Source organism: Battus philenor, unplaced genomic scaffold (assembly GCF_028537555.1).
Source record: "Battus philenor isolate CCGP_79_NKW_IND1 unplaced genomic scaffold, ilBatPhil1.0.hap1 SCAF_30, whole genome shotgun sequence".
Taxonomy (NCBI): Eukaryota; Metazoa; Arthropoda; class Insecta; order Lepidoptera; family Papilionidae; genus Battus; species Battus philenor.
Genome location: NW_027181694.1, coordinates 2,541,398 through 2,658,444, shown reverse-complemented (window position 1 = coordinate 2,658,444; position 117,047 = coordinate 2,541,398). Strand labels below are relative to the sequence as shown.

Here is a 117,047-nt window from a genome sequence, read left to right as displayed (position 1 = left end):
AGGGTTAACATTTCTTCGTTTATTCGCCTCATGTTTTTTCATATTTCTATCTTTCATGCATTTCAATTTTTCACTCTTTTATTTTGATTTGTTTATTACATTTCTTATAAATAGTTACATTTGTCTTACTGTCTAATAATATATCTATGCTTATATCATAAAAGTTATTTTTATTTATATAAAGCTAAGTATGCTATTTTATATGTTTGTGCTTAATCTATGCCTATATAGTATTAGTTATTTCTATTTATATAACGCTAGTTCCTTTTTATACTCTTGCTATTTTACACAATACAATAATTTTATAACTGTCTTTCTTAATTTTCACTAGATCTATTTTACAATAACTTACTACTTTATTCTATATTTGACCATTTTTATTACTATTTATCGCAATTATTACTTTGGTTGCGAATTCTAAAACGTGACGGCTCTGGGCATCGTCTAGGATAGAAGAGATGGTATTCCTCTGTATGTCGACGCCCATTTCCATTTCGCGATCATACCTTAACCTTGGGCAGCAGGTAATCAGATGTAACACACTGGCCCACCGCGGGATCACAAAAGTATGAAGGACTCTCCTAGAATTTAAACCTGTGCAGTTACTCCGAGAATCCCCCGTGTCCTGTGAACATCTGGAGCGTACCGCAGGTTGGCTACCCCTGGTCTATAGCCCGGTTGTAATTGGAAGAGTAGAAGGGAGAAAGATGAGGAAGAGGACCACCAACACCATAGGCAAACTGTGTGAGTAGTGACTGGCCTCACAAGGACAGAAAAGCAGGTCATAGAGACCTGCGGAGGCAATTCGACGAATCCTCCAAGGCTTTCAAGGAAGAAAAACGACCAACAGTAAAAAGATTTTATTAACATTTAGATGTAAGAGCTTATATAATACACTTGCAATAGTCAAAATTATTTAATTTTTTTACGACCATATAAAACTAATGTAATGTTGTATTTGGTGTTAGTACCTATTTATGTAATAAATAAATATATAAAATGGCCATTATAAACTTTTTTTAAAATTAGTATTTTAAGGGGGCTTTACTTATGAGCTAGTTTCTTGTTTTAGTAATTAGTCTGAATCATCATTATAGTTTGATGCTAGTTCTTCCTCACATGTTTGGTGTTCATTAAAGTTGTCTATTTTATTTGATTTCAGCATGTTGAATACATTAAAGAATTTAGAAGTTGGTGATATTACACCTTGTATTGCCCATGCTTTCAATGTCTTCGCAACATCTTCACTGTGAAGTTTCATTTCCAACTTCATAGATTTATTCAAAATAGTTTGATCGAAGAACCTCATGGAGGTGTTCACCCTGAGTTCAGTCAGCACAGGTGGGTTTGGACCGAGCACTGTGTTTACATAGTTCTCAATATATGCTCGGTTTGTGTAGTCAATACCAGACTTAGTTATAACTGGTACGGGACAATATTCTGGTAGTTGAGGCATGTAGTCCACATTCTCCTTAGAGCCTCCGTGAATTCGCAGCAATGAAGGTATGTCGTAGCCATGGAGTTTGGCGTCCTCGAATGATGCATATCCGAGACCTAGTGAATTCCAAAAAGAAATAGTCAAATGAATGTGCATTTTTTTGAACTAGAACTTCATTGCAGCCAAACTAGCATTTGTAAATTCCGTGGGTTCGAAGGTCGAGTCCCATAGGAACCTCAACTTAGGCTGCTACATACAAAAATTTCAACAGGTATGGAGGCCACCATCAACCATACTCCATGAAGTGACTAGGCATAAGGGCTCCCAGTAGGAGATCCTGACTTGGCCTGTCTCCTCGACAAAATCATGGGAAAAGCTTTTATCTTACCTGCATGCAGGACTTAGCATCAATGTATCTATAATAGTGGAACACCCACAATCAATGTATTACAAAAACATCTAAATTGGATGTTGAGTTTGCTGATTCCAGTTGGAACATTTATGTTCTCCACTAACTCCACACATAATAACATAATGGTTAAAATTGGGATTACTATTTATAAATTATAGTACCTGGCGATAAATATTACATATCGACTTTTGGAAAAAGACAATCGGCTAATTTCGGCTTCGTAGAGCATTAGCCACAATTTGAGTAGAGGTTTTTATCTAGAAGCTACTTAGCAAAATGGACTTCCAATTATAATCTCACCTCTTACGCAGGCTTTCATCAGTTTCCCAGAACGAACTGAGCTGGTCAATGCCACTGGCATACCAGGCGGCGTGGCTAAGTACAGCGCAGCACTTGACCTGGAGTCAGAAGTGACCTGAGCACTGATAAACACCAATTCACCGTGTTGTAATGAATGCACCTAGAATAGAAAGTTTTTATCATTCTTTAGTGGTCTATTGATGAATAATGTTGTTCTGTAAGTGGACAGATGGAATGGAATGCTAGATGCAGTTAGACCGGAGTTCCCCAAACTTTTTTGTGTTGTAGACCCCTTGCCATGTTTTTCCGTGTCGGGTAGACCCCCTACTTACCTGATATTGATTTCTTGTAAATTTCTAACTGTAGTGAAGTTTAGTGTTAAAAACTTAAAGTAAAAACACATGTTAATTTATACATTTATTAATTGAATTTAAATTAAAACTATTTTAATAAAAATTTGTATCTGTTATGTAAAATATATGTAACATAAAATAAACTATAAATAAAATAACATAAGCAATAAGTCAACATTTTAGTGAGAAGGATGAACCTGATGCTTTAATAATATATTATCAACATTTGGCATCAATTTTGTAAAGGGTTAATCTTAAATCTCATAGGTACTTTTATAAATAATGTAAATGTTTTGATATTATAAGATATTATGATGTAAGTAAATAGGTACTATCAGTGTATGTGTTGAGATCCACTATCGTGGACCCCATTTTCATTTCATGGATCCGGAAATTTTTTTTCACTGACGTTGACCCTTTGAAAATTGTCATAGACCCCTAGGAGTCGATATAGACCACTTTCGGAATCACTGAGCTAGACTAACACTGCTCTACTATGAATATATATATTTCCCTAAGACATGCTTGTCTATGTATATATCTTACCTCTGCACTAATGTTTCTACCATTCCGAACCTGTTCCAATGCTTGGAGCACACTATCCTGTAATTCAGCTGGATCAACAGGCCCATCGCTCAGCGGTTCTTTTAGTGTAATGACATGCCAAACTCTTTTTTGTACAGCCACCACTGAAATTGTTTATGTTATGATTTTACTTGCAATATTAAAATTTGGGTATTGAATTTAAATGTTAATAATTAAATAAGACAACACATCCCAGTAATTCTTTTAGATGCTGGTTAGTTAATACTGATTCAGTTAAGTATTTTGTTCTGAATTCAAAGCCTTAAATAACCTTTCAAGGAACTAAGATACTCTCTAACAGGGGTGGTCAAACTGCAGCTCTATGAACCATTATTTTTGGCTCCAATTGATTGTCGAATTACTTCAATATTTACATTTATATTGCATGTCAGCTCCCAGAAAAACAATGCAAATTACTGGTGTGAATAATTATTATTATTATACCATAAAATTAGTGAAACCCAAACACCGATCATAATTAACTAACTGGTATCTTAAGTATTATAAGGAGTGCTGTCATATACGTGTGCCGTTATATATAACTTCCATACACATGTTTTGTACTTTTGTCATAAAACTTCAATAAATATAATTTTTGTGAAAAAAAAATTCATTTGGTTTTAAATGTGCATTAAATGACAGTCAATGACTCGAACCATCAAGGAGCTTGGCCATCCCTGCTCTATAAGTACAATAAGCAATTCTTAACCATTTAGCAATTGTCAATAATCTAAATAAGAAATTAAACACCTGTATGCAAGCATGCTCTTGCTCAAAACAAGTGATGCTACATGCAAATAATACACAAGGTTGGGAAACCACCTCCCATCTTTCACCTCGCATTCCAATAGAAAAAAAAATGTAACATATTTAGGTGTAATCACTTTATACAGTGATGAGAAATAGATGTAAAAGCTTTATAGGTATTATTGTGGACAAACACAGCATTCAATATCTTTTATTTGTTAAAATATAGTGAAATAAATATTATCTCTGGCTATGGAACCCTTGGAGGTTAGTTACTTAGTTATTAAAATGTTTAAAATAATTTATTTAAATAATTATTAGAGGTCATAATGAGGCCAATAAGTCATTACTGTCAACATATTTTACAGAAAAAGCTTTTGATTTATACCGCTCCAGTGTTGAAAATTTATATACTAGATGGCAAAAGGTTGTTAATAACAACAGTGAACATATTGTTGATTATAAACAAAAACTTGTTAAGAATGTAGTCATGAGAATTTAACTTCAGAAAGCGACATTACTTTCCGGTCCCCCTAATACTTACATTTAAGATGAAGTCTGCCCAAAATGTAATCAAATTCCTCTTCTGGTAGGTTTTTAGCAACACACTTGCATATAACTCTAGCGATGCTGGCTGTTGTCATTGGCATCCTAGCATTACGGATCCCACGAGAAACATCTTGCCAGCGCACCCTGAACTCTGTGGTCACGCTCCTGCGACAGATATCCAGTGGCAGCCTGCTCATAATCATCTCCATTTTTTGTATTTCTGAAATAAGAAAAATAAATTGAGCATTAATTGAACTTGTGTTATAAAGGCTTCATGAAGATGGTTATGCTTGAAGGTTTCTCTACATGACCAAATCTTAGATAAGATTGTCAAAAAAAAAAACAAAAAGCAAAGACCTTGTTAATGTTATGGGAAAATGCTAGATGCTGGGTGCTTAAAGCTGCTCTAGTTGACTATCTATATGGGAGACCTATTTCAGGGCTATATAGTAGACCTCTTACTGCTGTAAAATGATGGTTATGTTAAATATTTCAGTTCCAGAGACCTCCAAGCTGTTACATTTCTTAAGCAGACAATCCGTGAAGTTAAGTGACATAAGCATTTTGAGAAGTATCCTTGTCCTAGGTTAATTTTATTTATTCAAATTTGCCAATACAATTAACAATATTAGATACAAACACAAGGCAATTAAATCTTATAAATACAGGCCTAATTGCAATTGTAATTAAAGTAAAAAAAAATCACAACAAGCATTAATAATAAAGAGGATTTTCGAAAATTATAATCACAATCAACAATATATCTATTTACCTATATACCTTAATCTAATTTAAAAATGAATAATGTAATGATTATTTTTAATTATTTATTTATAATTGTAAGAACGTTTTGCATCATCAATATGTATTAAAACATCTTGTTTGAATGAAAAATGAACTTTCATTATTCACATTTACTATTCGAATTCCAGGCTGCCCAAGATCGTCGAATTTCGACTTAATCAATCTCTTTCTCTTTATTATCATGATGATAGATATGTGTTCGCGGCTTAATTCCAGTATGTATATAAATAATAATTAACATTGTTAGTTTTTTGGCTTGAAGGGTTAATAATTAAATCACAATCCAGCTAAGCGGATAGTTGCAATTTGATGTATATTTTTAATTTGATGGACAATTTGTCCAGTTAAATTATACGTGCGTGGAATATTAGACAAATAAAATACAATTTTGTTAAAAAATTTATCAATAAGTAATTCTACTCACTTGTTTTACGAATGTGTTCCATTTTATCGTATTATTTTTGTTTTGATACTAAGTTGTTTGTACATGAATCTCATTCAAAGGCCGTTATTATTTAACTTTTAAAATTGACATATGGTATGAAGTATGTCACGAAATCGATTTAGGTATCGATTTTCATAATTCGCATAAAAATATTTTTTGGGCTAAGAAATTACTTTAGGGGGCTAAAAGAATTACAAATACATAAATTAACAAATGTAACTATAGTCATTCTCTATCTGCGCTAAAATAAGTGTAGTTATTTGATCGGTGCAAAAATGTTTTCAATAATATTCCAACATTTAAATGACAAAACACACTAACCTACTGATTAATATCGTAGAAATCTTTTTTATTTAAAATTCAGCTTCACATTTATTATTTCAGAATTATATTGTTGAAATAATTTTTAGTTAAAAAATTTCTTGTCAACTTTATTATATTTCAGCCTAACGGCGATATACCAGCGATATTATAGAAACTTGGATAAAAATCCTGAACTATCTTGTATATTACTTGGGTATTAGATTCTTAAAGACGTCGGTTCACAAAATGCACAGACGACTTTGTTAAGATAGATGTAAGTCGCTGGATGCAAGCTGCTTCCAGCTGGTCCTATCGGAAATCTATGAAGGTAACTTTAGTCCTGTAGCGGACGTCTTACGACTGAAATGATGATGATAATTTTTAAAATATTTGTTTCGTCTTACTTCTCAGTCAGTGCGAGTCAACGACGCTTCGAATAGCCTCTTTCTTACATTGGTCTACAGCTTTGTGTTTGGGACAATTAGACATAATAAAGCTGAAACTGTTAAATTATTTATTTACCTAAATAGTAGGGACCAGCGGAAAGTAAGCAGACTATAAATTTGAGACAGGCGCCATTTTGTTAATTTATAAATACGGGTATCTACTTTCAGCAGAGGAGCCCTAAGTCCAAATATGCAGTAAAACCCAGAAAGCATAACTGCGCCCAGCACAATAGCCTAGCTGTGTAACATCCTATGGTTGAAATGGTAATGATAAATGGGTACAAAACAGAATCCGATGATTCATCTGCACTAAATACAATGTTTAATAATAGATATAAAGGCCCACTTACTATTGTATTGACGGCACATAACTGTTTTCATTTAGGCACTGGAAACTTGTTTGGTATTTTGTCATAAAGATTTTGTATTTTTTTCTTGTAATATTGTTTATTTCATTCACTATGTTTAAAATTCTTAAAAAAACAATTGACTTGTCAGTAAGCATTATTTTTTTTAAAGAAAGTTTTTTATATAATTGTATTATATTTTATATAATTGTATTATATTTTTTATATTATTGCCTGTAGTGTTTGGGGAGTGTCGTAGACTTCAGTTGCGGCTCCCCTAATTAAACTATTCTCTATTATGTGCAGTGGTCTTGTAATAAAAAAAAACCAGTAAGTTACTGCAATTGCCAAGTGTTGAATGGTGAGCTTATCAGTCATTGTTTGTATTGTTGGCAATAAAATTATACCAAATACTCGAGTTTAACTTTACCAGTATTTAGAACCATCGATATTTTATTTAGGAACTTTATCATCATCATTTCAGCATATAAAACGTCCACGGATGATGTAGACCTGCCTCAGAAAAATGCAAATGCACCGATTGCAAGCGACCTGCTAACTTTACGTCGACCTTAACAAGTAGTCTATGCACTTTGAAGGCGTGGATTCTTTAACAAACTAATATATACCAAAAAACGACATTTGGATTATTATCCGAGTTTACGACATTTCCTATAACAAACTATCACACCTTAACAGATAAATAATATTCAAGTTTCTTGTAACCATGGCAATAAAAGAAGCCTAGCAAACCCTTGTCTGTTGCTAGTTGTATTGTTAAAATATAAGTATTTTTATAATAGTTGCGGAATACATGTGTTATATGGAGTTCTTAATATTTTTAAGCCAAGGCTGTAAACTTTACAAGGACTAGGATCACACAAAACAATTTACACATACATTATAAAACACATTTATTACAATACTATGATACAAAATTATTTCATAATTTATTATTACAATACTAATTACCAAGAACAGTCGTGATTTATTTTAACAAATCATTAAAATCGCTTCCACACACCAATAAATTAAAAAAAAAATTTATACGCTTGTATTTTTTTTGACAGATGCTTTCTCACCAAACGTTTTTTTTTTTCTCAAATGCTCTTAATAAATCGTCAAAACTTTTTTGAGGTCTGTAATCCTGCAGTATTATTTATAAAGACACTTTCCATCCTTTCTTTAGATTCTAAATGTAACAAATCCGGAACATTTTTCAATTGTAATTATTATTATTAAACATTTATCAATATTGACCAAAGTTGTGTTAGTTATACCATATGCAAGTCTAGCTGGAACCAATTTAAAAATGATTCAATTACATCAGCCATATTGCACAGAGCTCGGATAATTTGAAGAAGGTAATAATTGTCGGCAATGTAGACTGGACATAAGAAGTTTCAAAACCATCCCTTTTAAAACTGTCGGTAGCGGAGTTTGACATATTTGGCCGCCTCTGTCATAAGAAAGTGACTGAAAAGGAATAGGACAAATATTAAGATATGATGTTCATAAATTAAAAAAATAAATCATCAGTCTGACTGTCCATGTATGTGTAAATATATACATACATATGTATTATTAGTTACAGCATTTATAACTCTGGAACATCTGGACCAATTTTTTGGATGTTATAGGATTTGTCTTCAGGATAAGATAAGTATTAAAACATAAATATTCATCAATTATAAAAAATCATTAAAAAAACATCGGTCAGGCTGTTAAAACTCAATAATTTTGAATAAATTTGAAAAATAAATCATCTCAATCATTTACTGTAAGGCATAATGAAGTTCGCCAAGTCAGATAGTTACATAGTGCATTTGCCTACAACATTTTAAATATCTCTGATGCATACAGCAAATTTCTTTAAATACCCACACTTCAACATGGTCAGTTTTACAGAATACAGATATAATAGACCAGGGGTGACCAAACTACAACTCTGAACGATTATTTATGCTCCGATTGATTGTCGAATTATTTCAATATTTAAAATTATATAACCAATGTCAGCTCCTAGAAAATCGAAACAAATTACTGGTGTGAATAATTATTATTATTCCGCCATAAAATTAGCGAAATCCAAAATTAATTATTCGGCATCTTAAGTATAAAAGTGCTGTCATATACTTGTGCCATTATATCTAACTTCAATACACATATTTTGTACTTTTGTTTAAATAATTGCAATAAATATGATTTTAAAATAAAACATTATTTTGCGTTTTTGAAATGCGTATTCAATAGCGACTCGCAAAAAATTTCAATTTTCGAAAAATGGTTTGCACTATCAAAGAGCTAGGCCACCCCTGGTATAGAATATAATAGAATTTAATGTTCTGAATTGCCCAAGAAAAGTGGTGACAACATTTTCCAAATTTTGATCACCATTTTATTGGATGAACAGTCATCACAGGACCGCAGCCGGTGCGCTTGTCCATACCACGCTTGATTAGTATCAAGTACTATACTGTGTTCAGTAGCCGAAGCAATATTTAACTAATACTGCTTTAAACCAGAACAGATGGCGTAACATACGATGCAAGGAGAATGTCCTGATTCCATATTTAAATTATTTTTTACTTCAGGACTTTGATATTTTAGAATACATTATTATATTAAAAAAAAATCTTCATAATCATGACGAAAATGTCAAAATCTCCAAAATCATATTTAACATTGGTTAAACAGTGACGAAAAAAGATTTCAATCAATAATAATGGAATGCTTATCACCGGAGTATGAATACTGTTTTAAAGCATTTTGTTTTCATTGTAATGGATTACCTTGGAACTAATACAAAATAAATAATTTAATTAACAATGTAATTTTATTGTGATAAATTCGTAGCGATAATATTCGTCGTATAAAAATAATATTATGCAATTTGTAACAATTACAGAGGTACTAACTATGTAACTGAAATACATATACGAAGTAAATTTTAACCTGGAATTCCGGTGGCTTTTACTCTAGGGTAAGTCTAGACTTGTTCCATAATGAAGCCTGAGAAATTCTTAAACTTTGTTCCTTCCGTCTCAATTTTTAATAGATGCAATACATGATTTTTCAAATCAAAATTAATATATTTTAACATCCTTTGGACAGTTATCCAATATACAAATGACCGAAAGATAAAACCTATGTAATATTGTGTTGCAACTTGTGATATACAGATTATTTGTAATAACAACAAAACCTAACCCGACCCTTTCTGGGTTAGGTTAGGTTTGTTACTAAGGTAAAATTGTGAAGAGAGTGCAAGTCACCTGCACTCAAATTCCTTCTGAGCTCAGACCTCGGGTTGCCCTCCAACCACCGGCTGAGTAAGAGGTGCGGCCCAACGCCAGGTAAAGGCAGGAGTAAAAAGTCATTAGATGTGTGCGCTGGCAGGGGGAGTCGGTCGTGACTTAACATGGGCGACTCCTGCTGCAATGCGTATGCTATCGGCCTGGCGGGTCGCAGAAGAGGTGGTCACTCTTTCTGACTATCGCCACATCGTCTTTCATGTTGCGATCCGCAGGCCCGACGCTGACTCCGGCGGCTGTGACGGTAGCACTACGCGACGCTGGTGTCTGAAGCAGCTGGAGGCCGCCGCCTGCGTCGCCAATTGGCCGAACGCCGAAGAGGTTCTGTCCGAAACGGAGAGCAAATTTGCGACGTGTCGATGCCCCGGGCCGGTCGTCCCAAGCGCGGGGCGGTGCACTGGTGGTTGGCGAAAATTGCGGAACTACAGAAGGTCTGCTTGCAGAGCCGCCGCCGCCAGTACACCCGAGCCCGAAGGAGCTCCAGAGGAGGAGATGTCCAGACTGTACAGGGAGTACCGGTCGGCTACAAAGGCGCTGCAGAAGGCGATAGCGAGCGCCAAGGCTGGGAAAACTCCGGCCCTGGATGCCCCCGACGACGGGGACCTTAGAACCGGTCTTTCTGAAGAGAGTAGTAGATACTCTCTTTCCAGAAGATCGGTCAAGTCCCTCCGCACGCCCCCCGGCATAGCCGTGGGAGTGGACGGATGAGACGGAGTTGACGGCGCAGGAGCTGGATCGAGCCGTGAGCCGCCTCAGAGCGCGAAACACCGCGCCTGGGCCCGAAGGAATACCGGGTCGAGTCTGGGTACACTACCTACGTGACAAAGGTCGATGTGCAATATTTATCGCCGGGTACTGTACCAGTTTTAAGTTTTTACATCTATAATAAATCACCCTGTAAACGATATAAGCAGATAATACTTTAAGGAAGGTAATTCAATACTATTCGTCTTCATAAAGCATATATAGGTTTGGTATATGAGTGTTCTCACTAAAGGACATTTCCTCCACAGATTTTTAATAAGGCAGATTGAAATGGTCTGCATCCAGCATATACCATTGTTCATCTACTGAAATGGTGATGATGTAAAAGGGAAAATTGCCTGACAGGAAGTCATACAAACAGAATCCTGAACCATCCTGTAACTAACGCACATTAAAAAGTGTCCGCCTTAAGGATTGTCCTTAAGACAGACACTGACGGCAACACAATATTAATCAAGATAATGCATAAATGTAGAAAAATAAGTGAATTTATATATGAAAATCCAATTTCTGGATATAATACACCAAAACCTCGCTTTGCATCGTTTCGTTTTGCGTTTTTTTTTAAGTTGCGTTGCTGCTTAATTTGTACTAATTTTCACTGTGCATCATGTTTTTTTGGAACGTAACCACGACGCAAAGTGAGGTATTGGTGTATATGGTTCCACATTATTTCACTGTACTCACAGCACCAAGTCCAGGTATTTAAATGGATCATTGAAATATTTTTAATTGATGTGTTTCAAATAAAATGATAAATAATTACTTGGTAATTTATCCAAAAACAGTCTTTACGATGTGAACACAACAGTACCACTTTCAGATTTTTAATATTAATATATTACAATCATTTTCTCTTTCCTTTACTTCGTATTTATAATCCACGGGCAGAGAACTTAACCCAGTTTCTGATTTGATTTGATTTATATGTTTAGATGTATGTTTTGTTGTATCTTTGGTATGGCTTTGTGATTTTGGACTTGGTGATTTGTTAACCTGATTTCTATTACCGGATATGCTTTTGCTTTTGTTCTTAAGTTTTGATGGGTTTTGATCAAGTTTAAAATTTCTAACAACAAATTTCTTGTAAGGGTCTGAAGAATCAAATAGTGAAGGTGACTCAATTTCATTATTTACTTCATTCTCTAATTCTATTTTGATTTCATCACTTAAATTGAACTTTTTACTTGCTCTTTCTACTAGTTCATCTTCTTTTTTTGATTCTTCATTTTCATCACTGTCCATCTCATTAACTGCTTTACTGATATCTTGTTCAGCTAATGAGAAAGAATTAATTATTTTTATAGATGTATCTTGTAACAAAGGCACAGACAGTGATTTTTGTGATTGAATAGGTATATCATTGTTGGGATTGAGTTGATTGATTCTAGTTTTAAATCTTTTTGTGATAGGTTCACTTTTGGGATTATCCTCAGTCACTTCTGTTTTCTTCTTCTTGTTTAGGCTATTCCCTAATTCTCCTAGCACTCCTTTTATATTATTATCAATAGAAGACTTTGTTGATACCGTATCTGGATTCAGATCCACTCCATAACTATTCACAACTGATGTCATTTCTAATGCTTTGCCAATTAAAACTTTTAACGTGTCTATATTTGTCTTTGCAGCATCATGTACTATACATTCCATGAGTTGTTTGAATTGTATATAAAGATCGCTCTCCTCAACTTTGAAATCTTCAATTTCCGTGTTTTCTTTGGCTTTATTTAAGAGTGTCGTCAAAGAATATTTCTTATTATCATCAGAGGAAACATAATCACCACAATCATGACCAAAATGATTTTTATAAAAATGGACTTGTATGCCTTTTGAGAACTCCTGGACTACTATTGCGGAGGGACAGAGGAAAGATGTGCTGTCATCGTGAGAATTGTTTTCTTCAGGCAGATGTGTGCAACGGAACATTTTCTTATGATTATATTTTCCGAGTATGGAATATTTGACTTTGGTTTGTTCTTCCATATCGTTTTTCCATGCCTGGAATACTGTAACCACGGAAATGACATAATTAGTACCATTAGTAATAAAAGACTTAATTAATATGTAGTGAGGTAAACTAACTAAAACAATATTTATTACATAAAACGCTATGTGAAAAATCAAGTATTTAGATTAATAGATAATCATCTTCCATCACCTAATTATGATAGAACTGATCCGCAGAAGTTAAGGGCCAGTATCTGTTAGAATTCTTCTTAGTTTTTGGGTGATAGACTCGGGGGAGTCTATTTCTAATGTTACATGGAGATTACTTGGAAAGGGGGTTATTTTTTAATATTATTGCTTTTATTGCGCTTTATTTTTGTTTGCTTTGTTGTCAATGCGATTTTGTTTATCTGTACTGTTAGGAGGGAAAAAGCATCTCCGACAATCTTAACACAGCATCAATGCACAACAGAAACAATTAAAGAATCTAATAATGAAATGCATAGCATTCACCAAATACAGTTCTTCATGTCTTGGAGATGTCATTCTACAGTAGCATGAGTGTGTAGTAGTGTGAGTAGCATGAAGTAAATGAATTCAATGTATGTCGAGTGGTGAACAGATAAAACATAACTTACCATCGCTGTTCGGAAAGAACATGCTCTCCACACCATCACAATGTAACCCAGATACATGGAGATCAAACACTCGAAGGTTGAGGAACTGTTGTTTGCACCCGGTACATACATAATATATTGACAGTCCCAAATCCTCATGTTCGAAAGTCTCAATGACATCACATAAGTGCCTCTCTAAGGGATCCAAGCGTTTATTGCATTTGACACATCCACTTCTCACAATTGGTTTAATTAGATTCGGAGAATTCGGTGACCTGAAATAATCATACAAATATTTATATATATTGCTACGTATTAACCTCTTTCCACTTATGTACTCTCATCGAAATATATCTGGAATTATAACATTTATTATGAAAAAAAAACTTGTATAAAATAAAAAGGTTTTCCAACTGTATATATGGCAATATCTCTAGAATTATAAAACTTGAAATTTTCTGTGAATGTTCCTTTCAATTTTCCAAGTAGAAATGGATGGATACTTTCAAGGTTTAGCTGTTACAGTTATAAAATAAGATCAGAATATTTGTTGGGTTGTTAATAAGGAGGAGAATGGACTTAAAGAAATAACACCCACCAAATAGCTTCACCAGGAAGGGATAGCTATTTATATATGGAATAAACCAAAAACCACACATTAAGGTCCGCTCACGAGTTGTTGTATAATAATTGTTTTAGAACATCTTTTCTAATAATACTTGAAGTAAAAGTTTTGTACAAATTAATTTTTTAAGTAAAAAAGTAATTACAAATATTAAAAAATTTTACAAATAAAAAGAAAAACAAAATAAATTGTTATTTATTTTGTTATTGATGATTTTAGTACATACAAGTATGCTAATAATATAAAATATGCTGTCTCAGGCTAATGTCCTATAGATTTCTTTGCAGTCTTTAATGTGTTAAAAAGCAAAACTTTAGGGAGGCTGGTATAAAAACTCCCTTGAGTATATAGGATAATATGATAATAGGTCTAATATTGCATTCCTCGGTAAATTGTTTAAGCAAAAGCATCTTTTACATATGTAAAAAACGACTACTATATAACTACTTCCGCTATGTAGCAGTAGTTGTGTAATAAAGTGCACGACCTGCCAGCCCGCTGATAAATGAATCAAACACCAAGTAAACCTCCTAATTGGCCTCCTTGGCACTAATCGGTGTAACATTTCTTGTGAGAATGCCCCATAAAACACGTTTTGAATGATTTTATGGTGGTAGTTGTGTAAGTTGCATTGTTTGCAGCATGCAAATTTATCAGAGGGCTGGCAGGCGGTGCACCTTTTTTCATGACTACTGCTACATAGCGGAAGTAGCTATATAGTAGTCCTTTTCTTACTTAGGATGGACTTCCGCAAAGTAACACCTGAATCCATTAGATCTTTTACTTATATTATTGTTCTCTAATGTTTTCATAACTTTTCTGCAAATAAAATACACAAATTCATATGGTAAGCAAGATTTTAAAATAAATTTAAGCTTTCTCTCAAGCCACATAGCTAAAATGATTACTACATCTTCATTATATCAGCCGTTAGATGGCCACTGCAAGGTATAGACTTCTCTCAAAGATCACCAGAATGACTGGTCTTGTACTACCGGTTTCCAGCGACTTCCCACAACCTCGACTGATGCTGGTCTACCTAGTGGGGTGCCTATTCACAGCACATGACAGATACACAAGTGATGTACCCTGCTAACTGCACATTAAGACAAACAATATTTCAATTACCAACTTTAAAATTTTTACTCCTTTCCCCCAATATCAAATTGCCATTGATTTATAGGACATTCTGTCCTCAGTCCTCTCCGTCAATATTGATAACATCAAACTTAAAAATTAAAGTTTTAGAAATTTTTAACATGAGCATTGTAGCAGTTACAGACGAAACTCAGGTATAAATACAACATCAAACATTAACTTGCAGTATATGTCTCAAAATATCTCCTTGTTAAAGACTAATAGGTTATTTTACACAAATATTACAATTAAATGTTATTACTTTTACTAAAAATAACTAAAATGAGTGTCATAAACAAGACATATTGATTAATATTAAAAAAATATATGAAAGTTACTCTACCAATATCACCAGAATTTTCTTCTACACATCATAACATTAACTTCAAAAGCGTTGAATTTACTGGACTTATGTAACCGAAACAAAAAAAAACGAAATTTCTTACACTTTTTCACCGGAACTGTTAACACAATGACTCTTCTGTATGTGTCTGTGAGCAGAGAAGTATATGCGAAATGTCTTCTGGCATTTCGGACATTCGTATATACATTTCTCGGAGTCACTAGGCGGCTTTTCGGGCAATTTTGGAGGATTTTTAACGGTTGTTTTGTCTGCTTTACTCGACACATTCACTTTCTTTTGTAGCGGGATCTTTGATTTCACTATAATTTTCTCAAGCCTTTCATTCTTCACCTTCTGCAGTTGGCTTTTCGCTTTAACCACAGCTTGTTTATTGGGTAAAGTTTTCGTTTTCACCTTGAGGTTGTGAATGCAGATCTGATGAGTTTTCAAAGCCTCTGCGCTCATTAATCTTCGGCAACACAAGTCACATTTGTACGGAGCGTTACGTAGTTTTATCTTTGCGGATGATCTAGTGCCCATTTTATGTGGCGCATTTGAGACTTGTGAAACTTTGAAAATTCGTATAACTATTTTGTTATGACGACCACTGGCGTTTGTACGGTACTTGAATAAATAACTAACACTGGATGCCGCCTTAGCTATTTTTGCGTGTCCATTTTATGTTGGTGTGCAGTTTTAAGACTGCATTAGTGTGCGTGATTAGGGAAGTGCTTAGCTTTTCGATTATAATCGATTAAGGTAATATATAGTTGTAACCAAACTAGTTGGTTACCTGTTCAGAATATGATTGCTATTTATTGTGAAATAAAACAAGTTTGTAATATAACAGCTTCTATTTATTATTAATATTATTATTATTAATGTTTATTGCGTATCCTTGACAATAAAACTAAAGACTCAGTTTCATAATTTTTTTGCCTTTTAGTTCATTTATAACATTTGTCAATGTTAATTTCTTCGTCACAAGCCTACATTTAGTTTCTCTTTTTAACTTAACGATTTTAATGCCCGGAGGCGTCTTGCTGCCACCAACTGATTTTTTGCTCGAGATCCTGAAATTTTCACCACTCACCTGGGTGTTGAGGGCATAACTTTTGCTTCAATACCACAGTCTTCCAGCCCTCTCTGTTTCCTATGAGAGATAAATTCGGTTTCCTTACGATCTGCAGGCGCTTTTCTTTTGCTCACAACCTAAAACATACCATGATGTGTTAGATGCAAAGCATAATATGGAATATCTAGTAAGAAGTTAGAAACAAAAATACTTACCGTTTGGTAGGATTTTGTATATCCTTCAAATATGGTAGGAACTGCATCAGTTTTCAGTTGTTTTCTTGACAATCCCTCAATAAAGCAAGTTTTCTCAAAGTGTTTTGAGCAAAACCTGGAATTTTTAGTAGGTTCCCAATTTCCTCGTCTAACAGCTTTTATCCACTGTTCTCTTATTTGTGGGCATTTAGGAAACCTAAGAAAGTAATAAAAAATAGAAAATTCGCATTTGCATGGCTAGTAAATGTGACTGATATTAACCGATACATTAATTCGTTAGTGTGTACATCACTACGTAAGTAATCCCTACGAAACTTACAAAACAGTTGAATATTTAATGATTAATTTCTATGTTTTCTTAGTATCGCACACTAGTGCAAACTAGAATATGCAACTGTACTGATGAAATTTTATCTGAAACGCGTTAACTGAATAAAACGCTTTAATGTAGCACGAAAATGAGAGTAGCAGATTTACCTATGAAATGATAATTCCGGGTTTTTAATTCCTCCTATCGTTGTTCTTGATGGACATGATAAGGCAGCACACGACATATTCGACGGTTTTTTTTTTAAAAAATTATATCAGTAACACCCGTCTTTGCTTAGATTTCAATAAATATTTTCCAACAAACTCAATGTTATGGCCTCATTTGTAGTCACTTTTTTGGCGACGTTGCCAAACTTCATCATAATCTCTTTCACTCTTAGGTATAGTTCGTGATAAGAACAGAGACGAACGATAATCGTTTACACACAGACGCAAGAGCGGCAACGTGTTTTGGCGCAGCCAGTATATTCCTTCCTTTATGGTAAGGTAGGTTAAACAAGACCAAGGATGGCGCTTGTCGATGTCTGTAAAATATCGGTTTTTCGAATCGATTACATGCATCAATTAATGTAATGAAAGATACGAAAACGGACTGAATCTTAAGCTCAATAACATCTTTCCATTAGCTTTATTACAAAAAAAAGAAGATCAGATCACTCGAGGATGCCATATTTATAATAATGCGCGAACTAGTATTTTGAAATTATAAAACAATTCCAAGATGAGGCTTAATTAAACAATCTTTCTATGAACTATATTAAACTAATTACAACTATTTACTCTTCAAATACAAATTTTAAGTGTAAATAGTTTGGTCTGTTGAGATAGTCACGATGACTTTTATTTAAATTCTCTTTGCAATAATTTTCTGCAAAGATTTTTAGGAATGCCTACACATGCGTTGTTCCCAGTAGAGACTTGAGCGAGTTTTATCGCCTTGATCATAAAGTCACATAAACACATGCATTCTTTATGTCAAGGCAAAGTTGCCATTCTACTGGCCCTCTTATATTTCGTAACCTCTGAATTACAGCTATGACAGGCATAAATTGCTTACTTGATACAGCCACCTCAGTTTAACCATGTATATTAATTTTTCATCATTGATACAGAAGCTTAAATGTAGTTAACAAAGATTATAGAAAAAAACTTCGGAAAGTTGCAATAATTGGTCTTTCAAGTAAATATATCTGTGAAAAAGCTTTTCTTTTTATAAATTAGTCACGAGTAATTGTTGCGCTTGCGTAAAAATAGAATTAATTAAAAAAGATTAATTAAATAAAGATATTTATTTATTTATTTATACATCCTCTTGGATATTATATAGCGACCGCCGCTGCGACGTACAGAGCATAGTGAAAAAAAAATAATAGATGAGCTTTGGTATTAAAAATTAAATATATTTTTTAATTATCGTTAACTTGACTACAAGGATGCAAATATTAGCCCAGCCAAAAACCAAAAAATCTTAACATATTAGTTAACGACTATATTTGTCAAAGGCGTAATCAATGAATGCAAATAAAATAATTTTACGTCGTTTATGTTTCATACACACATTTAAATTAGACGTTTACCTCGTGTTTACATCGATTCAAAATCGATTTTATTGGCGTCTTAAACGCCACATCACAAATAAGTAATCTACTGCGCAAAAAGTTCGCGTTGTGAAAGTATGGATACAACAAATAGATTAATCGTCTTTACTGGTTTTTACCTTCATTATTCAAATTTTCAATTCACAATTCGCCTATTAGAGCGTAAAAATAATAAATATCAACAAAAAAAAATAATTAATTTATTGAACAAAATTGCAATTAAACTAAACCAATTAGAATTATTCTGATTATTATTTATTTTAATAGCAATATTCATTTGAAAACCAGAGAGATTTAGAAAATCTGTATTGCATTTTTCTCCCCATATAACCTGAATATGCCCATAAAAATTGCATATATTATCTACCACGTGGTTTTGGAAAATTTTATTCATAAACTAATATCCCATATTTTAATGATAAATGAAATATAATTTAAAGGAGTAATGCGTAAGTAGGATTCAGTGTAGATATCTCAATGTTTTAATTTAACTTTCAATATATTTATGGTAAAATGTCAATAACAAATTTTACTTCTGAAATTAAGTAGTCTCTGCGCTCTATCTCCTCCTATCCATTTGAATTTCCAGCCAATAAAGTAAAAAAATGTATTTGGTCTATTTTTGGCGCCTGTAACATTTAATAAATTTTAATGCCATTAATTATATATTTTTCTAATAAAGTGTTAATAATACTAAAATAACTTTAGGCAAAAGAAATTAATGCTATTGCTTTAGATGAAAAAAATTTAACCAAGAAGCCGCATAACTAAATGACAACAGCCATAACAATATGTTTTTTTTTTAAATGCATAAACTTTAAAACATTGAATTGAAGTTTATTATGTGAGGACATAATAAAAACAAATCGTTATATTTTAAATCAAATAATGAATAAGGTAAACTTGTATTAGAAATTTGTTCTCGATAATATTATGTATAAGTACTGCTACCGTAGATGTAGCTACAGAAATAATGTTTTCAAATTAAGCAAAGTTCTATTTAGTTATTGTATTGACATGTGACAATCAATTTGACTGTGGCAGAAAAGTTTATAGCTGTTGCCTTTAATTTGTAAGATTTGATACTTTGGCGTTGGCAGCTGTTTTGGGTCACAAATTTATTATTGCGTGTTTAAAGAAAGACGTTTTGATTGAGAGTTATAGTATTTTTTTATGTATTTGAAGTTATGCTGCTAGCTGATCTAGGCTTTGTACAGCTTCATCGAAATTGAGCCCGTGGAAACAGAGGTCCACAGACTAAAAAAATTTTACGCTGGCGATCGTACCTCAGATACAACGAAAACATACACACGCGGAGTACTATACCCGTGTAGGCGTATAGTGTAGCGAGTGAGGTGTAGTGTAAGGAAGAACGAAGTGAGGATTACTCGGCGTTCGCGAGAGATACGGGTCTCTCTGGACCGCCCTCGCTTGAACGCGGGTTAGACGAACACAGCCGCCGTGTCATGTGTAAGTGAGTGGTGCAAGCCATGTGCATCGAGGCCGCCGGGTCTCGGTGTAAAGCGTATATCCTCACGTTGTGACAGGGAGCGGGTATTATTTAAAATACGCTTTAAGGGCGGCGAGGTCGCTCAGGCGCTGGTCCTCGAAGGGGAGGGGTTTTCGCTTTTCGTAGCTAGCTCAGAAAGCGAGAGGGATGGTCCTTGGCATCTGTCTTGAACTTCACCGGGTACTTCTGGGCCATCTTATGGCCGAAAGTGATGACAGGATCCTCACCGATGGGAGGACCCGTGTAATGACGTCAGGATTGCGCCATTGTTGAGTGAAGTGCCGAGGGTGTGGTCGATCTACTCAGCACCTCCCTGCTGAACGGGGGGGGGGGGAGACACTGCGAGCACTCAAGGATGGAGAGCGCGGGTTCGCGGGAGTCTAAATGATGACTAATGTGGTCATTCTGGGCACCCCTATGCAGGACAGCGGTGTCCGGCGGGAGGTAAACCCGCGTTACTGAGCGTCACAACGCGTCAGCAAATTCATCTGGAGTCACCTGGCGTCCGTTAAACACCGTACACACCGTCATAGCTGGTACTCCCCCCCCCCCGGTGGGCGGAGAGTACCAGCAACGACGTGCGACTTGTGTCGGTACGGCAAATACGCGGAAAGCGAACAGGCTGACGAATGTTGACCGAGCACGTAGCTCGGGTGCGGCTTGCTTGCTTGACTTGGCACGACAAAGCGCCAGGTGCAGCGTTGTCTGCGACCGTTCACAAACTAAACGTGCGTTTACTGCTGGTTTTCAGGGACGACTTTAGACGTTCTCTAACAGTTAGAAACAGTAGGCTGCGCTACTACGGGAGGCGGGGAAGTCCGAAGACACTCCGACACTCCAACAGCTGAACGTAGCGAATCCGTGCGCAAAGGTACAGGATTTAATTTCTTGCACGCAAGGCAGCGAGTCTAATTGCAAGTCAGCGATACGGGAGGCAGGAAATCGGGAGACACGTCCGAACGCTTCAAGCGCTGAGCACGCAATGCGATTTTATTTCGAAAAATAACTTATATTTATATGTGCGAATGAGGTCGCTCCATTTGGCGTCCCTCTCGTAAGTCCCGCTCGCACACTTTAAGAGGGAGTGTCTCATAAAACGCGCATTCGTGGGAAGCCGGTCCTCACCTTTCTCGAAAACCGACTAGGTAACAATTAGCTAATACAATACGTCAGGTGAAGCTCTGATGTAGAGTTTCTTTTAGGTTTATTAGCTCGCGGATTTCGAATCCGCGAGCCCTGAGTCCGATGAAGCTGTAAAAGCCAAAACAGCTAACAGTGCGCATCAAAATTCGAATATAGCCAGCCGGTCCTCATTAGCTGCCGAACGGCAAATGTGCGCGGAGCTGCCACAATACAATTGATAACAAATTCGTAACCATTATATTTATGAATAGTTAATATAATAAATAAAAACGTTGTATGAAATTAAAAAAGTATGACAAACCTTTCACAGTTTAAAACAATTATGACATACAAGATGATTGATTATAGTTATAAAAGCTTTAAAGTGGTTAATGCGTAGCCCACTTGTCATCAAAAACTCTTAAAGTTTTTACATTTATTTCCAATATATCTGTATAAAGTGACCGCTGTGATGTATGTTACATTAATTTTTTTTTCTATTGAAATGCGACAGGCTAATTACTTCCGACAATACTTTTGTCGGAAAAAATCCGCAGGGATCCCCCTCATAGCTAGCCCCTATCGCTACCCCCCCCCCCCCTTCACCACAGTAAAAACCAAGAGACGTCCTAAAGACGTACTCCTCACGCCCTTCGAAGGGATCCCACGGAACACTCGCCACATCACACCCACTGCAGACATTCACAACACTGCAAGCGCAAACCTCACAGCACCATCAACAAGCACTGCACCTGCAACACTTCACACAGGTCATCGGGTTTTACATAATACAACCAAACGCTACCCACCACGCCACAACACTCGTTTTTAGAGAGCGGCCGGCCGCTTCCTAATCGCGAACAGCGTGGGCGGACCGTGATAGGATCCGATATCCCTCCTCGGCTCGCCTGTGGTTCACCCTGCCTTTCCAATGCCCAAGCACACATCAACCACACACCCCGTTAAAACTCTACTCCCAAAGAGCCTCTGCAACGTGCGAACGTCACCGTGTAACTGGTAAACGCCCTACCAGCTTCAGTTTTTTAGTTTATAAGTTTTAATTTCACGGACCCTTCCGCTACGTGAACTCAGCTCAGATGAAGCTGTAAAAGCCTTAGAGCTAGCAGCATCAACATCAGAGAAGAAGCAATAAACACATTCGCGGACCCTTCCGCCCCGTGAACTCGGTTCCGATGGAGCTGTAAAAGCGCCCGGGTTAACAGCATCAACTTCAACCAAAACCAAGCCAACTTCTACTTTGCTCTTCCTGTTGTCATGACTTACCAGCCCTAGCAATACCTATTGTCATTACTTCTAAGACTTATCAGCTCTAGGAATGATTCCAGTGGACTTTAACTCATGTGCCGTGCGATTTTCGGAAACCTTCGATGATGTTATTGGTGCGGGTTTTTTTAAGAACTATGTAGCTTTAACATTTTAAAGCTACATAGTTTCATTAAGCATTCCATTTGAAACAACCATTCGTTTCACCCAGCAAAACAGTATTTAATTTATAGTACAGAACCTTTCGGAATTTCGCTGCGAGATCAAATCAGAAATTAAGATATTAGCAAAAGAACAAAGTTCACTGACGTAGCTTGCTCGTAATTGCTCATCTATCGTGGCAGAGAGCGGGGTAAACCGCTCATGGTCATTGAGGCTGAAAGGTTCTTGAGGACCAAAAGCCAGTAGACGCGGCGTTGGTAAGCCCCCACTAGGTAGATTGACGACATAATGAAGGTCGCAAGAAGTTACTGGAAACGGGCAGTGCAAGATTAGTAATAGCAACCTTTGGAGAAAGCCTGTACCTAGCACTGGGCATCTGTCAACTGAAAAGGATAAGAAGAAGCACCTCCCTTTACTCCTAAAAAAATCCACTCCTTAACTTCTCTAGTCTGGCGCGATGGTGGACACGCTCGTGGCTGCCAGCGGTTACAATATCGAGAAGATCGCTCGGTTAGGATGGATTATCAAAATACGCGAATTGAGGCTAAAAAACTAGGGTTATGATATCACGAATTACTTTGAACGAAGGAAGAATTCGACTCGCTCGAACGATTTAGTGGGCACAATGCCATAGTGGGGCGATACATGAAGTACCCTGGTCTCACTTTGGGTTTTTGAAGAGTACTTTAATAGCCTCGATTCCGGAATTGAGAGAATAGCATGTGTCATGCACAGATTAGTGTTTGAACTCGGGGGTCCCAAGGAGGAGGTATGTCTTCTCTACGCGGGAGCAGCAGGGTCTGTACTAAAGACTACATTAATATTTTTCGTGTATGGCCAAATCTTCTACCACACACACCATTCAATTGTGGAAAACTTTACTGCTAAATATGAGAGCTGATAAGTCACTACCAGTTTAAGAAAATGATTAAAAATATTTACCAGATCATTGATTATTTATTCTTTAAATATTATAATTTCTTTCAATGTTTATTCTTTCTGAAGCAAGCGCTATACAAGTTTGACATTTTATTTATTATTGTATTTATAATTATGTATTATACTCTTTTTATTTTGAGTATATATGAAAAAATGTATGTTATATACATATGTATGTATATGTATGTTTTGTATATATGTACACATAAAACTCCTGTTATTTATTCATCTACTTTGTTACATGTGATAAGACTGCCCATTGGAATTTTGTCTTAATAAAGAGCATTAAATAAAAATAAATAAATTAATACACAAACCTTAATACAGTAATAGTTGAACCTCTAAATAATAATTTCAAAACTTAATGTAATATAATTTGATATTGTCACACCTTTTTAAAAGATGTGTTGTTGTGGACTCTCTTTTTACTTATCCACAACTATAACACCTTGCAAAACATTCAAAATAAGGTAGATTTAAATAAAAAGAGTTTACATGCAATAAGAATCCTGTCAAAGCTATCAATCTTGAATAAATCAATTTTATCTTTAAATATATATTCTAACTTGTACCCAGAAATACCTAAACCTACTAAAATAATACTTGAATCCAAACACAGTAATTCTCGAAACTGAAAATAGAATCTACTATTCAACATAGGTTTCGTATGCTTTATGGATGTATGACTTAATTTCAACTGTAATTTTAAAATATATAATTTAAATAATACACATGTAATTGCTAATGCTTGTTTTCTTTGTTAAAATTAAACAAGAATTTCTAGTATATATAATACAAAAGCATTATTAAATCTATATTAATGTTCTTACATATTCTATTTTTAAATGGAATGTAACTTTTTTTCTGCTTAATAAAATGAAATTTGACTTTTAATAATAGACTGTATTTAAAGTTTTTTTTAATTAATAAAAAGTCAAAGGTAAGGCAATAGATTTATTCCTCCAAAGGTTTACTACCCCAAAGTTTAACTTCATCCTCACATGCACTGATCAAATAGTTCTCCGTTGGATGATGACTGAGCGAGACTACTGGTTTATTACTACTATGTTTCAGTTTTAAAACACAATTACTGCTAATTAAATCATAATAAAGTATATCTCCGCTAGCAGATCCAGTTATAATATGACTATCTTTCTCATTAATAGCATTTTCAAGGAGATAATCCTTGCTTTCATGTCCAGAGAATGTATTTAGCAATTCACCACTGTCTTTATCAAATAATTTTATAGTGCTGTCTGCACAACTTAAAACATAGCACTGTCCATCATGGGTTATGCTTCCAAAAGTTAGTATCTGTCCTATATAATCTGATATCATTTTACCAACACGTATATCATACCAACGGACATGACAATCGACAGAACACGTCATTATTCCATTGTTAGTAACTTGTATTGCTGTTATAGTGTCTTTAGCATCTTTTAGAACTTGTACGGGTTCCTGTCGCCTACTTGCGACGTCCCAATAGGCAACAGTGTTATCAACAGAGCCAGTAATAGCCATGCTTGATTCCTCATTAAATTTCACGCATGTGACGGAGCTGGCATGTCCACGGTACCTTCTTAATGGCTGACCTGTTGTCACATCCCATAGTATTACAGATTTGTCAGAGCTACATGAGATTATGTGGCTACTGTCGCAGGATCCAGCTGCGTCTAACACTTCATTTGCATGTCCACCATAAGTCTTTAAAAGAAGTTGTCTGTGTGGATTCCAAAGTTTAATCTTTTTATCAGCGCCACAGGTTAAGCAATATGTTCCATCTACGTTAAACCGAACCGCTCGGATTGTTTGTTGCTTACATTGTATAGTTACTAACGTTGATAATTCTAAATCAGCCATTACTTTTTATAATTTACTTTTACATTAGGTAAATACAGAAACTTCTTATAGAACACATTCAATACATGACCATTGAAGAAATGTTTTGTAACTTCAACGATTTTTAAAAATTATGACATTGAAATATTTTGAAGATATTAATATTTGTATACAGACAAACGTCATTTAGTTTAACGGTAACAGAAATTACCAAAAAAGAAAATCATTAATATAAATTTACATCATGAAAATACGTAATTATACAGATTAAAGTTCGCTATATGTACGTGGGAAAAAATTATATTTTTTGAAACTTAAAGTAATTAGTAAAAATGAATAATATAAACGTGAATCGATGTGTCAAAAACCTGTTGCTTTGGCATATAAAAGTAAATAAAAGACTAATCTTTTATAATCGTCGTTATAGATGTATTTGTAATGTATGAAAAGGAAGAGCCCCGTGTCCGACGAAGCTGTGAAAGCCCGCAAGGCTAACAGCAAAAACATCAACAAGAAAACAGAGAAAAGGAAGAACACTTTGTTTATGTCAGTATGATAAAATCGTATCAACTAACAAGGATAAACCAAGATCTACTCTTGAGCTCTTTTGCGGATGCAATTATTTTGTCTGCCCAAGTGATGTTAAAGATCCGCAATTCTTTAATTTTGTGAAATGTCTCACGTAACAAGCTTCCGCTCCGTAAACTCAGTACCGATGAAGCCGTAAAAACTTTTGGGCTAACAGCATTAACATCTTTAGAAACAATACATACGTAACAAGCTTCCCGATGGTGCCTTTCAGCTTATCTCCAATTCGCGGAAACTAAATTTCAATAAAGGAAAGGATGTCTCCAGTCATGATAACACATTCCACTTTTTCATGTTTTGTGTATGAAGGATTTCGAAAGTTAAGCTGTTTATTTGTAATCTATAATTTTTTGATTTGACCGTTGCTTTCCAAGTGGTATGCTTTTCTCTGTTGATGTTAAAGCTGTTAGCCCTAAGGCTTTTACAGCTTCATCGGCACTGAGTTCACGAAACTGAAAGGTACGTAAACTAGAAATAAAATATATAAAATATTAGCGAAAATTTATATAAAGTAATGTTTATATTTTGTATTTCGTAAAATATTCATACAATAATGTAAATGTTTGAATTCGCTAACATTATTAAGAAATAAAGTTATAAAATGATTTCGATGTATAACAATTTTAAAAGATCGATGTTAAAATTGATATGACAAACATTGGACAACACTATTTCAAATAATAAGTTTTTCAAAGCATCAAATGCTCCATTGCTGTTGTTAAAGTAGTGTGTTTTGATTACAACTTAATTAATTTTTAATTGTATTTCATTAGATAACTACGTAAATTCTGATAATAGTTAATGAATACGGTTGTATATTATTTAGTGTTTGAAACGCTGACGTCATATTGTGATCATTCTATTGTAAAAATGTCTATTGTCCTTTCGAAACTATTGAAGATTGATGAATACAATTGTGCCAAACCAAGTGATCACAAATCTGCCAGGCAGTGAAGTTATATGCAGTTAAAGGAATATTTTAATTGAATGTAAGTGTTTTCAGTATATATTTACGCTATGTCTCCGTGTACGCGCCAATTTACAAAACGTAAACAACGAAAAAAAATGTCAGATATAGCTTATTACTATAAATCTCTTTTACGCAGGAATATAAAAAGATTTAAATTGTTTATATATAGAAAGGTTGTAAAACTACCTAAAAAGATGGTAAAAATCATATTTCATGCCTAACAAGAGAATTTCTTTAACGAGTTCTCTGTATACATTTGATGATATTAAACGGAAAATTTACCTCAATAAGTAAAAAGATGATGATAGGTTCACATGCGTCTGTTGTTTTAATCAAAATTCTTGCTTTATTGTCAATTAGCCCAATTTCCCCTATAATGTGTCACAATTTTTAACCCAATTTTTTGCTTATTCTAATTTATTTATCGTTTGATTGAATCATTTATCATCATCATATCAGAAGATAGTTCACTGCAGGATTTCCCCATAAGATTGACACTATGACACTATATATATATGACAATATTTTATTTGCATATTTAATGAATATTATTTTGGTTTAAAAAACTTTTTTTGTATTATTTTTAAATACACATATAATTGCGGCTCATAAAAAAAATAATTTTAAATATTGGATCAGTCTAAACATACATTTACAAATGGCTAATAATATAGCTATATGTAAAGGTATCTTTAGATTTCTTTTCAATTGTTAGTGTACACTATAATCATCTCTCTCTTTCCACAGGCTTCAATTGATAACATAGTAAAATTGACAATTGCTTATCTAAGCAGAAAATAGAGAATTCCTCAGTATATAGCGGTGATATATTCTATACTATTATTGCTATTTTCAAGAATATTGAAAATGTAGCAATCAGTATATCAATTTTTTTCCTGTTAAATAAATATACACTAAAATCATTACATTCGCTGAAAACCTGCTATGACCTAGTTAACCTGTGGTAGCTTCCTGTAGGGACAACAATGGCGACATTTGTGTTGATTGACGATGTAAAAATGCTACTAATAGCCATTTTGAATAAAAAATATTTTGTTTTTGAATGAAATACAGAGAAATGACATCATAGTGGATCGGTGATTTTGTATTTTTCTATTGTGTAACCTGTTTAGGGGTTTAGGTCTGTTATAAGTAAATATCAGCTTATTTCCAGAACAATCTTCCATCACCATTGGTATGGTCATGTCAAATTTGATTAAATAGGGAGAGGAGTCTGATTGGTGAAGATGTAAACGCCAATGCAAGGAAGCCTCCCTAAACCAGGTACTTCTTGGGTCATCAGCATCATATCTGGTCCCTCTTGCTATAAAGCAATGAAACAGGCACCCACAATGTATCCAACTCAGCTGTTAATGAAATTTTTTAGCTAAATTTTTTAGCTGTTAATGAAATATGTAAGAAATCATAATAACAGTAATTTTTAACAAATTGAATGTCATTTACACAGCTGTGATGAATCATTGTTTTTCTTTCTCTTTGACCTTGAATATACATTACTACGACATGTTTCCTTATCAAATTTAAAAATAAGTTTTTTTTTAAACAATTTCTCTTCTCAGAAATTATAAGATACACTGCTGGTAAACCTTGATCATGTTCTAGACCAGCCTAGCGATCTAAGTGTAGGGTTTTGACTTCAAATAAACCAACATTGACTGCAGACACAATTTCATTCACACTCCACTAGCAAATGTTGCACATTTTTCATTTTTATTTTATATCTAAACTTTGCCAATGAAAAACGTTTGGAATATTGTGTAAAAGGTATTTTTAAGCATTTTCTTAAAATTGGCCTGTCATGGAGTGTGAAGTAGTGAGCACTGAATTGTGGTATACCACATTGCCTTGTCACACAATCTAAATTTAAAAGATTCCTGCTAATTTTCCAAAATTATTGTTTTACATTTTGTAAAATAGCTTTGCTATGATTATGGAATATGCCATAAGTGTTTTCTTCTAATGCTATAGACTTTGCGTTTTCGTCTGACTTTTTATTACCCCATATTCCAATATGAGCTGTAACCCATTGCAATCTTAAAATTAATCTACTAATTTGGACTACATACAAATTGTTAATACACGCATTTGTGTTATAAAGAGTTTATATTAAAATTATAAAAATAGTATTGTATTAACGATAACTTAATAAAGGTGAAACAAGTTAATATCATAAAAGAAAAATAAATAAAATTTAGAGGGAAACTGTATTGAGAGGGAAAATAATCAAATAAGAACACCACATAAAAATATGCTAGTGGCTACTACTTACTATAATTATGAATAAATATATCATAATATGTTTTATTTTAAATTTCTTCATTTACTATTTATATAAATATAATAAACAATAAAATCTATTTATCATGATGGTTCCATCAGCTTGTCTAGCATCAGCTTTTGAACCTTTGATTCCTGATCATCCTAATGACGAGGGGAGAGAGTCCCGGAGGGGAATAGATTGTATTGTGAAGGAATGAGATGAAAACATGCCGTGAAAAATATGACATACAAAGAAGTCTATGTACTTTGTATATAAATGTTTTGGTAGCCATTTGTTTTATTCTATAAATTATAAAAGTATGTTTTGTTTTTTTAATTTAATCATAAGTTTTGTCAAGGAAAAGGTTTTTTGGTAAATAATGCAACATGTAATTAGAATTTTTAAGTTAGGTGTTCAAATTTCATTTTTCTGAGACTTCTTTTTAAAATATAAAAAAAACACTTGTTATTTTAAAATATAGTAACTAAACTTGTTAAGAGTTGAGAGTCAATTTTGTGACTCTATTTATAATGAAGAGTAATAGCCTTTGATTCTAAGCTAGAACCCTGGTGAGGTCCAATTCCCACAGATCCAAACATAGAAGTAAAGGAATTGTGATCCAATGTCCATCAAGTTAACTTATTATTCTCGGACAGGGCTTTGAATGTTGGCACAATCTTCTAAACCACTTACACTCTAAAGTGATGTAACCTAAGTAATACATACTATGTCTTACTTAGCTTGCTTAATAATCTTAAGTAAACCCTCTGCTGTATATATAACTAGATTATAAACAAATGCTAATGAATTAAACTGAAGTGTCGACACCAGATGTTGCTTTTTTATCTGAATTCACAAAGGAAAGTTCCAAAATAATTAATGGCATTTTAATTGGTCTAAATAACTTTAAAAATAAATGAGATACACTTGTACAGTTAGGTGTGTTGACTGGAGAAAGTGATAGTAAATATGTTATATATTTGTATGTTTGTTTATTCTTGTGAATGTATAGTGCATTTGTAAGCAAGCTTTAAAGAAATTACACTACTTATACTTTCCAATTTACCTGTATAACATGACTACTTCTAAAAATGTTACATTTTTTTATATTTGAATATGACAGTCTGCAGGAATATTAAGTATTATTTAAGGGGCACACCTAGTGTGACAGCCAGAAAAAAAGGCGATTTTTGGGAATTAATAAAAAAAAAAACTAGTGGATCAATCGTTTTAAAATTTTGAGGGTATATTTATACATGTTTTGAGAATACACAGTATAATTTTTGGAATAACATATTAAATATTTTTGAAATAACACGCGATCTCCGGTGGCGCCAAAAAAAAAGGTCCTCCACTGCTGGAGTGATTGCAGCCTTCTCCGTTGACAAAACCTAAAAAAATAAATTCTCGTTAAACAAAAACATATTGTCTGTACGATGACCCTCGGACGAATCAAAAAATCAAAAATTGACAAAATGGCGGCATGTTGAAAAAAAAAGTTAAATTTTACCCAAAATTTTGGTGGTTTTTGGCCTACCAAAATCCGATTTTTGATCAGATCAAAAAACTGGAGGGTCATCGTATGGAGAACTATATAGAGAAGATGTGAAAAAAATTTAATAGCGATCGGATCATTTGTCTCCGAGTAATCACTCCAGCAAATTCGAAAAATGCTGTTTCGAGAAAAACGCGTTTTAAGATAAAATGATCGTTTTCACTGTTATAAATGGATTAAAGTCATACTTACTTACTAATCTGCTATTCCAGGCGCATATGTTTCACCTTCCTCTTCCTCAAAAAGGGCTTGTTGAGCTGAAGAAGCTGTCCACAAATTTTTAAAACATCCATCAAAAGTTTGATGGTAAAATTTGCTTGCTAGATCCATTAGTCCGCAAAAAAGATTGATCCCATTTATTCCGACGTCCAAAAGACGCATCACAGCAACAAGACGTCTATTTATTTCAAATGCATTATCGACCTTTGGTCCAGAATTAATGTACGAATTACCACATTTACAAATGATAGCTATTTTAAACCCCAGGCCTCTTGGACTTGCTTGATTAAAAGTAATTTCCTTGTGACAAGTTTTGCACATCACTAAATTGCTGATACCTGGAGGCTCAACCAATAGAAACCTGAATCCTATTTGCAAAGGTTGGAAAAGACTGTAGACTCCGAACAGCAGCTCAGGTATTTACCATAGCCAATGCAACTACCTAACTGCCGAGCGGCTACTCTTTTAAATGGCTGTAACTCAAAAACTATTTAAGATATCGATTCAAAATTTTAGTATGTTATTTTTAAAGGTATAACCTATCGAAATATGAAAATAAAAAAATCGATTTTTTGAAAATTTCACACTAGGTGTGCCCCTTAATTTTTATATGTTATCATTCAAATTTGAAAAATGCATTTTCTTACTATATTATCATTTCTGAACCGATTGAGTTATTATATATGTATATGTATATTTACATGTACATAATTTATTAATCACAATTTTCTCCATATAGAAACTGACAAGAAATTCTATGGTAACTCCTTTAAAATCTCATCCTTTTATTTAATGTTTCTCATGTGTACAATGCTAAATATATTTGTACATTTTTAGACAGGGTGTACCATACATCTATTGACAGCAAATGATCTATACATTTTCCTTTTTAAAGGTTTCACACCTATACAATACAATGCAATCATCTGTATGTTACATTAACATAATTACATACATCATCCTTATTATGCCAAAGCCTAATCTTATCACCCTATGATTCTTTGAATCAAAATGTAATAATACAGGCTTTAACTTTCATCATTATTTCAGCCATATAAATTCCATTGTTATACATGCTTCCTCTGTAGATCTCAGATAATACTGTTTGAAAGAGTCCTTTATTCTGTATATTTCATGTTTATTACATATTAAATTCAATGAGCAATAAATTGCAACTATGTAGTTGCTATTCTAAAAGCTCCGCACAATGGCAATTGTTAACACTCAACTCTCAACCCAGATCGCATGAGCCGAAGAAAGAATTTTTGGTCACAAGCAGGGCTGGTTCTAGCTCGTGCAGCGCCCGTGTGCAATGCAACCCTGGCGGCCCCCAGGATTGACCCCCTCCCCGCGGCTATTTCTATTACGTAACAAGAAAGATTTTTCCATATTCCAACAAGCTATTTTATAAGAAGGTAGGCCTTTCTTCTTATGGCGACAGAATAACACTAATTGTTTTTATGCCTGTAGCACATCTCTGTTTCGAAACTAAGCAGCGAACTGCGATAGTTCATGTTTTGGTCTTGTGATTTAAGTTTTATGGACAGCTAAATAGAAGCAGAATGTATCGATTTTCTGTTTCGCTGCCCATAGAACTCGTCTCAGGGAATGCCTCGGCGGTCGCGTGCATTGGACACCCTGCACTATATGTTAAGCCGCCCCTGGTCACAAGTGTAGTTATGTGGCCTGCTTGTGTGTAGAAATTCTATACTATGTTTGACTGTCTATGGGTATCTGTTACAAAACATTAACATATCGACTTCGAGTGCCGGTCTGGCGTTAAAATCAGGGAGGAGTCAATAGCCTCTCTGATAAGCGAAAAAGAAACCAAAGACGACTTCCTCTCATACTGCAAAGAAATAATTATAAAAGTAATTAACAAAAATAAAAGTTAAAGAAAGTTAATACAAATGTAAATAGAAAATAAGAAATGTTAATGTGATATGTGATATATATAATGTGAAATTAATGTGAAGCGAAAAAACAATGTAAATAAACAGAAATAAAACTACAAAATGTTAATGTGTAACGAGAGAGGAATGAAATGTCACAGAGCGAAAGAGAATGACAGAAGAAATGTGGAAGAAAACCGAATGAAAGATCTTAAGATGTATAAATGAAGAGTAAGAAAATAAAAAAAGATTGTGAAAAAGTAAATAAATTAAAACAAAAAGTCCCTGTCCCACACCAGATAGGGGTACGGGAGGCTCCCAATAGCGGGGGGCCGTTAAAAAAAAAACATTAACAACGGTTATGGGCTAGTCTATTTCATTTTATTTTCATTTGCCTATGTAATTATCATGACATATTTTTTATATCTCACCATAATTCCTGATGGTAATGCAGCATATACACATTCGACATATATAAAGTTTCATACCGTTTTATATTTTATAAAACAGGGGCGGCCAAACTGCGGTTCGCTAGCGACATGCGGCTGTTTTAACGATTATTTTTGGCACCGATTGATTGTCGAATTATTTAAATTTATATAACCTATATCAGGTCCTGGGAAATCTAAAAAAATTACTGGTGTGAATAATAATTAGTACTATTCCACCATAAAATTAGCGAAATCCAAACGCCGATCATAATTAACTAACCGGCATCTCAAGTTTTGTCAGGAGTGCCGTCATATACTTGTTCATATATCTAACTTTAAACATTAACAAGTCACGTATTTCGACCTTTTTTATATAATTTTTGTAAGAAAAATATTGGTTTGAGTGTTTTAAATGCGTATTATATTGCAGCTTCTGAAGAATTTCAAATTGAAAATGGTGTATAGAGAAACAAGTTCTTTATTGTATGCTTTGTGAACAACCAAGTATATTACTTTATATAAGGACTGGTTTGTGTTACAATTTATATTTATTATGTATCGATGTATATGTTGACGGCCGTCTCAAACAAGGATACAAGGAGGTAGATATGACTTGTATGTAAGTAAATGATGATGTAATGTATGTAGGCATACTATGATGTAGTGTATTTTTAAACGGTTTTATTTAGTTCGACCCGTACGGAATTTATTTGGATCAAAATTAGAAATTGAAATTTAAGCACCTTCCCGTTGTCAGATCGATCTGAAATTTGGTACACACATTTAATTTAGATGACAATACAATATAATAAAATCAATAACATTATAAATCTAAGATGGCCGCCGATACAAAATGGCGTATCACTATTACTTATTTTTCCTTAACCCCCTCAATATGGGTATCAAATGAAAGGGCTACACTAGTAAAACATGATGATTCTGTCAAAATTTAAAATTCAAGATCGACGCCGTTCTAATATGGCGGACTAGGCACATATTTTTCCACGACCACCACAATATGGGTATCAAAAAACCGTTTAACTTAAAAGTTTTGTAAATGTATTTATTGTTCATTAAGATTTAGTTTATATGTGGATGCAGGTGCAGGGGTGAGCAACACGCGGCCCGTTAGACATATTAATGCGACCTGCAAAATATTTCTAAAATTGAATTTATTTTATCAACTTTCTCTTATCAATATATTGTAATAAAATAGATTATAATTAAATGGTGGTACATGCAAAACTGAAATAATTGACTAATAATAACCACCGCTCAAAACGAAAAAACTATTCCAAATTTCTCATTAAAATGGTTAAGGTATATACCAGGGGTGGTCAAGCTCCTTGATAGTTCGGGCCATTGTTCGAAATTTGAAATGTTTCGCGAGCCGCAATTTAATGCACATTTAAAACACACAAACTAATATTTTCTTTACTTCTAATAACACTTAAGATGCCGGTTAGTTATTATAATTATGACTGGTGTTTGGATTTCGCTAAATGTATGGCGGAAAAATTATAATAATTATTCACACCAATAATTTGTTTCGATTTCCTAGGAGCTGACGTGGGTTATAAAAATTAAAATATTGAAATAATTTGACAATCAATCGGAGACAAAAATAATCGTTCAAAGAGCCGCATGTGGCTTGGAATTGGTTTGGCTACCCATGGTATATACGTTTTTCCGTTCTAATCTAAATTTTGTATATTTTCATATTCTAATGTTTTCTAATTTATTTGTAAGTAAAAATGTTGTTTACCTCCGTTGTAGTGTATCTGGATGTAGGATGATGTTGGTCTACTGTGATGTAATTTATTTGGGTGAACTATGGCGTTGTGTGTATGGGTGATATATTATCCTTTTAACTGTTTAATTTTGTTTCGAAAAACTTTTTCTGTCTGCTTAATTATTTTCCAGTCATGACGAGTATACTCGACATGAACAGATTAAAATGTTTCTGTCTATAAAAGTAGGCAATTAAGATTAAAAATCTAACGTTACGTGTTGGTTTTTTAGAAAATACATATTTTTATTCCTTGTTAACAAACAGCCGTCTATGTTGAGTTTGAATAACTTTTTTTTTATTCATTGTTTTCTCCATCTTCATCACTGCTTTCTTGAACCAGTTGTCTTCAACCTGATCAGTGATTCCTGCACCTTCATCACTACTACTTACAATTTCATCACTGCTTTCATCAGAAGACGACATAATATCATTGTTTTGCGTGTTTTTTTTTGGTACAAACATATCTCCATTACTTTCATAATAATTCATCTGGTAGGAATGTTTAAAATTAAATATTTCACAATTTTATTCCTAAAAATAAAAATACTATTTCTTTTCCTGTCAATAAAATCCACAAGAATATTACAACTTTCGTTTTTTCAACTATTGCATCGCACTATCAAAGAAATGCATAAATAGTGCTTCTTTATTTAAAAAATCGTTCTATAACGGTAATTCCCCAGAATTTTTTATTTCCGCTTAACCCGTCAGCTGCCTATGGACATATCTGTCTGAACTCCCCGAGGGCGAAAGGGTGAGATCTACCCGAAATAAAATAGGCTACATTATGTAGAATCACTTTAGAAATACAGTTTAAAATCGCTTACTCTGGATGTACTGCAGACCACAGGATCATAAACAATAATGTTTCATTCATCATTTTAAAAAGATTGTTCCCAACACTGACAGGCGCCATGTTGCGACATACGAAGAGCTAATACAAGCTATTGTGTATTAAAATAAATAAGGTTGCCAGACTAAGGAATATTGTAAAAAGTATATTTTCCAAAAGATCTTTATTATATGATGATATTTTTATCTCCACGACGAGTATACTCAACATTATGCGAAATATTTTCGTTTCGCCCTGACTAGTATATTCGACGTAAACAGTTAACCCTTTCGCTACCAGCGCCGGAGTTTGCCGGCATCCACTTTGTAATGTGTGCTATGTGTAGATATGTGTTTTAAGATTTATCACAGCCAAATAAATTACTAACAATTATCCTAACTTGTATTTTTAATTAATATAAAAGAAAAATCTTTAAATATGTAACACAAATGAGAAAATTTGACATCAGCTTACCGCCATGCGATGTGCACACTTCGCGGCGCACATGCACGGTTCAGTAGCGTCACTTCAGCGGAACGTACTGCGTTAATGAAAGGGTTAAAGGGTCATACATGGGTACACATTGATGAAGAATGTCTGGGTGCAGAACAGTGTAGTAAATGTGGATATGTGTGTGAGTATAGTGTGTGTGGGAATGCTGTTTTGTAGTGTGTTGGTACAATATGATGTATACATGGGAACACCCGCATGTAGAGTACATGGGAACATTATAATGTAGTGTGTAAACTGTGACATTGTGTAACTGAGTACACCTATCCCCCGATTTACACGGTACTTGTTTTACACGTTTTCGCTTTTACACTGTTTTCCAAATAAGTTTTTTTTTTGTTTTATCGCACTCTACTAAACGCTACTGTGTTTGAACACGTGTGCTGTGTATACATTTCACGGGGAATCCCTAACTTATGTGCTGACTTGCTGAACACGCACAGCGTCTGTATTACTTCGTATAAAATTACAGTTTTATCTAAGGAAAATAGTATTTGAGTGAAAGTTTCACAGTCTCAGAAATATTTAATTATCCCTATTTGTAAAATTACAAGTGAGTGCATAATTTGGATTATTATAAATTAACGGCTGCGATTAAAGTAAAATTCACAGGATATTAATGCAGGAAACTTTGGAAGGAAATGATGGCGGGGAAATTTAACTTGTCAATGCATTTTATTTTTATATCTGTGTACACCTAAAAATATTGAAAATCACGAATGTTAAATAGCAAAATTATGTATTTTTTGCAAGCGTTTCGATTTACACGGTTTTGACTTGAAAATTTTTAATTTTCGATTTACGCGTTTTTTTCAGGAACGTATCTACCGTGTAAATCAGGGGATAGGTGTACACGGATTTATATAGTATATGATTACGGTGTTATATGTATTAGGGGGACTGAAAAGTCATGTGGTTTTTGTCGACATATTTTACAGAAAAACCGATTAATTTGTTACCGCTCCGATATTTACAATTTGTTTACTAGATGGCAAATACCACACTGTGATCGCCAACCTGCCTGCAAAGCGTGGCGATTCTGGCAGTGGCGTAGCTATGGTGTTTGGGGCCTGGGGCAGATTGGGGCTTGGTGCCCCCCCTAAAGAGTCTAAATTCTTTATTTATATATTTATAATTTTTCACATTTTTGGGCACAATTTTTTGCCCATAAAATAGTAAAAATTCCGAAGCACAATTTTGTTTTTCTTTAAAATATTAAAGAAACCAAAATAATTTTTTTTTCTTAAAGGACATGATCCTCACCCTTTTTGTATAAAACAAAAATGTGTTTCCAGAATTTTGTGAACCCTTTATGAACCCATCTTTCTGGTTTATACATTAAGGGAGAAAATCATGTCCTTAAATGTTGAACACATATATCTTGTACATTTCATGAACACAGATATGTGTTTTGTGATTTAGGGCCCTTTTAAAAAACACTTTACGTGTTTTGCGAATGAAAAACTTAAACACTGTGTATATTATAATTTGTAACCGTTTACTTTTTTTAATTTTCATATTATTTAACAACTTTTTTAGCACAAAAATAGTAAAATTCGATATTTTTTATGTTATTTACTTTAAATTATGGTTTTCATTTTTCTTTTAACATTTCAATATTCATCATACAAAAAAAAAACAAAAAAAAATATTTTCAACTTTGGTGCCCCTTCTGCTTGTGGTGCCTGGTGCGGCCGCCCCGCTCGCCACCCCCTAGCTACGCCACAGGATTCTGGTATATCCCTTCAAAGATGTCTTTTGAGGCCTATGTCTCTCAGTGAACTACTATGGGCTGAAATAACGATATGACTTTATAGAAGATGGCACATCTTCGGAATGACATTTGACTTCAGGTTATTTCAATGTTTTCTGCCTGTTTATATCTGGTCAGAGGCTTTTATAATCCGAACAGGTAGTAGAATAAACTTGACATCAATTAGCTATATTTTACGGAAACCGGAAAGTAATGTCGTTTCTGTCGACATATTTTACAGAAAAACCGCTTGAAGATTTTTACCGCTACGGAATTGAAAATTTGTGTATTAGATGGCAAAAGGTTGTTATTAAGGTAAATATGTTGTTGATGAGAAATAGAAACTTGTTAAAAATGTAGTCGTGTGAATTTAACTCGATAAAGCGACATTACTCTCCGGTCCTCCTAATATATAGATGCATCACGTGGTGTATCTGTGTGCTCTATGATTTAAAACAATTACTACAGATTAAAAATGAGGTTGTGTTTGCAAAAATGTCTTTTATGCTGCATATAAAACAAATTTTGCTATATATGTTCGTGCACATTAATATCTTGAACGTGTTTCAAACAATTAAAAGTACATTGTAAAATAACAATAAATTTTTATTTACCTGTTCACGCTTTAACATTGTTCTATTTTTAAATGTGTTAATACCATGTTTGTGAATTGATTTAGATGCGCCTTCGGATATCAGATGGGTTTCTTTTTCTTTTATATGATTTATTTATTTATTTACACTTCTTTGTACACCATAGATAATAACTAAAAATATAACAATTCATATGTTGACAAGAGGCGGTCTTATCGCTTGAGACGATCTCTACCAGACAACTTTTGGATGGAGATGAGAGACATGAAGTAGAGGGTAGTTTAGGGTGTACGTACATATATTATCATACATTGTTATACGCATATACATATATACAAACATACTTATATTAATATACATATATACTTGATAAATGTAAGCATTTATCAAGAACAATTGTAATATTATAATCGACATACTATTGAATTTGATTCCCTATGCCATTGGAGTTGTGTAGTACATAGCTGAGTAATGATTTCTAGAGTCGGTACACACACACACACACACACACACACACATGTGTGTGGGTGTGTGTTGATTTTAAATTTAATCGATTAATAACAAAAGGTTTTTTTCCTATATTATGTTATTCCAATTAAGAATGCATCGCATGATGGTATTTTATAATACAATCTAGTCTCTCATTTCGTACCTCATTGAAAAAAAACCATTGTCGCCCAACGAGCCGCGAAGAGGGATATCCCCGCCTATTCTTTATGAATTCAAATTAGGAACGTTGAGATTCGTAGACGAAGAAAAATAAACGTTTTTTTTATGAACACTCACAATATCCTCAATGCAACCGTAGAGCAGTTCATTATCAAATTTTATTATGATTTATAAAAAACCGTTCTCAATGCAATAAAATATTTTTTAACAGCTTGAATGCCAGTGTCTTGAACGTGGGAGTTGGAAGCGTAATTTCTTTGTTGTTGGTTACATGTATAAAAAGGATTCAAATGTTATTAATTACAATTTGCATAATTAAAGTAATTGAAATAAAAATATCACGTACGGGCACTGCGAAAAGATTTTCTTCATCAGTGCCCTAGTCTCGCGTTTTTGGCACGTGGCGAATGTTTTACTTTACTTATATTGCAGGCGAAATAAAGAGAATACATAAAAGATAACCAACGTAGTGCAGTCATGATAGTATGTTAATTCGCACGATGCCAGCGCCGTACTGGCTCATAAAAGTTAGTTGATAGGCGACTCGCGCCGGCGCGAGACCGGCCCCTCACAGTACACCCCGCGTCTCGCGCCGGTGCGAGACCGGCAGCTAAGTCGTTAAAACTTTTAGATTAATCTAGTCTAATATATAAAATTCTCGTGTCACGGTGTTCGAACTTGAACTCTTCTGAAACGGCTTGACCGATTTTTACCAAATTTTATATGCGTATTTAGTAGGTCTGAGAATCGGCTACTATCTATTTTTCATACCCCTAAGTGATAAAGGTGGTCCACCCCTAAATTTTATTTTTAATTTTTTAGACAATTTTTTTGGTTTTTATTTTATTGTGATACAGCATACAAAAATACATACAAACCTAAATTTTCACCTCTCTACGATCAACCCTTATCTTACATTTGTTAATTAAAAACTTAAATTTTTTTGCAAAACAACGTTTGCGGGATCAGCTAGTAAATATATAAGAATGTAAAAAAATACTCTACACCAGAAATGCTTCGTGAAAACTGAATAATTAGAAAAAAAAATCCCAAAGAACTATTTGTTCTTCGCCTCATGACATAAAAAAAAATCAACACAAGCCTGAACGAATATTTGTTATGTATTTAGTAAGGTCGTTGACTCCCAAAAAAAAAGGTCGAACCGAACGCAGCGTTAACTGTATAAGACTTACAATAAAAACTTTATAATTGTCAGAGCGAAAAAAGTATAACATTCCACAGATAAAACCAACCAAGATGGCGGGAAAAAAAGCGGCACAGTAAGAACTATTTCGTGCGATCACAACCGAGTTAAATTAAAAAAAAATTAACGTGTCCTAATGGTGATTGAAATAAAGTTTAAAATACATTCGTTAAATGTTTAACCGTCATCATTTCGAACTTAAGACTAGATATAGGCCTTCGCCATAGATTTCCATGTATCGTTAACGAGGTTGTAGGAGATAGGTCGTTTAGTTTAAAGTTTGTCGAACGTATAAGAAATATTGTATTTAATATCGCTAGTAGATTTGGTTCTTGATTCTCTTCTGGCTTGTTCTTACTCTTCTTTGTTCTTTGCTTCATTTGGCTTGGTTACTTGCTTATTCACTGTAAAAGTACGTGCTGTTAGCCCGAAGGTTTTTACAGCTTCATCTGAGATGAGTTCACAGTGCGGAATTGTCCGTGAACTTAAAAACTTACAAACTGACGAATAAAGCTGGTAGGGCGCCTCCAATTGCATGATGATGCCGGAACGTAGCAAAGCGCTCTACCCGAGTAGAGCTGTTTAACTCTTCTCTCTTCTTCTTCCGTGCATTCCGTGCCGGAGGCCGACCTGCAAGGTGAAAAAACACATAAATAGAAACAAAAGTTAAGATTCTAAAATAAAAGTTGTAAATAAACAAAAAATAAACAAAGGCAAATAAATTAAAAATTAAACAAAACAATATTGAAAAAAAAGTAAACTTAGAATATACCAAATGTGAGAAATAAAATTAAAACAAGAATTGTAATAGTTAAGATATGAGGAAAAGAATGAATAGTCGAATGAAAGGAAAGTGGATGAAAGGGAAAGGTAGAAGAACTGTAGCGAAAAAGGTAATAAAATAATGAAAGATCATACAAGAAAAGACTGAAGAGCGCGAAATATCGGTGTAGCATGGCTGCTGAAGATGCCTCGTGGAAAGGTGAAACACGTGTTGAGTGATTTGACGGTGGACTTTGTTGCACGACTACCACTGCATGTGCGGAAGTGGCTAAATATTGGTCCTTTTCTTACTTAGGATGGACTTCCATATGAAAAAATTATTTAAAAGAAATAAAAGTCCCTAACCCAAAAATATGTTAGGGGTACCAGTGACCTCCAATAGCGGTGGCCGTTTAAAAAAAAGGTGAAATGATGACTTCAAGGTTGTTGGAAGACCCTGGATGCAGGTCGCTTCCAAATGCTCTTATTCGAAATCTGAGATCTATGTTCAGTAGAGGAAGATATAAAACTAACTTGACAAAGATAGCATTAAAGTTCCAAATTCAAATTGGCCTAAATATATACCCTCGCGTTCGAAATTAGTTTTAAATGAAATTGTGGCCGTAGCGGCCAGTAATATGGAAACTTTTCTTGTGAATGCCACATGTGCTATTAGTACCACACGTTTTGATAAAAAAAAAAAATGTTTTTCATAATAAGTAAAGACTCGAATAGTTATGACGTCATCGTCAAATTTTTCAGGATTCCATACGTGACCATTATAAGTTTCATGTATTATTTTTTTTGATTGTTTTACTAAATTAATTGGTGTTTTGAACGCACTCTTATTGCAGATAGTCTAAATGCTTCACTTATAAATAAACGAGATATTTCGAGACTAGACGTTGATAGTGTATTATTTGAAATGTCAAATTCCTATGTGTTAATGTAAATTTAATATTCGTGTCTTGCCTCGATGACCTTGCGTTGATATTGTGTCGCCGGAGAGCTCGATCCTTTCATTTATCCAAATCTTTATGTGCATTATCATCTTCGTTTTTTTATGAATATACATACAGCATGATTGGTTATTGATGTAAAAACTTTTAAAAGCTTATACCTTTTTCCAACTTCTCTCTCTGGTTTCTGTTAGACGTCGGGTAGGCTTGTTGAGGTAAAAAGTCTTCGGAGGAAAGGATCACACTTTTCTCCGAAAACAGACAAGGTAACAATTAGCTAATACGTCAGGTGACGCATCTGATGTAGATTTTTTTTAGCTTATTAGCTCGCGAATTTTGGATTCGCGAGCCCTGAGTCCGATGAAGCTAAGCACATGCAGTGGTAGTCGTGCAACAAAGTGCACCGCCCGCCAGCTAATAAATGCGCATGCGGCAAAAAATGCGAATTACACAACTACCACCGTTAAATCACTCGTGTTTCACCTCTCCACGGGTCATCTTCAGGAGTTATGTTACACCGATTAGTGCCAAACACGGAGTTACAGGACTCCGATGAAGCTGTAAAAACCAAAACGGCTAACAGCGCGCATCAACATTCGAATATAGCCAGTCTTGTTGAATTGTTACAGGTTTAAGGCTCACAGAGCTCGAGCCTGCGATTTCTCCCACCGCTAATTTTGTCCGTTCTCATGTGCTTATTTGGATGTTATATCGAGCGTCTGTGTGACTTGGGTGCACATTTTCTTCATCCCTCCAGTTTGTGTTGGGAGGAGCAGTCCTGGTTCAGTAGCGGATGCCGTCGTTTTGGTCTGCTTCTGTAGCTTTTGGTGTTAAAGTTTACTTCTTTCTGGCAGCCCCCTTACATTGACGTGTCTCTTTTTTTATTTAAATGACCCTCGTTTTGTGAGTCTCTTTTTCTCCCTGCCTTATGTGGGGCAAGGATGCTACTAATTCGGGTAAAATTAGTTTTTCAGTTTTAATTTTATTTTCTTTTCTACATTCTCGTTCTTCCTTCACGTTATACCTTATTATATTTTTATTATTATTATAATTGTAATAAATTATGGTGTTTAATTTGAATAAACATTTGTGTAAAATATATATTTGTAAAAACACCCCATAATTTACATTAGGCTATTTTTTAATTCTCCCGAATATATCTATATTTTTAATAAGTGTATTCACTAAGCAAGACTGGCGCGTTTAAAAAAATACCCATGCATAAAAATTCCGAGTAGACAGATAAGTCTTTTTGTGAGTACACTATACTTAGTGTACTCATAAAAGGACATATATACACGAGTGCAAAGGATTAACTCAGGGACCTAAATATAGGTTATAATCATTGTCATTTCATAAATAGAATGTCCAATGCTGGACATAGATAATCCCTGATAGATTAGGACTGGCACACCTATTCATGAAGAACTAACATTGTTTCTTTTTAATTTACAGAAACCATATGATTTAAAATGGCGACTGTACAAAACATAGATGGTAACAGAAGAATGGCAATACAAAATCAGCATGTTGAGATAACCAATGAAATATCATCAACTTCAAGTGATGATTGCCAAACACAAAACTCAAACAATCCAATAGCACAGTTTAATAATTTCTATAAATCTAGATACAGGGAGTCAACATCGGACAATGAAGTAACAGAAATGAAGAACAGATCCAATATACAAACCCGCAGTCACTACAAGTCAATGGGCAATATAAACGAACCATACATGTCCAGAGACTTCAACCGGAATAACATTCAGAATAGTATAAGCAACTTAGACTTAAGTCTTCATAGCGAGGAGATTAAGAAGTTTGAGTCTCTTCAAATACCAATAGTTGGCTACGAAGTCATGGAAGAACGAGCAAGGTTCACAATTTACAAGCTTAAAGTCGAAGATGACAAGCGTGACCAATCATGGCTTGTTTTCCGAAGGTACACAGATTTTGTTAGACTCTACACAAGAATCAAATCTGAACAGCCAAATATAATCCTTCCCTTACCAGGTAAGAGATGGTTCAGGGATAATTTCGAGCCAGCATTCCTAGAAGAAAGAGTCAAGGGTTTACAAGTGTTTGTTAATGCAGTACTGTCAAAATTACCCACACATCCAGTTGTCAGGGAGTTTTTCTGTTTAGATGAACCGCCCCAAGTGTTCACATACCAGCCAGAAGTACAGGCAGTTTATGGGGCGTTGGAAGACTCCATAACAACGCTCAAGATACACTTGAAACAGAAGGATGCGACAATAATGCATCTGCAGAGACAGCTAGCTCTGCTACAAAGCCAAATTAAAAACTGTCCGAATTGCAGCATGAATAAATCTTGATTTGTAAGTGTTGCTATTATTAAAAATGTGTATAAAAGTATAATCTTCAAAATTTTTGAACACAACAACTGGGACCTAACCTAACCAAATTTCTTGGAAAGAAAGTATTTAGCAAAAATGTATTAATTTTTTTTAATAGATAGGTCTTAAAACTATTTTAGAGGCCAACAATAAATCCCAATTACTAATTTTAGTATTGGGAATTACATTTAAGTGTTGACTTAATGTGAAAAACACTTGTGTGGCAATAATTCAGGGATCCTAATCGGGTAGCAATAAAAATAAAACCAGATATCCTCTTATTATTATAAAAGTGTATCTAATAGTGACTATTGTTGCTATTATTAATTTATATGTTAATAAGTAATTGAAGCCACTTATCCATCCATAATTTCTTATCTAAGCAAGTAATGTATCTGATTATCTCTGATAAATGTACATTCTTTTAGGAACATGAGTTTAATATAAACTACTCTTAATTAACATAAAATAGTTTGGAACAAATTTTGAATTTGCCTCTATTTTGAGTCCATTATATGCTAAAGATAAAGAGGACCATATTTTGATTTATTTGGCTATCATTTCTATCAATATAAACTATATGTGGTAAAAACTATGTTATTCTATACATGGTAGCTGTTTTGTTTGGCATTTAAGTTTATTTCTTTATTTTCTATTGTAATTAAATAGAAAACTAAGATATTTTCTTACAATGTTGCCAGTAAATTAGTTCCTTATTTATATTTGGAAAATAATATTTCCAATATTCATCTAATCCCAGTTGTTGGAATAATTTTGAATATTTTGCCACCAAGATAATTCAGCAAAAACATTTCTATCTCTTATAAATACATGATATTAATATTTTTGTAATAAAATTTTATAAAAGTTAGTTTTCATAAGAAAACATAAATTAGTATCTTATGTTTATACATATATATATGTGTGCAAGTAATTCAATTTCCGTACAAATTGAAGGTGATATTAAAAATATGTTTAATAAGCATTTAAAAATTTTAGTATGTTATACATGGCAACAATTACATGAAGTGTTTATTAATGAATTTAAAGGATAATTTTAAATACAAAACATATATTTATGTAATTAGCATACAATTGAATGATGCCTACATCTTGATTGAGATTCTAATGTTTGCTACTATATATTGTTTATGTATTTACAACTACATATACATATTTGTATTAGCATTATTGTTATATGTCCATAAAACTTTTTTAGTCTGTGGCAACGGGATGACAAATTTTACATTTAGAATCTGTTATCTAGTAGTTATATTATATACATTATTTTTAATGTCTATAAATATGTCTTTGTTATCAAACCACAATACACGCACAAAAATTTAAATAAACAGGTTATTATTTGCATGTTTATTACAATGGTTAGATTCTTGTTAACGAAAGATTGGTTCATAATGTATGTCTATTTATATTGTAGTGAAATGTCAATGTCTGTCGACATAGCCATGTCCTGTTCCAAAGTTGAAAAGTAATTTAACATTTTTTTTTCACCAGATATTACACCTAGTTCATAGTTGTAACCATTCTTTATTACTTAACAATAAATTTACATTTGGATTTAAAGCAAATAAGCAAAGATATGGCAAATGCATTTCTATCTATAGTCTCCTATCTAGTGATCTATTTACACTATCTATTTTGTTGTATTGATACTTCTTTAAGCTATTGGCAGCTCTAGTATAACAAAAAACTATTTAAGCCTATTCTATTCTTTTTTGAGGGCAAGTTAATTCTCAAAAGAAGTCCATTATTATTTGTTCTCTTTCCTGGACTATAGTGACTGTGTTGAAGAAAAAAAATTAAACAAAATTATTTTAGATTTTTAGACAATTTTAGACTATTTAAAAATATTTCAAAAATATTTGTAAAGGTTACTTAATAATTTTTTAAATACTTTTAAGTATGAATGCCAATTATACCATATCTCGGTCTGTTGCTCACACATATCCCCACTGAAAAAACTGAGGCCTTTTAGTTCTGGATTGGACAATACCAACCGACATGCGAAGCATAGGTCATCACCAACAACCTTAATGGTTGTTAGAAGATACAGGATACAGACCTCTTTGTACCTGTCCTTTTGGAAAATTATTGAGTGGCCCTATGCCCAGCTGTGGACGTGATGATTGCTTCTAGGCTTGGGCTACTCCGGCAGACAATGATGATTCACTACATTAACGCTAATGATGGAAAATCGGTGTATGTAATTAAAATATCGAAATATTTCATAAGTGTATATAAGTTTGACAAGTTGTTAATAATATGTTTTGACATTTCAACTATGTTTGGGATTGTAATTTTTAAGCCAAAAAATTTATTGTAATATCGAATTTCGCGCTAAAATATATTATATTCTGATTTATCTGTATACATTATGAAATAGACAGGTGCTATTTATGTCACTAATGTTAAACAAATAAGCACTTCAAATGTGATTATATTATAATTTATTTAGCTGTTATTTTTTAGATAAGTTATAAACTAAAGTTAAATAAAAGTGACCTTAATGTTGAGGGTACAATGGTCGAAATTAAATTGCTGAAGTCGTTCAAAAATATATAATTTTAAGGTAGCATTAGCAGATAATAAATGAGTCAGTAATAGTGTGCTGTAATTTAAGTTTTTTTTTTTCGTTTACATACAAGGCAATACGATAATTCCAATACATAATCCGTGAAAAGATATAGTATTTCAGTATAAATGTTTAACATGTGTTCAAATAGATATATACATTTTAACATAGCATTTCATTGTACAAAATAACATAAAATGTTAATATATTAGTTTAATAATTCTATTTACACTATTTGTCCGTTCGTTATATCTGTACGTCAAAATCATTTTAAATTTGACGTTATGCATGTCAACATTTTAGAGTATATACACTAGGGATGTACCACATAAATATATATGATAGGGATGACCGTTTTAGTAAAATTATCGGTTAAATTTTTGAAGATGATTTTTTTTTAATTTTTGTCAGATTCCTTTGTAATGGTAGTCAATTTAACTGGTTTTGAATTCAAATGATGAATTTGAGTCTCACAGATACTTTTTAACATAAAACGTGACATGGTATTATTTGTAATTTGAAAATATTCTCTATGTATGTATACTCTAAAGATGTTGAGTTTTTATATTTACAAAAATAATGTTCAAAGCAATAATTTAAGTGCCTTCGGAGTTATTGATAAGTTTACAAACTCTATATTAATTGTTAAGATAAGCGATTTGCAGTCGTGTTAACAATAGCATGAATTGTAACACATACCGGTTTTATAGCATTTGATAATTTGATTAAAAATATTCTTATTTCATTCGTTTTTATTTCTTTTTCCTGTTTCTGTTAACTGTTTTAGACTAGTCATCTTTCCAAAAAATATATTAAAAATAATCGTATGAAGCTTTTCCAAAGCAGTTTTGTGGACACCCGGAATCCACATTGGCGTGACTAATTATGAGTTTCACGCCTCCTAAGGAGATTCACTAAAATGTACATATTTTCAATGCTGAAGAACTAAAATGTTTGGCTTTACCTGTCAATGTAGATAGATAATTTTTTAAATTGAAGAAGATAAGCTACTGTTGCTCGTAACAAGTTGCATATTCCAGATTCGGTACGTGATGAGTTTTGCAAAGCGCTGCTGCTGTCGGCATGGGTAGTTTTCTAAATTTAATAAATCCGTGAAAATTGATTTGTTTTTGTGCTGCGAGTCGATGTCAAAAACGTTGGCTATTTAAATAAGTTGGTCGGAACTTTTTTTGGTTAGCCAACTTAAAACCAATCGATTCGCAAGACTACTGCTGGACATAGACCTTCTCATCCTTAAAGATTTTCAATTGGACGTTTTGCAGCGGCTAGCATCCAGCGTCTTTTTTTTGTAGAAAGAACAGTAGTTTTGTCTGTCATACGACTCGCCTTCGATTGCGGGATCTTCGATCTGATTTACTTAAAATTTACTGAGAAAGCCTTTCAGCACCCAAACCCTATCATAGCAACCCTCTAAGACCTTAGACGGCTTCGACAACGAGGATATTTTCCCCAAAGGTCACGCAGGCCTATCGCGTACTTCGCAAGGTGCAGCTGGACACGGTACTGGTCGTGATGTTGACGAGGCACGGGGGATTCTCAAAATACCTCCATCGGTTCAAGCTCAAGGAGAGTCCCCCGTGCTTCTGTGACCCAGGCGTGTCCTGCATATTCTAGGTAACGAAACGAATTTTCAAGGGAAGTCAAGGTGAGGAAAAGAATCGAGGCGGGCAACATCGCCTCCTGTGTGGGCGATGAAGAGTCGCTCTGCGTTCTTAGGATTCGCTAGTGGGGTAATAAAAGAAATAATGAATAAAAATAAATGAGGATAGCTAGGGTCACAAATACCGAAAAAGAAAATGAATAAAAATAGGTAAAAGGTTAAAAAATATTTTAAGGACGATAAATTTAAGAAAACAATAAAAATGTATAAAAATAAGCAAAACCACAAATAAGAAGATAATTAAAAAAAAAATGGAATAATTTTATGAAGAATGTACTGTAAAATTTTAGAAACGGAAGCGAAGGAAGTAAGGAGACAAGCTAAGCTAGGAGAATGCTAGATATTGTGATGAAAGATGAAGGATGAATGAACGATAATGTAACGAATGTAAGCAGAGGAAGAAAATATAAAACAAGAATGTGAAAAAAACCATTAAAATGAAAAAGACCCTGTCCCTCACTAGATAAGGGTAAAGGTGAGGTTTCCAATAAACGGGACCATTATATAAAAACCCCTCTAAGTCCACGCAACCCAGGAACACCTTTGCCGAACCGTCCTCTAAGGTGCTATGGCCCACTCACAATATCTCCACCTCAGACATCGGGACACGGCATCCGCAGTAACCACCACCGTAGTTTCTCCAGCTACATCACATCAAGTGCTCGGTGCCAAAGTTAATCGCTACACTTCCCGCAGGCCTTTCCGTACCCGAGGAGAATCCTTCGTGCATCTGTGAACTGGGAGTGGATCAGACCGTGGTGTATATGATTGCGTACTGTCCCGGATTTGGGCGACAGGAGACAGATTTTAAAGCCAGACTAGAAAGGAGTCAGATAGCATTGCATCCTTAGTAACTACTACCAGAAGATGGTAGTTGCCAAGAGTTTCTCTCATATATTACATAGGTCGAGAAACCTTAACGAAAAAATGTAATAAAAAGAAATAAAATATAAAAAAGTATATGTTATAAAAATTGTAAAAACCTGTAATTTAAATTAAGCAAGAGTAATATGGATTAAGGGAAACAGTTCCTAAAAAAAAATTCGAAAAGTTGTGTAATAGTAAATATTTAACAGAAGAAGAAATAAGTATGAAATGGGATGACAGATAATGTGAAGTATGATAGACGAATGAATGAAAGAATAAGGGATAAATGAAGAATAAAAAAATGAAACGTAATGTAAAAAAAATATATATAAATAGCTGTCCTCAACATGGCATGGTTAAGAGCAGCCAATAACGGGGCCGTAAAAACTCTAAATATTATTCCGCTAAAAGTGTAAGAGTTTCTGGGCTAACATCATTAATGTCCTCTTATTATTCTCTCAATACACACATTCTTTGTAAATCATTTGTTAGGATAAAGAACTTCTCTACTAAAGTTTTCTACGTTTTAAAATTATTTCTCAATTAATTAAGTTTATAAAAAATTTAAAGACCTCGTATTTTTTACTAAGTTACGTAGTTTTCAATAGTTTTTGCTCCAAGCAAATTAGAATATGGATTTTCGTCGGCATGTCCGATATAACAGGTCATTGAGTGAATTTACAAAGATATTTTCTCTACGTAAAACTAACTTGATTGCGTAGTAACAACAAATAAAGTTGCAATCTAGTCTAAAATTAACTAAAAATCTAATTATTTAGGCTATAATCTATATTTCATCTGACCACGTAATGAATCTAATAATTCAGAACGTTTGTCAATGTTGACATTGACATTTGAATATTATCTGTGATACACTGAAAAATGTTTTTATTTACTATTAGTAATATTTAATTAATTGATTAAAATATGGAAAATATATGTGTTATTTGCATATCTAATGATCGTAAACTATGTCAAATTCCAAAAACTATGGCGGGATTAATCAAGAAGGTAATACCGGAGATGGATATATCAGAACTGTGTTGGGAGTGCATGGCCAGTTTAAAACATTTGTATCGACTAAGGAAGAAAGCATTAAACTCTAAAGAGATATTAGATAAATATTTAGATGTAAGTTATTACTTTTAAATATTACTTTACAATTAAAATTACTATTCTAAATGACATATTATTGCTTCATAAATGTCATTAAAATATGGTAATAAATGCTTAAAAAATTTTAAGAAACTATTCTCTTTTCAAAAATCTCGCCTAATCTCTTTAAGTCGTATCTTCTGTTGTTTTGTCACCAACAAATGCTGTTTGCTTTAAAGATGCTTATCCTGTAGTTTAGTATAGTAAACAAGCTGGAATGCTACCACAGCAGCTTCAGCATGAGCTATTACATTATATTATAAGATTGAAAGCCCATCATGTTCATCCTGAGGTGGACACTAAAAAATGAGTTTCATTTGATCACCTTGGGTTACTACATGTAATATGTGTAGTAATTTAATTTTTTGTTTGTAATATACAAGTTTTTGTACAATATTGTAAAATCTATCAACACTACAATTAAAGTTGAGTGACAATAAACATGAAAAAGTGTATTGTATAATGTAATAATGATATTGTACACTAAAATCATCTCAGTAAAAAAAATACCTATACCTCATAGGTATATTTACATAATTATTTACTCAATTTTAAACAACATTTTGTTGTGAATAAAACTTCAGCCTCCTTTCTACTCAAGCTGGCTGTTAAGAAAAGTCTAATGGTTTTGGTAAAAAATGTAATTTTTTTATAGACGTCCATGTTTGATTTTTTATTAGTCTAAATCTAAAATAAATAATATCTGGTGAAAATTTAATATTTCATTTGTGTAAGTAGTGAATATACAGAGGAGGGCTTAGCCTTTCATTTTGTTATTAAATATATATATATAATGCAGTCTATTTATATTATTGAAAGGATTCCAAAATACTAAAATTTTCTCTCTCCTAGAGTTAAGAATTCATTGTTAAACCATTCTAGAAATGTTACATCTATTTTTTAAGGATAATCAAACAGCTAAATATCCACTGCGAAGCAAAACTAACTTAGGAACCAGTTATATATTTACCATTTCGCTATGTGGTGATGTATCTGATACGCAAGATCCACTACTTACTAAAACTGAAGAGTTACCTGGTAACACCATACCAAAGGTCAATCAAAAACTAGAAGAGTCAAACTCAAATAAATCCAAAGATAGTGTAACAAATAAAAATTGTGGTAACAAATGTAAACCAGATAAAGAAGAAGGAAGAAATAAATTTAAGAAGTTAAAGAGAGTTATTAAGAATAAAAAAAAGAGTAAGAAAAGTTCAGCACTATCAAAGAAGTATACATGCTGTGATTGCAATGAGACATTTGAGTAAGTCATAAATTATTTCTTGTTTAACTCATGCCTTCTTGGTTCAACATTCTTGGTGATGGTGGCTGATGTGTGGTCATTTTACACTATTTGTCTACCTAAAGCATTTCATATGGACAGACATAGGGTTGTTATTTAAAAAAATCAAATTAAAAAAAATTCATAATTAAAAAATTCTTTATTCAACATACGAGTACATAGCTACATGATCTCTTTTTTGATTGACTCTGTGTTTGGCACTAATTGGTAACATAACTCCTGAAGATGCCCCGTGGAGGGGTGAAACACGTGTTGAGTGATTTAGCGGTGGTAGTTGTGTAATTCACATTGTTTGCCGCATGCGTATTTATCAGCAGGCTGGTGGGCGGTGCACTTTATTGCACGACTACGACTGCATGCGCAGGAGTGGCTAAATATTGGTCCTTTTTTTACATACATAGCTATTTCATGTCAAGTTTGTTTTAATATTTGTTCGGATGGTAAATTCCTCTGACCTGAGATAAATAGACAAAAAAACTCAGTGAGACAATAGTTTTTTTTAATTATATAAAATGACTTATTTAATAAACATTGAAATATCCTGAGGGAAACATCATTACAAAGATGTGATTCATAAAGTCTTATTGGTATTTCAGCCCATTGTTGCTCACTGCAAGACAAAGGCTTCTATAGATATCTATGGAGATACTGTAATCGCCACACTTAGCAGGTAGGTTGGCGATTGCAGTGTGCTATTATGGTACACAGAGGACACTTCTGCCCATCATATAGATACTTCTTTGTGAGCAGCGGCAAACCTATATAATTTATACACAAAGTTTGAATAATATTATACTATTCCAGGAATTGAACCCGTGACCTGTTATTGCAAGTCTTAGTATTAGAGGCCACTGGGCTACAGTGTAGTAACCCTTAGCGCACAAATAGTCTTTGATTTTTTTTCAGATAAAGCAGTGGGAGCTTTCTAAACATTATCTGGGATTTTATAGCAAAATGAAGTTGAGTCATAGGTACAAATGTAATTAAAATTTCTTCTGCGCTGTACTTTATAAAAATAATATTTTTAAATCTTTGCTATGTCAGAAGTTTCCTCTATAATAATAAAAATGTCAGTGTCTAGAGGGGTGTGTATTTGTAACAGAAGCAGAGGTAAATACGAGTACCATAGACAAAAGCACAGAGGCAGGGTGAAGTGTCCCAGATGCGGTCGGGACTTCTCCAGTCGAAGCTCGTTGATGGCGCACAACAGTGTTGCCCACTCCACCGCGCCGCGCGATGACAGGTAGGTTTGAGTTGCCATGCTTCTTTTTTATATAATTTTAAAATTAAAACAAACCTTTAACTTTCAGTGCACCTATACCTCATTTTGCGTCGTGGTTACGTTCTAAAAAAATACGATGCAAATTGAAATGCCGAAAAGTGAATTAAGATTTTCTATAGCAAAACATGTAAAGATCGAAGATAGGTTCCAGGGTCACGTAAATACTACTTTAAAAAAAACCATTTGAAAAACAAAAATAATATAACTCTGCTAATAAATAAATTGGAATATTATTAACCCTTTTTGTAACCAGAAACCACACGTAAAAATTTATGTAAATATGTTATTCTCTTTTAAAAAATGCACAACACACTACGTAATTGAAACTGAAACCGAATTCTTAAAATTAGCAAAACAAAGTGAAAATAAAACTGATTCAAATTGCGCTTATTTTTATAGTTAGAAAGGGAATCCCCGAGTTTTCATGGCATGGCGCAATAAGAAACGAAAGTGTTGCCATCTTTCAGAAAATAAAAAGCTCGAACCCAAAACAAAGCAACCTCGAAAATGCAACGACGCACAGTGAAAATTAGTACTTATTAAGCAGCGACGCAACTTCGAAAAAAAAACGCAAAACGAAACGACGCAAAGCGAGGTATTGGTGTAATTTATCTGCTTATCTCTTGGCCTACCAATTATATCGGTGTTGTACCTAGACACGCGTTGAAAACCCTTTTATTTCCAAAAGTTTTCTTAAAAACTTATCAAAAATTGCATCATAAGCTAACATATAAGATTTACAGTTACAGGCACTATTGTCAACTCTGCGAGAAGTTCTTCAAGACTGACTGCAGCTTTCGGAAGCATATTCGCTGTTCATCACGCCATCTCGATCCTGACTCTCTGATGTATGTATGTCTTCTGATCTCTATATATCTGGCTATATAGCAGTGTATCCCAACGCGTGGACCACGTCCCACAGGAGGGCTACTTGAAAATAGACTACTTGGTTAAACTTACGAAGTAATATATGTTATATATGGGAACATAAGAGTTTTATAAAGGCTTAGATGGAGTACTGCACAGAACAGGTTGGAAAGCCCTCTTTAGCTCATTTGTAATGGTTATGTTTTTGAACATATAAAAAAAATTTTCGTATACATAAAAAAGCAATAGTCAATATATTTTAATGTTTCATTTTGAGGGATGTCATCTAGCCGTAAGACATCCACTGGGCATAGGTATCCGCCAAGGATTTGCAAAAGGATAGTTTTGAATCGGTTGACATTTAGGGTCTTTCAATGACCTTAGCTTTCCAGTTCGTGGTCTTCACTTCAAATATCTTTATTCGAGTAGGCATTTATATGCACTTTTATATGCTCGGAATGCAGATCTGCTAAGAACCGGTCAGAACTCTGGAAATGATTTCCAAAAAAATTTGATGTGTACATTATATCCATGTATATGAGTCAATAAAACAAGTTCCACGTATTTTGAGTGCTATAATAAGGAAGGTCTAAAATATCTTGTGGAATTTAACTAAGCATTCACTTAGACCCATGAAGTATTATTAACTTTAAGGTCCTGTTATCAAAGGAAAGTTTATTAATTTGGGATTTTCTTCTATCCTCTTGATGTACATGTGGTCATAATAAATGAGCCTAAGAGGAAATTAAAATTTATATTGAAAATTTGAACTATATCTGGTGGATGCTCCAGGCATGCATGTCCTGCGTGCAACAAGCGGTTCCAGGGTGCGGAGCAATGCAGACTGCACCACGAACGAGTCCACCTGAGGCTCAATCGACTGCAGTGTGAACGTTGCTGTCGTCAGGTGGGTGACCATAGCGGGCTGGTGGTGAGATTAGTCTAGACTTTAGCAAACGAGAGTGCTGAAACAGCTCAAAAGTCAACTATTGGTTTCCTTTATTTTATTTATCATTCTGTAAAGTAACAAGTATGTTTATTTTCAAAGGCCCCGGTTTATGTTTAATTAAAATGCTTATTTACTTTCACAATTAAGCAATTATTGCTTATCTACATAAGTTTTAGTTTTGTTTATTTTAGCTTTATTTATTTCATATTACGGTTTTGCTTTTTTTTCCTATTCTTTTAATTACCCGACCTGTACTATTTTAGCTTTTATTCTTATTAATTAAGTCAAAGAAAACATGCCTATGTTCTGATAGATGGCGTTAGTAGTAGATTGCCTCTCGCTGTTGTTTGATGATTAAAAATTTCGACTTGTAACTCTTATTGTTTATTTACTGTAATACCTCTTTTATTATTATCTTTATATATTATTTTTAAGTTTCGCTTATAGATTTTTTTTAACACGAACCGCGGCAACTTTTGAAGATTTTCCATTCAGGCCGCGCGGGGCGTATACGACCCACATTTAAAAAAATTAAAAAAGTGGTTTAAGACGTATGCTTTACACTTTTTTAATACTGCAAAGATATAGTTAGCGGGAAAAAGTTATAAATTTGAATATGCATTACTTCGCGCGTACGTGATGTGAAGTTATCTATATTCGAGCCTACAATTCATTTGTTTAAGAATCCTTTGTTTTTCAATGAGAACTGCGGATGGCCTGAATGGAAAGTGCAGCAGGGGTCGTATACGCCCCACTTGCCATGGAATGTGTTAAGAGAACCATCTTTGAATGGCGCTATTAAAAAAAATTGTGGCGATCACATGTCAGTTGTATGCAAAGTATTGGGAAAAGTCGGCCAAAGTATTGGGAACCGCCATGAAACACCTGCATATCAAGTTTAAAAATTACATGAGATACGTAATGCTTTTGGCAAAGGCTAGATTTGTGTTAGCTTTGTCGATGTTTCCCAAAAATTACGTAAATGACGTTAATATATGTTAATAAGTTGTTTTTAGTGTTTAGGTACTAAGGTAGAATGAGTTTAATTAGTGAGGGTATTTGTAAATCACCAGTACTGCAGTTCGAGGGCGTTACGGGCGCATGAAAGGCACCGCCATTCCTCGGGCTCCGCCCCGCGGCGCTTCATATGCGAAGTCTGCGCCGCTGCCTTCAAGGTGGGTGAAAGACAAGCACATACTCCACACTTATATGTATATCTACAGGGTGATTGGTTATCTGTGTAAAATACTTAAAGGAGTGTATGTATAGCTATATTTAGAGGAGGTAGGTGTGTGGCCAGTAAAAAAAAGTTTATAATAGCTCCCATGCCACTAGCTGACTTATACACACTTAGTTACTGGTATGATGTGGTCACACGGGGCTAGTAACTGGAAACGAGTTACTCGCAAGTTTACTCGCCCCGCGTAAATGGGCTTTAAGTTTCAAATAAAACTCTAAATTTTTAACCTTTATCGTTAATTATGTTCATGTAATTTGTGTCTCCTGAGGATGTCCTGTGGAGGGGTGAAACACGTCTTGAGTGATTTAACGGTGGCAGTTGTGTAATTCGCATTGTTTGCCGCACGCGCATTTATCAGCGAGCGGGCGGTGCACTTTATTGCACGACTACTGCTACATACCGGAAATAGCTATATATTAGTCCTTTTCTTACATCGTATTCTCTTTTACGAATTATATCGTAATAGTGGTTTAACCTTTGAGCTTCATTATACTATTTTCGTAAAAGTCTACTACTACTTTTTTCGTGAAAAACATTAACGGTGGAATAAACTAGTGCAAAAAAATCTCCTTCATTTTATTTTAGAAAAAAAGCTACAAAAAAATCCCAAGATACTTTAGATGTTGAATTTAATAGAAACGAAATAAGTCCGCAATAGCACGATACGGGTTTATTCAGTGGAAACGACGATAAGACACCCACTGCAAGCCATAGGCTTCCTTCAAAGATATCTATGGAGTAGATATACCATAATCGCCACGCTTGGCAGGCGGGTTGGCGATCACACTGCCGTATGGCACGAAGAGGGCGCTGTTGTTCATCCTGTAGAAATTTGTTTTTGATCTGTGGCAATCCTATATAATTATTGCACAAAGTGTTAGTTATATAAGATCACAAGTTTGTCCCCTGTCGCTGGACTACCAGTGCTCAACCCTGGTATGTATCATAATATAAAAAGACTTTTAGCACTTACTACTTTCTTTATAATATGATTGTAAATGTCTTTAAATTACGTAATAGTTTATCTATTTATGCCTTTGCGACTGGATCCGGTATCTGTATAAACCTGAAGTAAGTTTTTGAGATACTGCTGTGTATATGTACTCTTTTCATCTCGAAAATTTAAAAAATATTAATTTTTCAATTAAACTGCGTCATAAATAACTTAAGGGGTAGGAAAGTGTAAAGTAGATCTCGTGAATATATGTTAATTTTAGATACAAATTCATAATTTATTTTTTCAGACAGCGCAAGTTTTGAAAGGTCACCAACGGATACATGCAAAGAAGTCTGAAGCGGAAAATGCTGAAGAAAATTCTAAATAAATGTTATAATAAAGTTTTTGATGTTATTTATTTGTTTTATATCTGGCATCAAGAACCAAGTCTTCTTTTCAGCTGATAGACTCCCACGTGGTAAGAGCCTCCCTCAAAGATCGCCATTATGACCGGTCCTGCACTGCCCGCATCCTACGACTTCCCGTGACCTTCATTATGTCCTAGGTCCTGTTTGTGGGGAGGGGGGGGGGGTCTACCGACTCGTGGTCGCCACTAGAGAACCTTTTGACCTCAACGACCATTGGTTGCAGCTAGGTGCCCCGCCTGCTCCCATTTCAGATGAGCAATTCATCGAGTTACGTTGGTGATGTGATTTCTAATACGATCTGGCGGCGAAAATCCGAGTAATGCCCTTTTCATTGCTCTTTGGTACACTGTGCGTTAATAGATTATTATTAGAAGATGTTATCTATGTATGACTAGCTGATCCCGCAAACATTATTTTGCCATGTATGTTATTTATACGAAAGATTAAAAAAAAACTTAAAAAATAAGGGTTAATCGTAGAAGGGTGAGAATTTAGGGTTGTATGTATTTTTCAATGCCGTAGCATAAAAAAAATTGTCTAAAAAAACCCTTAACGTTTAGGGGGATGAAAAATAGATGTCCGATTCTTCGCTACTACTACTATTCTACTCCAATATCTTTTCAATATCATTTTCATTCAAATAGCGCGGCATTTTTTATGAAAATCTGAGGAAAGAAGGAACTAGTTCAACAAGTGTACATAAAACGCCACGGGCAGCGGGAATATTTTTCCCATCGAGTAAAAAGTCTTTTCACTTCTAAGTTCTATAGAAACTTCTACTAAGGTATAGCAAACAACTTGAAGAATAAACATAAATACATAATAAAAAACAGATTCTTACCTTTTTTCAACTGAAAAATATGAAGATTCACGGAGTAACAAATTTTCTTTCAAAATTCAAAAAATCGCAATTTTTTGACAGCTAGTGGCGCCGAGAAAAATATGTCACACAAACGTCATTTTTTTTTCTTAATATAAATAAGGCATACCTCGTTAGTTGCCAGTGCAACAAATTAGGACTCCATAGATAACTCACATAGAAAGATAAGCAAAATTTTTGTTGGTGGTAAATATATCGCCTCTGCCTTAAAAAGGTATAAAGGCCAGTTAACATTTGGACCAGAACTGTGTCCAACTCAACTTGAAGTAAGCGATAGGCAAAGACAGCGTCTGGGAAGAACTTCCTCGTTACCAAAGCTACACTACACTACACTATGCGTTTCCAGCCTAAACAGATGCTTGACAAATGAAATAGTACATCTCCCGTATATCCGTCTTCTTTTACTCCTTAAGGCTGTCTCTTTGATCATGTGAGTGGTGTTACAAAGAGCTTACGACACAATAAATGAAATAAACTAATTAAACTATTTGTAACGGTCATTTTATATGACGTAGACGAGGAAATTTGAGCGACAAAGAATCAATGGCAGTGATTCCCAAAGTGGTCTATATCGACTATCGACCCTAGGGGTCTATGACAACCTACCTGCAAGGGGTCTACGTCAGCGAAAAAAAATTTGGGGGTCCATGAAATGAAAATGGGGGTCCTCGATAGTGCTATTTATTTCTTAGTAATTTATTATTAAAGCATCAGGTTCATCCTTCTCACTAAATTATGACTTATTGCTTATGTTATTTTATTTACAGTTTATTTTATGTTTATTTAATGTTACGTATATTTTACATAACATACAAAATTTTATTTTGAGTAGTTTTAATTTAAATTCAATTAATAAATATATAAATTACCATGTGTTTTTACTTTAAGTTTTTAACACTAAACTTCATTACAGTTAGAAATTTACAGGAAATCAATATCAGGTAAGTAGGGGGTCTATCCAACACGGAAAAACATGGCAAGGGGTCTACGACACAAAAAAGTTTGGGGAACTCTGATCTATGGGTACGAAACTGTAATGCGGAGACTTAATATTCTGCAAGCATTCATATTCTACATATTTGGAAACAAATTTTGAAGTTTTTTCTTCGCTCCAGCGAAACGATATTTTTACAACTAATGAACTTAACTAATTTTACAGTTTCGGACTTGTGGAAGGTGCCACTCGTCCGCTTGAAATAAAATAAAATAGATCAACTCACAAAATTTTTGGTTTTGACATGTTTAGCTACTAAAGTACTCGCTGCTCGACTAAAGTACTAGCATAGTCCGAACTAGGTTTCAAGAGTAAATTGTGAATAAAGTAAAAGCTGTTTATTCGCGGGGCATGTTCCATAAATATGCCGTGCAAACCGTGAATGCGGAATGGTAACCTATATGGGAGAGATATGTTTCTGGGCGACAAAAAAAAATAATAATAATTGATGTTTTTGAACATTTCGATCAATTATCACAAGGGCTTGAAGAATTTTGTAATTTTTCTCTCGCTTGGTAATTTTTAAAAGCTCCTTCAGACTGACGCAGCAGTCGCATTAGCGATTTGCCTCTTGAACATAAGACTTCGTTCCGCAGATAAGTCAATGTTCATAAAGAAATCGAAAAGCTGATTTTCCATTTTTATACCTTCACTAAGATTTTTCAAATTAAATGTCACGTTTCCATTGCTTGTTGAAGGCGTTTTACCATAGTACGGAACAGCAACGTTTAAAAATATGCCTATTTCATGAGTAATAAGGTTGCTTTCATTGTTTACATTCTTAAAAACACCAAAGTCGGCAAAAGCGGCTTGTGTCAAAATCCTCAGCGAAATCTTTTTTATTTTACTTTTTATGAGTTCATTTGCGAAGTATTATTATGTATTTATTTATAAGATCCGCGAACAAATAAATTTTTAGCTGCCAATATAGAAATTGGCTTGCATTTTTTTTAATCTGCGAATAATGAAAACGCAAATAAGTGGCTTTAACTGTAATCACTTACAGTATTGGGTTAAAAATTATTTAAAACAAGGGGGCTGGAATCAAAATGCTTTTGTATTATTTTTGACGCGAATAAAAAGCAAAACAATATATAAGTTTATTGCTAAATATTTACTACTCGAATATTTTTACTATCATAATTCCGACATTTCACTATGTTCCCTTTTTAAAATTGTATTAACGTCACTTCAATATTTGCTTGCAGCGCCATCTATGGAACACATAGATAATATTAACCGATATACAAATTATAGTTTCTTTACGTACTTACACTTACTTACGGAAATTAATTTATCTGACGAGATATTTATTCTGTAAATTCATCGTCAATTTTCAGTAGTAAAAGACCCACCGTTAGACTTGGACATCCCCATTGGTCAACAATTAGAAGTCTTGGAAGCATTCTTTCATCCGGCATCTTTCGACAACCTTAACCAAATTGTCTATCCACCAAGTAGGAAGTAGTCATACTTTGCATTTACCTGTTCCTGATCTCCACTCTGGAGTGGAGATCAGGAACAGGTTAAGATTCTGGAATCTTAACCCTTTCCACACCAATGTCGAGTGTCACTCGACACTGATTTTGTTCCACAAGCTCCACTGTCGAGTGATACTCGACATGGTGTAATACTTCTTTTTGCGGAAAATTTTAAAACAGGAAAGATATTTGTTACTAAAATGTTTGAATCACGAATAAATGAAACATATTCTAGAATCACAAGATACTATAATTCAATTAAATTTTATCGATGCTACATAACAGCCTTGGAGTGGAAAGGGTTAAGGCTCCAGCGGCTATCTGTTCTGCGCACTGTCACAACTTACCAATCCTCTTTTCAGATTTGGTCACGTAAAGAAATCTTGAACCCAGCTCTCCCTATAACCACGAAGTACCTATTTTAACCATAAGTTCTATTACAAAGAAAATAACCGATAATTTCTAAAAAAAAAATTCATTTTAAAGTTTTATATGTGATTATGTAGAGTGAAAAAGATATGTTATCGTACTAAACTAGTTTTCAAGATATCCATCTTTAGCTTTAACGGACGCTTTTAAACGGTCGGGCCATGCGTCGATGGATTTACGAACGGTTTCCATTGGAAACTTGGTCACTGCTGCCTCCAAATATTTCTCGAGCGACTCAATATTTGGGTGACGCTTAGAGCAGACCATGTCCTCTAGCACAGATCACAATTTATAGTCCAAAGGATTTAAGTCCGGACTAGCCGAAAGCCAACCATCAGTCTTTATAAAGTCTGAAACATTTTGATCGAGCCAAATTTGGGTAGGGCGCGCCTTATGACCCGGGGCTGAATCCTGTTGTGTCCACAATTCGTTATTGAATAAGGTGTTGTTGAGAGGTTTAGCTATCGCTTCTAACACGGTATCTTGATATACTTTGGCTGAATGAAACAAAAATGGAGTTTTGTAACCTCTTGGTAGGAGTATTCCCCCCAAACCATGACGTATGCTGAATGATGGTTTTGCCGAACTTTTCATACTACTTCGGAAGCTTCTTTAGAGATGTGTGCATACATTCGATCATTTTATTTGTTGTAGTGCTCTTCAATTGTAAATTATTAGTTGTTAGGATCGACGTTCTCTAATGGACGCCACTACACTTAAAAATATTTGTGGTGGCAATGTTAACTGTTAGGAACTGTTGTCCGAGGTAAACTTTCGAATTCCTGCAGCAAGAACGCGTTCTAGATCTCTCTTTTTTATCAACGGCTAGGACAAATATCGGTAAACGTGCACCCTTATACAGAATGTGTGACCTCCACAATTCATATGTTAGTGATATTGATATATTCTCGTGTTCTCTCGTATCTTTTAAAACACAATTTCGTTCGAAATTATCGAGTACATACAATAAAATTTCAACCATAATATAAATATATAAACCATAGTCTTTGATCCCTGTTTGGTAATGTTTTTATTTGTTTTTTCGTTGTTTGACTATAAATCATTATATGTTCTAAATGAGATAGTTATAAGGTAACAACTGTAACTAATTTTATATTTCTAAGCTTCTAAGTTTGTACCTTCTTCCTGGCTTTTGTTACTGTTTATCTCCAATAAAGTAAATATTTTTTCATTAGTAAAGACAATTTTTGCCTTTTTTGTCCGCGTATCGAAGTAACAGCTGTTTTGATCTTTCGACTCTCTTTTGTTTTCGTGCCTGATTTAAGGTATGTCCCGTGTATCTCCGGTAAGCACCTAGACCTAAGTTTTGTTTGATAACCCGAGAAAGTGTCCTCGGTGGGATCCTCGTTTCTCTGGACAGGATTTTCTGCTTACTTATGGGATTTCGACGAATTCTGGCCTAGACTTCATTAACGGCCTGGTTTGTTCGAACAGAGCACGGCCGGCCGGATCTCTCACGGTCATCAACAGACATGGTTTCAGTGTACCTTTGGATGTTACGATACACAAACATTCGGCTAATCCCTAGCTTTTTCAATGTATCAAAAATGTCCACTGGCTTCTTACCTGCTTTGTACAGTGCAATTACTGCAACTCTATTCTCTTTAGAGCCCCATTCTATTTTCAAAACAAATAATTTCTAACTAAAAAAACATACAATAATGTTGGGAACGAAGTCTATTTTTTATAGTGGAAGCTAATGTTCGAAATTCAAATTTTTTTTAAATGTATGTAAACAGCCAGTGACAAAATTTATGATTAGAGTAGGTACAATATGAATGGTGATAAAATAAAACAAAATATAATTTAATGCAATAAAAGGCATTTATTATCAACAATATAATATATTTTGTGATGTTTATATATTTCGACTATCTAACGTCTTTACTCCAAGGTTCGAAACCCATTATGAATATAAAGTTCAACTTCGTTTTTATTTCGAGTACGGATATAATCCCAATATCCCGTTACTGTATTTGCTAAGCCATTTGGTAGTTGAAATTCGAGAAATAAATCGAGGGTATTTCTAAAAAAAATATCTGAGATTTACAAGTACCCACATAATTTTTAAGATACAATTTTATTAGAATATGTCAAGTCATCCTTACAAATGAGAGACCTAGGTTCATGATCTGTGTATTTATTTGAATTCCACAATCCTTAACCTTAGGTTAGTTGGATGGATTTGTGATCATGTAAGAAAGGGACTAATATATAGCTACTTCCGCTATGCAGCAGTAGTTGTGCAATGAAGTGCACCGCCCGCCAGCGCGTGCGGTAAACAATGCGAAACACAACTACCACCGTTAATCCAACACGTGTTTCACCCCTCCACGGGGCATCCTCAGGAGTAATGTTACACCGACTAGTGCTAAACACCGAGTGAGCATGTCATCATGTCTCATATGTTCGATTCTATGTGAATTTTAACGAAACGACAAAAATAAATAAAATGTAGCTTCTTACATTTAAGATAGTTAAAATCCTCCAATATCATCTATAAGAAGACACATATCCCAACAGTGGGCACGATGAAAAACCTACCACCGTTTAAAACTTGTCATATTTAAATTCTATATTGCTTTTCATTTATAATATAGTTTTACGTGTATTTTTAATTTTAAAATTTAATATAAAATAGCATCGACCAAATTGGCAGGTTTTACTTTAAAAATTAATTAACAAGCCATTGTCATTAACTATAAATATACATATCTGTAAGTTAAGCCTAGTGTTTTTAATCTGTGTAATTGGTGCTATCTGTTATATTATCTGTGGCAACTAATGACACAAGACAGCTGCAAGGTCTGTGATTAATATGACTGTCAAAAATGTGCAAGTAATTATCACTAAATATTAGATATTCCGACATATATTTACACTTGACGGGTTGCCTTATTATGGAAGCCACTTTTGTATACTATCCTAGTCTAATCCAGATAATATATTATCAATATGTTAGTGAGGTTGGCTATTATGGAATACATTTTTGTATCCAAAATATTACAACCTGGATGATATTACCAACAATTATTAGTCATCTCTATACTTTTTTAGCTTCAATTACTTTTAACTTGCAAACATGTCTGATTATCCAATATGTATTGAATCTTTTTTTAATTAAGAACAACGCCATCTAGTTTTTATTTAGCTGCATTCTACCAAGGTTTTAATAAAAAGATATTTTTTCGGATTAAATTGATTCATTATCATTTCATCCGTAGGAGTTCCACAGCTGGACATAAGCATTCCCAATATATTTCTGATAGGTCTGATTGGAAGTGGTCTGTATGTAGCGTCTTCCGGCGACCACGCTGTGAAATGATTATACAATCTATTATGATCATTTCAATCGAAGGACGTCCCACTGATGGGCCTAGACCTCGTAAATCAGCGTATTCAGGTGAAGTTAACAAAGCTGTTTTTCCACTTTGTGGGTTGATGCCCTACGCTGGACATACGCCTTTCCACTGTGACCTTAACAAGGCCGTCTGTCCACCTTGTGGGCAGAGGTTTTCTAACTCATCTGTTCTGCGCTATGTGGCTTGCCAACTACCAGTTAGAGCTTTCAAGCCGCTGGGCATAACATATAATAATTATTATTATCCTTTTGAGCTTAATAAACAATGTTACACTTATAAATTAAAATTGCTTGCCTCTGTAACTCTATCTTCTCTTTTTTATTTCTCTTCTCGGTTCCTTTATCACTCTCTTCTACGGTTATGTATTGCTTTTAGTGTCGATAAACTCGACGACGCGTCTAATTGGAACAACGTTGTGAACCCTCTTCTTGTGTGTGTAGAGCGAGGCTTTCTGCTTGAAGGTCTGGTGACAGATGTCGCAGGATAGTGGACGTTCACCGGAATGAATCACCTCGTGTTGGTTGAGGGCCTTCTTGTCCTGATAATGAAGAAGAATTATATTCTTCTACTGTTAATTTTCTTTATTGCAGTGAATCAGATAATAATTGATATAAATTGTTACTTGTGTATATGTTAAAAAATTCGCATGTAACCGCATCTTTACATTTCTAACTCGCACTACAATTATCTGTGGTTTAAACTGTACTATATTCTCTATGCTCTATATCTAAAGGCTTTAAAGGATTGAATAAATAGATAGCTTATTTATCAGCAAAATCTTTAAACCTATTATCACTAAGAAATATAATTCAATATTTTTTTTTACTAATACAATAGACAGTCCAATAACTTTAGGCATTACAAAGTCTGTAGACAGATAGTAAACAATAATTAACTTTAATATGTAGTAATACGAATTTTGATTTATTTATAAATAAACCAAACATCCTGTAGGTGTGTCTGAAGATGCTGGATGCAAGCTGGTACCTACTGGTCTTATCGGAAATCTATGTGGGTTGCTTATGTCCGACAGTGGAAATCTTTCGTCTGAATTTATGATGATAATTGGAACATTCTTCTCTGAGTTATACTCACAGTGAATCCTTTCCCGCACTGCTGGCAGACGTGGTTCCGTGGTTTTTCCTTTTTCTCCCCGTGAACTCTCATCATATGTTTCTCCACATTGGCTCTGGACGCTATTGGCTGAACGAGAGAAGAGACAATTCATTAGATGTCAATTAGTAACCTTCCCCTCTGAATTAGAGAGTCAGTATACCGGTAAATTTTTGAAAAGATTCAAAACTTGCTGCTGGAAAAATCGTCATAGCTCTCTTATGACATATGTATATAGCATATGTTAAATAAAGAATTTGACAGGCGAAGGTTATTATTCAATAAACAAATATTTAAATGACACTCCTTGGCAGTGAATTCGCTTGATTATGATATGATTTCAATTTAGGCTATAACTGATAGTGTGTATGCATAAATCTATGTTAAACTTTATTAAAACATGTATTGTTGTAGATTCTTCCCGATTCTTCTCCACAATTATAATGCCTTGCGATGCAGATTATTTATTTCTAATCCTTTCATCAACTTACATTGCCTTTCCATAAGAATACTACAGATTTACATTTTGTTCTGTTTGCTTTATTTTTATATCTTTATTTGCTAATTTCATTTTAACATTCTTATTTTCTCTATATTTATCACAGATTGAAGCGTTTATCTTTAAAAGTCAACAAACAATTGTTTTTTGCCTACTTGTTCTTTTTAATGGTCTTTCCTATGAACCTTCTGCAGAACTAGTAAGGTGCCGCGACTGTCCTTGTTGACCATAACTGACTTTTATTAAGTTTGGGAAGGAGGCAGCAGATAGACATTTTCACCTATGTATGGAGTCATCATGATATCTTTGGTAACATGAGACCTAGAGACTTGAGGGAGTGTTTCCTTAAGTTTGCAAAGTAAGGTTTTTAATTTATAAAATAATACCTTATCACAAATGGGACATTTATGAGATGTCTTCCCGAGATGCTGGTAGTTGAAATGGTCTTGCATGGCTTCCTTCGTGGGGTAACCCTTGTTGCACATTGGACAGGGAAATCTAGAAAATGACACAGATAAAATAAATTAATTATATATAGCAGGGGTGGCAAAACTGCGGTTCGCAAGCCACATAAGGCTCTTTAAACGACCATTTTTGGCGCCGATTATTTGTCGAATTATTTCTATATATATGTGTGTGTGTGTATACGCTTACACATATATGCTTCATTCAAGTAGGTTAAAACTAAAAAGTACAGGAGGGTTTATTACGGCGCCTTTTTTGGGGGCAACACGTACCTCCTATCTTACGGGTCAGGGAATTATTTACAAATATTTTTACCATCATTATTCTTTTTTATTTATATTCTCTTCACCGGTTCTTTACAATATCTACTACTTTTTTCAATTTACAGTCCTTACACACGTAGTCTTTCTTCATCACATTCTTTGATATCAGGTAGTGATAAGTACAGGAGGGGTAAGTACTCACTTAAAGACCTGGTCGGATGCATGGGCTCTCGAGTACTTGAGATGCGCGTGGTAGGTGGTGAGGTGGGAGAACAGCTTGCAGCAGTCGGCGCACTCGTACCGGCCCTTGCTCTGGTGCCGCTGCACGTGGTACTTCAGCTGGATCACGCGCACCATCTTGTGGCAGACGGGACACTCCTCTCGCGGCGGTGGACCTTCGTGCAGTCTATACGCGAGGACACACCATGAAGGTCAGAACTATATTTAGAGGTAGATGGAGTGAAGGTGTAGATGGTAAATGAGAAGATTTACTTGATCCATGGAGATGTGATTGAAATATTAGGTGAGATATTTAGATGGTAGATGAAGAGAAGATCTAGGTTACCTACCTAAATATTCTCCTTTTCTATCACCTAAATCTTGGTGGTGTATGAGGTAATTTATACGGTGGATGGAACCGAAGTTTAGATGGTAGATTTGGGGAAGATTTAAGAGACAGATGACAAGATTTAGGCGGTACATGAGGAGAATAGTTAAGGAAAGATTTAGGTGGTACGTGAGCAAAAGATTTAGGTAGTACACAAGAGAAACATTAAGGTAGTACATGAGAAGAAGGTCTAGATTACCTATTCTACCTAAACATTCCCTTTTTCTGCCACCTAAATCTTGGTGGTGGATGGAGAAATTTAGGTGGTGGATGGAAGCGTAGACTTAGATGGTAGATGAGAAGATTTAGGTGGTAAAAGGTGTAAAGATTTAGGTAGTAGATGTGAAGAAGATTTAAAAGATAGGTAGGGAAAAGATTTATAAAATAGAGGCGGTTTTAATTATGAAGGAGACAAATGTTATCTTAAGAGGAAGATTGTGATGAGACATGCTTAATTCTCAAGACAATCCTGATATGGTGGTAATCAGAATTTTGAGAAGATAGAGAAAGATAAAAGATAAATAAAAGGTGATTCATTAGTCCAGTATTTACAAGGAATTTTCTATATCAAGTAAAGTGGAAATATTTACTTAAGATGAGTCGCAAGGGTGGTTTTGTTGACAAATCTCTTCTTGCAGTGATCACATTGAAGTCCTTCTCTATGGAACCTTGCGACGTGATTCTTTCTCGCCCGAGAATTCCTGAAAATTTATGTAATCTGAATAAATATATTTTAACTAAATCTTTCTTAAAATTTAGTAAAGACTTCTTAAGGAATATTGAGAAATTAAACAAAATTTTACCACCAGATGCGGTCCACCTAGTAGTGGACGTTTTTTTTTGGTTTTGGGGGGAAATCTTCCGGATGTTCAAGATGCTCTGCCTCTGGGGGGGAAGACAGGGCATGTGGTATTCCTAATTAGGGGGTATCCACACTGCGTCAACTGGCTAGTCACCGTTGTAGAAATTTTAGGCCATAACTTAAAATCAATTTAATACTGAAATATCTGCGTTTGATACTTTCGGGGACTCTGGTGATTTTAGGGATATAATGGATACTTGTCATTTTCTATACACGGCTGTGCATCAAGGTAAATCCTTACACCGTACCCGAAAGGAATTGATGATAAAATGTGGTGATGAACAGGAATTTTACATGGAAAATAAATATTGGTTATATAAAATTAGACAGTTGAAGATTATGTGGAGGATCATCTTATAAGCTTCTCCATTGCTTATTCTCTATAGAAAGCCGAGTTTAGAATAGTATGGAGAGAGCTTGTCATCGATTCTGTTTCAAGACGGACATGACATTTAAAAACAGACAGATGACTGAGAAGAGAATAATTCAAATAATAGTTTTTGACGACTGTCAAAATTTGTCTAGGTAAAGGTGTTTCAATTAACTTTGTGGTGTTTATAAGAAATTAAGAGTTTTTTATTTTATTACCAACAATTTTATTTCATATTTTCCATAAAAACCTTTCTTATGCCTTAACAAACATATAAATAAGAGATTAGTAGAATTTGATATGCTATTCCGTAATGACTATTAATTTGATAACATAGATTTTAAAATGTAATTTTTGATTAAAATAGATAAGTAGTGGAAAATGTTATTCTTTATTTATATAATTAAGATAAAAAAGGTTTTTACAGAGGAATTTGAATTAATAAATTGGTAATAACATAGTGAAGACTCTACATTTTATCATAGTAACTTGAAATACTTGTATTTAGTAAAAATTTGACAGTCGTCAAAAATTTGACGTAAATCAAAAATATTAAAAAGGCATGTTTTACGGAAAAAAATTATAAATGAAAATAACAGACAATATATAGAGATAACTACACTCGGTAATAAGGAATTTAAATAGTAAAAGGCCTGGACGATCGCCTATCTGCTTATCTGGTCAAGTCAAACCAATTTCTTGACTCTTTATCACTATTGTTCTGCAGTAAGCAGAAAATAGCATAGTATGGAGAGAGCTTGGGAGACACGGACGTAATGGTCAGAAATGAAGAAATGACTGTGACGTTATAATCAAATCACTTACTTAAAGAACATATCACATTCCAGACATTTATAGCCGACGATCGTGGTTTTAGATAACAGTTTCCTCAAGTTCTGAGGTTCCGTATTTGAAGATGGTGATGATTCTTCTTTCTGCTTCCTTTTCCGGCTCTGAAATAAAACATGTTTCTCTACATTCACTTCTTGACAATATTTCAATGGTTTCAAATTAATACATATACAAGTAAAAGTTTTAACCGGAAGATTGTTTAGACAATAGGTCAGCAAAAATCTTTGAGGCTTTTGAACAGGTTTAACAAATAATAAATATTGAAATATTAAAATTTATTATTTTTAAAATGTCATTGCAGACTGTACTGCCAAAAGCCATTGACTTGTTACATTCCAAAAGAAAAAAATAAACTAATGTGACATATTTCAGAGTGACCACTTTATAAAAGTTTATTAGAAAGAGTGTAAAATTTTCAGAGCTTTTTGCTGACAAATAAGCTAAACATTCACAATTCAAGTTTTTTCACCCATAACCAATTACCCTGTATATGATTAACTGTCTTTGGTCTACTCCGTATGGCCCACACTGTGCACATCTTATGTGTGTGTGATTTTTAACATGACAAACAAATTATTGTTGCCAAACTATATATAGTAAAATCTCTTTATTCATGTGTTCCATAAATATGCCGCGAATACAGAAACCGTGAATACAGAAAGTATTTATAAGGGATTATGTGGGATATGTTCCTAGGTGACGAAAAAAAAATCAATTTAATTGAATTTTTTGAACATTTTGATTAATTATCTTAAATTAAACAATGGTTTAAAGAATTTTGTAATTTTCTCTCGCTTGGCAGATTTTAAAAGCTGCTATACAATTTACAAAATAGAACATAAGACTTCGTTCCACAGATGGGTCAATGGTTATAAAGAAATCCTTAGACCTTCGCTAAGATTTTTCAAATTACATGTCACATTCAGTACTAGTTGAAGCCTCTTCTTCAATGGGCTGTGAATTAAACATTTCCTTCGAGACAGATTCAGTCAAATCTTCATCTTGCATTTCATGCAATTTCTGAATGTCACTTGATTCGTGTTCTCCTGTTCGAACTCATCTCGTCCTATTCCATTCTCTTTGACTGATTGCAATGAAAGTTTGAACTTGCACAGATTCTTCATTTACCGCAGTCAGAGAAGGCCACAGTTTATTCCAGCATGACATCAACATGCATGGCATTAGTTCTTCCAATGATACTTTTATGTTTACCATGCATTTTTCTATGTCAAATTTCTTCCAAAAATATACTTTATTTGTTGAGTAATAAGGTTGCTTTCATTCTGTTTGTTTACATTCTCAAAGACACCGTCACGGTGAAGGCGGCTTACGTCAATGTCCTCGGCGATATCTATATATTTATAGTTTTATTTTACTTTTTTCATTAGTCCATTTGACAGCATTTAGGATATTGGTTAATACCTAATGGAATCATTTTATTGTTATGTATATACTTGTTAGATCGATTAAATTAGTTTTTTATACAGGAAATACCAACGAAGAAATGAACGAAGAAAGCGTGACTAAAAAGCTTTTACTGTACTTATAAGGGCTAAAGTGTGAAATTTTGGAAAAACATTTTCTATAAAATCTCTCAATCCTATTGCAAGTGGAATTTGGTAAAATGAAAAATGTCTCTTTTACAAAAAAAAATTTAAATGTTAGTTGCAGGTATTTATTTAACATCAAAAATTTTGTTAAGAGACTTAAAGTTGTCACCTTTTTCTCAAGTGCGGCGTCCCCAATCTTGATTAGCGATCGTGGTGTCTTCCTATCAAGGTGCGAGTGCACGTGCACCTGCGCCAGCTGTGCACTGCCCTCCGCGTGGCCGCACATGCGACACACGTGACGCACGTAGTGACTCTGCAGGTGCTGGGACTGCTTATCCTCTTCCACAAACACGAAGCAGATCTTACACGCCACGGTACCGGGTCTCTGGAATCAAAGGAAAGACAAATATTGTTTTTCTTCTTCATTAAATACAAAACCATCATCATCACCATATTATAGGATCGCCATTATGATGGATCTTAACAATGTCGTTGTTCCACCTACATAGGTCGCGTCTATCAACTTGTGGTCACAACACGAGAATCTTTCAGATCCAGTTGCACTTTGTTGTACAAGTGATGTGTGCAATCCAATGCCACTTAAGATAAGCGATACAAAATATCTTTATTCAAGTAAACAATATGTGTTTATTTTGCACTTTTGTATCAATTATTCTAACATTATAAATACACCTATCCCCCAATTTACACGGTACTCGTTTTACACGTTTTCGCTTTTACACGGTTTTCCAAATAAGTTTTTTTTTGTTTTTACTGCACTCTACTAAATGCTACTGTGATTGAACACGTGTGCTGTGTACACATTTCACGGGGAATCCCGAACTTATGTGCTGACTTGCTGTACACGCACACTGTGTCTGTATTTCTTTGCTTAATATTAAAGTTTTATCTACGGAAAATTGTATTTGAGTGAAAGTTTTACAGTTTCAGAAAGTGATAAAGGATAATAAAACACCTTTGGTTTTATTTTTTGTTCTTCTGTTTAATGTATTGCAATTAAAAAAAAAAACAGTGTTTCCGTAATATATTAAATATTTTAACTTGTCATTGAATTTTATTTTTATTTCTGTGTACACCTAAAAATATTGAAAAGAATCACAACTGTTAAATAGCAAAATTATGCAATTTCTGCAAGCTTCTCGATTTGACGAATTTTTAATTTTCGGTTAACACGTTTTCCTCAGGAATGTATCTACCGTGTAAATCGGGGGATAGGTATAGTAAGCTACTAAAATAATTTAATATATGAAGAGAAGGGTCTTTGACTAATATGTTTTTATGGCCCCCCGTTTTCGTTCAACTACCATGTGCAAGCTGGGACATTGTTATTTCATTCATTCCTCTCTTGTCTTTCATTCATTCCTCTGCGGTCCTTCTCATTCTCTTCCATTCCCTTTATACTTTGTTACTTTTTATACATCAGCCAATTTGTTGCTCGTGATGGCTTATGGATCCAACTTGTGGTCTTTTACGATGGGCCTAAACAGTTTAAGGTCCCCAAGACAGCAACGTAGGCTATGCCCGGAGTTTCGCTGTGAGATCGAATAAGAAATGAAATCCAAAGAAGAATCAAAGTCTCTGATGTAGTTTGAAAAATTGTTCATCTAAAGTGGAAGTGAGCGAGGCACACTCATGCAACTGACAGATGGATATTGTCTTGTACAAAAACTATTGGACCTTCCTATATAGATCAGGTTATAGGCAAGTATATACTCACAGCTTTATGCGCAGAAACGTAATGCTCTTTAACTTGCTGCTGGTTGTAGAAGCCCACAATACACAACTCACATTTATACACTGCACTTGCATATTGGATTTTTTCCTTTGCTTCCTCTCTGGAATAATTAAGTAAAATTATACAGGATGATTGGTTATAGATGTAAAAGCCACCCTATCTCAAAATCAAAGTTTTAGAAATATTACTTAACATATTCATAATTTAGTAAGAAAAAGAGTTAGCTAAATTTCAGTTACTATTTCAGATGAAGGTGTGAGGGTTGGTTGTTGGTGCAGACCCAGCGTCCCATAGTAGGTAATTCAACGTAAGCAAAACACTTGACGAATGTTTTAAACTTAAAATATCACAGTTTAAAAATCTGTGTACAAAAATCTTATAAATCTTTTCTTGCCTTCTAGTCGTCATTGCAACGCGTCAGAGAGATCGAAATACACAGTCAAAGACAGAGTAGAAAAATAGATGCGTTCTTAAATAATGAGATTGGTTGCGTTCAAACGGACACCACAGATGTATTCCTATACAGGGTCATTGGTTATAGTTATAAATGCTATAAAGCAGTGTATGTATAGCACGCTAGTCAGCATAATGGTTTAATGTTTTTACACCTATTTTAAATCAACCTGTATTTTGATCCACTTGAAATTATTGAAATATGACAGGCTAAAAACTTCCGGTAGTAAAAAGTCTGTAGAAAAAGAAAATTAATAATTAATTTTAATATCTAGTAACCATATTTTTAAAAGCTTTTCCTAGCTATATTATCTTTGTTATTAACATTGTTCCAGATTAGATTTTTGAAGCATGTACTACTAATTGACGGCAAATGACCTATACATCCATACATATATTACACCTGTAACCAAACACCCTTTATCTAAGACAAGTTGTTCTCGACCCACTAAAAATCCATTATTGGTAATTTTTAACACACGAAAGGAACATATTTTGGCCAAGTTTTATATTTGTAGTTTGAAAATAATTTATTAATGAATTCTTCCTCAACTTCCTTGTGGGGAAAATTTAAAATCTGACTTGTAGTTAGCGAAAGGAATATTCCTACTAAATTTTGAGTTACCAACTCTCATAGTTTAAGAGATATCATGATGAGTCAGTACATATATATACACATACACAAACATATAATACACACATATATATACAGAAACACATATATAGATTAGTTTTAGCGGCTGAACTCACCTAAATGCCAGCATATCTTCTTCGTTCATATACTCTGTTATGTAACCAGCTTTCAAATCCGGTTTATCACCCGTGCCATCCTTTTGTTCATCATCCAGGAGTGTGTTTGCTTTGTCCATTGTGCTGGAATTTCAAACTGCATAAATATTATTACTTATTTAATACATTCAATATTATTCATGGTGATTGTTAAGAACATGCCATCCATACCTAGCTAGCATATATGCAATAATATATCCCGCGCATACATTTGCATTCTCATTAACATTTCAGATATACAATGTTCACTGCTGGACATAGACCTCCCGCATTGAATTTCTAGGACTAGTTCAAAGAGGCCTGCATCTCGACTCTTAGGCCCTAGCAGCTTTCTGTACTTATTATTTGCTCTTTGTTCCCGGTTGATTTCGTTCATCTACAAATATCATCATCATTTCATCCAGAACTGGACATAGGCCTTCTCTATATATTTTCAATAAGATGCCAAGAGGACACGTGCATTCAGCGTCTTTCGACTACTTTACAGAGGTTGCATGTCATAGACTGTCAACCTTTTTGCTGGATGTTGCTTGTGGGTAAGTGGTCTCGTCTAGAACTTCATGACCCCAACAGCTATTTATTTAATGTCTTGTAATCTGCCACTTAATGATGAATTGTCTGCCACATCACTGAAGGTAGTGGACATTAAGGGCTCAAACTATAAATACTCGTAACTCCGAAGGCTATGTTCATGGTAGCTTACTTTCTATCCTTGATTATCCATACCTGATAGTAAGTTCCGGTAGTACAAACTCGGTATGCTTGTATACCTCCTGAGATACCAAAGGTTCTGCGTTGATAACAATGTGGGGAACTGTCGTTGCATTTTCTAATGTTATGCCTGAAATTTTATAATGGCAACACTATCATATGACCCTTATTCTCAACATTGGAAGACACAGGATGCTAAACCTCCAACTGGAAATATTTGAAATCTCAGGGTGATGCCAATGTCCAACAGTGGACATTTTAGGGCTGAAATAATTTTGATGATGTGTAAATAACTTTGTCATATGAAATACTTCTACATATCACTTTTAGCACAAGTAAGATAATAAGATAAATAAGTAGTAAATAATTTTGAACAGTTGAAATTTATTTTAGTATAAAGAAAAGCACTCAACATCAAATCACATTTGGTAATTTGTGCAAGCAGAAATATAATAAAATAGGTTTTGAGATAGTTTCTTTTTAATGGTCATAGGTAAATTCACTACAAGTCATTTAAATAGGTAATTATTCATTTTATTATTAAAAATACAGAAATCACATAATTAGAATGTTTAATGGAATCAGGCATTACTTTGCGAAAGTCCATTCAAAGTAAGAATAGGACCAATATTTAGCCAATACCGCACTTCTTCCATGGGGCATCTTCAGGAGTTATGTTTCGTTCAGGAGGGGTAAACATGTGTTGAGTGATTTGGCGGTGGCAGTTGTGTGATTCGCATTGTTTTGCCGCATACGCATTTGTCAGCGGGCTGGAGGGCTGTGCACTTTGTTGCACGACTACTACTGCATGTGCGGAAGTGGCTAAATATTGGTCCTTTTCTTACTTAATAAGAATGTAACAAGAGTCCATTTTTATAACAATTAGAATTAGATTGATTTCCCTTATAATGGCATACTTCAACTTAACATTACGAGGAATTGAAATACTCTCTGATATATTTTATTTTGTGGTAACTTTTATAATATCTTTAATGCTATAGAAAGCTATTTATTCCCGAGTAATATAATCAATTAAAAAATCATTCCAACTATATTATAAATTATTATATGAGCAACAAATTTATATACAATGATATAAAGATCTTTATTGTGACATATGAAATCATTGCAGATATTACCAGACATGACTGCTAGCAAATGAATGAACTGGTATCAAAGCTGGTGGACACGGGAAGTGTCACATTCTAGAATGAAACGGAACAGTGTGCTTATGCTAGGTGTGGGATTCAGAAGACACATAGTTTCCTTATATCTCAAATTTAAAATTGACACTATCTAAGTACAATGGCTTATTATGTATCACAGATACCCGTGTTACAGAAACAAGGGATATTTAAAGGTTTTTCTTTTATAAACTTATTAAGTTTATTACAAGATATTTCAGAGACAATGAGAGATGGAGGGATGAGATAGGAGAGTATTGTAATACCATGCAGTCGCCCACAGAACAGTTAACCATAGTTGTTTCAAGTTATAATGCTCACCTCCCAATATATTCTCTTCTAATTCCAAATTAATATTCTCTCTCACCGCTTGAGCGATATCATAGCTCTCATTTTTAACATTATCTGTTGTACTAATTGCAATGTACTGCGGTGACCACTCCGTCAAGATTTTTGTTGTATGATCAAAATATATTTTATCATAACCCCTTTTCGAAATGGATTCCAGAGATGACAGACACTGTGACAAGTATGTATGATCCACGATCTGTAAAATATCAAAATTGTTAGTCCGCCAATAAATTTTAAATCATAATTTTAAAATCTATCTAATCTACAAATTAAGGTGTGTTTACAATGCTAAAAGTGAAAATGTGTTTACACGCGAGTAATTTTTTAAGATTTGTGCAAATATATTGGATTTATCATCTTCTCAGTTCATAAAGGAAGAAATGAAGTCATTCCAAATTCCATTGCAGTCTCTTCAATACTTTTGTAAGATATTGAGACAAACGATTGACTTTCTTAATGGGCACCAACATTTACAAAAAAAATGTAAAAATGTGTTTACATGTAGCCTCTTTTTTAAAAAAGGTGAGCAAGTAACATTTTATGTGTATGTTTATTTTCTCATCGACTTAGTAGATGGAAACGTCGTCCTAATAACTATATGCTTACTAACTATGTATGCTTGGTATTCCGTCATGTGTTTACAATAGTCTGAGACATTAAGTAGTATTAAATTCCATAATAAAAATTAAAATTGTACAGTAAACGAACAATAAACATTAACATTAGAAAACATGGTCTGCACAATGAAATTTCATTTCTGCTCAGTATTTTGGAAAAATATATGACGTTACTTCGAAAAACTCAATATGGCGACCGAGGTACTGCACTTCCGTCAACTAGATCCGTAATATATGTTTCAAACGATGCTATGTTCATATTTAAAATTACAGTACAATAATTGAAATTAAATGTTAAAACATGATCTGATTTGTAACAAAATGTATTTTTATGTGAAAGAATTATCATACATTCAATTGCAAATATTTATAAAATTGCATTACAAATAGCACACAGTTATTTCTCGCGATAAAAAATTAGTCCAAAAATAAGAAAACCATAGTGTTAGTAGGAATGATAAACAGAAAAATCAGAATACGCGTCCTGAACAATGAAAATTTTTATCTACATATAAACACATCCTTACATCATTAGTCTTAAGTAAAGACGTTAATTGTAATATATCAAGGGTGGCCAACCTGCGGTTCGCGAGCCATATGCAGCTCTTTGAAAGATTATTTTAGGGATCATAATTCTAACCAGTATTTGAAATATTCACTAATTTATCTATCCTATCAGCACCATTTATCTAATTTGAAATAATTATCTGTGTCAATCCTTACTACCTAAATTCTATAAATATTTTGTACTTTTGTTTATATTTTTTTAATAAATATAATTTCTGTAAAAAAAAATATACCCTTTTAAATGTGTATTTAAATGAGGTTCGTGAAAATTTTCAAATTTAGAAAAATGAGTCCGACTATCAAAGAACTTGCTCACCACTGGTATATATTATTGTGAAATTAACATAACAAAACTCAAAATGAACTGTAAAATACCACAATACCTCCTGAGATCCACTAGTCGTGAGGACTTGGAGGTTCACCTGAGCTGCATGTACCCTTTTCTTGAATTTGTTAAATTTCCTCATGATTGCGGTACATTCCCAACAAAGTTGTATATGGTCAGACAATGGATCCAACTGAAAACACAATTTTGTAAATTTATTATTAAAGCCCTAGGACATTCACTACTGGAAATAGGGCTCTCTCCTAATGATTTCCAATAAGACTGATACAAAGCATCCAGCATTTTCCTATTAAATTTATCGGTTATATTTATAATATTCATCCAGTGGGTGGATATCATACACTGTACTTGTAGCTCCATAGTCTTCACTCCAGAAAGTTAAGAATCTGGCATCCATTTGTTAGTCTCACAACTGCCACTTAAACCTGCCAATCTACATAATTTCTATACCTGGTGTCAATAAGTTGACAAATTAAAAATGCACACTTGCACAGGCTGCCAATTTAAAGTTTAACTTTTACTTTTTAAATTTTATATTAATATTATTTTAATTAAAGTTTAACTTTTACGTAAAATAAATTCCGGATTTACATTGATTGATTTTTAATTGAATATTAGTAATTTGCGCCTACCAGTTGCATGGGGACGCTCGTACGTTATTAAGGCTCTTCGCGGTAAAGCTTTGACGGGGTGTGTTGCTGGAGTGTGCTTGTCCGGCAGCACGGACGGATCCCTTTTCGGCCCGAAAAGGGATCCGGATCCAATTACGGTTCGCCCACGCTGTTCGCGGTTAGGGAGCGGGCGGCCGCTTACTAAAAGCGGGTGTTGTGGCGCGGTAGGTGTTTTGTTTTGTTATATAGAACGCGACGACCTGTGTAAAGTGTTGCAGGTGCAGTGGTTGCTGATGATGTTGAGAGGTTTGCGCTTGCTGAGTGTCTGCAGGGGTTGCGGTGTGGCGAGTGTTCCATGGGAACCCTCTGATGGGCGTGCGGAGAACGTCTTTAGGACGTCTCTTGGTCTTTACTGATTGATGTGCGGGGGGAGCAGCGTGAGACGCTATCTATTAGGGGATTGGCATGTGCGGAGGCCTACTCAAACTAAGTTTTTGAGCAAGCCAGAAAGAACTCTTGGACCGTGGGGAGTTTGAGGTCGCAATGGAGGTCAACGTTGCGCTGGAACCAATCCGACCCCGTTGTTATCCGGGTGAAGCGGTTTTGGAGCGTCTGTAGAGCGTTGATGGCGGTGGGTGCGGCGTGCGCGAATACAACGCTCGCGTAAGAGAAAATTGGTCTTACGCAAGCCTTGTACAAGTGCAGCTTGTGCCTAAGGGACAGTTTGCTTGAAAATCAAATGATAGGGCAAAGCCTACTGAGGATGTGAGAGGCTTTATTCCTGACTTGGCGAATATGTTATTTAAATGTTAGTTTGGAGTCGAAGGTGACCCCGAGGCATTTGACCGAATCCTTCCAAAGGATGGGCCGGTCGAACAGGGTGACGGTGCCCCGGTCGGCGAGGGGCTTGTGCTTGCGTGTCCGGGGGGTCGAAAGTAGACGCGAAAATATAATCGCCTAGCTTTTGTCAGGATTAACGTTTATACTCCATTTCCTAAACCACTCGCCTAGGCGGGTGGCCGCGGCTTGGAGATGACATGAAAAACCCGCGTTTTATGCGGCATTCCCTTCTTAAAGTGCGCGAAAGAGACGCCAAATGGAACGCCCTCATTCGCAAATATAAATAGAAGTCATTTTTCGAAATAAAATCACTCTCAATCGAAACATCTTTTTTTAAACATGCAACACTAAATTGGTGACCCAAAACAGCTGACAGTACTAAAATAGCAATGGCAATCATATATAATTAATGCACAAATTGTGAATTATACAACATTGTATCCTAAGAATCAAATCCACAACCTATGATTACGAGTCTCAGTCCTCAACCACTGGGCTGCCACTCAATGCAGATGTAGATTCTTATCACTAACCAATGGCCACTTGCGCCTTAACATTCTGGAATTTACATTTCAGCAAATGCAGCAAGACATCCCTCACAAGGTGCATAAACAACCTTATTCAGGTTGTTGAAGGTGCTGGATGGAGAGTACTTCCAACCAGTCAAATTGGAAATCTAAGGAAGAAGCCTTAGTCCAGTAGTGGACATCTTATGGCTAAATGATGATGACAACAACTTATCACACACACTAGCAGTACACTACAATGACAAGTAGAGATGCATTAATCTTTTTATCTCTGGATATGTGTGGTGATTGGTTATAAATGTAACACTTAAAAAGGGTGAAAATTAGGCTCATTTGACAGCAAAAAGTTTTGTACATATTTTCAATCACCTTATATAAAGTGATCACAACATCACTACATTACACTAAATAAGAAAATGATGTGCTTTATGATTGCTCATGGTAACACTCCTTGGATCCAATGAGTGCAAATTCTTTAAACTTCAAAAGACTGCTTAGAATGTTATTCAATTCCAATTCCAGGGTGACTGCAAGGAACCATAACTTGATCAACTAATATAATTATTAATCCAGTGTAATAGCAACTATTTTGGGTATATAGGTGATTGGAAATAGGTGTGAAAAGCTTAAAAGAGGTGAATGTGTAGTTTGTTATTCATCAATTTAAGAATGATACACCTTACACAAAAATTAATGGTTTCAGAAATAATAATGTAGTCACAAATTACTAATAAAAATTGTTTTCGAACTACGTATTAAGATATACCAAAATAAATTACTGTTATCTGTCTATCCTTGCAGACTTTAAACTATCAGAAGCTACTGGCATGTCGCATTACCATGAAATATATAAATTAATTTTATATACGTATTATCGTACATGTATTATGTATCATAGTGATCATATATATGACAACCAAAAAAGTTCTATTTCTACAATTGGCTTAAATTAGTCTTGTTTAATTAAAAATATTTGATAAATTAAAATTTTTTCGTAAACACAACATATATTTATTTAGCGTTTTAAGTTTATTACTAAATTAAAATAATTTTTAAAGTATATAGACCTATTTAATAAGCATTATTTATAACCATATCAAAATAATTACACTTTAATAATTTAATTATAAAGTTCAAAACTAAAAAAATACTCACTTCGCCCGCGAAATCAAACATTAGCAGCCGAAATATTTGGAAGACTTCTGTGTGTTCCTCAAATATCATTAAATCCCGATCCGAGCTCAGACAGGTATTGCAGACTTTGCGGTATTGTTTATCCACATCTTGCTCCATTTTTCTATTTAATATCAACTATTTTTCAAGACTTTTGAACTAACCGAATAATACCCAATAACTTTCGAATCACAACAAAAAGTAATACTCCCATGTAAAATAGACGAAAATTGATGAACAACCTTAAATAGCACAACGACACTACAAAATGGCTGCTTAGTTGCTTCACACAATGTTGCTAGTATACATAAAAAACTCATGACTGTCGGTGTTATTTATATTATAAACAAAAGCTTTATATCTAATAATACTCATAAAGATTGTAACGTTTCATATCTATTTTCATACCCATAACTTTGTTTACGAGTGCTGTGAAATACTATATTTTAATAGATAACTATAATACGAATAAGTTTAAAAGAAGATTATAATAGTAATTAAACTTACCAATTTTAGTACAAAATATATTAAAATTCGCAAGTTTAAATACTTGTTTACCATTTAAGTTCGAGGGTGCCTGAGGAGGTAAATCTTTGCTTGATCTATTGGTATTTATGGAATAACAATTTAATTACAAAAGTTGTGTTTTAAAGACATCAGCTACCGCGTTGAATTATCGCCGGATAGCAAAGCCGGTCCACTCATGTCACTGAATAGAATCCATCATAATAATATGAATAATATTTTATGTAACCTTTTTAATTAGATTAGCTTAGTTACAATTCAGGTACAAACTGATGATAGTTTGCCATTGTTAGGGTAATAATGAAGCTATTATTGCGGTTTTGGTGGCGTCTTCCAGAAAAGAACCACCGTTAAACAATAATGACCTGTATATCAATACATGAATTTTATTTATTATTATATATTATGGTAATTACATCTACATAAGCTGTCAAAGTATGTATGTTTATGTTATCTACTTGTCAGTTATAGCATTCAGTCAGTAATGGCCGCTGTTTGTTTTGTTTTTAAAATAATACCTTTCCTACTTTCACTTTTAATTTTATATTGATAATTCATTTATTTTAAAAGATTAAGTTATTTTTTTCAGTTACAAGTAAATATGATATAAAAATAATGATGTATTTATATAATTCCACTGTATTTATTAAGAATTCCAATGTAATCATTACATTATGTATTGGAATTTTATCATCTTAATATAAATGGAAAATAGTTATAAAAATGATTTAACTACAAAATTTACGCCCATTTTTTACATAAATTATATAATAAAGTTGGAAAATATATTTATTGATGATGGAGACGAAGGCAGAAGAGATAAAGAATATCCCTTGCATGGCTTGTTTAACTGTCGAATATTCTTTAACGGAACTTGGAAATGACAAAACGAGACAATATTATGTGGACTGTATAAGCGAAATAAATGTGAGTAGTGACAAATTTATTAAACGACAACCTTTTTATTTATACTGAGAAGATTTTTAAAATGTCTGGACTTATTCTAAAAGTAATGCATAAGTCCGCAAGATGGACAGACAAACTTATGAAGTTCGTCGGAAGACGACGAATGCAGGCTGCTTCCAACCAGTCCTATTAGAAATTAATGGGTCGAAATGGTAATGGAGGTGGCTGCCCCCATGAACACCTCAAGTGTAGACTGGGATGCAGTGCGGCTAGTGTTAGAAAGCTATGATTTACAATTTTAAAAGCTTAACTAAGCTCAAGGCTGAAATACAGGATATTTGGTAAGAGTTGTAACAGCCTTAAAAGTGTGAATGGAAGGTACAACTTATCAAAGATTCAGTGCTTACAGAATAAATAAAAAATGTTATAACTTAACAAGAAAAGATGTTTTCAAAAATCAGCCTTTGTAATAAAATTATTTTATTTGCTTTCTGTCTCTGCAGACTATAAACCATAGTTATTGGCCTATCCCATTCCAATAGAAAAATAATGTTACACTTGCTAACCACTGAGCCAAAAATTATTTTATTTAAAACTTTTACACCCATAATAATAGTAAATTGTATACTATTAATAAATATGTGATTATGGCAGTAACAATAGTAAAACCAGTGTAGTAACTGGGAGAGGCTGCTTATTGATTTTGTTAGTTATGGTGCATTTACTCAACTGTCAAGGGTTGGTCTTACCTTCTGAAAGGAGTGCTTTGGTCTGTGAAAAGCAAGGAACCTGGAATCTGGAACTTGTTGACCTTTTTGAAATGCTCAGCTATTTTTATTGATGATTTTATAAATATTTCACAGGTGGGCAACATGCCAAAGACAATTACAATATGTTGGGATTGCCATGCACTGCTGCGGAAAGCTGTAAATTTTAGAGAGCAAGTAAAGGATTCATTTAGAATACTTCAGACTTATACTAATGAGGTAACTATATAAGGAAATAGGTTTAACTGATTCTTTTGTCACAAATTAGTACTTTGAATCTCCGTACCAACTTTTGCTATACTAAATGGACAGATCTAAGAAGTGGTGGCTTGCATTGGGCTTTATAAGAAGGCTCAAGTTTACTCAGAGAGCAATGGAGAAGGCAATGATCGGATCTCGCTGCAGGATCAATTCAAAAGAATCCGCAATCACAAACATAGCTCCAAGAATTGTTCTTCTGAAGCAACAGTGAGCGAGGAACATCACTCATGCAAATGAAGGCCATTAGCAATGGAAGGTTTTCATAGGGGAACTACAAGCCGATAGATGCGGCATGGGAACCCACTAGGTGGATCGACAATTTATTTAAAGATTTTTTAAGAAAGTAATCCACCAAATGACACAGTAAATTTTCTCTTAGGAAATTGAAGAAATTTTTTAGCCACAGGCTCTTCCAAAACGCACATTACTCTATTTCTTTAATTTGTTTTGTCATTAAAAAAAAATGACAGGCCTGATTGACTTTCTTCGTATTTCTTCTCAGAAGGTGGTGCGTTACGAACTAATGTAAACATACATAAAACACATCACAGCTATTTTACTTTGACTTTCTGCTTTTCACTTTGACTTCCATTTTTGACTTTGGCTTTTGACTTGGGCTTTGAAATTAGTTTAATCATTTCTCCGGCACCTGTGTAGCCTACACTGTGTCAGATGAGTAAGTGTGCACAAAACGGAAGAATATAGTTAATTGCATACAATTGGTTTACTTTGTAATTTCAGACTTTAGCTGTGTGTCTCTTAACTGAAATATCAAGACCGCCCAGATTAAAAGTGTGTAGTAATAAAATATTGGAAATACTTCCAATTGACGGTGGAAGTATGAAAGAGAATTGTAATCGTCAATCAGAAAGAGTCAAGGATGAACTGAAGATGGAGGCACAGGACAGGGGTGAGATTTATAATCCTGTTTTATTCAGTATTGTATTCTCATTCTATTATTTCACTTCTCTATGATAATGAATTTAGTTTGAGTGTGTACATGAAGGCCAATTTAGATACCTTGACTTACTTGATACCAGACTTCTCGAGACTTAAGAACTGAATGAAATATTAATATATAAAATTAAATGCATAAATGTGTGCTTTATTACTTAGTTTAAATTAATACTATAAATATATATTTGTCATGTCTTTGTTGAAACTTCTCAATAAATTCCCGATCTAACTGCTCTGGGTCTTTTTTTTAATGGCCCCGTTATTGGTGCCTCCCTTTCTTTAATTATCTCCCTCCACTTTATATCTATTCTGTAACATCTCTACTTCTTTCTCACAGCATGGCCACCCCTAAATGATGCCCTGATGACCAGTTTTCCACTGCATCCAGTGACTTTCTTGCGACTTTAAGCATTTCTTTGCACCACCTAATAGGGTGTCTATCCACACCTCTTCTACTGGTTCATGGTCAACACTCAAGAATCTGTCAGCTCCAACGGCCAATGGTTGTACGAACGAATTCTTGAAGTTACACCATGACTGGTTCTTCTGTGGGTCTCTTCACTTCTGATGATATGATCTCGCAGTAAAACCCCGACGGTAGCCCTTTCCATTGCTTTTTGGTTGACCATGAGCCTTCTTAAAAGGCCTATAGTATGTGACCACGACATCACTACCTGTTACAAGGTGTTGAATATTTAAAACCAGACTTTTTTATAGATAAAGATATTATCTTTCTTCTAGATTCTGCAATTATGGAAAATCAGTCCGAGTTTATGGGAAGTTCTGTATCAGACTGCTCTGATGTTGAACAGGATACTGACAGACTACAGTCCTGCCATGTAATGTATATAAATATTTGTTGAAAATTAATTTAATTGACGCCTACTCAGAATGCTAAGCAAGAATTATCGAGAAGTGACACTTCAAATCTAGCTCCTCTTGTTGAATCTTCTTGATGGACACAAGATATCCTGCCCTCTGAAGGAAGAACAGGGTTATGTCAGATTCCTGTCCACTAAAACCACTCGGTCCTCTTCTATACATTTAAAGGGGCGTCGGATTTCCTGTGGAACATGCAACTGCCCTTCAATACTATGCTAAGAAACATTAATGATCTAAGGGTCCCATATACGATCTGTTTGGGTGATAAGTGTTGCTAAGAAATGTGTTCTTTAACATAAGAACCTTGAAGGTCCTATAAATATTTGTATGGGTGATGCATAATCCCTGATGATAGGGGGAATACCACCCTAATGGTCCTCCTCTTAGGTAGATCAAGTAACAATTGATTTTTGGTGAAATTTCAAATTTTCCTCGTCTGTTATATCTTATAGGATATAACGGTGTTCCATGACCAAAGAGTCCTACATAAAACCTGCATGAGAGTTTTATCATGCTAGGCGTGGAGTAGGGGGCTCTGACCCATGGGTCCCATAAAATATCTGCTATGGGTCATAAAAGGGGAAGAGGGAGGGTATCAAACTAATTTACTTTTTAACTTTTATAATTTAATTCCAGAAGAAATCTAATTCTAAAAGAAAATTGGCTAATGTAAGAATGTCTGAAGGTCTGGATGAAAACTTTATAGATAATAAAGAGTTGGAGAGTAGCAAACCGAAAGACCTGCAGATTGTATGTGTAAAGGATGAGCTCAAAGTGGAGTTTATAAGAGGTGAGTAGATATAGCGGCTGTTATCCGTTGGGGCCTTAGGAAGTTGAGACCTCGGGCCACTCAGTGCAGCATAGGAAGTTCACCCACAAGGTGGGAAGACGACCATCCTTAGGTCCTCGGAAGACGTTACATGCAGGCGACTTTCAACTAGTTTTATTGGAGAACTTTATACAGCGGTGAACGTCTTATGTCTGATATGATGATTACCACTGTGATGGTGATGATATAACTATATATAAATATATTTAATGTCTATGTGGATATGTAATGAAAAGCAGCGGTCGATCTTTGAAATTCCCTCACCTTATATGCTATAAGACAAAGTTTCATAAACGCCTTTTAACCCTTTGGCCTATAACCACGAATCGGACTCATTGTGAGAAATTTGTGCCATAAGCTAAAACCACAAGTTTAACTCGTGGTAAAGAATTTGTGCCATAAACAAAAGCCACGAGCCAGACTCGTGGTGAGGAATCGGTGCATAAGATGCCGCGTATTATTTTTGTCAACTGAATAATTTATTATGATTACACCCTAGACGTCTAAAAATACTATTGGTACCTAAACATTGTTTATCATTTTACAATTCTTTTCATTGCTCTGAAAAACATATGAAAGGTAGACATTTTGCGCCAGTTCAAGTACGCGGCTGAACAGATGAATGGCGCGGCGCGCGACCGATTCTCTTGTTTAATATAGTTCGCGCAATTGGCAGATATTGTGTAGGCCAAGGGATTAATCGACTACCAACGCCATCTAGTGTACTGGGACATGAATTATATTTGCTTAACCTATAAATCCACTGATATAAAATAAAATTAGACATTAAATGTTTAAAAATTTTGTTTTACGAGTTCATCTCCCGGTTTTATAGAAGCTTTGAAGGTCTCATAGGGAAGAACAATTTCATATATTACATGTAATGCTTCCCCACCAGATTCTGAAGATTCACTGCGAAAAGACTGTCCCACCTCCGGTTGCTCTGATGCAGAACTAGAGACTGAACTGAAGAAATTCCTCAAAAGGAAGAATAGAAAGAAGAGCAAGGGGTCCGATAAAACTGTTGCTAAGAAGAGAAAGAAGATGGAGAAATGTCGAAGCGAGAAAAAGGTATTGTTTTATGAAAAGATAGTGTATTCTTTTTTTAGCTGATAGACGCTCTTTATAAGGCATAGGCTTTCTCCAAAGACCACCTCGATGATCGTTCCTGCTGTGCCTGCATCCAGTGACTTCATGTTTTTTAATACCTATGTCATCGGTTCATCTAGTAGCTCGTGGTCGCCACTCGACCTTGCATGAACGGTGTGGCCGCTGCCATTTCAGATGAGCAATTCTTCGAGCCACGTCGGTACCTTGGTTTTTTTATATCCTCAAAGATATTTCCAATAAGTGTCAATTATAGATTGAGAACGAAAGAGTAATAAATTGGGGACGCTATGTAGTCCAAATCGGTTTCCCAGTGGTAAACGAGGGTTAAAAATTTACCACTGTTAGATGCTGTAAGTGTTGGGATTGAGAGGGCATTGTTTATTATAAGAACCTTTTAACGCTGGGAGAATTTTTGATTCGGATCACTACTGCCAACAACTGAAGTGAAGAAGTTGGAAGAAAACAGGCTGTGCTCGCGACAGTGGCGTACCTAGAACTTTTGCCGCCCGGGGCGATCTCCAGTTTGCCGCCCTTTCTATTATATGTCAATCAAATAGTGGTTTTTGATTAAAAAAAATATTGATATAACACTTCAAAGTAATCATACAAACTTTTCAAAAGAAATGACATTTATAAACTGACATCAAAAAATTTTAGTTAGGAAAAATTGCCGAACAAAGTCGTAAAGATCTTTTTACGAATTCAACGAATTTTAATGAATACAATAAAATAAAATTATTATCTTGTTCTTGAATTAGAATCCAAAATTTACACTAAAATGCATTTATATACACCAAGGAATAATATTCGAAATCATAAAGTTAATCATAATTTACATAAATCAAATATTAAACTTATAATAATCATTTATTATTCAAGAAAGAATATAACTATTAGTAAATAAAAAAAATGCCGCCCCTAGGTAAGTGCCGCCCGGTGCGGACCGCACCCACCGCCCCCCCCTAGGTACGCCACTGGCTCGCGATTTATTTGTGTAAACGAATTAGGAATGAGGAGACCCGTAAACGTGGATGTGAAACTTGAAAGTGGCAGTGGGCAGAACAGATGGCCGCTGGAGCCTTAAGGATCTGGGGTAGAGATGTGAAGTCACAGTGGGCAGAATAGGCGGCCGCTCGGACTTTGAGTATCTGGAGTAGAGATGAGAAGTCACAGTGGGCAGAACAGACGGCCGCTAGGGCTTTAAGGATCTGAAGTAAAAACGTCCACACACGTGGTGGACAGATGACTCTGTTAAGGTCCTCGTAAGACGCTGGGGGAGGCCAATGTCCAGTTGTGGACAGCTTACGGTTGTAATGATGATGACGATGATCTATAATTTCAGGTAGACAAACAAGAGCAAGATGCGGAGAAGAAAATATTGACGGTGAAGCTGACCTATGAGGAAATGTTGATAGATAGGCAGAAGGAGTCATCTAAGGATTCCTACGTGAAGGCGGTCTTCAAGTGTGAAACCTGTATTATTGGTTTCAACAGCAGCAAGTCCCATAAATCTCATCTCGCCACCAAGCATTCTCCGGTAAGTTCCTTGTGTCCAGGTGTGCGAATAGAGAAAGGGAGTGGGAGAAAGATGGCATAAGAAGAGAATGACAATATATAAATTTTTATGACATAAAAGGTGTGGTACATTAGTTTCTTAAAGTGGTCCAGGTGGACCCTGAAGGGTCCTCGGAAGATTCGATCGGTTTCTAAGTTGATGTGAAAAATGAGGGGTTCATAATTCATAAGCGGGGAACCAAGAAAATACATTTCCTTTAATTAACAAAAAAAGTTATAAAGTTTTAAAAAATTCAGCGACTGTAATTTTGCAAAAAATAGTATATTGCATACTCAGGGAGTCCACTGGAATGAGGTAAATTTTGAAAGTGGTTTCGGAGAAAAAAGTCAAAGAACCTTTGGTGTAGTATAAATTTTTGACGTTACAGTACATCAAAAACCTTATTTAATTTTGTTTGGATAACAAATTCAGTCATAAAACTTTAATCAAGTTAATGGGTATATATGTAATATGTATATAATATAACATATACATCTACATATACATATGTGTAATATGTATATAACCATACTAGCTATCCCCCACCTGCTTGGAGAGGCGTAAAATATACAGATATATATTAATTTATTTCATATGCGGGTGGAATTTTGTAAAGTCCGTCTTCAGTTGACTTCTACTCGTTGAAAAGAACATTCCTACCAAACGTCCTAAATATTTGCCACCTCTCAACCCTCTTTGTTGGTAGAATTTTGTAAAATTTTGTTCTAAGAAAGTCACTGCTCAGCAAAAGGAATATTTCTACCACATTTTCTTATTGTATGCCCCCCTCAACCTACTTTGCCGGTGAAATTATGGAAAATCCGTTCTTAATTGACCTCTACTTTGCGAAAGAAATAATCCTACCAAATTTCCCAAATATCCGTCGTGCTCTACCCCCTTTGCAGGTGGAATTTTATAAATTCGTTCTTAGAAGGCCTGTGTTCGGCGAAACGAATATTCCTACCAAATTTTCGACTAATTTTGTGGAAGTAGCTTTATGTGTGGTAAATTTAATTGTAAAAAGGTGACCATATACCATTATTACAATTATTAAATTTTATTTTCAGGATCTCGGAAGATATAGCTGTCCAATTTGCAGTACAGTTGTGTCGTCGGTGGAATCCTTTACAGAGCACTGTAAAAGACATTTCAGGCGGTAAATATCAATAACACGTAGATATATAGGATGATCTGTTATAGGTTTAAATTTATAGCTTGTAAAAGATACAATACATAATCGCTAGTAGTGCATCCACTACTGGAATTCAACGCAAAAGCGCTTGTTTTATATTAACGTTGTGCGAAAGAGACAGCGCTCTACAATATTTCTCGCCTTGTGATTGGCTGGTAATTTTCTGTTATCTTATTGGTTAAGTATTCTGCTTTGGACTTCGTGTTGTCTCTACTTCCAAGACCAATCAGTACTGGGAGGAATTCCACAAGCTCATTTTTCAGCAAAAAACTGTAAAGCCTTTACATCTATTTCACTCTATATAAAGTGATCACTTCAAATATGTTACATTATTGTATAAGGGCAAATAACTTGTGCCAGTACAAAGTCCGCAGGAACAGATAATAAATAATAATTGATTTTTATATATTAAAATAACGATTTTTCTTATTATACTATCATTACGCTATTTATTATTACTGAAACCATTAATTTTTGTATAGAGTGTAATATACATTGACAGCGCATGAGCAATATTCACATTTTTAAATGCTTTTACAACTATATGAAATCACACTATGTAGATTATCTATAAACATTTTCATATTTAATTTTCAAAAACAATTTAGGAGTTTAATTATATTAAAGTAAAAAGATTTACTGTAACAGTGGTATTGCAGAGAACTAAGACTTGCGATCGAAGTCGTGGGTTTGACTCCCTCAATAGCATGGGCATTGGCGTTCTTCGCGTACCATAATACCACACTGCAATCGCCAACCCGCCAAGTGTGGCGATTATGGTATATCTCTCATAGATATCTTTAAAGGGGTCGTCAATGATCTGAAGATATGTAATAGAATTTATTATTATTTAAAAACACCCCTTTAAAGCCTTTGTACCTATGATATATATCATATATCATCCTGTATATTGATATTTTTTAATAATATCTTTTTATAGATACGAATGTTCTATATGTCGTAAACGTACAATGGACAAAAAAGCCATAGAGCAGCATTACTTCACTGCTCACGAGATATCGCTCAAGGAATACCAGTGCAACTTGTGTGGGAAGATATCCAAGTAGGTGGCTTTGTTTATTTTTTACCGAAATGAGACCGGCTAAGCCGAATTTATCCAAAATAGATCATCCATCTCATTTTTCATAGTGAATACGGCTTTTAGAAAAGCGTGACAAAAAGAACTGTGTTTTAAAATGTATTAAGGAAATCGGAAAGTAATGTCGATTTCTTAAGTTGAATTCAAGCGACTATATTTTTTACAAGTTTTTATTTCTAATCAACAATATATTCACCTTCGTTATCAACAACCTTTTGCCGTCTAGTATACAAATCAATTCCGGAGCGGTAACAAATCAATCGATATTTCTGTAAAATATGTCGACAGAAACGACATTACTTTCCGGTATCCCAATATGTGAATTATAGAAAGTTTGAGGTTATATTCCACTTTAGAGAATGTGTAAGATGAAATAACTGTATGTATTCCCCCCCCAAAAAAGTGCAAAATAATAAATAATCAAATTCATTATATATAAGTACTAGCTGATACCGCAAACATTGTTTTGCCATGTATGTTATTTCTAAGAAACTTTAAAAAAATAAATAAAAAATAAGGGTTGATCGTAGAGGGATGAAAATTTAGGGTTGTATTTATTTTTGTATGCTGTATCATAAAAAAATAAAAACAAAATTTTGTAAAAATAAAAAATAGGGGTGGACTACCCTTAACATTTAGGGAGATAAAAATAGATGTCCGATTCTCCGCCCTGGCCGATATGCGCGCTAAGATTCACGAAAATCGTTCGAGCCGTTTCGGAGGAGTTCAATCACGCACACCGTGACACGAGAATTTTATATATTAGATGTGTAAAATAAAAGGAATTCATTTTTATTACTAAAAAATTCGAGTGAAGCTAAAGAAAACGTTATCTCTAAAACAAGTTTTCTTTAACCAAGTCGTTAAAAAATGTTTTTTTGCGAGAGGAGAGAATAGGACACCCTGTATATATAAATTGTTTTCGTTTGTAGTTCCATAGACAGTCACCGCTACCACCGCGACAGTCACAAGTCGAGGGTGCAATGCACGGACTGCGAGAAGACATTCAGCCATCGAGCTGGACTGATGAACCACCGTCTGTAAGTATTGAAGAGTCAGGACTTTTAGCCTAGACCTCTACTGTCCACTATGGTAAAGTGGACCAGAGTTCCACTTCGTATGTTCTCGAAAAATGTTCCGCGTGGCAATTCCCAGTAGTTTCTGATAGAGGATATTGGATAAGACTTGCCTGAAGTTGCTGGGCAGGTAGACATTGAGTGCCATGGTATCCTGCGAGGTCATGGTCTAGAACAGTGATTCCCAAAGTGGTCTATATCGACCCCTAGGGGTCTATGACAACCTGCAAGGGGTCTGCGTCAGCGAAAAAAAGTTTGGGGGTCATTAAATGAAAATGGGGGTCTACGATAGTGGATCTCAACACACACACTGATAGTACCTATTTACTTAAAATATACTATCTTATAATATCAAAACATTTACAAATGTTGGTAATTTATTATTAAAGTATCAGGTTCATCCTTCTCACTAAAAATATTGACTTATTACTTATGTTATTTTATTTATAGTGTATTTAATGTTTATTTAATGTTACGTTTATTTAACAAAACAGATACAAAATTTTATTTTGAGTAGTTTTAATTTAAATTCAATTAATAAATGTATAAATTAATATGTGTTTTTACTTTAAGTTTTTAACACTAAACTTCACTACAGTTAGAAATTTACAGGAAATTAATATCAGGTAAGTAGGGGGTCTACCCAACACGGAAAAACATGGTAAGGAGTCTACGACACAAAAAAGTTTGGGGAACTCTGGTCTAGAAGAAGTAAACTTCGAAGTTGCAAATGTTTAGGTTTATCATCACCATCATCTCGGCGGTGATAAGTTCAGTACTGGACATGGTCCTCCGCCAGGTATAGGGGGCTCTATATGTCCAACAGTGGACGTCTGATGATCCACTGAATTCCCCTTGTTAAGGTGGTCGGAAGACACTTGATGCAGGCCGCTTCCAATCCCAATACCTTTGAGAAGTCTATAGGAGGCCTATGACCAACAGTGGGCATTCCACGTCTGAAATGATTATGATCCGTTGAAGGCATATCTCAACAGAGAACAATACAATAAATATTTAAGTCCACTATACTTTGTTTTTTTCAATCTGCTTCAGAGCGGTTCACGAGTTCCACAACACGTTCTCTTGCACCGTCTGCGACAAGGTGTTCCGCTGGAGGACCAGCCTTAAGCGGCACCTGGAAAAGCATGATATGAAGGTATGTGGCTTCAATTACATCATCACCTTGATGAGGTCAATCTTCGGTTTCTCCCCATTGTTACTTGTATAGTCTTGGTGAAATATTTTCATGCCATTTTTCCCTGATGACAATGCACTCATAGATTCAGGGGTTACTGTGAAGGTCTTAGTCAATCACAAAGCTGAGCGATCTTTTATTCATTCAAAAACCAGCTAACAAGATATCGCGTGTGCCAAAATTTAAATAATTCTATTAAATTAGTGACAGATAAAGATAAATAAAGTCTAAATTTGAGATTAAAAAGGTCCTTCACGGGTCTGAGTGTACGCATATATAATAAAGTTCCACAAGATCTGTTAGGAGAGGTCTCTTAGTATACCGTTATATATAACTTTCTCTGTCACAGACATCTTCCGTCGCTCTCAAACAGACGACAGTTGGGATTGGTTGTGAAGTAGGGATTTTGATTGGTTGAGTAAATAAAGTTAGTTCTGATTTGTTAGTATAGTTTTTAGTTATGGTATAAATATAATTTATAAATAATAGCTTATAAAACAATGAGCTTTATTTTTAACTCCAAGAGGGTCTCCTAAAGTTTTATATATAAAATTATTTGTAATATATTAAAAATTACTGTTGTTTCGTAAAAACATCACCGATTTTCTTAAGAATTGTGAGAACTGTGACGATCGCTCAAATATCCGACATTAAGTAGACCGCCAGGAATATAAAACTAATTCCACGAGCCCATCGGGGCTGATGGCTCGCATAAAAAAGGTGCAAATTTATGCAAGCTCTTGCGCGTCGTTTTATTGCACTTTTCATGACAGCTGGTGGTAAAATAAAGTACGGAGTACAATAGAGGCTCGTCCTTCAGGTGACTTTATTGTTACTTTACCTCACCTCACTCACCGTCGAATCGTCTAAAAATTACTTGTCAGTGGTATTTAAGAAGCTGTCTCCAGGAAGGTGGGGAGTTTGTCGTAGAAGCCTCGTTAGGGATAGGAAAATATAACAAGCAATAGTTGTCGTGAAGCAGTGTTTATGGAGTAAGTCTAGTGTTCCCGTAGTTACGGAATGAGAAGGTAGACTAATTGTAGCGTCTACGGCTGTATACCACAGAGCAGCTAACACTTTTCAAGAGAGAGAGAGAGAGAGAGAGAGAGTGCGCGTGGATCGTGATCCTGGTCCCTACTTTCATATCCATCTGACCATCTAATCATTTCGGATCTCTTGAGACGAGATGCAGGGTGGGGTCCGGCGTAGGCTTTCTAGGTGAGGCAGTGGCGTACCTAGGGGGGGGGCGGTGGGTGCGGTCCGCACCGGGCGGCACTTACCTTGGGGCGGCATTTTTTATATTTACTTATAGTTGTAAAAAGCAACTTATTCATTTCATATTTGTTTTGACATTGTAATTTTGTTAAGATTTTTTTTAACAATTTCAATCAGTGTCGCTAGTTGCGAAAGAAGCTTCTCAAAATTGAAGTTGATAAAATATTATCTTCGTTCTACAATGAGTCAATTAAGACTACAAAATCTTTCAATAATGTCAATAGAACAAGAAATTACAAATAATATAAATTGAGGGCATTATACACGATTTTTCTAGTATTAAAGCTAGAAGAGTAGGTATTATATAAATATGTTAACGAGTGCATACAAATATGTCTAAAAAAATTTACTCTGGGTATTAATTAATATTGATTAAATAACTTTATAATTTATTTATGTGTATTAATTTATAAAAACCACTATTTGATTGACTTATAATAGAAAGGGCGAACTGGAAGTCGGCAAACTGTAGATCGCCCCGGGCGGCAAAAGTTCTAGGTACGCCACTGAGGTGAGGGGTGCGGAGGTGGGGTTTCGCTTATGCCAGCAATCTATCTAAATCTAATAAATAATTTTAAAATGACAATACATTGGTTTAGACTAAAGAAGCAAGTAGTGGTGAAAAAGCGTTCTGCGTCACTTGTGGGATAGAATTCTCGTCTATATGTTCCTACCGTCGGCATCTTCGGAACAGCCTCAAGCACGTCACCAGGGATCAGCTGAAGTGAGTAACTTTATAATATTAACTCGGAATGCTAGCAGTGCTGGCATGAAGTTTTATTCCGGTACCACAAGCTAGAAAACTAGGGGATGTGAATTTATATAAATTATCATTTATATATTTTAATGTTTCATTTTTTTTACTAAAGAGTTGTACAATATTTTCGTAGTAAAATATATATGTCATTATCAAGGTGTAAGAAGGAAATGTGAAAATAATCTCAGAGTGCAAAGGGTTAAATCAACAATCACGGGAGCGGAATTGAAATTTTGTGTAAATCTACAGGATGATTGGTTATAGATATAAAATCAGAAACCTTCAAAGCCTTTATATGAAGTACCAGTATGAACATAGTCTATACATATAGGTTCCGAGATATTTTGTTCCCTGCAGCTTCATTTCTATCATATTCCCACAATTGGACAAAAAATTTTAAGAATAGCTCTGACTATGGAAATCAGAGGTTTTAAATTTTATTTGTCAGATCAACATATTCCTCGTTCAAGTCATCGGTGGACTTCCAGGTGTCCACCGGGACCATTTAGACAATATTCGATCCAATATTTTTTTTATACAAAAACATATCTTTAAATTGACTGCTGAAATACCTATAGGATCTACTCTTATGTGACCAGGTTCATCTGCGATCACTGCAACAAACGATTTGCGGATAAAACGAAGCTCAGAGACCATATCGAGGAGAAGCATCTACATAAGGTCTACCAGTGTCACATATGCAATAAGGTAAGTTTAGGAGGTCCTCTACTGGATATAGGCTTTTCCCATAGATTGAGAGTAGTTATTGACGAGGAAAGAAAGGGGACATATGAAGGAAGATCAGAACGTGAAGAAATGATGAAGGAGGAATTAGTGAGAAAAGAAAAAAGAGGTAGGAATATAAATAAAAAATAATATTTACACCTGCATTGAAACGACCCTGCCCCAAACAAAGCAGGGGCAGCGAGTAATATTTATATACATTTAAAAATACTAGTATCAAATAGAGAAACAACATTTAAAGTTTATTATTTAAATTGTCTATTCCTTTTATTCTGCAGTATTTTAAATTATCACTTTGACATCTCAAATACCAACTGCTTTACCGACCGGCGACGCGCAATGGGCGCCATCATAACACCATTATTGACAGCGCCATCTATAAAGTGTAAGGTTAAACAGACACTGCTTTACCGACATTATATAAGCGTGACACAGTACAAAATAGAATTATTGAAGAAACTAGTTCCTTTATGTGAAAAATAGCACCAGTTGAAAGCGACCTGCATTCATTGGTTTCCCACGATCTTTACCGGGTTGTTTGTCCACCTGTGGATAATATATATGTATGTAAATATATATATATTTATATATATATATATATATATATATATATATATATATATGTAGTTGTTAATTATTCGTATTAATAGTTTAATTGTGAACTATTGTATGTCTGTATATCTAAAGTAGTGAAACACGGTCTCATCAGCTATAGAGGTGTATAAACCTATTTCTCTAAAAAAGATTCTTCTAGAGTAACGAAATTAACCAACATAGTTGCCTAGCTAGTCCAGGTGGATTGGTTGGCAAGCTGAATTGGTAGTAGAATTGGTATGGCAGATCAATTTCTGGAGTAAAGACCACGCACCAGAAAGCGCAGTGCAGAAGGTCTGATGACAAGATTGACAATGACCTTGTTGAGGTCCAAAGACACTATATGTAGACCGCTTCGAAGCAGTCCTATTGGAAATTTATGGAAACGCCTTCTCCCTTTGAGAAGTTAAACTCCACTTAACCTACATTGCAGATAGAATATATATATGATGCAGATGATGTTAGGAATCTCTTCAAAGTCCAGGAAGACAGAAACACAATTTAATTATATATAATTATTTATTTTTATAGCACGTATAACACGCATACAGAGTGGTTCTTAAAGATAAAAAAAGTCGGTAAATCTAAGTCTGAAGCATATTTATTTATTTACATTTTTTTTGTATACCATAGATAATAACGAAAAAAATAATTATGGAGGTACAATAGGCGGACTTATCGGTAGAGGCGATCTCTACCAGACATCCTCTGGATGGAGATAGAGATATGGAGGAGAGTAGTATAAACGAATAAATAACAAATGCTACAGAATATAGACTAATTTAGAGGTCAAAGGTTCTTCACTAGTAGGTTCTATTCAGTTCTATTTTATTCTAGTATTGGTAGATTTGTATATACCAGGGGTAGCTAAACTGCGGCTCGCGGGCCATATGCGGTCTTTGAACGATTATTTATGGCTCCGTTTGATTGTCGAAATATTTCAATAATTAAATTTATATAACATGTCAGCTCCTGGGAAATCGAAACCAATTATTGGCGTGAATAATAATTATTATTGTTCCACCACAGAATTAGCGAAATACAAACTCCGATCGTAATTAACTAACCGGCGTCTTAAGTGTTATTAGGAGTGCTGTCATATACGTGTGCCATTATACTTAACTACAATACACATATTTTGTGCTTTTGTTTAAATATTTTCAATAAATATGATTTATGTAAAAAAAAATTTGCGTGTTTTAAATTCGCATTCAATTGCGGCTCTCAAAAATTCAAATTTTGATAAATGGTTCGCACAATCAAAGAGCTTGGCTACCCCTGGTATATAATTATTCCTTTCGATGAAATAACATACAGAATCTTTTCCAGGCTACGAAGAATCGTGTCGGCCTGGACCAACACGTTAGATATGTTCACAAGAGTCGGCCCAACAACAAGATGTGTCATTACTGTGGGAAAGGGTTTCCGGTATGTTTCTTTACCTTTAACATAAAGTGTCAAACTTTCTCCCCCTTTTTTGGGTCGGGGGGAGGGGAGGGGGAATCATCTGGATGAACACAAGATACCCTGACCTCATGGGGAAGGACGGTGGTCGTACTCGGTTCCTTAGGAGGTGCCGTCTGATCGGCTACGGAACTCGAAGGTGCCACACTGGACCAACATATCCCAGGAGGAAGCTGGACTTCTTGGATCGACGAATCTCCCCATCCTCAACTTAGTCAATTCTTGCGACAGGCAGAAGATACTGTAAGTTTACTATGGATCCAAGCTAAAGGGTTGAAACTGTCTCCCCCTAACTCTTAGAAGCTAATTAAACAAAGAAAATTATATAAAAACCAAATATAAAATATGAAACTAAAATTCTATGTGAAAATATATTGCGAGATTGAAAGATAGACAGATGATGTTAATAAATTATAAATTGAAAATAAAAATACAGAAAGTATAAGTCCATTAAATTGCAAAAAAAAAATACAGAAAGTTACAATTTGTCCGTCCATTGTCCAAAAAATACGGCGGGGGGAACGAGACGCCCCCAATAGCGGGGGCTATAAACTGCTAGGAAGCTAATACGATCATTTTAGTCCGTGGACCGCTGTTTCCACGGGCTCAATTTCGATGAAGTTGTATAAAGCTAAATCCGGCTATCAGCACAACATCATTCACAACAAATGCAAATAATACGACCAAGATGTGAAGGTTCTCGGAACCTTGAAGCGGATATGTCTTCAACCAGAAACCGTCTTTTTTATTTAATTCCGTAAATAATAATTAAATAATATAATAAAATGATTATTACAATTGCGTTAGTTAATCTTCTATATCTGGATTGGAAATATGAACATGTATACACCAATACCTCGCTTTGCGTTTTTTTTTGAAGTTGCGTCGCTGCTTAATTAGTACTAATTTTCACTGTGCGTCGTTAGATTTTCGAGGTTGCGTTGTTTTTTAATTTTTTTTGAAATTTTCTTTTTTTTTTTCTTAAAGATGGCAACACTTTTGTTTCTAATCGCGCCATGCCATCAAAACTCGGGGATTCCCTTTTTAACTAAAAATCAACGCAATTTTAATAGTTTAATTTTCACTTTGTTTTGCTAATTTTGGAGTCCAGTTTCAATTACGTAGTGTGTTGTGCTTTTTTTAAAAGAGAATAATAAATATATATAAATTTTAACGTGTTGTTTCTGGTTACAAAAAAGGTACATATGTATACTTTTTTTTACACCATAGATAATAACAAAAAAAGAAACAACATATATAGTACGTATAATACACGTATTTCACCCCTCCACGGGGCATTCTCAGGAGCCAAACTCAGACTCTGTGTTTGGCACTAATCGGTGTAACATAACTCCTGAAGATGCCTCGTGGAAGGTGAAACACGTGTTGAGTGAATTAACGGTGGCAGTTGTATTATTCGCATTGTTTGCCGCATACGCATTTATCAGCGTGCTGGCGGGCGGTGCACTTTATTGCACGACTACCACTGCATGTGCGGAAGTGGCTAAATATTGGTCCTTTTCTTACTTTATACAGAGTGACTGGAAATAGGTGTAAATGCTTTCAAGTCTTTTTGAGCTGACAAATAAGCTATTTAGTCAACTTTCTAAAGCATTTTACCTTTAACCAATCTGCCTGTATAATAAAACCAGAAAAATCTAAGGATAAAGATATATATAGACGATAAGTAATTAAAAATGTATGTTTACAGACCAAAGTCCAACTGGAATCCCACATTAGAACCCACACGGGGGAAAGGCCGTTCATCTGCGAGTTTTGCCCAACAACCTTCTCCCAGAAGTCAAACTTGTATAAACATAATCGACAGGTTTGTATATTTTATATTTATATGTTATTACAATACTCGATACAAACAAGACCCGCTCGGTTCTCACTCGGAGTTTGGCACTAATCGGTGTAACATTACTGATGAGGATGCCCCATGGAGGGGTGAAACACGTGTAGAGTGGATTAACAGTGGTAGTTGTGTTTCGCATTGTTTGCCGCATGCGCATTTATCAGCGGGCTGGCGGGCGGTGCACTTCATTGCACGGCTACTGCTGTATAGCCTTTTAGTCACCGGACTAAATAAACTTAATTTAAGAATTTTTTGGCGGACCGCACATACGATTTACTTACGAAAAGAACTTATTAAAACTTTATTTTTAATAAAAATTAGAATAAGAAAATATTTAAAAATAAAAATAAACAAGATATGATATCAACAATATCCTTAAAAATTGAAATGAGAAATTTTGCGACGTTTTTTTGATACAAGCGTACGAAGTTTTCTAATCATGCATCACTCAGATTTAATCTGTGGTTATTATTAATTATTTATTTCAATTTAGCATGTACCACCATTTTACTATACACAATTTTATAACAATATATCAATTAGAGAAAGTCGATAAAATAAATTAAATTTTATAAATGCTTGGCGTGTATAAACATGTTTAACGTACCGCGTGTTGCTCACCCCTGATCTAGAGCAATACGGTGTACATACATGCGCCTACCCACATAAACGATGGTACGAGGCAATCAACTACTAGCGCCATCTGTGAGCACTGTCTGGAGTAACAGCGTTCTAATAAATATATTTTGTTTTGACATGTGTACAATTATCATCATCTCAGATAGGCATCACCTGCAAGATATATGCCTCCCTCAAAGATTACTACAGTATCCTATCACCCAAACATCTAGAAGGGGGCTTAGTCAAGCTACATATACAATAGTGTTAAATTAAATGAAAAATTTCAATTCCAGGTTCATCTGAATATAAAAACAAAGCGCTATCCACTTTGTAAGAAGAGAAAAGAAGAGAGAAAGTCCTCCGATCCTCCCGCATACCAGCCAGAGGACACGGCACCGAAACCTTCGGAACCTCAAAGAGCAAATTATCCTGAAATATTTAACGTATCAAGAGAAAGAGGGGACGAATATATTGTTGGCTGGTGATGAAACTGAGGAATTTTGAAGAATTGCTTTCTGCCATTTTGATTATTTAATGTAATAAAGTGATTACTTGTTCCTGTATCTTGAGTCATGTAATAATATTAAGATTTTTTTAAAATAAAAATATGGAAAACCTATTAAAGTGTAAATGATTTTTAAAGTTATAACAAAGTTTTACTATGTATTGCTATCTCATTTCTACGTCAGATATTTGTATAAGCTCTTCTCATGTTTGTTGCCGGTTGCTAATATATGGGAGTTGGATCTGATTAAAATTTCCACCAGTTTCTTGTTTACTTCAAAGAATTATCTGGTCAATGTGAACACCGCTTTCTTTCACGAATGAAATGTATATATATGGTATTGATTTGTTCATGTTATGATCCAAAACGCGTTCTGATAGTGCCTTCATTAAACCCCTCTTTCCCAAATATCGCCACGATGACTTGTTTTGGTGCCCGCGACCTTGACTTTCTAGTGGTGGGGCCTAGATAGGGTACCCCGGGTCTACTGGTCGCAGAGTCGTCACTATAAAAACCTTTCGACTCCAACTGCCTATAGCTAATGCAGTGCAATTGAAGGCTCTGAAGGAATTGTAAACATACATAAGACCTTCCTAATGTAAACTGTTCATATTTTGTGATTGTGATGTATATTTATGTAAATAAATCAATATGGAATATAATATAGTTTCTTTTGTATATTAGATTCATTACCAACATCATTTTATTTCCACTGTAGACCTCCCCCCTATATTTCCAATAGAACCATCACCCTCCATATCTTATATCTAATTGATTATACTATATATAAGGTTCCCAACCATTAGGTGGTACCAATGGGGACAGTACACGCGTCTGAAGGTGGGGACATATTTACGGTCTTGCCTCAACAGTCTCCAACAGTAGTACTCTAAAATGAGTGCCACCTGAGCGTATGCTTCTCTGTTTCTCCAAGCAGGTGATGTAATTAAGACATCACCAAGTACATCACCAAGAACGCACTATTATATTCGCTAACCCGTAAGGCATGATAAGCATCGCTTATCAGATCGTGGCGTCCATTCCAGAACCTCAAAGCCAGGCCTGCTATTCTGCATCATGTAGCCTGCTCATTATCAACTAGCCAATCCAGTGGCTAGTGAGGTGGAAATGGGTAAGAGCATTACAGGCGGCAGCATCGCTTCTCGTTTGGAAGATGAAGAGAGAAGCTACACTTCCTTGCGGTTTGTAGCAGGGTGATGAGTGATGTAATTAAGCTTAAAAAACCGTGTAACAGGAAGAGTGGCGAGGAATGGGAGGCTATGCGTGAATGTAATGCAAATGAATGCTGAATGAAAGAGGGAAGAAAGAGAGAAATTGCGAATGCTGAAAGGGAGAGGGAGAAAATAGGAAGGTTTATATTCCAGTCCCTAACGTCCTAAATAAGATGGATAAAGAGAAAAAAAATGCCAATCTACTAAGTTAAGTCGGTTATCTTATTTCGTCTACGGATCTCCTCATTACTAATTAGATCTCTTAGAGAAACCTTAAACAAGAGCCCCCTCCATGTGTCGTTGAGGGAGTGTGACTGCGAACGAGGAGTTGAAAGACCGCGTTTCTATGCCGCACATCATCACTGGTAACACATTGGTTGTAGAGTTACATCTTAAGGCGTGGTAGTTGAGTTCTGTGTTATACGAAAGCGTTATATGTTACGAGCATTCTCGCGTAATACGCTCACGTGACCCCGTATAACGCTATATACAAATTACTCCACTTGATTTTCTTAAGTGAGTTTAAATCACGGTTCTGTTTTACTGTTACCAATGTAAAGAGTTATTAAAGATGGGGAAAATGTATCCATGACAAGAAAAGAGTGATTTATATGTTTTCGATCTTGGGATATATATCACTTTTTTATATCTTTAACTCATTTAGCACGGTGCGGCTCAGAGGGAAAATAAAGCAGTTAACACTAAAACATCCTTTATATCTTCGGCTATTTTAGCTCAGACTTAGAACTCAGTAAGGCGGAATAAAACATGTGAAATATTCCTATTAAGCATTTTATGTCTTTGTCATGAAGCACAAAAAACTAAAAGCGCGCGCGCGTTATGTTTTTCTTAAAATCCGTAGTTTACATTTTTAATACAAACATGCAATAGCTATCCGTGTCTCTCTTTTACGTGTAAATTGCTATAAAAGCCCATCTCTTTCTTTCTAACTCTGAAGGAGCAGCAACTCGTTATAAATATAAAGATATAGAGATACAATTACAACACACTCGCGATGGAGAGTGATTATATCTTTTGCAAGGGTGAGAAAGATATATATCTTTTTTGTCTTTAGTTTGTAAGCTACCCATCTCTACTAGTTAGTCAAGAACTCCGTTCTTGCTAGATCTCTCGCAGATCGCATCATCGGCAGCAAAGACGGCGGTATCGCCCAAACCCTGATATTTCCAATATAATAAAGATGTCTGATTTTCAAAGATTTTTTTAAAAGTAAAAATAAAGTTTTCATTGGCTCACTCTGTGTTTGGCACTAATCGGTGTAACATAACTCCTAAAGATGCCCGTTGGCGGGGTGAAACATGTGTAGAGTGATTTGGCGGTGGCAGTTGTGTGATTCGCATTGTTTGCCGCATACGCATTTATCAGCGGGCTGGCGGGGCGGTGCACTTTGTTGCACGACTACCACTGCATGTGCGGAAGTGGCTAAATATTTATCCTTTTCTTACAAAGTTTACATTGTTAAACTTAGATAACACAGGATAAGTCGGGTAATGAATAAATTAAAACAAAATCACCGTGCGAATATGATATATTTATAAATAATAAATATCATTGTGTTACCCCATTGTTTTTAGCTTTTGGCAAGTTCTGGAAAAAAGTGTTTTTTTTTTAATTTAATATTTAGTACACTCTTATAACTAAAATTCGTAGTCATTGTTTCAAGCTATAGGACGCCCAATGTAAGTCATAGGGCTTTCCTCAAAGATATCTATGGAGGGATGTATTATAATCGCCAATATTGAAAGGCGGGTTGGCGATCGCAGTATAGTATTATAGGAACTTGTTTGTAAGCAGTGGCGATCCTATATAACTAATGCACAAAGTGTGAATTATACAAGATTGTATCCAGGGAATCGAAGCCACGACTATAATCGCAAGTTGCTGTCCTCTACCCCTAGGTCACCACTGCACATTTAACATGATTTGAAGATCTTCATTACAAGAAGTGGATATATTTATTTATGTATAAAAAATCTTATTTCTTTTAGTCACAGTATAAAGATAAAAAAGGTTGTGAGAAAAATTAATTAAGGAGGAATAAAAACCCTGTGCCAAAACAAGACACCAGAGGTCCCCAATAGCGGAGGACATAAAATAAATACATTTAAAAAACTTTTAAGTTAAACGGTATTTTGATACCCATATTGTGGTGGTTGTGGAAAAATATGTACCTAGTCCGCCATATTGAAACGGCGTCCATCTTGAATTTTAAATTTCGACATAATCATCGTGTTTTACTAGTGTAGCCCTTTCATTTAATACCCATATTGAGGGGGTTAAGGAAAAATATGTAATCCGCCATTTTGTATCGGCGGCCATCTTAGATTTATAATATTATTGATTTTATTATATTGTATTGTCATCTAAATTAAACGTGTGTACCAAATTTCAGATCAATCTGACAACGGGAAGGTGCTTAAATTTCAATTTCTAATTTTGACCCAAATAAATAAACAAATAAATTCCGTAATTCGATCTAAATAAAACCGTTTGAAAACAATACCACCCGGAGGGCTAATCAAACTGTGTATGCGAGTCACATAACATCTAAGCAGACAGAACAAGTAAATGGAAAAAATTAAATATTAGCTTCACCCCTGTGACACACGAAACTGTAACAGACCCACAAAAGAGTCGCTGAGCTTTTTAAAATATTATTTGCTTACATTGATAGACGTAGACAAGTATATATAAACCCCTGTAGAGTCCAGGGTCCAACCTGGAGGCTCCAACTGGACTACTTTAGGATCTATTGACCTACTAATAACTTTTGAATTTTCATAATTTTAATGACAATAAATTTATTATTTTAAATCTGTAATGATGTTTTTTTTATAAATACTTACGTGCCAGATCTGTTTTGACTTCTTTAATGATTTCGGTAACCACTGTTTGACAATAAAACAAGCAATTATATTAATTTATATATAAAAGCCAACAACAGCATAAATACTGTTCATAATTAATTAATAATGATTTTAATTTTAATATCTAATAATAGACTTTATACATAGACCACTTTTAATCGGATATGTTGGAAGTATATCGGGAATTTACATGTACAGCAGTGAATGTCATACGCCTATAAATAAATCTATATCAACAAGATGTCATCAGATATTATTCTTTTTAATTTATTCAAAAATAAAAGATCATATTAAATGTTTATCATTGTTTATGGTATATATGTAAGTTAATAATGTCTATTGAACATTATGCCTATTAAAATCATTTGACCAGGTAGAAGCCCCCTCTAAGAAATAGGCCTACCACAAATATCGTTGAATAAGGAATAATAATTTAAAAATATCCTTATTCAGCTATATAATAAAAATATAGTTGAATAAGGATATTTTGAATTTGGAAATTTGACTTCACGAACGATGTGTCATCCGGCCATTGTCATTTCAGACAAATAATTTTTCGAGCAACGGCAGTGATCTTAATTCTTTTATAGATCTCAAGATGATCCATGATTAACGGTAAATAATATGTTAAACAAATATTTTAAATGACTTTTATCACCTCTCATTTTTTTATATCAACATTTTTCTACACGTAAGGATATATCGTTTTGACAGGACAACGGTAAATAATGACGTAGCATCCACATTTGAAGCTTATGATTATTTGAAATTGGAACGTATGAATGTTGAATATTTTTTTTATACAAATTAATAGATATGTATAATTCTTAGTACTCACCATCCGATATATCTTGCACCAATGCTATAAGTTTAATATGTAAAATATAATTAGTATTTGAAGATTTATAACACACACATATAGATATATATTATATACGATATTACTTTTTTTTAAAATGGTGTGTCATGCATTAATTGAATTCAAAAGACGTTGAATAACCAGTCATAATATTTTTTTGTTGGTTATATGGCTAAAGGAGTGAGTGCATGGCTCATTTGTCAGTAAAAAAACTTTAGTCAACTGTCAATCCGTGTTAAGATTTAAGTTTTAAGAATGCAACAGTTTAATAACTTCTGGCAGTAAACTCTGCAAGCACAGATAGTAAATAATAATTGATTTTTTTTATATATAGTATTTTTTATATGTAGTAACCCTAATTTTGATAAAGATTTTTCTTACTTTATTATTATTTCTCTAAATAATTGATTTTTGTTAAGTGTACCATATTACATTGACAGCAAATCAGCCATAAAAACATTTATTCGTTTATTTATAGTTTATTCATTGATATTTATGTTTCCTTTTGGTTACTTTTTTAAATTTAGACCTATATTCCACAGACGTTAGCGTCCGTACCTTTTTTTTATAATTACGTAAAACAAATTCCGAATTTTTTTTACTCACGTTTTAGCTTGTTAACTAAGTAATCTCTTAAAATTCTATTAATTTAAATCGTAAATTATTTCAAACTATAATGAAATCCAATGATTATTATATTTTTTTAAATCATTGCTGCCTTTGTTTTTGAAGACGATCTAACAACGTTCAGTTTTCAAATTTCCCTATCCCTACTTCATATTGACAACCTCAGATTTTGTTTTGGTTGATAAATTTTTATTTTTCTTCTAGCCTTTGCCTTTGTGCAGTGCCAGAAGCCATAGGGGCACCTGTGAGTCGGGTATAAGGTTCGTCGGAAACCTTTATTATAATTCACATATTGCAACTATCAAACAAAATTCACATAGAAGTCACGTGTCCTTGTTTTCTTAACTAGATTTGAAAACCACATACAAGACCTAAAAAAAGTTTTTTTCTAGATCGTTTAAAACTAGATCGTAATATTTTTTATTATTATTCTATGTAAATTACCCCATTTTATACACATTAGTGTATTATTACCTTATTTAATATATTTGATTTGTGGTTTTACGTCTGGCGCGAATGTTACGGTATATCGTAAACCATTCAACGTATTAAGCATAGATAATAAATGTATTTACCAATTATGGAAGTTAAAGCAGTGTTGGCTGAAAATAAAAAACGGAAAAAAATATTATTTTACTTTCATAATAATTGACATTTTTATTCTACACAAATTTATACAAAGTCTGTTGCCATTTTATTTTAGAAATACGTAATTTATATTAAATCCATATAAATAAATATTAATAGCCAATGTTTGCTAAATGCAAAACTCAAGAAAGACTTAAACATCTTTTCTATATAATTTCTTATAGTATCATTTCACTTCACATGACAAAGAAATGAAAATTGCAAAGGAAATAGGAGAGTAACAATGCTTTTCCATTAATATTAATATATTAAAATACCCGATTTGACAACTGTCAAACGTTGAATATTTGTCATAGATTAAAAAATGCTTGTAAGTTTTAAGTATTTTTTTAAATTAATTTTTGTAATTTGTTATTGTTTATCATTAATAAATTAGACCCACGAAGAGATCACTGCGTGGAGATTTCCATTACCACTTCAGATGAGCTAGGGAGACCTTGGACCCTTCTACTGTGTATATCATTATGATTCCATCTCGCAGCGAAGTTCCGAGTACAGCCCTCTCTATTGCTCTTTCAGTGACCTGGACCTTCTTATAAGGCCCATAGTAAACGACCAAGTGTCAGGTGCATAAATCATATAGATCAGGGATACGCAACACGCGGCCCGTAAGTCGCTTGCGGCTCTTTAAACATTTTTTGCGGCCCGCCAAGCGTTTCTAAAATAATTTTTTTATCGACTTTCTGTCATCAATATATTGTTATAAAATTAATTATAATAAAATGGTGGTACATGCTGAAGCGAAATAATTAGTTAATAATAACCACTGCACTGCAAGTATATACTTTTATTCGTTCTTGTTTATTTTTATTCTGCATTAAGATTTGTATATTTAGTTATTTTTATGTTTATTATAAATAAAGTTTAGTATATTACTAATATGTTATATGCGGCCCGCCAAAAAATGTAAAAATGTTGCTCACCCCTGATAAAGATGATCAATAAATAAAAAAACATTCAATATATTCATGTATGTCTATGACATTAAATTTAAGACCAGCATGTGTCGGATTCGGCCAGTATATATATATATATATATATAAAACATAATATATAACAACTTTACTTACCAATGTTGTTAGCAGATTCAGTGGCCTCGGAGGCGATGTCAGCTGAGGAGAATTATTAAATATATATACATATACACTTATTTGACATTAGATTTATTCATATTGACAGATTAAAAATTAAAAATAGTTCGATACAAAATTTGACATATGTTTTTTTTTTTAAATCGTAATGTCATCGAAATCAGTTAAATACAGATAATATTTACAACAAACTTTTTTCCACAACCTGTTTCGGCGTATTTACGTGATTTCATCACGATATCTTTGTAACCATAAGCCTTAGGGACATGAAACTTAGAAGAAATATTCCTTTTGCTGAGTGAAAGTCAGCTAATACTATTATTAGGTCCCTCTATTCGATTTTAGAAAATTCAATTGGAGGAAAATTTAAAGTTTGTTCATTGAGCTTGTGAAGCAGGAACCACAAAGTCCTTCACCATCATAATCATTTCAGCTAAAGGACTTAGATTGTTGAACACCTTCGCCATAGATTTCTAATAAGGTTGATGGAAGCGGCCTTTATTCTACATTTTCCGGCAACCCTAACTATACCAACTGTTCACCTTATATGTGGTCAATCTTCACTAGGCTTGCCATTTGGCCTGTCCACTTAGTTCAGTTCGCCAAACCCTTGACCTTTGATAGTTAACTTCTTTCGTCTAGGAATTTCATATCTAGTTTGATCTCATAGAGAAATTCTGAGCTTGTTGATAAGACCTGATGTGAGAGACCACGATTCTGTGCCCTATGTCATTTGGAATTTAATTAAGGACAAATGTTCTTAATGTCTTCCATCACCATTTGCAAATTAAGGATGTTATATAATAACATTATCTGTAAAGCTATGGAGCCCGGACCCTCAAGTTATGTGCGCCATTTTCCTATTTTTTTACATACTCTTTTCATTACTATATCTTTTATGCCTTCCTTTTATCCTTGACATGTACTATCTTTTACTCATTTGCAAATTTTCCTTCACATTCCCTGATCACAATTTCACATTAAATACCATATAATTTTATAACTCATTTTTATATAATACACTTTATTTTCAGTCACAAAACACAATTTTCTAAAAAAAAAAAACATTATTTTGCCTTTATTCCTTTCTATATAATTTGTATCACAGTTTTGTTTATCTATTTCCTGCGAGTCTTGCTGACCCTTAGTATCTGGAGTCCAGTCTTATTCCTATGTATAGTTATCTGCACCACGTTTTTTACAATACTCAAGAAATGTATGGCGCAGATTGTCATCGGAGGGCGACGCTTGCTCCATCTATGTTCTCACGTCGACTTAGGAAGCAGAGCGCCTTTCGACCATGACAGCCGGCAAAGATATGCACGTCTGGTACATCTTTAGGTCACAGATGCACGAGGGATTCTCCTTGAGCTTGAACTTATATAAGTACTTAGAGAACCACTCTCGTGCCTGTACTTCCAGATGGTGGACCAGACATCTGTCAAGCTGGATTTTCGGGATGGGGAAGTACGGCATCCGCGAAGAAATTCCTCGCTGTTAATACCTTCGTACCTTCTGAATATATCCTATTCAATTCACCAAGCATATCCAGGTTAGCTGTCGCTTGACGGAGGGAATGGAGCATTTCGTATTCTGGTCTCTTTTACCACTCTACACACTTGATCTGATTTGCTGTATCCTTCTTGTTACCTTCTAGGTTTACGATGTTATTTTTTCACATTTTAGAAAATACCTATAGACTATAGATTTCAGGAAGTGATTGAAAATAAATACATTTAAAAACCTTTTAAGTTAAACGGTTTTTTGATACCCATAGTGTGGTGGTTGTGGAAAAATATGTACCTAGTCCGCTTTATTGGAACGGCGTCCATCTAGAATTTTAAATGTTGACATAATCATCGTGTTTTACTAGTGTAGCCCTTTTATTTGATACCCATGTTATATCAAACCCATGTTGAGGGGGTTAAGGAAAAATATGTAATCCGCCATTTTGTATCGGCAGCCATCTTAGATTTATACTGTTATTGATTTTATTATATTGTATTGTCATCTAAATTAAATGTGTGTACCAAATTTCAGATCAATCTGACAACGGGAAGGTGCTTAAATTTCAATTTCTAATTTTGACCCAAATAAATAAACAAATAAATTCCGTACGGGTCGAACTAAAAAAAACCGTTTTATAAAAAAAAGAACAGCTCGAGTGAGTTTGTGGTTGCGTTTAGAACCTTTGCAGCTTTATTTTAACACTATCAATATAGGGGATCTCATTTTGATTCAAGTTAGTATCAAAATTACTTCTGTGTATGATGTCCACTAGTGATCATAATGAAAACTTTAACTTACCCACACGATTAGTGACATCTTCAGCCTGCGATAGCAGGTTGGCTGAAAAATAATGATTATTGTATTATATATGTCGCGCACACCTCACAGGGGGCAAATTGATTGCTAAAGGGGGCAATTTGATATAGAATTTCAATAGGAGGGCTTAATAATTTTTGAAAGACTTGGATTGGAAAAGATCATAGCGGTGTGGTCAAATTGATTCTTCTCTTTTCACAGATATTTTCTCTCGCTCTTCATTTTATCACTGGTTGAACGCTTTCGAAATTCTTTTTGAACAAATCAATAAAAAAAAATCGTTCCATTGTATAAACCTAACCAATGAGCGTGTAGCATACAACGAAACTTCTCGAACGTTTTTATCTCTGCCAATGTACGCTTTTTGATTCTTTAAAAAAAACTCAGGGGGTTAAGTGACATTCGACCTTAATGCATTAAACATAAGGTCCTATATAGCTTCACGTGTTAAATACTCGTATATGTTATACATAGCCGACAACGAGAAGTTTCGAGATGCCATGTCGTCTTAAACTATGTATATATATATATATATATATATATATATATATATATATGTACACATATATATCTACATTAAATTAGTGTACTGAACGTTGTATCTATAAATATTTGTATAACTTACCTGCCCTAGCTTTCTTAATAGCTTTGTGCACTTCCTCTGTGGATAAAAAAATAATAAAAATAAAAATAAATTAAAATATTCTTGCATAAATAATACCAACAGAATCGCATGTTTGAGTGATTGCGTGCACGCCATATAAAGCGCAGAATACATCACCGCTGAGGACCCAAGGTCCTCGATATCACAGACCGGTAGCGTATGGCGTCCACCCACAAAATGGATAGTTGATTTAGATAAGATAGTTGGGTTGACAAAACTTCGTTACTGTCTACTTAAAGGTGGTCTGAAATTGAACAAATCATTTTATTTACGAATAAACAGATGGTCGTGTACAGATATTTCGCTTAACTGCAAATTGACCCCCATTTTCATTTCATGGACCACCAATTTTTTTTCGCTGACGTAGACCCCTTGCAGGTTGTTATAGACCCCTAGGGGTCGATATAGACTACTTTGGGAATCACTGAGCTAATACAATACGTCAGGTGACGCATCTGACGTAGATTTTTTTTTTAGTTTATTAGCTCCCGGACTTCGGATCCGCGAGCTCTGAGTCTGATGAAGGTAAGGAAAAAAAGGACCAATGTTTAGCTACTTCCGCACATGCAGTGGTAGTCGTGTAATGAAATGCACCGCCCGCCAGCCCGCTGATAAATGCGCATGCGGCAAACAATGCGAATCACACAACCGCCACCGCCAAATTACTCAACATGTGTTTCACCCCTCTACGGGGCATCTTCAGGAGTTATGTTACATCGATTAGTGCCAAACACAGAGTTTGACTCTAGGATGGACTTCCGCGAGGTAACGCCTGATTCCATTAAATATGCAAATTATCTATTACAAGTAATACGATTCTGTTAAATAATAACGAATGTGCTTTATGTTCACCATTTGCTTTTACACCTATAACCAATCACCCTGTATGTGAAACTAAAACTAGCCATGAGAGAATCGAGTTCGACATACTACGAAGTTGTGTTTCTTCAAAAGATGGTTTACATTCTAGTTGCACATTAATAGTACTCGCAGCTGTTCCGATTTTATGGTTCATCAAAGTTTTCAAATAATTCTTTTAGATCAGGGAAGAGCAACATTCGGTCCGTTTAACATATTTATGCGGCCCGCCAAGCATTTATAAAATTGAACTTCTTTTATCGACTTTCTCATAACAATATATAGTGATAAAATTATTTATAATAAAATGGTTGCACATGCTTTACTAAAATAATTAATTAATATTAACTACAGATCAAAGCTGAGTAATGCAAGGTTATAAAGTTGCCTACATATATATACGCTTGTATCAAAAAACGGTTTAAAAATTTCTCATAATAATCTTCAATTATATTAGTTTTTCCATTCTTATCTTGTTTATTTAAATAGTGCACTGAAGTTAGAATACCCTTTTATGTTAATTTTTAAAAAAAATAATATTATGTAAATTATTAATATGTATTACATATTGTGCAGCCCCACAAAAAATTTGAAAAAATCAAATTCGCCCGTTGTATAAAAAGGTTGCACACCCCTGATATAGGTTCTATCTTAACCATTATACGGAAATGGGATAAGTAGCGGTTAGTGGTTGTGTACATACAAACTAACATATATTTATTTACATACATAATTTAAATATATATACGCTATGGAGAAAGCTATGCCTGTAGCTTCGCTAGGAGATCAACAAGTGGACCAGAGTCATGGTTGTGATTTTGTACATTTTATAATTATGTTTATAAAAAAATTAAGTTTTGTAAATTATTTACAAGTGTTACATTATGTGCGGACCGTCAAAAATTTTTAAAATTCATATTGATCCGTCGATTAAAAAGGTTGCTCACCCCTGTTCTAGATAAATTCATTATTACTCACCGCTTATCTTCTGAATGAATTTTTGAGCGATTTGTGCTGTGAAATAAAAGAAATAGATATTTTATCTATAACTCAATGTATATTGTCATATATAAGTCTTATATATTAAGAGATATATATATATAAAAAAGTATCCTTATTTCGCGCTATGACTTGAAAACTTCTTTGATTTTATTTATACTTTTATATGTTTATTAATATTTTGTGGAAGGTACTTACGGGAGAAGGTAGGAACGCGCAGAAATTTGACACTAATCTTTGAGATTTAAACTAATTATTAACAGATAAGACTTTGTACTACATTACCTGTGAATATCTATATATATCTTTTTAAGAGACAATAACTTATGTATAACCTCATCACGATATCTCTGGAATTGTAAGGCTTGATGATTTGAAATTTAGTAAAAATATTTCTTTTGTTAAATAACCTTCTGCTAAGAATTTTATAAAATGTAACCTGAAAGTTAGTCGAGTGGATGTCCATTATATAACATGATTAATTTTCAAACTATAGGTCCTGTAGATATAAAACATGGACATTTTTTTCATGTTAAAAATTACCAAGAATTGATTTTATATTATTAAATTCACAAAAGGTAGTTAAGGCCAGGCAAAACGGAGGGAAGACAGCTAGTCAAGCTGTTTTTATTTTTTAACGAAAACTATTCTTTTTAAATGTTCCAAAAACATTACAATTCCAATAAGTAGTGTACGTGTATTTTTATTAATGAGAGAAACAGATTATAAACATTTTCCACTGTTTTCACATTTTATAATTCTCGTACATGAATAAATAGTTTAATTTTCGATAATTACATGAATAATAATGTAAATAAATCTACGTATTTTTAGCATTTTAGAAATATGTTTACCAGGTTTTGGTAAATGAATATGCTTTTTTCAAATAACTTCAATTAGCGTTCATTAGTTTATTAGCATTTTATTTGATGTAACTTAATATTGTTTTTTTATATATATCGTTGTAATAAGTTGGAAAAAAGTTACTAAATATTTTTATATCAAAATTTGTGATATATTTTTTAAAGTTTATTTATATTTAAATATAGTACATAAATAATGCAGCCAACTATGTTTAATGACAAGTGTACATATACTATGTTAAAAAAAACTTTTTTCTCTGCCTAATAAAAACAAAAATTTAAGAGTTGTATGTTTTAACAATAGTTTTAATATCTTTTTTGAAATTCCGAAGTCATTATATCTATTTAGATTATTGCTTTTTATACCTTTTTGACAGTTGAAAAATTGAAATAATAGAATGTATTCACTTACTGATTTTGTCATCAAAATCGATCGCAGACTTCAACGCCGTGGCTGAAAACAAAATGGCGGGAACATTACAGATAATATGTATTAATGTTTATAAAAATCAATTTAAATTTATGATAAACTGTGATCTCCGTAAAGGTAATCTCAGGAATTAAAATGAACTTTTTATATCCGCTATTAGCCTCTGTGAAGTGTTTCATCAATTCGTACATACCGATTATAACAAACTACCAAACGATATGGTTTATTTATCTCAGTGTAAATTCATGAAATTTAGACACTGCCTCTGCCAAAAGCTATATTACTCTAATTCAGTTTATGTTTATAATAAAGATGTCTTATAACTAATTATTTTAATTTTGATGAAAAAAAATAAACATAAAAAATTTGACATAACCTCTCTGAGTTTGTTGACAGTTTTTCTCAGTAGATGGCGTGTTACGAACTAACACATAGTAAAGCTATTTTGAATTTGCCTCTGCAGATATGACCAGGTTATAAATATGTGTAATAATTAAAAAATATATTGCAGAGTAGTTAGACTAGACATATTGTAAAAATCTAATTCTTTTTTATTTTTTCAGCTGATGGATGCTCACTGTAAGGAATAGGCCTTTAAGATTGCCATGATCTTGCGCTGCCCGTATTCAATGACTTCCCATGGACTTCACTATATCGTCGGTCCACGCGAACCTCCTCACTCCTCAAGAACCTTTCGGCTCCAACGGCCATTGTATGCCACTTCAGACAAAAGAAATTCTTCGAGCTACGTCGATGACCTTGATTCTTGTGCCGATCTACTCATTTCTGATCCAATCTAGCAACGAAACTCCGAGCATGGACCTCTCCATTGTTCTTTAAGTGACCTTGAAACTTCATGTGAAGCCCCTTGTTCGTTTTCAAAGGTATATTAATGATAATTACAAAGATATTTCAATGCCGCTAAAAAGCAGTTTACTTATATTTTTTGGACTTGAAGATTGTAAATTAAAACACTGATTAAGTCTGTTTCCAAGACAGATCATAGGTTTTTTGGAACTGTGTTACATATATATATACATTTTAAAAAACTGATTATAATAAAACTCAATTTGATTTTGTGTGAGGACAAACATAAATGATCTTTAAATGTATATACATTTAAAATTATCTATTTACTCATATATACATTTAAAATATAAAAGATATCATATATCCATTATATTTTGAATGTATATTTAAATACATACTTATGAATTTTTATTTCACTACAAAGTATTTGTTGTATCATTTAGTCTTTGATCAGAAACTTCGTTATTCAATTAACTTATATTTTCACTCACAGATCTCCTCTCCTAGTGGCGCTGAAAGAAGTAATATAAAGATAGATTATTATTTATACAAAATTAGACAACAAAATTTTATTAATAGTAAATGATATATATTAGGAGGACCAGAAAGTAATGTCGTTTCTGTCGACATATTTTACAGAAAAACAGATTGATTTGTTACCGCTCCCACATTGATTTGTATACTA

At 34.3% G+C, this 117,047-nt stretch overlaps 8 protein-coding genes and 1 long non-coding RNA gene across 11 annotated transcripts; 4 read left to right on the top strand and 5 right to left on the bottom strand.

Annotated features, from left to right (window-relative positions):
* Positions 1 to 269: 269 nt before the first annotated feature.
* LOC137927409 (uncharacterized) lies at positions 270 to 5,695 on the bottom strand. Its single transcript, XM_068771208.1, has 5 exons — positions 5,613 to 5,695; positions 4,380 to 4,604; positions 3,050 to 3,192; positions 2,151 to 2,310; positions 270 to 1,554 (listed from the first exon to the last, which is right to left on the bottom strand). Exons 1-5 carry the CDS (start codon positions 5,632 to 5,634, stop codon positions 1,076 to 1,078), a joined length of 1,029 nt encoding a protein of 342 aa, XP_068627309.1. The 5' UTR covers positions 5,635 to 5,695; the 3' UTR covers positions 270 to 1,075.
* A 2,020-nt stretch (positions 5,696 to 7,715) lies between these two features.
* On the bottom strand, positions 7,716 to 16,158 carry LOC137927306 (uncharacterized). 3 transcript variants are annotated; one of them, XR_011107751.1, is made up of 4 exons: positions 15,581 to 16,158; positions 13,394 to 13,647; positions 11,496 to 12,814; positions 7,716 to 8,205 (listed from the first exon to the last, which is right to left on the bottom strand). XR_011107751.1 is itself a non-coding variant. In XM_068771093.1 (3 exons), the coding sequence occupies exons 1-3, from the start codon at positions 16,015 to 16,017 to the stop codon at positions 11,628 to 11,630; spliced, it is 1,878 nt and encodes a 625-aa protein (XP_068627194.1). In that variant the 5' UTR covers positions 16,018 to 16,158; the 3' UTR covers positions 10,497 to 11,627. The 3 variants fall into 3 exon arrangements, 1 of the variants encoding a protein (XP_068627194.1); XR_011107750.1 differs by having other exon boundaries at positions 11,575 to 12,814; XM_068771093.1 differs by lacking the exon at positions 7,716 to 8,205 and having other exon boundaries at positions 10,497 to 12,814.
* On the top strand, positions 10,113 to 10,751 carry LOC137927255 (uncharacterized). The gene has a single exon (XM_068771034.1). It carries the CDS (start codon positions 10,113 to 10,115, stop codon positions 10,749 to 10,751), a length of 639 nt encoding a protein of 212 aa, XP_068627135.1.
* An 8,503-nt stretch (positions 16,159 to 24,661) lies between the features above and the next one.
* On the bottom strand, positions 24,662 to 25,667 carry LOC137927416 (WD repeat domain-containing protein 83). The gene has a single exon (XM_068771223.1). It carries the CDS (start codon positions 25,573 to 25,575, stop codon positions 24,667 to 24,669), a length of 909 nt encoding a protein of 302 aa, XP_068627324.1. The 5' UTR covers positions 25,576 to 25,667; the 3' UTR covers positions 24,662 to 24,666.
* A 1,253-nt stretch (positions 25,668 to 26,920) lies between these two features.
* On the top strand, positions 26,921 to 45,022 carry LOC137927356 (sorting nexin-16-like). Its single transcript, XM_068771151.1, has 2 exons — positions 26,921 to 27,131; positions 44,020 to 45,022. The coding sequence occupies exon 2, from the start codon at positions 44,037 to 44,039 to the stop codon at positions 44,898 to 44,900; it is 864 nt and encodes a 287-aa protein (XP_068627252.1). The 5' UTR covers positions 26,921 to 27,131; positions 44,020 to 44,036; the 3' UTR covers positions 44,901 to 45,022.
* Positions 45,023 to 50,878: 5,856 nt separating this feature from the next.
* On the top strand, positions 50,879 to 58,209 carry LOC137927357 (zinc finger protein 771-like). Its single transcript, XM_068771152.1, has 7 exons — positions 50,879 to 51,197; positions 52,136 to 52,481; positions 53,623 to 53,763; positions 54,546 to 54,650; positions 55,462 to 55,576; positions 56,692 to 56,793; positions 58,103 to 58,209. The coding sequence occupies exons 1-7, from the start codon at positions 50,990 to 50,992 to the stop codon at positions 58,181 to 58,183; spliced, it is 1,098 nt and encodes a 365-aa protein (XP_068627253.1). The 5' UTR covers positions 50,879 to 50,989; the 3' UTR covers positions 58,184 to 58,209.
* Positions 58,210 to 65,530: 7,321 nt separating this feature from the next.
* On the bottom strand, positions 65,531 to 82,144 carry LOC137927371 (zinc finger protein 58-like). The gene is made up of 13 exons (XM_068771166.1): positions 81,879 to 82,144; positions 78,783 to 78,917; positions 77,186 to 77,411; positions 75,696 to 75,810; positions 74,931 to 75,053; positions 73,710 to 73,827; positions 72,141 to 72,356; positions 70,395 to 70,522; positions 68,928 to 69,038; positions 67,933 to 68,136; positions 67,389 to 67,500; positions 66,486 to 66,593; positions 65,531 to 65,928 (listed from the first exon to the last, which is right to left on the bottom strand). The coding sequence occupies exons 1-13, from the start codon at positions 82,014 to 82,016 to the stop codon at positions 65,749 to 65,751; spliced, it is 1,914 nt and encodes a 637-aa protein (XP_068627267.1). The 5' UTR covers positions 82,017 to 82,144; the 3' UTR covers positions 65,531 to 65,748.
* A 928-nt stretch (positions 82,145 to 83,072) lies between these two features.
* Positions 83,073 to 102,153, top strand: LOC137927254 (zinc finger protein 37-like). Its single transcript, XM_068771032.1, has 16 exons — positions 83,073 to 83,348; positions 84,191 to 84,313; positions 85,097 to 85,265; positions 86,054 to 86,151; positions 86,831 to 86,984; positions 87,922 to 88,094; positions 89,476 to 89,670; positions 90,756 to 90,844; positions 91,821 to 91,943; positions 92,912 to 93,019; positions 94,109 to 94,211; positions 96,125 to 96,249; positions 96,882 to 96,990; positions 98,950 to 99,048; positions 100,796 to 100,912; positions 101,857 to 102,153. Exons 1-16 carry the CDS (start codon positions 83,217 to 83,219, stop codon positions 102,046 to 102,048), a joined length of 2,109 nt encoding a protein of 702 aa, XP_068627133.1. The 5' UTR covers positions 83,073 to 83,216; the 3' UTR covers positions 102,049 to 102,153.
* Positions 102,154 to 104,831: 2,678 nt separating this feature from the next.
* On the bottom strand, positions 104,832 to 111,765 carry LOC137927480 (uncharacterized). The gene is made up of 6 exons (XR_011107762.1): positions 111,721 to 111,765; positions 109,393 to 109,434; positions 108,250 to 108,276; positions 107,027 to 107,050; positions 106,168 to 106,209; positions 104,832 to 104,908 (listed from the first exon to the last, which is right to left on the bottom strand). It is a non-coding gene; the product is annotated as an uncharacterized lncRNA (long non-coding RNA).
* Positions 111,766 to 117,047: the final 5,282 nt, after the last annotated feature.

What these genes read in the sequence shown, in the direction of transcription:
- LOC137927306 (XM_068771093.1), bottom strand. Translation starts at nt 16,017, where the DNA reads ATGGGCACTAGATCATCCGCAAAGATAAAACTACGTAACGCTCCGTAC. An exon ending in AACAGTTCCGGTGAAAAAGT is followed by an intron (nt 13,648 to 15,580) that starts GTAAGAAATTTC and finishes TGATTATTTCAG; the next exon opens with GTCACCGAATTCTCCGAATC. An exon ending in GTTCTTTCCGAACAGCGATG is followed by an intron (nt 12,815 to 13,393) that starts GTAAGTTATGTT and finishes CCGTGGTTACAG; the next exon opens with TATTCCAGGCATGGAAAAAC.
- LOC137927371 (XM_068771166.1), bottom strand. Translation starts at nt 82,016, where the DNA reads ATGGAGCAAGATGTGGATAAACAATACCGCAAAGTCTGCAATACCTGT. An exon ending in CGACTAGTGGATCTCAGGAG is followed by an intron (nt 77,412 to 78,782) that starts GTATTGTGGTAT and finishes GATATTTTACAG; the next exon opens with ATCGTGGATCATACATACTT. An exon ending in ACCCTTGCGACTCATCTTAA is followed by an intron (nt 68,137 to 68,927) that starts GTAAATATTTCC and finishes CCTCGCGTATAG; the next exon opens with ACTGCACGAAGGTCCACCGC.
- LOC137927409 (XM_068771208.1), bottom strand. Translation starts at nt 5,634, where the DNA reads ATGGAACACATTCGTAAAACAA. An exon ending in GGGCAGACTTCATCTTAAAT is followed by an intron (nt 3,193 to 4,379) that starts GTAAGTATTAGG and finishes AAACAATTTCAG; the next exon opens with TGGTGGCTGTACAAAAAAGA. An exon ending in GATGAAAGCCTGCGTAAGAG is followed by an intron (nt 1,555 to 2,150) that starts GTGAGATTATAA and finishes GGAATTCACTAG; the next exon opens with GTCTCGGATATGCATCATTC.
- LOC137927255 (XM_068771034.1), top strand. Translation starts at nt 10,113, where the DNA reads ATGTGTGCGCTGGCAGGGGGAGTCGGTCGTGACTTAACATGGGCGACT.
- LOC137927357 (XM_068771152.1), top strand. Translation starts at nt 50,990, where the DNA reads ATGGAAAATATATGTGTTATTTGCATATCTAATGATCGTAAACTATGT. An exon ending in AGATAAATATTTAGATGTAA is followed by an intron (nt 51,198 to 52,135) that starts GTTATTACTTTT and finishes ATAATCAAACAG; the next exon opens with CTAAATATCCACTGCGAAGC. An exon ending in CTCGATCCTGACTCTCTGAT is followed by an intron (nt 54,651 to 55,461) that starts GTATGTATGTCT and finishes TGGATGCTCCAG; the next exon opens with GCATGCATGTCCTGCGTGCA.
- LOC137927356 (XM_068771151.1), top strand. Translation starts at nt 44,037, where the DNA reads ATGGCGACTGTACAAAACATAGATGGTAACAGAAGAATGGCAATACAA.
- LOC137927254 (XM_068771032.1), top strand. Translation starts at nt 83,217, where the DNA reads ATGATGGAGACGAAGGCAGAAGAGATAAAGAATATCCCTTGCATGGCT. An exon ending in AATGTCGAAGCGAGAAAAAG is followed by an intron (nt 88,095 to 89,475) that starts GTATTGTTTTAT and finishes CTATAATTTCAG; the next exon opens with GTAGACAAACAAGAGCAAGA. An exon ending in TGTAAAAGACATTTCAGGCG is followed by an intron (nt 90,845 to 91,820) that starts GTAAATATCAAT and finishes ATCTTTTTATAG; the next exon opens with ATACGAATGTTCTATATGTC.
- LOC137927416 (XM_068771223.1), bottom strand. Translation starts at nt 25,575, where the DNA reads ATGGCTGATTTAGAATTATCAACGTTAGTAACTATACAATGTAAGCAA.